The sequence below is a fragment of the Saccopteryx leptura genome, chromosome 3, assembly GCF_036850995.1.
Source record: "Saccopteryx leptura isolate mSacLep1 chromosome 3, mSacLep1_pri_phased_curated, whole genome shotgun sequence".
NCBI lineage: Eukaryota > Metazoa > Chordata > Mammalia > Chiroptera > Emballonuridae > Saccopteryx > Saccopteryx leptura.
In genome coordinates, this window is record NC_089505.1 from 245,997,605 (window position 1) to 246,141,783 (window position 144,179).

A 144,179-nucleotide genomic window follows, 5' to 3' on the forward strand; every position below is an offset into this window, starting at 1 on the left:
AATGACCTTGGACTTCAAGGCAGCAACCTTTGGGCTCAAGCCAGTGAGCCCACGTTCAAGCCAATGACCTTGCACTGAAGTGGGTGTGCCCATGCTCAAGCTGGATGAGCCCATGCTCAAGCATGTGACCTTGGGGTTTTGAACCTGGGTCTTCACCATCCCAGGCTGATACTCTATCCACTGTGCCACCGCCTGGTCAGGCCAAAGGGAAATGAAGAAAGAAAATCATACATAACGGCTGCTATACTCTCAATGTCTATATCTGGTCACAAGGTTTTTATTGATAATCACAGTTGAATTTTTCTACTACTCATTCCATCCTCCTTGTACCCTTTTTCCAGCATGAAGGCTGGGCATATCTGAGTCCTTGCTGATTTTGTCTTTATCAAGTTGCTGCAGTTTTCCATTGGTAAGGACTGCTGGGCAAGAGTTGTAAGGGGCACTCCCATGAATCTTCTGGGTTCTAGACACAGTCCTTCTTTCCCCCCCTGTGTAGCAGCAATTCAAGATCCCCCTGGTAAATAAGACAACCATCCCATTGGATACAATGATCTCTTTCCCTTCCTGTTGGTTCAGTGGCATGAGGAACCCCAAAAGGTGAGAAGGCAATCTCCGATTCATTAGAATTGTACCCTTATTTCCTGATATATGCATTCTTCTCTTGGGTACTTAAACTTCCAAAAAGACTGAGGCCAAAGTTACAGAGAAGTAAAAATCCTTCGAGTGAGTTAGTTACTATAATAGTGAGAGGGGGCACTCCCACCTCTATTTCTTGGTTTCTAAACCCATAAAATCTGGCCATGGGGTAGCTGGTACCACATAAGGGCCTCTAAGGCATATAAAGCACCTGTAGGTCAATACCCACACTTCCCAAGATGTCACCATCTCATCATTTATGTCATCAATTTGTGCCATAACTAGTTCTTAGCAGGTCATCCCAACTATCAAACCATGCTTCTGGGTAATGGAGCACGTGGTAAAATGTATAAAGTGTGTGGGCATGAACCCTTGGCCCACATGTCCATTCACAAAAAGATCTTCTTGTCAAAGTGATGTTGAGTGTTATTCCATGGTGAATATTCCATAGTCAATCTATAAGTCCACAAATAGTAGTACTACCAGAAGCCCCGAGTTCAGTGAAGGCAAATCCATATGCAGAACATGTGTACTTCCCTGTTGAGGACAAAGCACTGTACCCTCCATGTTGGGAGGGATTAAATATAGTCGACTGGCTACCAAGTGGGAAACACATATCTCAGGAGCGTGTCAATCAGGGGCTCCTCCCCCTTACCTTCCTTGTGATATTAGGACATGAGAAATTCCTTGAAAGCTGTCATAGAGGCTTCTGATTCTCCAGGCCTAATTGCATACTCTATTATGTTATACAGTTATTTAACTTCTAACTGTATCCTCTCAAATTTTATTTCTTTTTCACTAAATATGCTTACTGGGGCAGTAAGAAAACAAAAACTCTTTGTAATCATCATTGTCACAGCGACTTAAGTGCCACAAATACTTGATCTTCCAATTCCTGCCTCCTACCTGCACTTCATTTCTTGATGCCACTGGTGATCATTTGAATAACTGCAATGACACTACACACCACAGATTACCATGTGCTATTCACCCGTAGAAAGAGGTTAACCATGTACTCCTTGAATATATGAGCAACACAACCTCAGAATCTAATTTTTAAAACTTCATTGTGAAATAATCTGATTCACAGAAAGTGCAGTCCTGTGCACCCTTCCTCCAATGATAACATTTTAAACTATAGAACTATATACAAATCAACAAATGGCATTCGTTCAACTCATAAAGCTTTTTTTATTTCACCAGTTCAGTTATAGGTGCGCTCATTTGTGTGTCTATTGGCACTATGCAGTTCTTTGTGCAGCCTTGCGTAACCACGATGATCAAGCTACTCAGTTGTACTATCACAGGACTTCTCATGTTACCCCTTTATAGCTACACATATCCTTTCTCCCATTCTTAATCCCTGTCAATAACTATTCCGTTCTCCAATTTTATAAATGTTATGTCATGACTTCATACATGAAGTCATATGGTATGTACCCTTTTGAGGCTTTTTTCACTCAGGATAATTTCCCTGAGGTTCATCCAAGTTGTTGTATGTATCAGTATTTTGGTTTTTACTCAAAAGCATTTCACAGTCTGGTTTGGACTATCATTAAAAAAGCTGTTATAACATGTACAAGTTCCTGTGTAAAAATAAGTCTTCATTCTCTGGAATAAATACCCAAAAGTGAAGGTGCTAGGTCATATATAAGTCCCATTTTTGTCCTGAAAGGATCTGTCAAACAATTTCTCAGTGACTGTACTATTTTCCATTCCCATCAGCAATGCACAAGCAACCTAGTTTCTCCACTTCCTTATCAGCATTTAGTACCATCACTATTTTTCATTTTAGCCATTCTGATAGTTGTGTAGTGATATCTCATTTTGAGTTTAAATTGCATGATGATGTTGAACATTTTTTCCTGTGGTTGTGATTCATATATTCTTTGGTGAAATGCCTTATATTTTTCACTGATTTTCTAATTGGATTTTTTTAATTTCAAATTTTGAGAGTTCTTTATATATTATAGGTAATAAGGCCTTTGCTATGTGATTTGTAAATAACTTACACTAGTTATAATTTTTCCTGGAGCCATTTTTTTAGTACCTAAGGCAGAGGCCATGGAGCCATTTTCAGCGCCCAGGCCAACTCACTCGAGCCAATCAAGCTATGGCTGCAGGAGAGGAAGAGAGAGAGAGAGAGAGAGAGAGAGAGAGAGAGAGAGAGAGAGAGGCCGATTGTTCCTTCTCCCGTGTGCCCTGACTGGGAATAGAACCCAGGACATCCACACCCTGGGTAGACACCTCTACCACTGATCCAACTGACCAGGGCCCCCTTTTTGTCCTCCCAACAGACAGAGAGAGTCAGAGAGAGGGATAGACAGGGACAGACAGGAACAAAGAGATGAGAAGCATCAATTATTAGTTTTTCGTTGTGCGTTGCAACACCTTAATTGTTCATTGATTGCTTTCTCATATGTGCCTTGACCGTGGGCCTTCAGCAGACAGAGTAACCCCTTGCTCGAGCCAGCGACCTTGGGCTGAAGCTGCTGAGCTTTGCTCAAACCAGATGAGCCCGCGCTCAAGCTGGTGACTTTGGTGACCAGGGCCCTTTAAACTAGGTCTTGTGCAAAACAAGTTTTCACTGTAATAAAATCCAAATCCAATTTATCCTTTTTTTTTTTTTTTTTTTTACAGAGACAGAGTGAGAGTCAGACAGGAATGGAGAGAGATGAGAAGAATCAATCATTAGCAACCTTGGGTCCAAGCTGGTGAGCTCTTGCTCAAACCAGATGAGCCCGTGCTCAAGCTGGCGACCTCAGGGTCTCAAACCTGGGTCTTCCACATCCCAGTCCGATGCTCTATCCACTGCACCACTGCCGATCAGTCCGATTTATCCATTTCTTTACCTTATGCTTTTGGTGATAAGTTTTAAGAACTTTGCCAAGTCCTAGATCCTGAAGATTCTTCTTTATGCTCTTTTCTGAAAGTTTTAGTTTTATGTTTAATTAAACCCATGACCTATTTTGATTTTATGTGGTGTTTAATGTTTAGATCAAGGTCCTTTTTTTTTGCTGATGGATGTTCAATAACTCCAAGACCATTTATTGAAGTCTACTCCTGTTGCATTAAGTTGCCTTTGCTTCTTTGTAAATAACTAGTTGGGTATATTTCTGTCCATATATATGCAGGTTTTCTATTCTATTCCATTGATCAAGGTGTTTGTTTGTTTTTTTACATTTTTTTTTTCATTTTAGAGAGGAGAGGGAGAGAGAGAGAGAGAGAGAGAGAGAGAGGAGAGACAGAGAGAGAGAAGGGGAGGAGCTGGAAGCATCAACTCCCATATGTGCCTTGACCAGGTAAGCCCACGGTTTCGAACCGGCGACCTCAGCATTTCCAGGTCGAAGCTTTATCCACTGCGCCACCACAGGTCAGGCTGGTGTTTTTTCCCTCTGCCAGCACCTATATAGTAAGCCTTAACACTGAAAAGTGGTTCTCCCACTTTATTATTCTTTTTCAAAATTTCTTGGCTATTTTAGGGCTTTTACCTTCCCACATAAACTTTAGAATAGCTTTTCTATGTCTACAAAAAACTTGCCGGAATTTGTTAGAAATTGCATTAAACTTATAGAACAATTTAAGGGAATACTAATATCTTTGCGATATTAAAATTTTAATCTATGAACACAACAAAGTCTCATTTAGGTCTCCCTTAATTTCTTTCATCAGCATTTTATAATTTTCATTATATAGATCCTATACATGTTTTGATAAACTTATACCTTAGTAATTTTCTTTGGAGAAATTGTAAATGGTATTGAATTAAATTTGTATGGTTTCCACTTGTTTGCTGTCAGTATATAGAAAATACAAATGGCTTTTGTGTTAATCTTGTATCTTACTGAACCCATTTATTATTCTTTGAGTTTTATTGTAGAGTTGTTGGGAGTTTTCTATGTAGACAGTCATGTTACCTGCAAATAGAGAGTTTTATTTCTTCTTTCCAATAGGTGTGTCTTATATTTCCTTTTCTTGCAATGGTTAGAACTTGCAGTACTATGAATAGCAGTAGAGAGGGTGGACATCCTTACATTGTTACTAATCTCAGAGGAAAAGCATTCGTCTTTCAAAATAAAGTATACTAGCTGTAGACTTTTTTTTGGTAGATCCTCTTTTTTTTTTTTTTTTTTTTTTTTAAGTCGGAAATGAGGAGGCAGTCAGACTCCCGCATGCGCCCGACCGGGATCCACCCAGCTTGCCCACCAGGGGGCGATGCTCTGCCCATCTGGGTATCGGTCTGCTGTAATCAGAGCCATTCTAGCGCCTTAGGCAAAGGCCACAGACCCATCCTCAGCGCCCGGGCAAACTTTGCTCCAATGGAACCTTGGCTGCGGGAGGGGAAGAGAGAGACAAAGAGGAAGGAGAGGGGGAGGGGTGGAGAAGCAGATGGGCGCTTCTCCTGTGTGCCCTGGCCGGGAATCGAACCTGGGACTCCCGCACGCCAGGCTGACGCTCTACCACTGAGCCAACCGGCGAGGGCCTTTTTTTTGGGGGGGGGGGTAGATCCTCTTTATGAGACTGAAGAAGTTCCCCTCTATTTTTAGTGTACTGAAAAGTGTTTGTTTTTTTAAAATCATGAATGGGTGTTGAATTTGTCAAATACCTTTTTTTCTCAATTAAATATCACATGGTAGCTTACAATGATTGTTTCCAATATTGAACCAGCCTTTGCAGATATGGAATCAATCCCTCACAAAATGAACAGAGAAGTAATGCCTTTTCTGTTGTCCAGAAGAGATTGATTGTATCAAGTACTTCTTTGTATGTTTTATAACATTCTTGAACAGTGAAACCGTATGTTCTTGGAGGTATCTTTTTTGATAGTGCTTTAAATTACAAATTCAATTTTTAATTATTCAGGTTCTCTACTACATCTTGGCTTAGTCTTTGTGGTTTGTGCATTTCAAGGAATTTGTCCATTTCTTTTAAATTGTTGATTTTGAGCTTAGAGTTGTATTTATCTTAATAGCTTCAAAATCTGTTCTAATATTCCATTTCATTTCTGATATTAGTAGTTTGTGTATTCTTTTTGTTAACCTTGCTAGAGGTTTGTCAATTTTATTGATTTAAGGGACTAGGCATTATATTTCATTAATTTTTTTCCATCTCATTTTCTTTTTTAAGAAAGGCGGACTGCCACCCGCAGCACCTGGACATGTCTGGAGTCTTGGAAGCTTGACCTCACGCTCTCCTACAAATGGACCGAGAGAGCTGTTCCTCCAGCAGTTCCTCGTATCCACTTAACTGAAGAGCAGCCCTCTCCTCTATCGGGGAAGGTCGTACTCTTTGACCAAGTGTGCAGCTTCAGGAGGGACACACATGGAGCTGTGAGGGAGGAAGGGGTATTTCAGTTCCTGTTTCCTCTGCTCAGTCTCCTGACCTGGCTCTCTGTTCAAACCCTGTCAGAAATAGGAAGCATGGGACGCAGTCCACACAGATTAGTCTGTTGAGGCAGAAAGTAGGATGGGGCAAACAGAATATTTCTAACAGTTCTCAATGCAAAGGACCCTGAGCTGTTAACTTTTTTCTTAGATTACCTCTAGGTTCATAAAGCATGAAATCTAGAGAGAGAATTATAATAATTAGAACTATCTAAAAATGAAACTGGCCACAGCAGAAACACCCAGGATCTAGAATACTACTTCAGTGGAAAGCCAGTGAAGGGAATGCTATTTATTAGTTCTAATGGTTTTTCAGTAGAGTCTTTAGGGTTTTCTAAATATAGTATCATGTCATCTGCAAATAATTATCAAGTTTACTTATTACTTTCCAATCTGGCTGCCTTTTATTTCTTTGTCTTATCTAACTGCTGGGACTTCCAATAAAAAAAATCTTACACTGTTTTTAATAATCATACTGTTGGTTGTGGTCTTAGTTCTATTATTCTGACTGCAATATATGTAAAATGAGATACAGCTAAGCAATTTGTGATAGTTTAATTCTATCACTCTGATGTCCCTGAGAATTAGAATTCCTGATATAAGACAAAGATATAGATTTAAGGTAAAAGAGGTAAATAAAAACCTGAGAGTCCTGAATTTGAACCAGAAGAATCAGTACAATCAAGATGTTGTTTATCTTAAAAATAAAATATATATTTCCAAGTTCTGTTCACTGAAAAGCAATAAGCATAACGGAAGCAATGAATAGCCTAAGTAGCCACTCTTCCTTAAAGATATGGCTGACTTCAAGGCTAGGGCAGGAAATGACTCCAGTGAACCTACATCTTTATATATATATATATAGAAGGCACCTATGAAAATCAGTAGTATCACTTTAAAAGGACCAGAGTCAAATCCAAAGGCCAAAAAGGAGACTATTTGAGCATCAATAAGGTTTTCAAAATCAAACGGTAAATAAAGTTCATGAGTTCAAATTAATACTTAAATATTTATCACAGTTGGTGGGTGTCAATGAAACAACTCATTCTGAAAAAGATTGGTAAGTAAAAAAAAAAAGCATCATATATTTATCAGAGAGAGAGACAGACAGAAAGGGGGAGAGATGAGAAGAATCAATTCTTTGTTGTGGCACCTTAGTTGTTCATTGATTGCTCTCTCTTATGTACCTTGACTAGGGGGCTACAGCAGAGCAATTGACCCCTTGCTCAAGCCAGTGACCTTGGGCTCAAGCCAGAGACCATGGGGTTATATCTATGATCCTATGCTCAAGCCAGTGGCCCCACACTCAAGCTGGTGAGCCCACAATCAAGTCAGTGACCTAGGGGTTTTGAACCTGGGTCCTCTGTGTCCCAGTCTGAATCTCTATCCACTGTGCCACCACCTGGTCTGGCTATCATAACTTTCTTAACACAAACTATACCACTCAGTAACCAAATAGGAGATGAGCACTTCAGCTTGTACATAAAGGAATATAGAGTTAAAATATCACTGTTTTGCAGTGCATTAAATAAATGAATAAAGGCATGAATCAATCAAAGCTTTTAAGTATCAACTGCTATTAGTATCTCAAAGAAAGCAATTATATATTTTTGTAGCTTTTGATCAGAAGACCACATCACTGTCTGAAGCAGTCTTACCAAAAACAAAAAGAAAAAAAAATTCTGAATAAGTTTTTATATTCAACTACCAACCTTTAAGATAGAGAACAGAGGAATTTGGTCAAGTTACATTATAGAGTTACAATCAAAAACCCAGACTGGGAACCCTTCAGCAATACTTCTCAAACTATCTTATGGACCAGTTTATTTTTCCTTTTCTTTCCTCCCAAATTTCTAATCCATCACAGACTAATACTTTGTAAAATACCAAAAATGATTTACAAAATTATATATATATATATATATATATCCCACAAAAACATTTAAATCCCAATTTTTAAAATTAAATTCAACAGACATAAAGTCACTGTCAAACTATATGATAAAGTTTGTAAACACTCTCAATTTCTGTATTCTTAAGCCTTCATAAACTGGTACCAAACAGTTCATGGACTGGCACTAGATGCAAAGACTACCTTTGAGCAGCATGGCTTTGCAGAACCAAATTTTCTCAATTCATCATCAAATAAAATCTAAGAGAGTCTGTATATTAAAAATCATTTAAGAGACCTATCAAGTCAGTCACAATGTACAGAACTTATCTAAAAACAAATCATTTATAAGACAGTAGAAAATCTGAACTGAATTTAAATTAAAAATACTTTCAATATTATTGGTTACGTTAAAAAGAATCCTTTTAGAAATACCTACTAGGCCCTGGCCAGTTGGCTCAGTGGTAGAACGTGGGCCCAGTGTGTGGAAGTCTTCAATTTCCAGTCAGGGCACACAGGAGAAGTGACCATCTGCTTCTCCACCCCTCCTCTTCCCCTTCTCTCCCCCCACCCTCTGCTCATGGCTCAAAATGGTTTAAGCGAGTTGGTCCCAGGCTCTGAGGACAGCTCCAATGGCCTCGTCTCAGGCACTAAAATAGCTCGGTTGCTGAGCAATGGAGCAGCAGCCCCAGATGAGCAGAGCATCACTCGGTAGGGGCTTAAGGGGTGGATCCTGGTCAGGGAGCAGGTAGGAGTCTGTCTCACTGCCTCTGCACCTCTCACTTAAGAATAATGAAAAGAAATACATAATAAAACATGGGTAAAATAACTTGCTGAGATTTACTTTAAAATATTAGGTGGGATTGGAAATACAGTTGTCCCTCACCATATTGCGGTCACTTTTCGCATTGTATCGTAGATTTTTAAATTGTATATATCTAATTTTGTATTAGCGGATTTTTCACTGTATCATGAGGTTTTGTGGTATATAGGTATTTTTATATATTTATTATTTTAATTATTTTTGTAGTAAAATAAGCATTTTCTAGCCTAAAAATCTAAAAATATAAAAAAATATGAATTAAAACATATTAATTCAGTACCCATATAGAATTTATGTTGTTAAAATTATGTAAGTTTAAGACTGTAGAAAGTGTTTAAGAACAAAGGAAATGTTTATAAGTGTGGGGGAAAGGTTTATAAAGCCTTAAAATATATATAAATAATAAAATAAATATAAGGTCACTACTTCACAGATTTTCACCTATCGTGGGGGGGGGGGGGGGGTCCTGGAACCTAATCCCCGTGATAGAGAAGGGACCACTTGTATATATATATTTGACCTTGAGTTGATAATTGTTGAAATTAGGTTTAGTATATAAATTATCCTATTCTTGTTAATATGCTTGATATTTTCCACAAATTAAATGTTAAAATAAACTTGTAAAACCTGAGTCATAAATTTCTTTTAAAAAAAAATTCAAAAGAAGCAGTTTTGGACAGGCAAACTTCCCTAGCATTCTTTTTTTTATTTATTTTTATTTATTTATTCATTTTAGGGGGGGAGAGAGAGAGAGAGAGAGAAGGGGGGAGGAGCAGGAAGCATCAACTACCATATGTGCCTTGACTGGGCAAGCCCAGGGTTTTGAACCGGCGATCTCAGCGTTCCAGGTCGAAGGTTGATTAACTGCGCCACCACAGGTCAGGCCCTAGCATTCTTTGACCAGAAAGGGTAATAAAACCTAAAAACTTTTATAGAGGTTGTGTTGAATGCAATTTTCACTTCCTTTGATGTCTAGATCAGTAGTTTTCAACGTTTTTACGGTGAAATCGGTGAAAATAGGAGATCTATTTCCAGGACTGCTAAGGCATAAATTACCCTGAACATAAGCAAACTTGACTACGATCATTTGGTCTATAATCTTCATACAGCAGCAGGGTGGTTAACTCTTTTGTGGACCAGCACTTTAAAAACACTGGTCTAGATGATGAAATGATAGAAACTTAAAAGTAAGCTGCAATCCATTTATATCCCTTACATTGGTTGAGGGATATAAATGAGTTCAATATGTGAAGTACGAATAAAGAAGGAAGGTATTTCAAGGTTTTCTGAAAAACATCTAGGACAACTCTAAAAAATTATATTTAAAAAGTATATGTTTAATGTTAAAAAAACCCAAAATGTTTTATATTTGGAGCCCTATGGTAACAATTCCCAGTCTTAAGTGCAAAAAGCAGCAGAGAGAAACATTACTTACTATTTATAAACTAACTCAAAATCTGTCACTAGAATGAACACAAAAATCACCCTTTTATGCTTACATGGTATCTTTTATTTTAATTTAGATTACCAATTCCTAGATAACTAATTTGAAATATACTGCTCACAAAAATTAGGGGATATTTTATAGCTTCGTATTAATTTTGAAATATCCCAATTTTTGTGAGCAGTATAAAAAGAGTTTCACACCAAAATTCTTAAAGATTAAATTCCAAGGTTGATCCAGACAAGATTTAAGAGGTTCATACCTTCTCTGGTTTATAAAGCTTCAGAAGCAGCTCAGGAGAAAGTTCTTTAAAAGTAAACTTCTTATTTACTCTGCCATAGCTTGCTGGCACCTTATAATCCAAACTTTTAATAGCTCTTCTCTCACTTATTACCTCACTTACCTATAAAGTTTTAAATTACAATAGACTCATGGCACTCATAATCCACCTCCTTCCCCATCCCATTCCTTAGTCTGTAGCATGTAGTATTTTGTCACTTTTCTCAGGCTGAAACTAAGGCTGAACCGAGTGTGCAGTGAGTTTGATGAGCAACAACAGAAATTGCTGCTGTCTGTTCTTCACTCCACCCTGCTGCCTGTCAGGTAACTGCTGTGCTGGGAAGAAAGAGACCTAGAAGAGCAGTTTCATCTCCCTCCAATCACCCTCAATTCTTAATTGGTGCACTCTAATCTTGAAAAAGATTTTAAAAAATCAGACACTAAAATAATTCAAAGTTAGTAGGCCTATGTCTGAAGCATGGCCTAACCTAAAATTATAGTACAGGGCTATGTCTAGCATGTAACAGTCCACCATGTTATCTGTTTTTGTACAAACATATTATTTTTAATTATTTATTAATTTTAGAGAAAGAGAGGAAGGAAAAAGGGAGAGAGACAAAAGAGATACATCAATTTGTTCTTCTACCTACTCATGTATTCATGGTTGATTGCTATATGTGCCCTGACCAGGGAATGAACCCACAACCGTGCCTATCAGGATGATGCTCTAACCAGCAGAACTATCTGACCAGGGCCTCTTACAAGCATATTAAATAATAATTCAAATGTTTAAAAGCTACTCTAGTGGTACATAGAAGTAAAGGCTGCTTGGTCTTTATAGTTTCAGGCCAATACCTAAATGACTTGCAAAAAGCTACTTTAAGGGTCTGGCAGAAGTAGTAGCTATATCCAGAAGCAAAAAAATATCTTCCCAACACATTTAAAAGATCAAGTATAGCCTGACCAGGTGGTAGCGCAGCGCAGAGTCAACCTGAGACACTGAGAACCCAGGTTCAAAACCCCAAGGTTGCCAGCTTGAGCGCAGGCTCATTGGCTTGAATACAGGCTCACCAGCTTGAGCATGGGGTCACCAGCTTGCACATGGGATCACAGACATGACCCCTTGGTCTCTGGCTTGAGCCCAAAGGTCATTGGCTTGAGCAAGGGGTCATTGGCTCAGCTGAAGCTCCCTGGTCTAGGTACGTATGAGAAAGCAATCAATGAACAACTCAAGTTCTGCCAACTATGAGCTTCTCATCTCTCTCTCTGTCCCTCTCTCTCTCTCTCAAAAAAAAAAAAAAATCAAGTATAAGTTTACTCAAACCTACCTGGGCCAAACATGCTATAAAGTAATTTTAGCCAGAAATCTTGAGAGTTTTAGGAAATCTCAGACCTGTACATGTATAGTTGAAGAAAAGTAAAATACTGTCACGCTGTAATACATGAAGAAACCCAAACATCCCAAGCCAAAGTGGTTGTAGAGAAGAAGCCTGTCTGTAATCAGAGGCAAACAAGTCTTATTGTTAATAAATCAGCCACAAACACAAGATGGTATTTTAAATATGCAGTAGGAACATTTATTTCAACACTTCTAAAAGATATTTATCCATGCCTGATGATTTGATATAAAAATCAAACCCATCATACTTTCCCCATCAGTCTCTACATCAAGGGCAATCAGAAATTTGTACAACATGAATATTTTATTCTGAAACAAAAGTTACAAATTAAGTGATAACAAAAATACACAAATCAACTGGACCCTAAACAAATTTCTAACAAAAATCTTCCCTTTCCCCGAATCACCTAGGGCTTCTTTCTTCGACCTCATTCTGCTCCTTTTCCTTTCTTTGCTTGGCCATGAACTTCTGTTAAAATCAATTTGCAATATAAAATATTTATTAGATATTGCTTTGCTGTGTATACAAACAAATCTAATATATCTCATTGTATTTACAATTTAAAAGAGCCTGATCCTATAAAATAAAGATTAGAAATATAGTGCCTTACATTAACATTCCTTCCTTCATTCATCAGTCACCTGATATTAATGACACACCAGGCATTCATTATGCTTGGTGTTTTGGGACTTTAGTGGTCAAAAAGATAGGTAAGGCCCTTTACCTCATGGAGCTTACAGTCTAGTGGGGGAAGAGAAACAATACAATAAATAGATAAGGTAATTTTGGGTAGTGATAAGCCACATAAAGGAAAAATTAATAAGGTAATTGACTGAGGTTGATCCTTCTTTTAGGGGAGGGAGTGTTATACTTTGGCTATGTCTTTCTTAGGCAAAAGCCTTTCTGGGAAGCTGACACTTAAGTAGAAACCTAAAAGATGGGAATGAACACAAACAGGACTGGGAAAGGGCAAAGAAACAGCAATATAAAGGTGCAAGGGCAGCAACAGGGCTTTTGTGTATGAAAAATAAACAAAAAGAGCTAGAAAAACTGGAACATAGCAGTTAAGGGCTTGAGCCTAGAATAAAACAGAGCTAGGTTCAAATCCTAGGTCTGCCATTAATTAGCTATGTGACCTTGGGATTAGATACTCAGGCTTAAATATTCTTTAAGTCTGTTTCCTCATCTTTAAAACTGGAATGATAGCATCTACTTTATAAAGTTGATTTGTAGGGGATGGTTTAAACAAGCTTCCAGCAAATAAGAGCTCAATACATGTTAGATGAGTGTGTGCGCCACAAATTCAATTTGGAAAATGTATTCAAACAGGAGGAATAAGAACTATGGCTGATAATGATTCGCTAGAATAGCACTCCCTGAAGATGTGTACAACTTGAAAAAAAGAGAGGTATTTGTGACTAAATCAGTTTAGGAAATGGGTTAAATAGTTAAGCTGTTCTTTCTAACGAGACAATTTAGAAACTTTAATATACTGCTCACAAAAATTAGGGGATATTTCAAAATGAATATGAAGCAATAAAAAAAGCATTTGATTCTTTTTATTAAAGAACATCAGAAAAACAAACAAGTCAAAGAAAGCTGTTCAATTATGCAAATGAGATACAAAACCAACATTTATTTCATTGGTGAAAATGCACTATACAAAAGGTTGAAAGTACTGGAGTATCTGCATGTTCCCTGATCCCCTAATTTTTGTGAGCAGGGTATGTTATGTATCTGTGACTCTGCAAGGGTGCATCAGAATATAGTTTCCCACACTTACTGAAGTGTCACATGGGACACTACTGGCAAATGCTGCCAGAAGAAAGAAAGACTAAAAAGTTCCTGACAAGGTACGGTGAAGGGGAGGAATAGGAATCTAAACTTAAATCAACTGGCACAAACCTTCAAAAGTTCTCCCAAATAAAGAGAATGCACATTTGGGTGGATACTTAAGTAGTTTAATTCTAATACCATCACCTGAAGATTTTATGAGGAGTTAAGAATAAAAAAAATTTACCTCTGTATTTTGCTTATGACGTGTACTCTTGCAGTGATTTGTCATTGCTTTTTCACCTGAGTAGAAGAGGGAACAAATTGGACAGAAGTATCCAGGCTTCGGTACAAGAAAGTCTAAATCTAGAGGATAGGAAGAAAGAAGGTTAAGAGAAAGGAGAAAATTTATGACCATTTATTTATCTATAGCTATGTTAATCAACTTATGTAAACACAACAAAAAGCTAAGCACAGTATATACTTATATACAAATATAACATACACTGCTATATATCTAAGGATCAAGTGCAATTAAGCTTTAAGTCACAAAAATGAAATCTTTATTTTAAATTCTGTAATATTCCAGGGCCTCCAGGAATGCCAAGGAATTCCTTCAGAACAGCAATTCATTTAAAAAGAATCCCTTAGAGATTATTTGAAATAAACCTCTTTGGAATTCCCTATTAAAATAAAACAGGAAAGAGGCAGAATGATGGGCAACTGTCTGCTTGAGGAATACTCAGACAAATAAGGAGCCCCTCAGATCATCTTAGCTAGCCAGGAACAAAATTTGTTAGCTAAGCTTTTCAATATGTTCTACTTACATAAAATTTATGTCTGGGAACATATTAAATCAATTCTTATCAGAGCATCAAAAAATGTATCAGAATTTTTTTTAAAAAGGCATACCTCAGACTTTAAGAGTGCAATCAGTAAGAAGATCCTTGCTAGGTGAAAACACAGCCTAATAAACTTTACAGAAATGCCAATGTGCAAAACTTGCTAATTTCCACTCTAAAATAATCATCTAAGCAAGGTTATTTCATAACTCATCTAAACAACAGAACCTTAGTTATGGTAATGAACTTCTATTTCATGTGGATAAGGAAAAAAAATATTGTCACTTTACCTTCAGAGACATCAGCAGCCACAGATTTCCCTAAAGAAGAGTCCTCAATCTTCTTGCGCTTTTGTTCTGGTTCTGAATCCTTAAAGCCAGACTCTTCATCATCAACTAAAGTCATTTATTAAGGAAACAAATTATTTGAAATAGATTTATAGACTTTGTAAAGCTAACATTAGATAATCCTTTCCTTCAAAGATCATTTTATGGCTTATCCCTCTAAGTAAATCTTCCTTGGTTTAATCTTACCTGACCACTCTTCCAAGGAAATTTGAAATAAGGAATAAATGGGTAAATTTGTTTAACCCTATTAAATACATTTGAAGGAAAAAGCTAAAGCTAGCAGCTGATTTATACATTGTTCCATAAAGAATTTAAAGGGTAATGGAAGTTGAATAATTACTGTCAAGAGTTAACTTGTGTATGCCAAGTATTGGGCTGGAGAGTGTAGATTAAAGGGGAAAGGACACGAGCAGAAAATAATTCAGAAGACCTTCCAAACCAACCAACCAACCAAATAAACAAATAAAAAAACAAAAAACCACCCAATCCTGGCCAGGTGGCTCAGTTGGTTAGAACGTTGTCCCAATAAGCCAAGGTTGAAGGTCTGATCCCCAGTCAGGGCACATACAAAAATCAACCAATGATGACATGTATAAGTGGAACAACAAATTGATGTTTCTCTCTCTCTAAAAATCAATAAATAAAAATTTAAAAAATAAAAAACACAAAAACTGAGCCTAAGCTGATGAACTGATAGCCCAAGTTTGCATGACTAGTAACTGACGGAGCCTAGAACTAAGACTATGATTCAAGTTCAGTGCTCTCCCCAGGCAACCAGGCTACCTATACCAAGTCTGAGAAGACTGCTAGGAATTTTGATATACTTATTCATTCTTCTCTTATTCCTCACATTTGACTGGTCATCAAGTCCTCAAGTATTGATAAAAAAAGGCTGTCTCCCTTTTCTTGACTTGATGGTTAGAACAGCCTCCAGTCTCATCCTACACAAGTTTATTCCCTCATCAAAGTAATAAACTTTTTCAAACACATTGGCTCCTGAAATTTAAAAGACACATTTATCTCAAAATAATAATTATATGGTAATTTAAATAGATTAAAACAAATATTTTAAGCTTAAAAGTTATCTTTTCTTAAGCTAGAAAACACATTGTCAAACATACTTGTCTTTCTGTTAATGGAAATAAATTGTTATGGAAGCAGTAAATAAATCATCCTTTCTCTATTCTTCATCCTTTAACTAAAGCACTAACTATGGCTTGGTATCAAGGACAGGTTACAGAGGAGAGACAAAGACAGAGGAGTACCTATTTGGGAGAGAGCTGCAAGAAAGAGGGCATGGCCCTGGCCGGTTGGCTCAGCGGTAGAGCGTCGGCCTAGCGTGCGGAGGACCCGGGTTCGATTCCCGGCCAGGGCACACAGGAGAAGCGCCCATTTGCTTCTCCACCCCTCCGCCGCGCCTTCCTCTCTGTCTCTCTCTTCCCCTCCCACAGCCAAGGCTCCATTGGAGCAAAGATGGCCCGGGTGCTGGGGATGGCTCTGTGGCCTCTGCCTCAGGCGCTAGAGTGGCTCTGGTCGCAACATGGCGACGCCCAGGATGGGCAGAGCGGTGGGCGTGCCGGGTGGATCCCGGTCGGGCGCATGCGGGAGTCTGTCTGACTGTCTCTCCCTGTTTCCAGCTTCAGAAAAATGCAAAAAAGAAAAAAAAAAAAAAAAAAGAAAGAGGGCATGAGCAATAGTAATAAATGATGGAGAGAAGACAAATAAAAACTAAATTAAGAAGAAAAAAACCCTTAAGTTTCACAATAACCCAATGGAAGGTCTCTATCAACACCAATCCAGGAAAGTGGTTCAGAAAGAAGCCAAAATATATCCATTTCAATGGGAGATGAAGAAGTAAAAATAAGTGTTCTTTCTCAATGCTTTGCTCCCAAAAAAGGGCAAAAAGATGGGAGCAAGACAGATTCCAAAGTTAAGGACATGGTTTTTTAAATGGGAAAGACCTGGGCATATTTTATGTGTGAGGAGCCAACATAGGTAAAATACAGGCTAGCAGACAGGGAAATCATATATTTGCTCTGGTAAATATGTAGAAATGAAAGTGAGGTTATCCAGTGAGGAATGGGCTAGGTAATGCAGAGGGGAGAAAAAAGCTTATCTTACAGCTGGTTAGGAAATGGGTAAGGAAGGAGGCCTATCACAGATTATGAAGTATCACTGAGGGCCCAGTTAAGATCAGATTCAATGAACTTGAACTGAATCACAATTGGTAGTTTTTCCTTAGAGAAGACAGAAAAGGTGCTACAGAGAGTCTATACAAGGGCTGTTTAAGGCATTTGGGTTGTTGATTTTTTTTGCTTTATCTCTCTGAATTAATTTAAGATCGGGAACGGGTGTGCTTTTTTTCTACTCCTTTTAGCATTTTGCTCTGACTATAATGGACACGATGACAAATATTTGTTTTTTGACTAGAAAACTCTCCTTCACTTAGACAATGTACCTATTTGTTTCAACAGAATATGATCAATGTTGTTTTTTTTTGTTTGTTTGTTTGTTTTTCTGAAGCTGGAAACAGGGAGAGACAGTCAGACAGACTCCCGCATGCGCCCGACCGGGATCCACCGGCACGCCCACCAGGGGCAACGCTCTGCCCACCAGGGGGCGATGCTCTGCCCATCCTGGGCGTCGCCATGTTGCGACCAGAGCCACTCTAGCGCCTGAGGCAGAGGCCACAGAGCCATCCCCAGCACCCGGGCCATCTTTGCTCCAATGGAGCCTTGGCTACGGGAGGGGAAGAGAGAGACAGAGAGGAAAGCGCGGCAGAGGGGTGGAGAAGCAAATGGGCGCTTCTCCTGTGTGCCCTGGCCGGGAATCGAACCCGGGTCCTCCGCACGCTAGGCCGACGCTCTACCGCTGAGCCAACCGGCCAGGGCGATCAATGTTATTAAAACATTTTAATTCATTGGTTGGCTGCCTGGCAGCATCCACAAAGCAACAGATCTAGTCTACAAATAAGGGCTAGTTAGTAAATGGTCCACTTGATACTCCAACATGGTCAGAATAACCTTTCATGGATCATTTCCACAAATTTGTCACAAAGGATCGCCTATTATTCTATTACCCCATTTAATTATGTTCCATTAGCTCTCTAAATTACAAAGATAAAAATCTTTATCCAGATTTAATCATTATAAGGCTGCTTTCCCCGCTTCCACTCTATTTCACTGTTCTTCCACTTTACTTCTTAGGTAGTAGATCTAAGACTGCTGCCACGTTCCTCTCCGGCCCCCTCCATCAATCCTGCTTTACCTTCACTAATTTGGTAGGCCTCTTCATCTTGCTCTGGACCTGCTGCAACAGCTTTTTCCAATGGTGGCATTTTCCCAACTCTAACTCTCTTGGTTGGCATTTTAGCTTTAAAAAGAAAGTCTAATTAATTGCTACAGTAACAATATTTAAATTGCTTTTACCTCTGAATAACAATTTTAAAATCTTTTTTGCAAAGATAATATTCAAATTTGGGAAGGAAGCTTCTATTATAAAAGAAGAGAATTCTATTAAAAACATTCAGCATTAGTCTAAACATTCTCCTTTTATTTTCTGATTATCTTATTCCAACTATACCTTCCAAGCTCCTTTCCCCAAGGAGCCTATACAAATTTTTATATTTTGTTTCACAAATCTGCAGGACCTTCCTACTATTTTTTCTTCGTAGTTTCATTAACTCTTTCAAGATTTCCTTACTGGAAATTATTTTGATCTCCCTCAAGTCCTGAAAGTGAGCTGACCTATTATTCTATACCCTCAAAATACTACTTAAAAATGAAATGGTACCTCTATGAATTTTTCTAAATCCAAAGGCTAAGCAAAAACTGGGAAGCAGTCTGGTACAAATATCATTTTATTTACCAAAAGTTGGTTTTCCCAATAATGCAAATATAACATTTTCCTTCCAATACTAATTTGGGTTTGCTTTTCGGTTTTGTCATCTTTTCTTGAGGTAGAATGACTTGGGACAAGGTCTACTCTGTAACTAAGAAACTTTTAAAAATTGTACACATTTCTTTGGAAAATATCACTGGCCGTAACTATTTTTTTTTTATCTTGTTATCAACACAGACTGAAAATATTAGTATTCTGCAACATACATTTTAAAAATTTTAAATGTAATACCCTCATAACAGAAAAAACTATCACTTCTAAGTATCTACCTGTTGAGTGCCCTTCAATCATGGTTTTCAGATCTTCTTCCATAACATTTTCACTTATTGGACCCACTTGGGACAAGTCTTCAAGTTTTGTCTTCCTTGTGTCCACAGGTCTCTTTCTCCTATTCCCTCTTTTATCTGTGGGGTGGTCGTTTTTGCTTTGTGCTAACTCAACTTTTAAATCGTCTCTATCTTCCTCCTCTCCAACTTCGTCAACAGTAACAAAATTAAGCTCTTCTTTAAGGGTGTTAAAATCTGTCAGAGAGTCTTCATCCTCTTCAGTTACTTCATCCAAAGTCACTAAGTGCAGATCACTGCTGTCATCCTGTATTTCATCTACAGTAACTAAAGTAGAAGGGTCTTCAGGCAGCTGAGAAGAAATTAACCCAATGGAATCCCTTCCAGTATTTCCCTCATTTTCTTTAGTATTTAAAGTGGCAAAACTTAAGTCTTCTGACTCATTTAAAGGTAGCTCTTCTACTTCTCCAATTTCATCCACAGTTACCAAATGTTCCTGTTTGAGAAGATCTTGTTCTTCAGCAACAGACAGTACAGTAACATCTTTAGGTTCAGCATGGGAAATGCAATCATCTTGATCAATTAACTCATCTAATGTAAGAAGTGAATTTGAATTCTTTACCATTTCTTCCATATTTATTTCTTCTTCATCTATTACTTCATCTACAGTGACTAAAGCTTGTGCTAGATGTGCAGCTGCATCTTCCTCTTCCCCAATCTCATCCAATGTTACAAAAGATAATTCTCCCTCAACAACATGAGGAGCAGAAGTTTTCTCCTTCTTCTTTAAATTAAGTTCAGAGGAAGGGATAGTTTTGAGAGCTTCTTTCCTTTTTCCCTTTAGTGGATTCTGCTTGGCTTGGAAAGGATTCACTTCTTCTATAACCTCATCCACAGTAACAAATTCATCCAAATTAAATGGAAACGATGGTTCCTGTTGTAAAGGTTTTAAAAAAATCATAGAATTGTGAACAACTACTGATAAACTGGCTAGGTTTCAAATAATCCCAGTAAATGTGTATAAAGTATCATTTGTGAATATTTCAGTGCAAAGAAGTTTCCTAAAGGCTGAAATTATTCTTAAAAGCCCTAAAAATGAGGCCCTTGCCAGGCAGCTCAGTTGGTTAGTGTTGCCCTGATATACCAAGGTTGTGGGATCGATTCTGATTGGGACACAGAGAAGAATGAACCAATGAAGACATAAATAAGTGGAACAACAAATTGATGTTTCTTTCTCTCTCAAAAATCAATAATTAAAAAAACTTTTTTGCCTGACCTGTGGTGGCGCAGTAGATAAAGTGTCAAACTATTATAGAATGCTGAAGTGGCTGGTTTGAAATCCCGAGCTTGCCCAGCCAAGGCATATATAAGAAGTAACTATGAGTTCATGCTTCCTGCTCATCCAACTGCCCTGCCTTCTTTTTTTTTTTTCTCTCTCCTCTCTCTAAAATCAATAAATAAAATCTTTAAAAAAAATAATTAGGGTTTTTTTGGCCCTGGCCAGTTGGCTCAATAGTATAGCACTGGCCCGGCATGTGGATGTACCGGGTTCAATTCCCAGTCAGGGCACACAGGAAAAGCACCCATCTGCTTCACCATGTCTCCCCTTCTTGCTTCTCTATCTCTTTCTCTTCTCCTCCCCTCCTGCAGCCATGGCTCGATTAGAGCGAATTGTCCCTGCGTGCTGAGGATGGCTCCATGGCCTCTACCTCAGGCATTAAAAAATGGCTCTGGTTGCAACAGAGCAAGGGCCCTAGATGGGCAGAGCATCGCCCCTTAGTGGACTTGCTGGGTGCATCTAGGTCAGAGCACATATGGGTATCTGGGTATCTGTCTCTGCCTTCCCTCCGCTCACTAAATAAAAAAAATAAAAAAAATTTATAAAAAAATTGTTTTTAAGCCCTACAAATGAATCAGCTGTAATTCACAAAGTACACAATGTCAAGGACAAAAGCCTAGTAAGAACAATCTAATTCCACCTTAACCTAAATTCAGTAAATGATATACAAGTTTTAAAATGATGCACAAAAACCTATACTTAAAGCATGTATCAAACAATGAATACAAAGAATTTACTGTTCCATTTGTTAAATATCTCAATGTAGCTAGAAAGTAAATAGCTACCTAGATTATTTTATTGACCAATTTATATATAATACATATTTTAAGATGTGCAACACTAAGATATAGTTTATATACTGATAGTTATATGGAAAATTACTAAGACTTAATGTCAAATATTATTGCACTTGAAAAAATTAATCTGTAATTCAAAAAATAATGCCAATGCTAAAGAAAATAAACTCCTAGCAGGCTTCCTATACATTTAGTATGCTATCAATGATCAATTACTAGTACATACAATAATGAAATTTGAATATATACCAAATAATTTTGGGGGGTGGGGAAGAAACTATAAGTAATTATCAACTTATTAAGCCAATGAAACTAACCATATCCTAACTTCTGCTTCTTAAACTAACATTTCTCCTTGCCTCAATAAAATAGGCCAAGTTCCTCCCCTACCAAGGAAAGTAAGTAAAATGACTGAAAATAATATTCTATATTCTATGAGTGCTGGAAATCTAAACTAGCGAACAATCAAATATAAAATGAAATGTGTAGCCTGACCAGACAGTGGCACAGTGGATAGAGCGTCGGACTGGGACGCAGAGGACCCAGGTTCGAGACCCTGAGGTCACCAGCTTGAGTACAGGCTCATCTGGTTTGAGCAAGGCTCACCAGCTTGAGCAAGGGGTTACTTGGTCTGCTGCAACCCCCCAGTCAAGGCACATATGAGCAATCAGTGAACAACTAAGGTGTCACAACGAAAAATAATGACTGATGCTTCTCATCTCTCTTTCTTCTTGTCTATTCCTATCTGTCCCTCTCTCTGACTTTCTCTGTCACACACACACACACCCCCAAATGAAACGTGCAAGTTTGGCAGTATAACCAAGTAACAGAACAGTAAATCTCAGAGCACATCCATTTATCAAAATGACCCCCTTTTTCAAAGTGCCGCAAAATGAGGGGAAATACTCCAGTAAAACACCAGTCTCCTTTTCACATGATTTTATTGTGTTTATAACCTATTCCTGTCAATATGAGATTGAAGGTATCTTCCTATTCTACTTCTTTTTCCGTCTCTGGGTAACATTTTGCCCTGCACCAAACCAAGAACATAAACTAGCCTAGTTCAAGGTCAAAAATGAATTGGTGATAGGGTCCAAAGAAAATGAAACACCTCAGTCCTATCCTTTGCTCTATAGGAAAAACACAAGTTATAAGGTAGATGAACTCTTCTATGGATGCATGTAACAGAAGGGTTTGTGTTAATAAACTGTTTCTCACCTCTTTAGATTTGGAACTTCTACCAGTGGTGCTTTTAGGATTCTTAGTGTTTTGCCCAACCAAAGTCTGAAATATTAATTAAAAAATACAGAAAAAAAGAATTAACAACTACATTATTAGTGTTCTTAAAAAAAGAGAATTCAAACAAACATTACCCAAACAAATTCAGTTATGCAAATATTTTACAGGTATTTCAAACTAAGTCAACAGTTATTTAACAGTATAAGGATGGTCTGGAAGTTATAGTTAAAATCAGTTTTACTGACCTTTCCCAACAATGGCTAAGTTGGGCAATAAGCTGATAAATAAAGCTTCAATTTAAAAGAGAAAACAGTTTCCCATTCAGAAACAGTGCTAAATTCTCAGAAGACTCACTGCAGACTTTATTTTTAAACCACAAAGTTATATTTCTGACAATATTTTATCCAAATAATGCTTTTCAAACCTGTTAATAATTATGAACTTGAGCTTATTACATTAAATGTCTATTGGCTTAGATCAATGGAATTAGAAAGGGAAATGGGAGCTTGGGAGTGAAATGAGATGAAAGTATAAAACAAGATTGTATCTTCTACTCCATAGCTATAACAGGGGAGCTAACCATTCTTCCTACCCTCCTCACCTTATTGCTGCTGTCATCCCGTTTCATGATGGAAGTTCTAGCCTCTGTTTCCTGAGACTGTTTTGTAATATCCCTGTAATCCAGTTTAGAATCCTTGTCTTGCAGGGCTGAGATCCTTCCACTGCCTCCTCTGGTAATACTGCTCTGAGTGGGTTTGAATTTACTGCTGCTTTCAGCCAACCTGGCACTTGTAGGTTTAAGACCCAATTCCTTGGCTGAAAGTTTCTTTTCAACATTTATTTGATCTCTGAGTACAGATTTTAGAAATCTTTTCTGGTTTTCAGATTTTGAAGCCGTAGTTTTTGCCTTTGGAGAAGAGACCATGCCAGTCTTAATGCTTGATTTACTGCTAGGTGCATTTGATGCAGCCAGCATACTAGTTTTACTAGTTTCATCAGGCTTACTGCCCTGACCCACTCCTTTATTTGGGTATGCCTTGATCACGGTGTTTTCTGCAGGTTTTTCTGCCACTGCACCCACAATCTTTTCCAACTTCTCTGCAACCATCTCAGTGTCATTCTTTTCAGTCTTCTCTGTTCCTATGTGCAGATCCATTTTGGTTTCCTTAGCATTACATTCATTTTCCTTCTTTTCATCCATGCTACTTTTTTCAGAAATTCCCTTATTACTCATTGTCTTCTCATCCCCAGTGGAAATTTCTGGCGCCATGGCCACAACACAAGTAGATGGCACTATTTCTGAAACAGTTTCATGCTTGTCCACTTCAGCTATAGCTTCTATCATAGCCTGTGTAATCCCAGAAAAGAAGTCTTCTGCTTCAGATGGAGATTCTTCTAGAATTCCTTGGATATTCCTTTCTTCTATAAAAGCACTGTCAGATGTTGCTAATTCTGTTTCAGGATTAATCATTTCTGCCTCTTCCTTCCCAAAGTCACTGGTATACACTGGCGGATTTAAAACGGACTCCTCTACATTTTCAGTGAATAATTCAATGCTGTTTGGAATGGATGCTACAAGAGGCATTTCCACTTTGATCTCCTCTCCTTGAGTTTCAACTTCCAACGTTTCAATAGCAAAGTCAGAGTCACATAGTGTTTTTTCAGGTTCTTCCTCACAAGATTCTTCCTGTTGTACAGAAGTTTCTGTCTGAATGTTGGGAATAGTTTCTTCTTCAATCTCACTAGGTTTAACAGAGGGACTATCAGTTGCTGTTTGCACCTCACTTTCATCAACTGGATTGTTTTTCAAGTCAGGGCTAAAAGTATTTAAAAACAAACAAAAAGGAACACAAACAAAAACACAAACAAAAATCAAACTATGATGAGAATTCAACCATCATAAATAATCCTGTTGATGCCAATTGTTAAGACTTCCAGATGCATTACATTAATGATTAAGCATTGGGAAATCCAGCCAATCAGCATTAAAATGGTTAAGATGTTTTGATGTAAACAATATAAAATTTTTAAAGAGATCCTCCATTGCACTGAAGATTTCTTTTTAGTTCAAAGGAAATGGCAAAATCATAACCACTGTTTGGATCCTTGTACTCATTTAAGTTATCAACAATTTCTTTCCTTCTGTGTCAAATCTATATCTGACATCGAAAGGCTGAATGTGAATGTATCAAATTATCATTAGGCCCTATCTTTCCAACAGTGGTAACTGAAATAATAAAATAAAATATGTGCATAGTTCTATAACAAAACTAATAATCCATGCATTGAAATTTGAAATAGTATAAGTGACCCTTACCTAAAAGGAACATAGTAGAAACTGGTAGGAAGTAAAGACCATATTCTTAACCAAGTCACCTCTTTTTCTTTTTTTGAATGAGACAGATTTGTTTTTAATTTCCCAAGCACTGTATTTATTACTAATACTTTCTTTGGAAGTACCTTTTAAATACTCTGTTGGAGACTTAGAGGGGAAACTGACAGAATCACCCTAACATAAATATGTAGTCTTATTATATTAGAAAGTATGTACCTTTGGCTAACATTATGAGAAGGAATATATTAAAAGAAATCTTTCCAATTACAAAGAATAATTTAAAATTCCAATACATAACTTAAAAATGTAAGTAAAATTATTCAGAAGAAATGGAGGAAAATACAAGGCAAATATATGCAATTGACCTTATTTCATCATGTTCTTCCCAAATCCAGAGTAAACAAAAGTGCAATTCTGTAATTCAACTACAGTCATTGAGACAGAGACAGAATAAATTATATGAATGCTCTCAAGATCAGATGTAATCTTGAAGAGTAACAAGGAAAACTCAAGCTTCCAAGGACAGTGTCCAGCATGTTATTAATACAAACTGAAGATCAACAAATAAATTCATTTAACTGTATCAGAAGCAGCAGGTTGGAGGAAGACACCAGAAAGTGATCACACCATATCAATACCTCAGTGAATATTGACTCCCCCCCCCCCACTTTAAAAAAAAAAAGAAAGAATGAAACACCCTCTACAATATGCTTCTCAAGGGGTGGCCATATATTCTTTATTTAATGCACTATAATATATATATCGGCATCCCGAGATATTAATAATATTTTAGAAGTTTGCAAAAAGTGCTACCACGAGGCTATAATAATTAGAGCCAATAAACTGGTCCTCCCCTAAAGTTGCTAAGTTTAAACTTCTAAAGGAGAAAACTTTTCTACGAGATCAGAAAAATATCTCTTGATAAAAAACGTAAAGGCAAAGAGATCAAGGAATTTAAGTCAAACAGCCAGTAACCATAGACCTTAACTCAAGACATATTCTATGCATCTGTATAAGCTACCCTTTGTATGCTGAAGGGGTTTAAAGGTTATTTGAAATAATTCACATCCCTTATATTAGAAAATAAATGGCTGAATTTAAGCGTTCCAAATTCTTAGGCTAGTCAAAATAAAACTTGTGGCCAAAGTTTTATGACAAAGACAAGTTGTAACATTCAGTTACAGCATTTATGTAAATATTATTTCTCAAAATACAAGGTTTAGTGTTTTTCTTTAAGTGTAAAGGTTTTTTTTATTATGTATAACATAGGTTCAATTATTTAAAGTTAATAAATTTTTATTTAAGGAATTTCACATGTTGTGAGTCCTTCACTGTAGTTCCTCCAGAGATTGAGTCTTAATCCCTTTTTTTGCTCAATCCAGTTGTCATGTCAGTCATTCAGTCCTATATAACAGTAATAGAGATGGATCATATGATCACAAACTATCTGGTCACTAGCAGAAGGTTTAGTTTTCAAATTATAAGACTCGTTTCCAATAATAAGGATTAAATCCAAATTCCTGCCTTCCTACAGAAATGTATGTTAATCCTAAAGATTTTACATATACCAATCTACTGGGCTGCCACTAGAAGAATAGCAATGGAGATTTTGACTCCTGGCTCTATGATACAGCAAGTAATTCCCCTTTACTATATTTAAAGTATGTCTAAAAAAATTTTTTTTTAAATTATTTTCTCTTGGCCCTGGCCGGTTGGCTCAGCGGTAGAGCGTCGGCCTGGCGTGCGGGGGGGGGGGGGGGGGGGGGGGGGGGGGGGGGGGGGGGGGTGCAATTCCCGGCCAGGGCACATAGGAGAAGCACCCATTTGCTTCTCCACACCCCCCCTTCCTCTCTGTCTCTCTCTTCTCCTCCCGCAGCCAAGGCTCCATTGGAGCAAAGATGGCCCAGGCGCTGGGGATGGCTCCTTGGCCTCTGCCCCAGGCGCTAGAGTGGCTCTGGTCGCGGCAGAGCGACGCCCCGGAGGGGCAGAGCATCGCCCCCTGGTGGGCAGAGCATCGCCCCTGGTGGGCGTGCCGGGTGGATCCCGGTTGGGCGCATGCGGGAGTCTGTCTGACTGTCTTTCCCCGTTTCCAGCTTCAGAAGAAGAAAAAAAAAAGAAGAAGAAAAAAAGAAATGATTTTCTCTACAAAATGAATTACTATGCAGCAGTTCCACATTTCAAACAGAAAGCATAGACCTACTTGGAAAAATGCCTCAATCCCATATTTGTTTCTTGTAGGCTAGCTTTTTTAATTACAGTGCTTTCTTCATAGAATTAATTTGCCAAAAATATCTAGTTTTCTGTCTAATATGGAAAAAAGCCTCAGTGTTCTTCCAGTTAGTGTGGAAAGTCAATTTGAAATATCAAATAAATGAAATTATTAACACTATCACACAGCCAGTCTTTCAAAGGAAAACAATCATATTCTGGAAATTGCACAAAAGAAGGATTCCAGTAAGACATTCAGGATACAAGTAATAATTTCTCACCCTCTGTCCCATCCCCATCCTACAATACCAAAGTTTCAAAATTTTCAGAGAAGGCATACAATAAAAGCTGGGCATGAGAACAAATGTTAACAATACTATACCATACACTTTACAAGAAACTTTAGACTGAGACTTAACAATACTCAAGATTAGTATTTATTTCAGAGAGTCACTGGACACTTTCCAACATTATTAATGAATTGTTGAAATTTTTTACTTGCATCCTTATTTGGAGCTTTAATTATATAATAAATAAATGTTTACATGGGGGAGACGAGAATAGGCAAAATGTAGAGCTATTATTAAATTACTAATATATGCATTTGAGATTTCTTTTAAGTAGGTAATATATTTAAACAAAAGGGTCATACTCATTATGAATTAGTATCCACAAGTACTTAAAAAAAAAAAAAGCACCAAGAGAGAAAAAAAGAAAAAGAAAAAAGCACCAGTATTTTCTCAGGATCAGTTTACTCCAATAAACAAATGTGAAGTATTTGGGCCTCCACAACTTTTTCTCTAATGTCATATAAGTTAGGAAAAAACTGAGTGCAAAATAAAAATTAAAAAATTATTAGTGCTAGAATTTTTTACACTGAAAAATATGTTTTATATTAAGTTGGAAAAGTAGAGGGAAAAAAATGACCAAAACACAGATGATACTTAACTTACTCTTACAAACCTAAAAGAAACTTTATCAGATAAAATAATAAAATAGATTTTTCAAAGAGCCAACCAGTTACTGTGGCCAAACTGTAGGTCTAGCTTTACTACTAAATATGGCAGTTACTTATTAAGCCCTTTATGGGCTTTAATATCAAACATGGCTATTGGCATTACTTCTTAGGCGTATGAATATAATTGGTATAATAATGTACAACTTTAAAAAGTCTGTACAGACACATAATAAAACCTATTACTTAAAGTTACGAACATATCTTAATATACTTATAACCACCTTTATCATTTAAAAGTCTCATTTCATAAAAATTAATTACTGAGAAGAAAAATCAGTAAGATATCGTATTTTCCTGTTTTTCAGGCATCTTTAAAACTAAAAGTGCATCAAGTAGAACAATTCAACTCTCCATATTTGAACACAAAATGCTCCTTCATACTTAAAAGCTCTTAACTACATTAACTCTATCAAATAAGGGCAAATTACTCAATATATAAAAGAGGGAAAAGAATTCTAAATCAGTAAATCTCAATGATTAGTAAAACGGAGGTTACTCATTAGTGGGGCAAAGATAGGGATAAGAGTGGATCATCAGGATGAGAAAATAAAATGACTAAGACGACCACGTGGTCTAAACAAAGTTTGTGTAGACTCTGAAGAACAAGCTTTCATCCTCTGAAAATATAAAGCAGTGTACATATTACTTTGTTTTACAAATATCCCTTCCCCTACCCCAGTGCTTTAAAAAAAAAAAATCAAAATATACATGAAATATTACCATTTTGGTTTTAAGTCAATAAAATTTCAAAAGACTATGAAAAAAGATTAAAGTTTTACTATTGTTTGTAATTATTTTGGAACAAAAATCTAACATGAAGAATACAATACTGATAACAAAGCTGAGTTATTCAAGAGCCTTAACAAAACATTTCAGAAACAGGTCATATTTATGTATTTACTTCAAATTGTATTTATACAGTTTTTCTAAAAATAAAGTCAGTAAGTACTAAGAAACAAAAAACAAAACAAAAACACACCTCTTGGTCAAACAAAACTGAAAGAGAAAACCACAACACACATTTATACAAAATGAATACATAAAATATGCATTTTTTGCTACATGTGAACTACTACAAAATACAGAAATGTAGTAATTTAGTAACATAAAAAGTGTTAGCACACTTAAAGCAACATACCTTTCTTTTCCTAGTTCTTGGTGTTTCTCAGCTTGAGCCTGTAACATAATTCCACATTTTATTAAGGCTATTCTACTAGATTTTAAATATTTAACCCATAAATGCAATGATTTCATTTCTTAAAATCTAAGCTAAAAAGAAAAAATAACTAAACCTTAAAATATATTAAAATTTAGTTTTCAATATCCACATAACTAACTTATCAGGTTGTAGAATTTTTTCTCATTCAAGTTAGAGAATAAGTCATACAGCAATTAATGAGAAAAATAAGTTTGTTTTTTTACAGGGACAGAGAGAGAGTCAGAGAGAGGGATAGATAAGGACAGACAGACAGAAACAGAGAGAGATGAGAAGCATCAATCATCAGTTTTTCGTTGCGAGACCTTAGTTGTTCATTGATTGCTTTCTCATATGTGCCTTGACCACGGGCCTTCAGCAGACCGAGTAACCCCTTGCTCGAGCCAGCGACCTTGGGTCCAAGCTGGTGAGCTTTGCTCAAACCATATGAGCCCACGCTCAAGCTGGAGACCTCGGGGTCTCGAACCTGGGTCCTCCGCATCCCAGTCCAACGCTCTATCCACTGCACCACTGCCTGGTCAGGCGAAAAATATGTTTCCTTAATGTTGACATAAATAGGAAAAAAATTTTTTTAAGTTTAGAAGCCTGAGACTACCTTTTGCTAAGAATGAAAACAATCAACCTGAAATATCTTCATTATGCAATTATTACTTTAAAAATTTCTATTTATAAGGGAAACTAGTTAACTTAAATACTTTTACTCAAAAGACATAGAAGTGCTGGGAAAAAACTTAATAATAATCCTTTTAAACATGTGTCTGAAGCGATGTTTTGGGGCCCAAAATGAAAGCAGGAATTCAGTGTCTATGTAACAAATATTGGTCCAGGCACTTAGCACACATCAGTGAACAAAACAGCAAAAATATATGTCCTTTAAAGCTTATACGTGCTAGCTGGAGGCATTTTCTGTGGGAATTTTGTGCTCTGAGTTGAAATTATCTTTCTCTAGATTTTGTTAAATTAAAAACAGAACTGCACTTAAATCTTTTTTTTTACATAAAAAGAGATTCCTGTTCTGGGCGCTGGGCATCTCAGAGTACCGGCCCTTTTTACTGGGGTATCTGATCTATATCATGATTTAAACCTGAAATTAAAGATGGCAGTTGATAAGCCCCATCCACAGTGTTTCCAAGCAGTCTTCCCACTCATGGAGAAGCTGTTAAGAGAAAAACCCTATATGACAGTAGAGGAAATCTATACCAGATACCTTTTATTAGCCAACTTGCTTCTTTATTTATGAGAATAAATAACCAAAGAAATGATAATGAGGAAAACTTTCCTTGGGTGCAGGAACACACTAATCTTTAGATTTTATAAATTCCTTGAGTGTTCTAGGCAGATATAAGAAATTAAGTCCCAAACCAAGATAACACCTTGCTCATTGCACTAGCCTTAATGATCCTCCTTGAAGATTCTTGAAACACCAGATGTCCTTGAGGCCTTTGCTCTTCTAAAAACCTCTTCTCCTTGCCTGACCACGCGGTGGCGCAGTGGATAGAGCGTTGGACTGGGATGCGGATGATCCAGGTTCGAGACCCTGAGGTCACCAGCTTGAGAGCCGGCTCATCTGGTTTGGGCAAAAGCTCACCAGCTTGGACCCAAGGTCATTGGCTTGAGCAAAGGGTTACTCGGTCTGCTGAAGACCCGAGGTCAAGGCACATATGAGAAAGCAATCAATGAACAACTAACATGTCACAACAAAAAACTGATGATTGATGCTTCTCATTTCTCTCCGTTCCCGTCTGTCTGTCTCTCTCTCTGACTCTCTGTCTCTGTAAAAAAAACAAACAAACAAAACAAAAAAACCTCTTCTCCTTGATACATTCATAGAGTTATTGCTCTCTTACTTCCTTCAGATTTCTCAAACTCTACTTCAGAAGGTCTATCAATGATCACTTTAAAAGATACATATCCCCATCCATCACTCTCGAACCTTTTTTCTTGATTTATTTGTCTCTATAGCACTTCATAACACATCTTACCACCTGACATTATATCTATTTCTTATCTATTTATAGTCCATATTCTCCACTAAATAAGCTTTTTGAAGATTGGGACACTGATCCTCTGTTCATCAATGTGTTCCAATGTCTAAAACAAGCTGGCACAGAAAAGGAATTATAAAAATATTTGTTTAATAAATAAATGCCAAAAGCTTTCAGAGAGAAAAAATAGAATACATAAAGGTATAATTGGAATTAGTCTTCTCAACAATACTGGTTAGAAAAAACAATCTGAGCATAGAATTTTCCACCTAGACAAACTATCAATGACGTATGTAAATATAAAGTGATTTTCAAATATGCAAAAATTCATATTTTGAAATTTTACTGCCCACACATACTTTCTAGGAAAAATTACTTGACACCATACTCTACTGTACGGAAATGTAATCCAAGAGCGGGAGATACAGAATTAAAAAAAATAACAAAAATAACTCAGAAGAGCAATAAAAAGAAAATCAAAGTGCATGGATGCTTTACAAAGAAAGTGGCAAAAAACTTAGAGGAGTTCAAAGAATAGCTCTAAGAAGCAAATAGATTCTATTTAACAAATAGTAAGTTGTATTATATGACCTAAATAATAAATAGCCTTCTTTTTTCCAAGTAACAAAAAACAATTCCTAAACTGTACAGGAAAGCCATAATGTAAATAGTGAACAAAAACATAGCATCATTTTGAGAAATGATTGAGAATATAAGAAAGTCACCTCTGAGTATACATATTATAGATATAATACCTCCTTCTTTATAGACCCACTATTGTTATTACTGAATTCTGCAGTAAGTACCTTCATAATCAAGTTGTCAAACATGTAGGCACTGGTTTTTAGTACTCAGAATTAAGCTTTCATGCTTCCTATGTGGGGAACTCTAATTACAGAACTAAAGACTAAAAGGGATTATACATAGAAGTAACTTGGAAATAACAAAAGCAGGGAGGACCATTTGAAGGGAGGGTAATATAAGGATGTTAATTCATAATAAACATGGTAAATTAAAAACTATTAATTAAAACTCTGGGAGCAGGATTCACTTCAATGTCCTAGTCTATTCCCTAGTTTAGGCTTTCATTCTCACACAATTATAATACCTTGAAAATAGTCTACCTACCTCTACTATCCAATATATCACTTACTGAATGGCTGTAACAGACACTACGTGACATGCTCAAGATCCCAAGGCTAGCTTATTAGTGGTGTAGCTAAGCTAAGACTTTCGCATTAAGATAAATAGGATCTCCAATTTAGTAAATTGTAAGAGTAAGATTCTGAGTAAGGGCTTAGAAATAAAGTATTAATTCAGGCAAAGGTTTTATGTAAATTTCACTTATTTCATTAATTCTAATTATTTAGGATTATATTTCTGGAAGAACTAGTTCTGGAAAATCAGTGTATTTTATAATTCTGAACTTAGTTGAACAGAGCAAAAAAAGTATTCAAAAACAAAGTTTTAAAAATATAATGTTCTGGCCTGACCAGGTGGTGGCGCAGTGGATAGAGCGTCGGACTGGGATGCAGAGGACCCAGGTTCGAGACACCGAGGTCACCAGCTTGAGCGCGGGCTCATCTGGTTTGAGCAAAAAGCTCACCAGCTTGGACCCAAGGTTGCTGGCTCGAGCAAGGGATTACTTGGTCTGCTGAAGGCCCTTGGTCAAGGCACATATGAGAAAGCAATCAATGAACAACTAAGGTCTCACAACGAAAAACTGATAATTGATGCTTCTCATCTCTCTCCGTTCCTGTCTGTCTGTCCTCTGTCCCTGTCTATCCCTCTGACTCTCTCTCTCTGTCCTTGTAAATAATAATAATAATAATAATAATAATGTTCTGTTGAGAAAAAAGGACTAAAAATTTTTAAATTTTTTCTGAAATAATCAGGTTAAATACCCCCCTCAGCATGCATCAGCACTTATCATGGTGCACTTACTTATACAGCTCTATTTCATTTGGGTTTTTTTTTTAATTTTTATTTATTCATTTTTAGAGAAGAGAGAGAGAGAGAGAGAGGGAGAGAGAGAGAGAGGGAGAGAGAGAGAGAGAGAGGGAGAGAGAGAGAGAGAAAGAGAAGGGGGGGAGGAGCAGGAAGTATCAACTCCCATATGTGCCTTGACCAGGCAGGTCCAGGGTTTTGAACCGGCAACCTCAGCATTCCAGGTCGACGCTTTATCCACTGCGCCACCACAGGTCAGGCTATTTCATTTGGTTTTAATGTGAATTTTCATTTTCTTGATCTAGCACAGAATTTTTGGCAGATTAACAAACAAAAGAAATGCAGTCACCAAATATAAGCCCTACTGAGCTACAATGAAACTATTAAGAGAGAAAAAACATCAGTTTGAATTTCTTTCTTTCAAAGATGGACTATTATTCATAGTTTTCATACATGTATTATTACTGAATAAGCCAAGAGTCTGTAAAATCTTATTTCTTATATAAGACGAGAGTTTATAATATAATTTAAACAAATAAAGAAATAAAAAAACTTCTTTCTACCAGGACAATACCAAAAAGAACTCAAAATAGTCTCTGCATTCTAGAGATAATCATATTACACTTATGAAATCACTCTACACATGTCCGAATAAGTTTTATGCTACATTTTCAAAATTATCTCCATTTATTCTCAAATTTATACTGCTCCATAAAACACAAAAATTGGAATAGTGATTGCTAAACAAATTTTTAAGTGAAAGAATATAAACTCATAATTAGTTTCATTACTGCCCAAGAATAATCTTGAAATTATCTTCAGTGTATATCATCTAGCTTTTAGATGAATGACCTTTATACTTTCATCATTTTCTAAAAGCACAAAAGTTGATACAAAGAAATCTTACCTCTGATGAGTCCACCTTTGGAGATAATGTGCAGGTCAATACATGGTCACCTATGTTCTGTGGATTTTGTTTCAGAAAGCTGTACATTGATTGAGCAGATTCAGGACTATCTAACTGAAGAATTGCCTTTGGAGAAGATAAAAAAAAATATGAATAGTTCTGCCTGACCAATGATAGCGCAGTGGATAGTGTCAACCTGGGAAGCTGAGACCCCAGGTTCCAAACACATACTGGAAGACTTGCTAAGTGAAATGAGCCAGTCACAAAATGACAAGTACTGTATGACTCCACTTATATGATGTACACAGAGTAATCAAATTCATAGAAAGCAGAATGGTAGAATGGTGGTTGCTAGGGGCTACAAAGAGGTAGAATGGGGAATTACCATTTAACGGACAGTTTCAGTTTGGAAAGATGAAAACAAGTTCTGAAGATAGATAGTGGTGATGATTGCACAACAATGGGAATATACTTAATGCCACTGAACTGAAACTTACACATAGTTAAATGGTAAATTTTGTTATATATTTTATAATAAAAATATTTCTTTTTCATTTTTAAGGTATAAATATATACCTTTCCAGACTTTAAATATGTGACTAAAAAGGTAAGGTTAATCCTTATTTCAAAGTAAACAAAAGTAAACAATAATTAAAATGTTGTCAAATCAAAGCAAAACTGAAAGTGTTGATTTTTTAAAACAAAAGAATTAAAAATGTCTAAAGTAAAAGTTCATAAATTCTTATGTCACCTGTTACTTTCCTTCCATCCTACACCACTATTTCTAAAGTACCAAACATGTTTTATGTATCAATTAGAAGCATGTCACAATTAATAACTAGTTGTTGGTCAATTAGGTACTTTTTATAAAACAAATTTTCCAACTTTCATACGAAACCCTACCTTCCTAGGTAATATAAAGTTCGTCAAAACCTACTTGTAATGGATATATATCTGAGTTAAATATTAAACGGAAATTAATTCCTTTTAGGGAAAGCCAAAACATAGAAGGAACGATCACTTTATACTTCTTTCCAGATAACTAAACAAAGAAACCTAACTCCGCTTTATAGCAGGAATGGACTTTAGAAAGACCATCTCTTCCTTTTTGTCACAGCCAAAAGAAAATACACTGGGGTCTACCATAATTCTGCTAAGAGGCTGAATAAGGCTTACATGGTAATTCAGTCCAGAAGCTGAATTAAAAGTTGCAGACCATAAGAATATAGGTTTCAGTTTTAAGTTCCCCACGGAACATACAGCTAAAATAGAAGGGATCTTATTACCTTGTTTTTATTACTCAAGAATAAATGGTGATCCACTCTGCCAAACTGAAGTCCAACACAAAGTACACACTGAAGTCCATCTTCTGGTAAGTTATCAAGATGTACGAATCGATTATATATTTTATCTGTATTTGCCTGTAGTGTTTTGTTTTAAGAAACAGCATAGAAAAAAAAAATACAGCTAAAGTATCAAATGTAAAAAATAGATTAACAATAATTTAATTTTTCAGAGGTCAAGTGATGTCCTCTCCCAAGACTAAAAAAATGACTCTATGAATGAAGACAGTAAAGTTTTAGTTTTAGATCTGAGTAATCATTGAATTAGTACACTAAAACAGGAAATATCATCTTACTTATACCAACATGATATTTACTGAAAATACCATCAGACAGGTATTGACCTATTTGGCCACTTAATATGGCTCCAATATTAAGAAAATATTTCACATCAGGGACTACCATCACCTTTGATATCTTATTTACCAAGAGAACACCTTTCTGCAATCTCTATAACCTCAGTATTTTAAAATTAGTTACTAAGGTTTCCTTTAATTTCTAGCAGGTGAACACATAAACAACCAATGCTTCCATCAATTAAACAAGTATAGAAAAGCACTTACTGCCTAACTTACCTCTGGGTCCTTTTCTTTAATCAAGGTTGTAAATATAGCTTCCTAGAAAAGCGAAATGGAACAAGGTTGAAAGTGTAAGCACTTCCTCATTCATGTTTAATTAGCCAAGATTTATAATAAAATAACTTTTATAAATAATCATTAAGCGTTGTTTTATAACAGCAAAGTTCTGTTTCTTCCAAAACCTTACCATCTTCCTAAACAAGTTATGCAAGTCTTACTCTGCCCATACACCTTACACCTGAATTTATCCTATTCCATGTACATTAAAGATTAATACGGTGATGGTGCCCTTGGCCTGATGGCTCAGTAGGTTAGAGCTTCGTTCCTAAGCTCAGAGGTTGCCAGTTCTATCCCTGGTCAGGGCACATACAGGAACAGATTTATGTTCCTGTTTCTCTCACTCTCTTTCTCTCTCTCAAATCAACAAATTAAAAAAAATATTTTTATGATTAATAAAATAGTACCATTTAGGAGAAGATACTCAAATTTATACACAAGGAATAGGAGATTGAATTTATCAGCTAGTATAATAATTCAAATTAAAAACAAAAAACTGCCCTGGCTGGATAGCTCCATTGGTTAAAGCACAGTCCTAAAGCACAGAGGTTGCCAGTTCGATCCCCAGTTTGGGGCAGATACAGGAACAAATCGATTTTTCTATCTCTCTCTCTTTCTCTTTCCCTTCCTCTCTATAAAAAACAAACCCCAAAAAGCAAAAAGCAAAAAAATTTTTTAAATTATAAAAAAAAAATTGATTAAGCAAAATAGGAGATGAGGAAGAACAACAAGGTAGGCTAATAAAAAACAGCACAGGACATTAATTGAATAGCAATTTGGAGCTGTTGAAGCTGTTGAATTACAAATAGGCCACGAGTGGCATGAGACAAGAATATCAAAACTAATGGAATGCTTACATGTACAAGAAGGGAACTTTATCTTATTATTTTATTTCCTCTTCAATACTATTGGCATATATAAAACAATCCCAGCAACTGCATCACACTGAGTCTCAATAGGAGGCTTTTTCAAATTACATGCATTTCTACCTTGCTTTAGAGATTCTAACATCTCTGCCTCATGCCTCTTAGCAGTGGATAGCAGTTCACACAGAAACAAAGAAGGGTTTCAAAATCAGTTAAATTTGAACAGATTTCAATTTTATGTCGCATGACTTTGTGCAAAAAGGTTTTCAAAAAGAAGAAAAAATGAAGGTAGAGGATACAAAGAATTACTTTACTGTTTTAAAAGGTGAAGCAATAATGAATGGGATAAACAGGGAACAAACTCCAGAAATATTTAGGATTTAAAAGAGGCAAAACCTAGTGGCACACTGTTTGTGGGAAATGAGAGAAAATTAAAGATAATTTCTGGGATTCTCATTTGTATGACAGTTAATGGAGATAAAAACACAGATAAGAATACAGACAGTAGTACAGAAAGTACTTTACAGGAAATAGTTAACTTTTTTCCCAAATGAACACAAAAAGGTGTAGAATTCCCTCAAAATAGAAGTACCTCTAAAACAGTGAGATAACAGACTATGGAGGAACAGAAGAAAGCCTTTTCTCACTGTGTAAGAAAAATGTGAACCAAAGAAAAAAAAACTAAAAACTATAATACACTACAATAAATCTAATAATAATTTTTTTTTTTTACAGAAAGAGTCAGGGAGAGGGATAGATAGGGACAGACAGACAGGAACTGAGAGAGATGAGAAGCATCAATCATTAGTTTTTCATTGCGACACCTTAGTTGTTCATTGATTGCTTTCTCATATGTGCCTTGACTGTGGGGCTACAGCAGACAGCGTAACCCCTTGCTCGAGACAGCAACCTTTGGGTCCAAGCGGGTGAGCTTTGCTTAAACCAGATGAGCTCGCGCTCAAGCGGGCGACCTCAGGGTCTCGAACCTGGCTCTTCCGCATCCCAGGCCAATGCTCTATCCACTGCGCCACTGCCTGGTCAGGCTAATAAAAATTTAATAGGAATGATGATATTTACCTCATCTTTTATACTCAAGTTTTCAGGAGCCATAGTTATTGAAAGTTGATTTCCATCCACTGATACTGGGAAGCAGGTATAAAATTTTACCAAAGAATCTGCTGATTTCCTATTTATTTCTATAATTGCCTTTTAAAACAAATTATAAAAAATGAAAAAAATTAAACATCTTGTTATTTTTTTCTTGATATTTTTTTCTTGAAAAGATTTCATACTTAGGAATCAAATAAAAGGAATAACTTAGCAAATATTTAAGATAAAAAGTGCATTCCTCAGAAATATGAGGCCAATAAATTCAGAATATTAGAACCACAAGCAAGAAATAACAAAAGGCTAAACTCATAAGGCAACACTAAAGAAAAAATTAGGAGGACATTCTCTGGTAAATGACAATAGGAAAATCATATTTATCACAGTATCCTTAGTACCTAGAGCAGTGTCTAGCATGTAGCAGATATTGAATGAATATTTGTTAAGTAAATTAATGATCAATAAAATATGAGAAATATGAGAGATGACAAAACCAAAGAAATGTGTAATGATTGCCAAGTTATTTTCATTTTGTCATTTTCAGAGGTGTAAAATTTAGTTTCATACATTTTGGTTTTAATTTTCATACCTAGGTAAGCAAAGAGATTACTTCCATATATTTGTTTATAGTAGTAACTTTTTATAACAACAAATTGTCTATGTTAATAACCAAATTATTAAAAATTATAATATTTTACAGCATAATGTGGATAAGAATCCTTTCCCATTTTACACAAATATTTCTATTTTGCTTTTGTTATCATTTCACAAATGTGCAAAATGCTTATATAATTGAATCTGATACTTTCCCAAATATCTAGGAAAATATTAAATCTCCATATAGTTAATAATCCTCCCCAACTCTAATAAAAACTAAATAATCCAGATTTTCTTTATTTTTATTTTGTACTTAATCTACCAACTTATATTTTGGTATATGATGTAAAGTATGAATTTGAGTTACTTGTTCCCAGATTCCCACAATTTTCTATTTCAGTGTATTGTCACAGAAAAACTTTTATATTAAAAAAAATTTATACATTCCTTTTTATTCTTGTCTGTTTCTAAACATTGCAAATAAAGTTTTTAAAACAGTTTTACTGAAATATAAAACACACATAAAGTTCACCTGTTTAACCCTTTGAGTAGTGAGTTTTTTTCATGCTCACTGACCCCCGGGAGTGAGTTTCTTTTCAAAAAATAAAATTAGTTCCAGGTAAAGTTTTATTAACTTAAAATCATGTTTGTTTGATAACCAATTTATGGAAACAAGAAGAACATATATTTGCCGTTTTTTAATGTTGCCTTACACATGTACGATCGTACTCTGGATGGTCAGGAGGCACGAGGATGTACATGAATGTTCATACTACTCAAAGGGTTATGTGTACAATTCAATAGTTTTCAGTATATTTACAAAGTTGTGAAACCATATAAATAATCTACTTTTAATGTGAAATTACATATAACTCATTTGTACTAACCCTCCTCTCCTAGTCTGTTTTTTTAAGCACACTGGCTCCAATCAAACATATATCCTACTCTATTCTCAAAGATCTCTAGTGATCACCAATTGTCTTCTATTGTAAGAACACTACCTCCTGTTGGAATCCATGGGAGTCCGAAAAGACCAGAGTAACAGGCTTTATTGAAAGGAAGAAAGGAGCCCTGCTGGGCACTTCTCCTGGGGAGAAGAGCACCGGTTACAGACTAGGGGTGAATTTTATGGCGTTTTGGGAGAGCCTGAGGGGGTACTGAGTCAAAAGTTCTGGTATGTTCCCTTTTACGGTTTTACGGTTTCTGCTTCCTGGAACGCTTCTCCTTGAGAGGTTAATCAGCTTTTCTGGAACTTTTCTGCCTCAGGGGCGATTATCCAGTAAATAAGGGTGAGGTCAGGCAGCCAGGTGGGACAACCAAAGGGCAGTTGGAATTTCTAGTACATTCATATATCTATCATCTCCTACCATTCGATGATGTTATCTCTACTATTTAAATTTTCTTAAAATCTATTTCAACTTCTATTAATTACTTTACATAATCAGTTCACTATTAATAAGACATTTTTGTTTTAAAATTAAAGCAATACATACTTATTATAAAACATATTAAACCTACATTGTTCTAAGTACTGTTAACATCAGTGTGAGTCTGAAATGGTCACTTCCCATTTGAGTACCATTGGGAAAACAGCAGAAATACTAGCAAAAAAGTGCTCTACAAAATTTTATGTCATTTAAAAATCTGTATTAACATAGTAAAAATGTAAAATTTTCCATTAAACTAAAATTTTGAGCAAAATTTTGACATATTAATAAACTATTCCTCCCTATCATTAAAACATATTTCATTAGAATAATGCAAAATAAGGGATATCTGTGTTTTATATTTTAAAAATTCCTCAACTTAAAGCAATTTATTTTGAGGTACTGCTTTTAAACTTTTTCTTTGTAAACTTAATGTTTTCCAAAATGTGCTTGCATAGAACAGCTATTATCAACTCACCTTTTTATGAGAAGGTAAAATCAAAATATCCTTTGTATCACCAAATGGTTTTACTAGGTTGTTAACTTCTTCTACAGAATATCCTTTATTTGGCAAATCAGAAATAAGTACCACACACATTTCCTCTGTTTCCTTAAAAACAAATTTAAGAACTGATATTAAAATTTCTTTAACTGCTTTTCTATTTACCTAAGCTTACACTGCAGATTATGTTATGTTACTATTTAAATTGCACTGAATAGTAAAACTGATCGATTTAGGTTAGTCTAAACTTCAAATTAAACACAAGTTTGCCAGTCTCTAACTATAACTTCTTCCTTTCAGTTACTATTGCCATTTCTGTACCTTATGAGGCCAACATCCCCAAGCTTCCAAATCAGTACATATCCTTTTATTTTATGGAATATAACTTTTAGGCACTATATAAAACTTACCTAGTCTCTTAGCATCCTGACTATAATCCCTACTAAAAAGTAAATACTTCCTTTCCCTCACTCTCTTCTCTCAGATCGATTTTATTCTTCTACATCAGTGGTCACCAACCTTTTTTGGGCCACGGACTGGTTTAATGTCAGAAAACATTTTCACGGACCAGCCTTTAGGGTGGGACGGATAAATGCACAAAATAAAATTATGTGACCAGCATAAAAACTGTGGTATTTTTAAATATAATTGTTGAACTTACGTTATTTATTGGGCTAAGTTAAAGGAGGAACGAGCATGTCCTCATTATTCAGGCTGTATTTAAATTTGTTATTCTGACAACGTTTCATGTTATTTATTCTTTCTCTGTGGACTGGTACCGGTCCGCAGCCCAAGGGTTGGGGACCACTGTTCTACATGACTCATTAATGCCAATTTTTCCTTCAGTGGATGTTGGGGAAATCCCCAAAGATATTCAACAGTGCCCTGGCCGATTGGCTCAGTGGTAGAGCATCAGCCTGGCGTGCAGGAGCCCCGGGTTCGATTCCTAGCCAGGGCACACAGGAGAAGCGCCCATCTGCTTCTCCACCCCTCCCCCTCTCTTTCATCTCTGTCTCTCTCTTCCCCTCCCGCAGCCAAGGCTCCACTGGAGTGAGGTTGGCCTGGGCGTTGAGGATAGCTTCATGGCCACTGCTTCAGGTGCTAGAATGGCCCTGGTTGCAACAGAGCAGCGCCCCAGATGGGCAGAGCATCGGCCCCTGGTGTGCATGCCGGGTGGATCCTGGTCGGGTGCATGCGGGAGTCTATCTGACTGCCTCCCCGTTTCCAGCTCCAGAAAAATACAAAAAAAAAAAAAGATGTTCAATAGTAAGTTTGGCAACTTTTGACTTTTCTTAATGAAAAATAGGTAGAGTTTTAATTTTCATAGATCAGTTGAGAATGATTTTTAACTAGTATACCATTGTGTTTATTAATGGTTGCTTCTAAAGTGCTTTAAGTAAATCTAAACTATTCTATTAGTGCTTTAAAATATTCTTGTTAATACAAAACAGGAAGACAAACTACTTACTATTTGTAGAATGGATCTTCCAGTAATAAGTAAACTTATGCTCAGCACCTGAATGATCTTAAGATCTTAACCAATAAACTCTAAATCAATGAGATTTTAATATATTTATGACATGTAACCACAGGAAAACAATAAAGTGGACTTAAGACCCTTCAAATAAAATTACAAATACCACTAAAAACACAAAGAACTGGTATTCTAAATATTAACATAGTTCTCATTTGCTTCTAGAAAAAAAGATAATTTTTTCACAAAATTCCATTGGTTCTATTTTGACTACTTGTCGTTAACTCAAACAATCGTGGTCTAACATTTTGTTCTCAGTGAAAAGTAATCCTTATAAACATGTACATTTATTGATGTTCCGTTCCTACATTTTTGGAACTTACTCTGTAGCTCAAAGTTTTTGAACTAAAACCATATTTTAGAAGTCAAAAAGTAATGGGGATTTTTCACCATGCCAAATCTTGTACATTTTTTACATGGGTTTATTATAGCTTAAAATAAAAATGTGACCTCAAACTTTCTTAAGCTTTAAAAAAAAAATAAGGAAAAAATAAAAACTGACCTTGTTAACTGTTTCACTTTCTGTAACCTCCAAAGCAGCTTCTTAAGAAACAAAAGTAAAAAAAGAATTCATCAGATGTATTTATCAAGATCTTACAATGTATTAAAATCTATCATTTTCATGTAGACCAAAAAAGTAGAGAATTTAAGAAATAGCTACAGAAGCAACAATGGCTTTTAAGTAATAAATTTAGTTTTATTATAAGAACAAAATTTCAGAATAAGCAAGAAACAGAATGAAGATCTAAATCATAATATTCTGAATTGCACTTAAGTATGAGCCTGGTAATTTAATAACACACACACACACACCCCACAAAAAATGTTAAATACTTTATTTTCTTAAAAAGTTTATTTTCTATCTTTAACATAAAAGAACAAAATAAATTTTTTATTGGCCTACCTGAAATAGTTCCTTTAGCACTATTTTCAGTGGCTTTCACTTCCACACTGGTCTTTATTTCAGAGTTTCCTGCATGAAATAGTCTGCTTTAATAATTTAGAAAAACACACTAATGAATCTAAACAGGAACATTTAGTTACTTCATTTAGTTACTAGTTCATTTAGTTACTTCAACTACCTTTTAGGATGACCAATTTAAGTCAAAGCTAATATAAATTTCTCTTTAAAAACAAAAGAATCCCTTTGAAGATGTGTAAACAATAATTTCAAAATACACCTCAAATGTACACCAAAAGGATGTAAAGAAAAGAAAGCATTAAATGACATTTCAATGTTACCTGGTGCAGTCACAGGTTTAATGGCATCTTTGTTTTTGACAATCCCAGCCTTTTTGGCTTCTAGAGACTTCTTTCCACTGGATTTTGCTGTCAAAGCAAAACTGAATCATTATTCCCAGGGTCTATTTGATCATTTAATATGTTTCATACTAATATATTAGTAAATAAATAGTTCAACTTTATTATAAAAGCAGTTCTTTCCTATATATTTATTTCTATTTATTTTCAATCTGTTTACCAATAAGAGTAAAATCAAATTAAAAATTAGATACAATTTTTGTTGATAGTCATTAATGAGATCCAAATTTAACCCTAATATGACAGACGTACATTTTAATCACACACACACAAAAGTATATTTTATAATTTCTACAAATTCTTTATATTAGTCTATAGGAAAAATAATAATAGTAAACAGATCATATTAGTATAAACATGTTACATTTATTTAAAATAATGTTCCATTTCTTTATAAAGAAAATATATTCTTCTAACATGGAAAAAAATCTTTACAGTAACAAGCATCATAACTGTATAAGCTAGAGAAGATAATATGAAGTGACAATTCTAAAAAAATGAGAAAAACAAAAATTAAAGAATTTGTAGGGGGAAATGGCATAGCAGCCTGTGATTATACAGGTTGGGGCAAAAGTAGGTTTGCAGTTGTGAGTACATGAAACAGTTTATTCTTGTATTATTATTTATTATTATATTATTTCCCATCTGAACATCCATAAACCTACTTTTACCCCAACCTGGATAGCTGCCAAAAATGTTTCAACACAAAAATATGTCTACAATGATAATGTCAAAGATCGAAGTACCAAAAATTTAAAGTCCTACATATGTTTTAGGTTTTAAATACTGAAGTATCTACTAAACTTTTCAAGTGGTTATTAGGTAGTACAAATTATATAACTTTAAAACTTGTTTTTGATATAATTTTTATTATATCCTTTAAAGCAGATTAAGAATATATATACTTAAAAAAGGGATGGAAAGAGACTTTACCTGGGGCAATGGGTGCACAATGCAGTGTGTTTTATTGAGTTATATATAATGTTTTATTGAGTCATACACTTGCAACCTGTATGGTTCTGAGAATCAATGTCACCCCAGTAAATTCAATAAGAAAATAAAATATAGCTTGAAGTATGGAATATAGTCAATAATATCGTAATTACTGTGTATAATATCAGGTAGTACTAGACTTATTGAAAAGATCACTTTGTGAGGAATATAAATGTCTAACCACTCGGCTATAAAGTTGAAACAAATACAATATTGAATGTCAACTAAAAAAAAGAAAAAGAAAAAAACATACTTAATAAAACCGCTCCTTCCCGACAGTCTTACCTGTTTTGATTGAAGCTTTGTTACCTTTAGCAGCTACTGTTACCACAGATTTTACAGAACCTGCTGATTTCCCTAAATCACAAAAGCTGTTGTCAAAATTGGTTTAATTAACTAGTATCAACAATCCCCAAAGTACCTCACAAAGAAAGAAAAAATATAAGAGTGACAATTTTGTGTATGTGTGTGTGTACGTGTGTGTGTGACAGAGACAGAGTGACAGAGAGAGTTACAGATAGGGACAGATATACCAGGAGAGAGATGAGAAGCATCAATTCTTCATTGTGGCACCTTAGTTTCTCATTGATTGCTTTCTCATATGTGCCTTGACAGGGGTAGGGCGCCTACAGCAGACGAGTGACCCCTTGCTCGAGCCAACGACCCTGAGCTCAAGCTGGTGAGCCTTGCTCAAACCAGATGAGTTCGTGCTCAAGCTGGCGACCTCGGGGTTTTGAACCTGGATCCTCTGCATCCCAGTCCGACGCTCTATCCACTGCGCCACCACCTCTTCAGGCCAGGATATGTTTTACTCACAACATAAAATGCCATCATCTTTGGGTGCACAGGCCATTTTTTAAATCTAGCAATGGTTACGTCTTTAGGACAAAAAACATCACCGAAGTAAGAATTCAGTACCCTATTCGGGCACATAAAAAATAGTATTCAGGCAAGTTAAAAAAATCTCTGAATGTGTGGAACAACCTGAAGCAAGATTACTAACTCAAGCACATAAAAATAGTCCCATGTGGCTTTTAATGCTTTCAAAAGCAATAATATTTAGGACTTCCTGGCCCATGCTTCTATGGTTCCCGCTTAAGTGAAAATAATTTAAGAATGCCTACATCATGGTCAGGACACATAAAGATTACTTTGATTCACCCTGGTGGTGGTGCAGTTGACAAAGCATCATCTCAGCTCGATCTCCTATCAGGGCAAGTATTAGAAGCAATCAGTGGGCGCACAACTACGTGGAACAAGCTGATGCCCCCTTTCCTTTCTTTCACTCCTTCTCACCCTCCTTCCTTTCCTCTCTCTTAAAAATAAAATACTTTGGCCTGACCAGGCGGTGGCACAGTGGATAGAGCTTCGGACTGGGATGCGGAAGACCCAGGTTTGAGACCCGGAGGTCGCCAGCTTGAGCGCAGGCTCATCTGGTTTGAGCAAAAAAAAAAAGAAAAAGCTCACCATTTGGACCCAAGGTCGCTGGCTTGAGCAAGGGGTTACTAGGTTTGCTAAGGGCCCACGGTCCAGTCCCATATGAGAAAGCAATCAATGAAAAACTAAGGTGTCGCAACGAGAAACTGATGATTGATGCTTCTCATATCTCTCTTCGTTACTGTTTGTCCCTACCTATACCTCTCTCTGTCCCTGTAAATAAATAAATAAATAAATAAATAAATAAACAAAAATAAAATACTTTGATTCATTCCTAGTGGGCCCTATCTGAACAAGACTAATTACACTACTCTGACCTTTATTTTTACATATGCATCCTATTACTGTTGCTTATTTGCCAAAATGATGTTGTTTATAAAGACTGTGATCGTCCAAGTATCACTGATAAGATCACCACAGAGCCAAAATCCTTTCCAATCAGAGAACAGGAGGTTTAGCTCTGAAGATTAGGATTTAAAACAACTAACAAGGTAGTATGAGAAAAAAGCCAAATCAGAAGTCAGGTTCAAGTTGAATGCCAAGTTAAGTTGTGAAGACATAGGTCATTAACTGATTTCAGTGCACGTTTCCCTGTTTATAACAAGGGTGGCAATTGCCATAACAATCTATCAAGGCACTGTGAAAATATGACCATGCTTAGAAAAGTTATATAAAAAAAGGAATTATTGACATCCACAAAAATCAATTGAAATAGTTCACAAATACATCCTTTACATCCAAAGACAGACCTTATCTTTCCTCAAAAAGAGAAATACCAATCCTTATAAATTGTCAACCAGTCATTAAAAGTTTGTCACACTGCAGTAACCTGAACCCTAATGAGCCCTTAAATTATTTCTTTCACCTACCTCTATGTTCAGTTAATGAGTGAACAAGTCAATTCACTTAATACTTCTAAAGAGATCAGAACATAAGGGAAAAAATCTCTAAAATTAAGTTTCCAACATTTGAAAGGGGGGCTAGTGGCTTTACCACCCATTCACCCAAATCTCCATCACTGACTCACATAAACATACTATCAAAGTAATATCAAGGTGTTTGCTAAATAAATACATCTTCAAAACAAGTTTCCTTACCCATCTCTGGTCTCCCAGATTACTGCTTCTAATAAACTACTATATGAACAGTCTGGCTCTGCCACTAACAATGATATGTGCCAATTCAAAGCTGCTTCCTTTCCTTCCTACCATTAGAGAAAAATTGATCTCTATCCACTTAACTGACATTTAGTAAAAATGAAAGAAAAAAAAGAAAGCTAATGCTAGGAGAAAGAGAAAAATATTAACAATTACTTTAAAACCCACAATTGCCCATAAAAACTGCAAAGACAACATAATTTGCAGAAAATTTATCTGGATTATTTTACTAAAATAAAGTAAACAGAGAGAAGTTCCCAATTAAAGAGAAAGAGGGAAATCTCTTTGATATCTATCATGAGAAAGTTTTAAGTTATTTTGATAATTACTGCATAGAAAAAGCATTATCTACTAAATCTCCGTCAAAATTTCTAGATGACCATAAATTGCAAAGATTAGTATACACTCAGCACCTAGTATGTCACATGAAATCCAATACTACTGCTATATATACTTAAATAATTTAAAGTTTTTAACCAATGTCTAGAATCCTAATAAAAAACATACCTGAAGATTTATTCACTTTGGCTGCAGATGTCTTGGCTTGCCGAATTTTGGCTAAAAGAATATTAAAAATATATCAATAACACATTACCAATAACATCATTTAGATTGAGAAAAGAGCAAACGCAAGGAACATCGCTATACTCATCTTTGTATACACAGAAAACTGTAACTATAGGTAAATTCTTAGATATGGACTGCTGACACAAAGGCATAAATTTAAACAATTAATATTAAACTGTCCTCCAGAAAGGTTGTACCAATTAATATTCTTAACAATAGTACCCATCCACACAAACATAGTATGTAAAAGAAGATAGTAATCTCTCCAGTAATCTCTGAGATAAAAACTGGTATGATCATTTCTGTTGCTTTAATTGTAAGTAAATTATCGATTTTCATATGTGTAATTCATTCATCTCTGATTTGCTTCTATTTGCCAATTTATCTTTTGGGGTGTTGAAGTTTTTCTTGTTATTTATAAGAGCTCCCTACAGATTAGAAAAATTAGTTCATATTATACAGGTGACAGTTTAAAAAAGTTATACAAATACTTATTAAAATATACTTAATGACTTTCTGATAAAGGACTTCTTCACTCTAAAATTTAAAACATAAAAAAATCTGTTTTTTCAATACTTTAGCATCTTATGTATAACATTGTATCTCTGACCCACCTGTAATTTATTTTGACATTATAAATTCGATAATTTTACAAAGTAGATAATGAATTTAATGAATAACTGATCTATCCCCACTAATTTATCATAATGATTTACTGATATTTCATGTTTTGGGGACCATTTCTTCTGTACTACAAATTATCTGTTTATCGATCCAACTATATAAAACTGCTTTGAATCTTTAACTTTATACTATAGTATTTTAGTATGTTAGTGCTAATCCACCCTAATTATTCTTCCTTTGCAGAATTTTCTACATTTTTAATGTGTAAAAAATATCAGCTTAGAGAATACAAGATGGCGCTAGAGTAGGCGGACGTACAAACATCCACCTCCCAGAAACAAAGTGGATTACAAAATAATTTTAAGAACTATCATCTGAAAAAACCAACTTTGGACTAAACTAAGAGGACTCTTCAATCAAAGAACACTGAAGAAGCCACACTGAGACTGGTAGGAAAAGCAGAAACGCAGAGAAGGCTGCCCAGCTCTCCGGAGTGAACGGCAGCCGGGAGAGACTCGCAAGGCAAGAAGTGAGTTTAGCAGAGAGGGGAGGGTTCTGAGTCCCAGGAACAAAGCCCCAGCCTGCAGCCCAAGAGCCTAGAAAAGGCGTATGGACAGTATTTAGCTGTAAACAAGTCAGGATACTGTTTGTGAGAAAGAGTCTGATTTCTCAGACCCAGGATTCTTCTTAAATGGACAGTGCAAAACACCTCTGTCACAACCACTCACCCGGGGCTCTGGGGGACAGGGAGAGAGGAGAGGACTGGAGTAGCAGGAAAAGAGTGTAATCTAGGAGGCACAGGGAGAAACATTTTGGGAGACAGCCACCCTAACCCCTGGGTCGAGTCACTCCCAAAATCTGAAGTGAATATTTACCCTGAAACAGCAATACCAGAAAAGGGAAGCAGGATACCAGCCAAACAAACTCTCCCATGGCACTCAGAGTAGAGTCTTTTAGAAAGAGGGAGTTTTCGGGTCCACAGTAGTGAGTGTTAGGGTCTGAGCTGCAGCGCCCGCACCCTACACAGCTGAGCGCTCATAGAGGGCAGGGGCGGAAGCCTGCTGACCGCCACTGGGCTCACGTGTCAGCTCAGTCTTGCCCGTCTGGGGAGGAGTAGGCGTGCAAAAGCGGTCAAGCCCAGCTGCCAGCAGCCTGTAATCCAGCCTGCAGGAGAAGGGCGGGAACCCCGGAATAGGTGGAGACCAGCCCTTGAGCAAGGGCGCAGGAGCACAGCCTTGCCCTGCCCGAGAAACCGAGGATTGTGGCCTGACTTAAGAGCTGGCTCCTCCCGCGGGAGTGGAGCCAAAAGACCAGAACAGGCGGAGTTCCGCTACTGAGCTGAGCATGGGCACGAAATCCTGCCTGGCCAGTAGAGCCAAGGCTAGCAGCTGTTCCACGAGCGAGCTACTCCTGCAAGGGCGGGGCAAAAGCCCGGAAACAGGTAGAGACCAGCAGCTGAGCAAAGGTGCTGGCCACTGCCCTCAGGGCCAAGCATAACGCCACCCACGGGGGCAGGGCAAAGGCCAAGGCCACCAAGGCTTGTGCACCCGAGCACATGATCACAGCCACTCCCATGAAGGAGAGTGGAAACCACAGAAACAGCCCCGAGGGGCAGGCACCGGCAATGCCAATGCCTAAACGCCCTAGGCAGCAACAGCAGAGGGGGTGGCGGGCCTGCAGACAGACCATTCCTAGGGAACAGAGGCCATACCCAGTGGACTCCAGTGGCCAAAACCTTCCTTTACAAAGAGAAAATGCGAAGGCAGAGAAACGCAACACAAACGAACCAAGAGAAATCCCCAGAAAAGGACCTAAATGAATCAGATATAACCAAATTACCAGATGCACAGTTTAAAATAACGATTGTTAGGATGCTCAAAGATATTAGAACAACAATAGATGGTCATTACGAACACCTAAATAAAAAGATAGCAAATATAAAAAAGGACATTAAAATAATAAAAAAGAATCAGTCAGAAATGACAAATACAATATCTGAAATAAAGAACACAATGGAAGGAATTAAAAGCAGGATGGATGAAGCGGAGAATCGAATCAGCAAGTTAGAGGACATGATAAATAAAGGGACAGAAGCAGAGCAGAAAAAAGAAAAGACTCAAAAAGTCTGAGGAAACTCTAAGAGAGCTCTGTGACAACATGAAGAGAAATAACATCCGCATCATAAGGGGTTCCTGAAGAAGAAGAGAAAGAACAAGAGATAGAGACTTTGTTCAAGCATATCATAGCTGAAAACTTCCCTCAATTAAGACAGGAAAACATCTCACATGTTCAGAAAGCACAGACAACTCGATTAAGGAGAAACCCAAAGAAATCAACACCAAGACACATCATAATTAAAATACCAAAGCTAAGTGATAAACAGAAAATATTAAAAGATGCTAGAGAAAAAAAGACTATCACCGAAAAAGGAGCCCCAATAAGGATGACTTCTGACTTCTCAACAGAAATACTTGAGGCCAGAAGGGAATGGCAAGAAATATTCAAAGTAATGCAGAACAAGAGCCCACAACCAAGACTACTTTATCCAGCAAGGCTATCATTTAAAATTGAAGGAGAAATAAAAAGCTTTCCAGACAAAAAAAAAACTCAAGGAATTCACTACAACCAAACGAAGGCTGAAAGAAATACTAAGGGAACTGTTGTAAACAGATCAAAAGAGAAAAAAAATATAGCAAAAGAGAAATACAGTTTTAAAAAATAAAATGGCAATAAACAATTACATGTCAATAATAACCTTAAATGTAAATGGATTAAATGATCCAATCAAAAGACATCGGGTAGCTGCGTGGATAAGAAAACAGGACCCGTACATATGCTGTCTACAAGAGACACACCTTAAATCAAAAGATGCACATAGACTGAAGATAAAAGGATGAAAAAATAATTCATGCAAATGGAAATGAAAAAAAAGCTGGGGTAGCAATACTTATATCAGACAAAATGGACTTTAAAACAAAGACTCTAGTTAGAGATAAAGAAGGTCACTACATAATGATAAAGGGAGCAATACAAAAGGAAGATATACCCATTATAAATATCTGCACACCTAATATAGGAGCACCTAAATATATAAAGCAGACTTTGATGGATTTAAAGGGTGAGGTTAACAGCAATACTATAATAGTAGGGGATTTCAATACCCCATTAACACATTAGATAGATTCTCAAGAAAGAAAATTAACAAAGAAACAGCAGACTTAAAAGACATATTAGATAAACTCGATTTAATAGATATCTTCAGAACCTTTCACCCTAAAACAGCAGGATATACATTCTTTTCAAGCGCTCATGGTACATTCTCTAGAATAGACCATATGTTAGGGCACAAAAGCAGTCTCAACAAATTTAAGAAGATTGAAATCATATCGAGCACTTTCTCTGATCACAATGGCATTAAACTAGAAATCAACAACAACTGAAAAACTGAAACATACTCAAAGAAGTATTTTTGAGATCAAGTATTTTGAGATCAAAGAAAAAATTAAAATTCCTAGAAACGAAAGATAATGAACATACATCAACTCAAAATTTATGGGACACAGCAAAAGCAGTCCTGAAAGGGAAGTTCATAGCATTACAGGCATACCTCAAGAAGCTAAAAAAAGCTTAAATAAACAACTTGACCCTACATCTAAAAGAACTAGAAAGAGAACAGCAAGTAAAGCCCAGAGCTAGTAGAAGGAAGGGAATAATAAAGATCAGAGCAGAAATAAATGACAAAGAGGCTAAAGAAACAATACAGAGTATCAATGAAACCAGGAGCTGGTTCTTTGAAAAGGTAAACAAGATCGATGAACCTTTAACCAGATTCACCAAGAAAAAAAGAGAGAGGACTCAAATAAATAAAATTAGAAACGAGAGTAAAGAAATAACAACTGACATAACAGAAATAAAAAATATTGAAGGAAAATATTATGAAGAACTGCACACCAAAAAACTAGACAACCTAGATGAAATGGACAAATTCCTTGAAACATATAATCTTCCAAAAATTAATCTGGAAGAATTAGAAAACCTAAACAGACCAATTATAACAAATGAGATTGAAACAGTTATCAAAAAACTCACAAAAAAGAAAAGTCCTGGGCCTGATGGCTTCACAAGTGAATTCTACCAAATATTCAAAGAATTAACTCCTATCCTTCTCAAGCTATTTCAAAAATTCAAGAGGAAGGAAGATTTCCAAGCTCCTCTTATGAGGCGAGCATAATTCTGATTCCAAAACCAGGCAAAGACAACACAAAAAAAGAAAATTATAGGCCAATATCCCTGATGAATTTAGATGCAAAAATCCTCAACAAAATATTAGCAAACCGGATCCAGCAATATATGAAAAAAATTATACACCATGATCAAGCGGGATTTATTCTTGGGAGGCAAGGCTGGTACAATATTCACAAATCAATCAATGTGATTCATCACATAAACAAAAGGAAGGAGAAAAACCACATGATAATTTCGATACAGAGAAAGCATTTGACAAAATCCAGCACCCAATTATGATCAAAATTCTCAGCAAAGTAGGAATACAAGGAACATACATCAACATGATAAAGACCATCTATGACAACTTTGGCAAATGGATGTTACTCATATACCTTCATTTGGCAAACAGTCCTATGTCCACATTACAGTGGCTACATATTCTGGATTTATAGTAACCTCTGTCAGAACAGGAGAGGCTGCTAAGCATGTTATAGCTCATTGTCTGTATGCATTGTTCTATTATTGGATTTCCTAAGCTGGTTAAACTGACAATGCTCCTGCATATGGAGCAAAAGCATTTACTGTATTTTGTCAAACCTTTCGAATTATGTGTATTTCTTACAATCTTTAAAGTCAGGTATTATTAAAGTGTACCCAACAAATATTTTAAGGTCAATTTAAAAAAATTTAAAAGCGGGGAGTCATATCCTGGAACTCCTACGGGTCTACCACATAATGCTTTTCACTTTAAAAAGTTTAAATTTCTTTTGAATGCTGATGAACAGGAGATGCCAAATCTTTTTCTCCTGCAAACTACTACCTTCTTTATTTGATCCAGCTAATAACACTGTTTTGTCTTTTTCCAAATAGCTCCAGACATATGGAAAAGATATATATAGGCGGATGGGGATCCTCAAACCCCTCAGCAAGATCTTCTGAGCATGGCTTTTAAGATACCTAGAGGCAAAAAAAGCCCAATAGAGATCGGGGGAACTACCAGCTTTTAGGATACGACCTTAAAGGCTCCAACGCCCCAAAGGGGTCTCATAGGATGCCATCTGGGTCCTGCTTCAATAGTGGAAAGGAAGGTCATTGAGCTAAAGCCTGCCAGACTTACATGCCTCTGCTGTGAGGAAACAGGGACACTGGAAGGTAGGCTTCCCCCTCGCTCCTCTAAGGGAGGGTTCAGTCTCTTCCAGCCCTGCTCCAGCCACCTATGACCTAACCTTGCCCAGAAAGCTGGAGTTTGCCACTGAAGGCTGAAGGTGCCCAGGGCCGTTGGCCCCATCTACGACACTGTGGACGAGCCTAGGGTATTTCTTCCAAGAAGCAGGTAAACTGATCTCATTTGCACAAGAGCCACTTAACTATGTCTTGCCTGAATAGTCAGGTTTTTTATTCTTCCCTTGAAGATCTCTGTTGTGGGTGTTGATAGTCCTATTTTCTGCTGCTTTGTTTAATATACAGTGTTTCCTTTATTCCTCCTACCTCAATGCCCCACTCATATTTCAGGCTGGGACCTACTCCTAATTTAGAGCTCTCTCTGACCTGTGGTGGCGCAGTGCATAAAGCGTCAACCTGGAAACGCTGAGGTTGCCAGTTCAAAATCCTGGGCTTGCCTGGTCAAGGCACATATGGGAGTTGATGCTTCCTGTTCCTCCCCCCCCTCTCTAATTTAGAGCTCTCTTTCCCCCTTTTGCCAACTTCTATTATGAATCTACCTTTGCCACCCAGCTTAGCGTATCCCAAGGTTCTCTTTACCAAGCCACAGTCGCAGAGCTCCAGGGAAATGCAACCTGGTCTCATCTCTCCAGGCAGAGGAGAACAGAAGCTCCATCTCCACACATGCTGCAGATGGCTTTTCCACTCTACCTGAATCATTACCAGCTAGAAGCAGCGGTCATTGGGACTTGGACGTGAGCTACAAAGTATAGAATTGTGACAATTCCAGTGCCATGTGAACTTTTCTTGGATGTGGATTTTCCTGGACTCCTGCTCCTTGTGACAGCTCCTAACAGACTGAACTGGAGTTGGGTTGCATTTTTCAGGGATTTGGCATGGTGTTGGGGCCAACTTGGAGTTGGTGAACATGTTAAGGACACTACTCTGTTATGGATTTTTGTTGTATTGGCCAAGAGTTTGTTTAAAGGCTTTAATCAGTGTAAAAAAAAAAAAAATAGAAGACTGGATAAAGAAGATGTGGCACGCCCTGGCCAGTTGGCTCAGCGGTAGAGCGTCGGCCTGGCGTGCGGGGGACCCGGGTTCGATTCCCGGCCAGGGCACATAGGAGAAGCGCCCATTTGCTTCTCCACCCCTCACCCCCTCCTTCCTCTCTGTCTCTCTCTTCCCCTCCTGCAGCCAAGGCTCCACTGGAGCGAGGATGGCCCGGGTGCTGGGGATGGCTCCTTGGCCTCTGCCCCAGGCGCTAGAGTGGCTCTGGTCAGGGCAGGGCGGCGCCCCGGAGGGGCAGAGCATCGCCCCCTGGAGGGCAGAGCTTCGCCCCTGGTGGGCGTGCCGGGTGGATCCCAGTCGGGCGCATGTGGGAGTCTGTCTGACTGTCTCTCCCCCGTTTCCAGCTTCAGAAAAAAAAAAAAAAGAAGATGTGGCACATATACACCATGGCATACTATTCGGCCATAAGAAATGATGACATCGGATCACTTACAACAAAATGGTGGGATCTTGATAACATTATACGGAGTGAAATAAGTAAATCAGAAAAAAACAAGAACTGCAGGATTCCATACATTGGTGGGACATAAAAATAAGACTAAGAGACATGGACAAGAGTGTGGTGGTTATGGGGGGTGCGGGGAGGGAAGTAGGGAGAGGGGAAGGGGAGGGGGAGGGGCACAAAGAAAACTATATAGAAGGTTACGGAGGACAATCTGACTTTGGGTGATGGGTATGCAGCAGAACTGAATGACAAGATAACCTGGACATGTTTTATTTGAATATATGTACCCTGATTTATTGATGTCACCCCATTAAAATTAATAAAAATTTATTAAAAAAATATCAGCTTATAATTTGCTTACATGTCTTTTAAAATCCTACTGGTATTTTACTAGGGTCATAATATTAACATTTTAATACACTGAAAAAAAAACAAACAGATTCTAATGAGGCTTTCTATCCAAAAAACGAGCTGTTTTTCTCATTTAGTTTTTCATTTTATGTTATTCCTCTTAAGAGTCTTCTTTTCATAACTTTTACCTTTTTAATTATTGTATATGGAATGCTTTATTAAATTATATACAGTGGTCCCTCATCTACCACAGGTGTTAGATTCCAGAACCCCCCCCCACAGGTGAAAATCTGTGAAGCAGCAACCGTATATTTATTTTATTACTTATATATATTTTAAGGCTTTATAAACCCTCCCTACACTCTTATAAACCTTTCCTATGCTGTTATTAACCTTTCCCACACTTATTTTGCTATTTTACCACAAAAATAATTAAAATAATAAATAAAAATACATATATACTGCAAAATCCGTGACACAAAATTAGATATATACAATTTAAAAATCTGTGATACAGTGAGACCACAAAGAGTGAACCGCAATATGGCAAGGGAAGACTGTGTGATTATTGTTTTTTTATAATAAAGTAATTGAGACATATTAATTTAGAGATTTAAGTAAAATGGCTAATTATATTTAACAGCATTTCAATATTCTCTTGGATTTTCCATATATACTTGAGTTTCCCAATATACATACATATTTGTATCATACTTTCCAAAAAATTTTTGTGTGACAGAGACAGAGAGAGGGGCAGACAGGGAGGGAGAGGGATGAGAAGCATCAAATCTTCATTGCAGCACTTTAGCTGTTCAATGATTGCTTTCTCATATGTGCCTTGACGGGGGCGGGGGGGGTGGAGTGCAGGAGAGAGAATGACCCCCTGCTCAAGTTAGTGATCTTTAGGCTCAAGCCAGTGACCATGGGGTCATGTCTATGATTCCCAATGCTCAAGTCAGCGACCCCATGCTCAAGCCAGCTACCTCAGGGTTTAGAACCTGGGTTCTCTACATCCCAGTCCCACGCTCTATCCACTGCACCTCTGCCTGGTCAGGCCATATTTTCCAAGTTTTATGCTCTTGACTTATAGTGCACTAGCTAGTATCTATTATATGTAAAATAATATTTAAGTAAACTCACAGAAGCAATGAGTGTTCCTTGTTTTATTTCCAATCTTAATGGGGATTCTTGACAACCTCTAATCTGTTCTCTACCTCTATAATTTTATCCTTTCAAGAACACCATATAAATAGAAACTTACAATATTAATGAGATCAAATTTTAAAACTTCCTAACATGAATCTTCAAGGCCTTCTATCAATTGATTCCTCAATTCTGTTACCTTTGTTATAACATCTCCCTAACTGGAGTATCTTGCCTCTACATACTATCTGTTTACATATCACATTTTAAAACTTTAGTCAAAAATTACTGCCCTCTAGAAGCCATCCATAGTCACAGTCACTAATTTCCAACAACTTCAGTATACTCTCCAACTAAACATTATGGAAAAATATGATATTCTATAAAATCCAATTTTCTAGTCTCCTGAATATTACCGTAGTTTTAGTGCTAAAAATTCAATCTATTTTGAATAGAAATCCAGAACACACTATACACCACCCCTTTCCAAAACAGAACATATAAGCACAATTTAACTTTCTGAATATATTTTGTGCCTAATTCATTTTAGCTTTTCTGTCATGTCCTTCACTACCAAGCTGCTTATTATTACTAGACAAAGAGTGTAGATTTTGGCAATAACTCATTTGTCTCTATCTTTCCAATTCTAAATGGAATTCTAAAAAATGTAAATTTTATTTACATTTAATACAGCTTACTAAAATTATATGAACAATTCATTTAGCTAGATTCAAAACAGAGGCCTTAAGTCAGGGGTCTCAAACTCAACTCAGCATGTGGGCCGCAGAGCAAGATCACAGCCATTCGGCGGGCCGCACTAGGTCTACAAAAGGCAACTGTTACACAACACTTTTCTCACTGCAGTTGAAAACAAAAAAAAATCAGTACAACATTGTTCGGCGGGCCACATGCGGCCGCGAGTTTGACACCCCTGCCTTAAGTGCCTTCCTGTGTGTAAAGAAACAACTTTTAACACGAGTGTAATAATATCTATTTCTAATTAGTCTTTTTTGTTTATTTTTGCTCTTTCAAAAACAAAGGGGACCAGACGAGCAATTTTTACATACATTATGTTTTGTCTTGTGGGCACACTGGGAGAGGGATTAAGGGAGGTAATTGCAAAACTAATGTAAACAGCTATTAACTTTAGAACTATGATAGGTATGATAGTAATACATACTTACATACTACATAACTACATAATAATAAATAGCTTAATGCAGGGGGCCAATTTGGGTCTCTACAAGTAAAGCACAATAAATAACATTTTCCTAGTATCATCTTACAAGAAGTTTCTAGTAAACTGACAAAATATAATCATTTGGAGGAGTATTAAAGTAGCAACTTACTGGCTGAAGGTGAAGTCACAGTTTCAACAGCTTTGGAAGCATCTGTATCTTTTCTATTTAAAAGAAGAAAACTTTAGCAAATTCTAAGTTCTAAAACTTCTAAAAATGCAAAGCTTACACCTAAAAAAATTTAAAATAATTGAATTTGAACACTGTCCCATTTAAACTGAAGTCAGAGTAATAAAACATTAAAAAAATAAAGGTTATAAAAACCAAAAAATTTAATTTCATATGAACATTCATTCTCACATATGAAATCACTTACTTTAAAGTAGATACAGATGTTTTCTTTGCATCTGCTGTCTTTTTCTTCACTTCTTTGTTCTATGAAGAAAAAATATTTTGAAGGAGAAAAATTTAGTTTCTTCCTCAGTTATATAAAGCTTTAGAAAATACAGAAAAGCATAAGAAAATACCAAAAACTCCATTTAAATTCTTTCTACCCTAAAGTATATACAGTGTGTCCGTAAAGTCATGGTACACTTTTGACCAGTCACAGGAAAGCATCAAAAGACGATAGAAATGTGAAATCTGCACCAAATAAAAGGAAAACCCTGCCCTGGCCGGTTGGCTCAGTGGTAGAGCGTTGGCCTGGCGTGCAGAAGTCCCGGGTTCGATTCCCAGCCAGGGCACACAGGAGAAGCGCCCATCTGCTTCTCCACCCCTCCCCCTCTCCTTCCTCTCTGTCTCTCTCTTCCCCTCCCGCAGCCGAGGCTCCATTGGAGCAAAGATGGCCCGGGCGCTGGGGATGGCTCCTCAGCCTCTGCCCCATGCGCTAGAGTGGCTCTGGTCGCAACAGAGCTATGCCCCGGAGGGGCAGAGCATCGCCCCCTGGTGGGCGTGCCGGGTGGATCCCGGTCGGGCGCATGTGGGAGTCTGTCTGTCTTTCCCCATTTCCGGCTTCAGAAAAATACAGAAAAAAAAATTTTTTTTTTCTTCAATCTGTGATCATGTATGGCATAATTTTACATCCTACCTTTTACCACTCATCTACATCTTCTCATCACTATCTTTTAAAAACATTATTTCAAAAAGCACTGTTACATTTCAGATGTCTAACTCCTATCACGCTGATCCAATCTACCACCACCTTTTGGTTTGATTACTACAATAACCTCTTAACACACTCTCACCTTTTTACCCTCCCTGACTCTTTCTCAGTACAGAACTTGCCATTACTACACTCAAGACCTTTCATCACATAGAAAAAGCCAACACTTACAATGGCCTATAAAATTGACACCACACGTTCCACCCACCCTCTAGCCTCAAATCACCATACTTCTTATACTTCTCTACTTCCAACCCCAAGCATCTTTTATCCTTCTCAAATAAGTGCATACATGTGGATCTCAAAAGTCTTTTCCAGCTATTCTTTCTGGAATGCTATCAACCCAGGGAATGGCTTACTCCCTTGCCTCCTTCAGGTATCTACTCTTCCGTAACTACAATAATGAAAGTTGCACAGCATGTCATTCCCCCAAAAGAGAACTTCTATTTCCCTTTTCTGTTATTTTTCTCCACAGTACTTGCTGCTAACAGACATAATATGTATACATTTTTAATTTCTTTGTGGTCATTTTCTCCCTACCCCTTTAAGTTAAACTAGGTGAAAGTAGGGGCTTTATTTTATTCACTTCTATCTCCAGTGCCTAAATTCACACTTGGATATTAGTGAACACTCACTAAATATAGGTTAAATTTATCTAAACTTCATAATAATCGCCATGTTATTTTACACTTTGTTCTTTGTCATTTTCTTTTCTACTCTGTGGGATTTTACCCCAAACACCTCCCTCACCCCAATGAGTTAGAAGATACACATCCTACTTTTTTATTCTACTACTAGTGGATATTTTCAATTTTAAAAGATTTAAAAGGATCAATTTCCTCTGTATAAAATTAAAAATTTAGTCCTTACCCCATGACTACATACCAATTTTTGATGATATATTTTAGACAAAAAGTATTTTTTGTAATTTTAAGTAACATTTTTTGCAACTTTTTACTTTATATGATTTCAATTTTACTGTTTAAATGGTTTCACTGCTCATTACCCATCATTTTATATCATACTTTCTGTATTTCTTAATGTTCTTCGTTTTTATAATATTTTGTGAAAGATAAAGAGATGAAATACTTCATGAGCCCATACATGTCTGAGAACACTGTCCTAGCCCACAATTTAGTTTTTGACTTGATACAGATGTATTGAACTACAATGAATCTATCTTTTTCCCACTCAACCTTGAAAATGTGTTGCTCTGCTACCTAAGGCTAAACTATTTCTTTTTATAGTTACACTGCTTCTGGCTGGACCACCATAAGTTGCCCCTCCATAATTGTGAAATTTAAAATCTTCACCAGCACTTAGTGGTATCCTCTTTTGGTAATTCCAGTTAAACACAATTTGAATCTCCTAGATATATCCACTGTCATATTTTTCCTCTTCATTATTTTAGGATCTTTAACTTTCTAAACAGACTAACCTAAAAAAAAATACTTTTTATTCTATACTTCCAACCTAAAGAAGCCATAACCGGAGTTCTGTTGGGGGTCCCCCCTTCAGTCAGTCCCTAAACCTGATGCTCTATCACAACAAGGAATCTTAAGTTACCTTTCTAAGGCTCCTTTAACTCAACACCATCCAAATCATATTTAGTTGAAGAACATCAATGCTTATGAAAGATAGATGGCATGTTTTCTCATTTCCAATGCTGATACTTTCCACTATGCATTTTTTAGAAATCATGATAGTAAGTATATGATTATTAGACTTATTGGACTTATACTGCTACCTTACCAACCTCATCAAAAAGTCATCCAATAGAATTATTTATATATAAGCTATATAATCATGAACCACATAATAACCTATGACAAACAATATATATGATAGTGGTCCCATCAGAACCCCTCCCAAAAAATTCAGTGAATGGTTTAGCAAAAGCTTTTGCAGATTGACAAACTTCCTAAAAAGTTTGAAAACAAGGGCCCCAACACAGAAAGGTTTTTCATTAACAAAGAGGAATGTTCATGATGCATTATCTGTTAGAAGCAAATCTGTGAGGAAAACAAAGAAACAAACAAAAAAGCAAACCATCATGGACATATTCCTGAAAAGAGTGACACCACCTCAAGAAGAGCCTCAGACAGGTCCCACTGAGCTATTCCAGAGGCATCTACACGTTATTATAATGTAATGACTTAAAAAGTTGAAAAATTTAAGTTTATAAAGTAAAAAAGTTACAGTAAGCTAAGGTTAATTTATTACTTAGAAAAAAACATTCTTTATAGATGTAGTGTAGCATGAGTGGACAGTATTTGTAAAGTCTACAACAGTATACAGTAATGTCCTATACTGTAATGTTTACTCACCTCTCACTGACTCACCCTGAACAACTTCCATTCCTATAAGCTCCATTTATAGTAAGTGCCCTACACAAATGCTTCAGTTTTCATCTTTTACACAGTATTTTTACTGTATCTTTTCTATGTTGAGATACACAAATATTTATCATTATGTTATAACTGCCTGTAGTATTTAGCACAGTAACATACTGTATAGATCTGTAGCCCAGGAACAACAGGCCTATGTAGCCTAGGTGTGTAGTAGGCTCTACTATCTAAGTTTGTTTAAGTGTACACGGTGATGCTCCTGTGCAATGACCAAATCACTTACTGACACACTTCTCAGAATGTGTCCCCCATCGTTTGGCAAAACATGACTGTATATGTACATACAAAGAAGTTGTTCATTTCAGGTATTTGAATTTATATACATACAATCTGTAGTGTAAACATTTGTTTTATGCATTTTTCTGGATGAGCCACACTTAAGAGGAAGAAACCCTAAACTAATCAATACTCATAATGAAACAGGTCTAAAACCAGTTTACCTGTGTTTTTTTCTTTCCTGGAACACATACTTTCACATTTTTCCCTTTTACCAAAAGAGGTGTTGTTTCAATGTACTTCATGACTGCAGTAACTGCCTCCTTAAATTCCATTTTCAAGTAAGCCTAAAATAAAACGTATTATTAGTTTTAAAAAAACTTAGCTAAAAGTTCTCTGCATAACTTAATACTACTTTATGGAATATAAAACTGTGAAATTACCTCAAGTCCTGATTTGACCTCTTTTTGTTTTACTAAAATGTAAATTGAACTTTAGGATGTTTTCACACATGAAATGAACTTTCAACCTTATAGAATTTCTATACCTCTACCAAGATCAGAGGGAAATAGAGATTCATGGCAGGCTAATGGAAAAAAGAGAAATGGGAAGGCACAGCTCAAAGAACTGGTCTAGCTCCTGTTAAGTATAACTTTTTTTAATTTAGACAATTAATTTTAACTGGGTGACATTGATTAATTAGGGTACATAGATTCAGAGAAAACATCTCCAGGACATTTTCACATTTGATTATGTTGTATAACCATCATCCAAAGTCAAATTGTCTTCTGTCACCTTCTATCTGGTTTCCTTTGTGCCCCTCCCCTCCCACCATCCCTTCCTCTGCCCTTTCTTTCCCCCTGGTAACCACCACATTTTTGTCCATGTCCCTGAGTCTCAATTTTGTGTCACACCTATATATAGAATCATATAGTTCTTAGTTTTTTCTGATTTACTTATTTCACTCAGTATAATCTTATCAAGACGCATCCATGTTGTTGTAAATGATCCTACGCCATCATTTCTTATGGCTGAGTAGTATTCCATAGTATATATGTACCACATCTTCTTTATCCAAATCACATCTATCGAAGGGCTTTTTGGCTGTTTCCATGTCTCGGCCACTGTGAACAATGCTGCGATGAAAATGGGGCTGCATGTGTCTTTACGTACCAGTGTTTTTGAGTTTTGGGGTATATACCCAGTAGAGGGATTGCTGGGTCATATGGTAGTTCTATTTTTAATTCTTTGAGGAACCACCATACTTTCTTCTATAGTGGATGTACTACTTTACATTCCCAACAACAGTGGATGAGGGTTCCTTTTTCTCCACAGCCTCTCCAACACTTGTTATTACCTGTCTTGTTGATAATAGCTAACCTAACAGGTGTGAGGTGGTATCTCATTGCAGTTTTGATTTGCATTTCTCTAATAGCTAATGAAGATGAGCATCTTTTCATATATCTGTTGGCCATTTGTACTTCTTTCTAGGAGAAGTGTCTGTTCATGTCCCCTTCCCATTTTTTTATTGGATTGTTTGCTTGTGTGTTGTTGAGTTTTATGAGTTCTTTGTATATTTTGGATATTAGGCCCTTATCTGTGCTGTTGTCTGAAAATATCATCTCCCATTTAGTTGGCTGTATGACATTTTTAAGGTTTCTTATAACAAAACACAGCCCACTATGTTCCCTTGTCTTATCTCAAACTTTATTTTCTGCTTAGTCTGGAGCAGTTCATAGTTTTGGTGAACTTTATTATGTGAGTTACAGGAATATAACCCACATGCAAAAAATGTTTACTGGACAAAATCATTTGTTTTTACTATAATCTTACTGGCGTGTTAAAGCAATGGTTGGCAAACCAAGGCCTGCCACCTGTTTCTATAAATAGTTTTTTTGAATACAGCCATGCTCATTCATTTATATACTATCTGTAGCTGCTTTTATACTACAACAACAGAACTGAGTAGCTACAATCCTATGCAATGCAAAGCCTAAACTTTTACTATCTGGCCCTTTACAAAAAAAGTGTGCCAACCCCTATTCTAAAGGATATGAAACAATATTTTGATACTGTTCATTTGAATCCAAACATTTACATGACTCTCAATTAACAATTTATGAAATAATGTATGTAGTAAAAATAACTAAAAGCTCTAACAACAGTTTTTATAAAGCCTTAACTTTGTATGTATCTTCAGAATAGACTAAATGACTCACCTCCTTTCTATATGGAACAATCAGGACATCATTAACTTTTCCAAACGGTTGAAATATTTTTCTAATATCTTCTTCAGTATAGCCATCCTCTGGCAATTCAGATATAAGAAGAACTGAACCATAATACAAAGGCTGGTCCTTCCGAAGCTATTTTTGGGATGAAATAAAATTAATAATAAAACAAAGACACAAAGTACACTAATAATCATTATCAATATAAATTCTTCTACCATTTTAAATTTAGTCCTTTAAACAGTCTTTTCTAAATATTTTAGTACAGCCTGACCAGGCAGTGGCGCAGTGGATAGAGCGTCGGACTGGGATGTGGAAGACCCAGGGTCTGGATACAGCGTCGGACTGGGATGAGGAAGACCCAGGTTCGAGACCTCGAGGTCGCCAGCTTGAGCGCGGGCTCATCTGATTTGAGCAAAAAGCCCATCAGCTTGAACTCAAGGTCGCTGGCTCCAGCAAGGGGTTACTCGGTCTGCTGGAGGCCCACGGTCAAGGCACATATGAGAAAGCAATCAATAAACAACTAAGGAGTTGCAATGCACAACGAAACACTAATGCTTCATCTCTCTCCGTTCCTGTCTGTTCCTGCCTATCCCTCTCTCTGACTCACTCTGTCTCTGTAAAAAATAAATAAATAAATAAAAATTAAATATTTTAGTACAATTAAAAATTTTTTTAAATGCTAAAAGTAGTTAAGAAATAGGTCTCATATTTTACCATTCAAAACCAATAGCAGTAATGAGTTTAGAGGTAACCAATCACAGATGCTCTTTTGTTTAGAAGCATTTTATAACAAACAAGAACTATGGAATGGTCCAAAACTATGAATATGTTTCTATATTAATCTGCATAGTTCATCACTAATAAAGCTGGAATTACGGCTTTGTTCACTGTGTTCTAATAACTGAAAATATCTTAAAAGGTATAATATTTTACAAGGCTCATATATAATACATACAATTTGAATAAACTAGTATCAAATTTACCACCTATGGTAAAACTCACTCAAAAACAAACAAAAAAACCCCAAGAACTTATTAACTCCCAGTGCCACCACCTAGAAATCTTAAAACAAAATGAAAAAAAAAAAGAGAGAGGAAAAAATAGTTACAGACGAATTCAGCTTTTTCAAAATTTGCAACATTTACTCCCCATGCTCTTAAAATTTACGTAATTTCAGGTTGATCATTTTAAGTATATCCTCCTAAATATAAGGTCTTTGAATCAGAGAACTGTAGTTGATAAAAGTACTCAGACAATGTCAAGAGTAATGTGTACCTAAATATTTACAGACTTTTTAATCGTATAACAAACTAAACATTTAATAACCTTGCCTATCAGGAATTACTATGATAATCTCAAGGTGCTTTATATATTATTTATTATAATTGACATAAACAATAAAATAATACCTCAAACTAAACATTTAATAACCTTGCCTATTAGGAATTACTATGATAATCGCAAGGTGCTTTATAAATTATTTACTAATATTGACAAAAACAATAAAATAATACCTCAATACTGTAACTAGCAGGTTAAAAGTCATAAAACACAAAAAAAACCAGCACCAATAAAATAAGCTATTCCACACTGGACAACAAAGAATTTGACTTCTGAACTATTCTGCAAAAAGTATAAAACAAGTTGAAAGTAATCAATTATCAGTAGAGACTCCTTCCTATACTATAGCTGACTAACAAAGATAACAAAAACTATTAAATGCGGCCCTGGCCGGTTGGCTCAGTGGTAGAGCATTGGCCTGGCATGCAAGAGTCCCGGGTTCGATTCACACAGGAGAAGTGCCCATCTGCTTCTCTACCCCTCCCCCTCTCCTTCATCTCTGTCTCTCTCTTCCCCTCCCACAGCCAAGGCTCCATTGGAGCAAAGTTGGCCCCGGGCGCTGAGGATGGCTCCATGGCCTCTGCCTCAGGCACTAGAATGGCTCTGGTTGTAGCAGAGCAACGCCCCAGATGAGCAGAGCATCGCTCCCTGGTGGGCGTGCCAGGTGGATCCCGGTCGGGCGCATGTGGGAGTCTATCTGACTGCCTCCCTGTTTCCAGCTTTGGAAAAATACAAAAAAAACCCCAAAACTATTAAATGCTGCTGATTCACTTTTTCCAATCAGATAGCAAAACTCACGATCTACTAATGTGGCTACCAAAAACAACAAACCAAAATGTTCTCACTTTTGACAAATCAACTGCCAAACCTCTAAGATTTGTAAACTATAGGACTTTGAATTATTGTGTTTTTATTATATTCATAAGAAAAACCAATAAAATATTCCATAACAACAGAATTTAACAAGTCATGATTTCAAACTTTTGGCAAAATGAAAATAAAAAATTCAGACACTCTTTTTCTCTTTGTCATAACAGCAAACAAACATATGTACATTTGCACTAAAGAGTCACTTACCTTACGTTGGAGAGAAACAGGTTTATCAGACACCTGTTTACATTCTGATACGGTGCCCTCATCAAAATTCTTTGATTTATAACGAGCAGAATCATTCTTTGTTGAACTTGTAGGTTTAACTGATGGCTTTGATGCACCGACAGTTTTAGGCTTCTGTGCTACTGACTGTCCTTTATCAACTGCTTCAGAATGCTTTTGTTTACTGAATTCTGACACCTGCCCAGATCGTTGTGCTACATCTTCTAATGCTCTTTTTCTATCTAAAAAAGGATACAAAAAATACCACTTTAATTGAAAAGAACTTAAGATAGGAACTATCACACCACATAATAAAAAGGAATCCCTCAAGTGCCCAAATATTTATCACAAAGACCACTGTCAGGCCAAACAGAGAACATACGCACACCAAAAAAATTCTTATTCTTTAATTCTTCACTCAAAGGCTTTTACATGAACTTCCTTTATTCAGTGAGCTTCTCTTATACCAGTGGCCCTCAAAATTTTTTGTTTCCATATTCCTCTACACTCTTAAAATGTGAGGAGTAAAAAATTGTGTGTGTGTTTATCAATATTTACCATATAAGAAATTAAAACAGTATTTTTAAACATTTATTAATTTAATAATAAACTCCTAAGTTAACATATATAATGTATTATTTTTAAAAACTTGCATCACCGCCCTGGCCGGTTGGCTCAGCGGTAGAGCGTCGGCCTGGCGTGCGGGGGACTGGGGTTCGATTCCCGGCCAGGGCACATAGGAGAAGCGCCCATTTGCTTCTCCACCCCCGCCCCCCTTCGTCTCTCTCTTCCCCTCCCGCAGCCAAGGCTCCATTAGAGCAAAGATGGCCCAGGTGCTGGGGATAGCTCCTTGGCCTCTGCCCCAAGTGGTGCTACAGTGGCTCTGGTCGGGGCAGAGCGATGCCCCAGAGGAGCAGAGCATCGCCCCCTGGTGGGCAGAGCCTCGCCCCTGGTGGGCGTGCCGGGTGGATCCCGGTCGGACGCATGCGGGAGTCTGTCTGACTGTCTCTCCCCGTTTCCAGCTTCAGAAAAGTACAAAAAAAACCAAAAAACTTGCATTACCAAAACAAAAAATTGAGATGAGTATCACCGCTGTACAATTCCCCAAATATTGGGCTTAAGAATTTCCCCCAATGTTGGGCTTAAGAAAAGACACCTAAATTCTAATATCTGCTCCTGCATGTATTCTGCTAGATATGTTCCGCTGGTTGAAATACATAAAGAAAATCCAGTTTCACATACACATGTAATTAGTTGAAAAAGGGAAGACCTCACAGACTCTGAAAAGATCTTTAAGAATACATAGATAATATATATAAGAGCTATTTCTGGAAAGTTCCCTAAACCAATTATTAACACACAGGTTGAAACATGAACAATTTTGAAAAGCTTTAAATTAATTGACAAAAGAAAAGTCTATGTCAATGACTAAGGCAAACTAAAATATTTGTATATCCTTGGTTTTTAGAATTGATGTTGGGTGGATATATACATTCACACATTTCTTCTAATGGTAAATAAAGGGAAAAAGAATAAAGTAAGTTGATATTATGAGTCAGATTTTATAATAATTTTAAAATAAAAAGTTTAAAAAGAACTGAGGCAACTAGCTCAAACGTCAACTTTTGTTAAATCTTGATAGTAGTAAATAAATCACCATTTCAAACTCATTTAAAATGTGTAAATATAAAAATTCAAACCGTAACAAAAATCCTTTAAAAATTTAGACAAAGTAAGTAGATTTATTGACAATCATAAGTGTACCTGATGATCTCACTGATCTCCTCGATATCCTTTCAGGGCTAACTGAATGATAGCTTTTTCGACTATCTCTAAATGGATTTCTCATTCGATATGGTGAACGGGACCTAGACCTATATCTAGAAATGAAACGATGGCAAATTCTTGGACTTCGACTTCTTGTTCTATAATTGTAATGTGTTGGGCTTCGAGATCGATGGAATCTGTGACTTGAGCTTGATCTCCTAGAACGTCTAGGACTGAGGGAATGAGAACGTCTCCTTGGAGTTTCATTTTCTTTTCTATTGCCTTCATTTCTATAAAATACAAATACACACAAGTTTTAGTAAGTGAATGCAAATTTAAGCTATTAAGTACCTTCTTAAAAACAGACTATTAACAACACCAAACTCTGATACTATGTATTTATTAAAAACAAAAATTTGATTGTTATGATATAATTCAGCCTTGAGACAAATAAAATCAGAATGATGATCAACCCTCTAATTGCTAGGATCTCTCTCAGAGGCAGATTTAATGGCGAGCACACCGGGAACACACCCTGGACCCCGACTTCTGAAGGGCCTCACAAAACCCCAACTTTACACTTTTTCTAATGACACCAAGTTTGGTTTCATATGTGCAATCTTAACATTAATAGTACATAATATTTTTTATTTATTTAAAAATATAGTTAACATGTATTTTTATTTTCCCTGTCTCTCTCCTTTTTTTTCCCCCCCAGAGACAGATTGAGAGTCAGAGAGTGGGATAGACAGGGACAGACAGGAACGGAGAGATGAGAAGCATCAATCATTAGTTTTCCGTTGCACGTTGCGACATCTTAGTTGTTCATTGATTGCTTTGTCTTATGTGCCTTGACCGCGGGCCTTCAGCAGACCGAGTAACCCCTTGCTTGAGCCAGCGACCTTGGGTCCAAGCTGGTGACTTTGCTCAAACCAGATGAGCCCGCACTCAAGCTGGCGACCTCAGGGTCTCGAACCTAGGTCTTCCGCATCCCAGTTCGACGCTCTATCCACTGCACCACCGCCTGGTCAGGCATCTCTCCTTTTTTTAAGGGGCCCAATATTTTCTTTAGCACCTGGGGCCTCAACCAACCTTAATCCACATCTGTTTTGCTAATTTACAGAAAAATATCATCACCAACTTCTTGGGCTTTTCCTGTACCACTATTATATGCAAATATGTTTGGAAAGTACTGTTATAATAAATAAATTTGGAAATAATTTATTTAAGAAATGCCTTTCAACACTTTTTCCTAAAAGATTATACCTTCTACAAATATTTCTTTGACTGCTGTACTTTTATATACACATACTGAAGAAGGAACCCCCACCCAGATGATACAAAGCTTAATAAAACCATTCCAAGCCTTTAAGGCATTAATAATCCAAGATTCTTCCAATATGAAAGCATTAAGTATTTTTAGAAGAGACTAAAAAAGTAGAAAGTCAGCCTGATCAGGCGGTGACACAGTGGATAGAGCATTGGCCTGAGATGCTGAGAACACAGGTTCAAAACCCTGAGCTCACTGTCTTGAGCATGGGATCATAGACATGACCTCATGATCACTGGCTTGAGCCCAGAGGTCACTGGGTTGAAGCCCAAGGTCACTGGCTTGAGCAAGAAGTCACTGGCTCAGCTGCAGCCCCGAGAAAGCAATTGATTTGAACTAAGGTGTCACAACAAAAAACTGATGTTTCTCATCTCTCTCCCTTCCTGTCTGTCTGTCCCTGTCTGCCCGCCTCACTAACTAAAAAAAAAAAAGAAAAAAAGAAAAAAGTAGAGAAAACGATGTTCATGAAGGTTGTTGCCATTTGACTGCTGTTTAAAAGTAGAAATGATCAAAACAAGACTCAATTCAAACAATAACTTTTTTTAAAAAAAGTACTCACATAAAAAAAATTGAGTTTCAATAATATCACTATTTTTTAAAATAATTACCTTCTTGATGGGAGGATCTCAGGATTCCAATCAGGATACCTATTTTGAGAATAAATAATATTAATTGTTAAAATAAGACTGTAACGCTCAACTGATATTTCCCTGCAAATATTTGTTCAAAACCTATATTTACATAGTGATTTATTAAAAAACAAAACTTTTCTTGGATATAAGGTATTCTAAACGTCTAATTCAGTGATTTTCAACCAGCATGCTGTAAGAATTTTCAAAATATGCAATACCTGACTGTTTTAGTCAGGAGCAGGGATCTCTTTTCTCTTAGAATGTCAAAAAAATGACAAAGGCCAACACAACAATTGCTGTCTGTTGTGAAAGAATTGAAATTATACCGATTTTTTTGTCAGATCAGCCCAAAATATAATACATTGTTTGGTGTGCTGCATAATTTTAGTAGTTTATATCTACCATGAGATGAAAAAAGTTGAAAATTGCTCATCTAATTCAGTAAATGAAGTATTAGGCTAATAGGCAATTCAAGGAAAAGAAACAGATTCTACATACTTTAAAGACTTCAAAATTTTTAAAAGGAAAACAAGAAGTACACATTAAAAGTGTATAGAAGAGAGCCTGACTAGGCGGTGGCGCAGTAGATAAAGCTTCGAACTGGGATGCAGAGGACCCGGGTTCGAGACCCCGAGGTCGCCAGCTTGAGTGTGGGCTCATCTGGTTTGAGGAAAAGCCCACCAGCTTGAACCCAAGGTCGCTGGCTCAAGCAAGGGGTTACTCGGTCTGCTGAAGGCCCCCAGTCAAGGCACATATGAGAAAGCAATCAATGAACAACTAAGGTGTTGCAACGCGCAATGAAAAACTAATGATTGATGCCTCTCATCTCTCTCCATTCCTGTCTGTCTGTCCCCGTCTATCCCTCTCTCTGACTCACTCTCCGTCTCTGTAAAAAATAAATAAATAAATAATTAAAAATTAAAGTGTATAGAAGAGATATAAGATAGAAGTGCAGGTATGGGTTAAAAGAGGGAAGACACTTCAAGTACTCTGCTGAATTATAGAAGACACTATTCAACAGAACATGACATGAATGGTACCCCCTACATTGCAGCAACCAGTCCTCAGAGAGATATATCTAGTTGAGTCAGGACAGAATTCACAGAAAAGGTGTTTTCAGGTAGCCTTTAAAAAGGTCTATCAATAGACATGGATCAGGGAATATAGAAAAGAACTGGAGGCCAAAAAAAAAACTGTTCTATTCCAGAAACCAGTCAGGCTGAAACATGAAAATGATGAAGAGGAATTATGGGGTGGGGTGGGGCTAGAAAGGTATCTCAGAGACAAACAAGTCCTTGAAATCAAGCAGAAGCTGCATATAAATAAAAGGCAATGGGGAAAGCAAGTACATATCTGAAATGAAGAGAATATAGGAATGTTTTCAGTATAATCAGAAATAAATATCTGCCTGACCAGGCGGTGGCACAGTGGATAGAGCGTCGGACTGGGATGCGGAAGACCCAGGTTCGAGACCCCGAGGTCTCCAGCTTGAGTGCGGGCTCATCTGGTTTGAGGAAAACTTACCAGCTTGGACCCAAGGTCGCTGGCTCGAGCAAGGGGTTACTCGGTCTGCTGAAGGACCGCAGTCAAGGCACATATGAGAAAGCAATCAATGAACAACTAAGGAGTTGCAACGTACAACGAAACACTAATGATTGATGCTTCTCATCTCTCTCCGTTCCTGTCTGTCTGTCCTTGTCTATCCCTCTCTCTGAGTCTCTCTCTGTCTCTGAAAAAAATAAATAAATAAAACTATAAAAAAAAATATCTGGAATTGGGGGGGAAAATAAGGGTTGAGATATTTAGAAATCAGGCATGTAGAAGCCATAACTATAGTAACAAAAGGAGATTAACACAAGCATGGCCTCAGATGGCCAGAGTATCAGCCCCAGATGGGGGTTGCCGGGTGGATCCCGGTCAGGGCGCATACAGGAGTCTGTCTCTCTATCTCTCCTTCTCTTACTTGGAAAAGAAGAAAGAGAAAAAAAGATAGAAAATGATGTCTTCATCCTTAACTCTATTCTAGAGAATGTGGACTCTAAAGGTTAACAGGAAATAGTGATTAAATTAAACCATTAGAAACCCCCAGTATTCAAAAATATAATTTCAGTAACCAAGAAGAGAGCAAGCCTGACCAGGGAGTGGCACAGTGGATAGAGAGCATCAGCCTGAGATGCAGAGCACCCAGGTTCGAAACCTCAAGGTCATGGCTTGAGCACAGGCTCATCAGGTTGAGCGCGGGGTGACTTAACTCAGCTGGAGACATCCCCATCCCATCAAGGCAAATATGAGAAAGCAATCAATGACCAAAGAAAGGGCAGCAACAAGTTAATGCTTCTCATCTCTCTCCTTTCCTGTCTATCCCAGTCTGTCTGTCTGTCTCTCACTAAAAAAAATAAAAAATAAAATAAAATAAAATAAAATAAAATAAAATAAATACTGGTGTTTGGGTTGTATTATGTATAGTAGGTTTTTTTTTGGGGGGGGGATTGGGGAAGGGAAGACTATTTACTCTAAATAGATAAACCATCCCAAGCAACACAAGCCAGCAAGGAATAAACCAACAGTATTAAAAATCTACCTGAAAAAAAAAAAATCTACTTGAGATTAAATTAGGGAGTCAGAAGAAATGATCATATTTAATTTTCCCCTTTTGGAAAAAAATTAAATACATTTCTATAAAAATAAGTATTTCAAAATAGGCAATAGCTTTCTAAATATATTTTTCTCCAAAGTACCACACTGAAGGTATCAAACAGTCGTACCTAAGCATTAACTATTTTATAAATTTGTTACCTATAAAAAGAAAAATTGATCTTACTGTTGACGTAACTGTCGGCAGCTCTCAATATGAGTAGATGTATTTTGATGCTGAATCCAATCCTATTGTAAAAGGAGAAAAGTGACTAAATTAGAATATTTCTCATGTTGAATTATGAAATTAGGCTTTGTCAGTTGACACAGAATCCTTTTTTTCCAAAAAGTAAACAAATCTAGTTACAGACAGCATTTGGCTACTCAAAATCTTTTACAAACAAAAATAAAGGCCTCCAAACACAGGCACTTAATACCTTACCTCACTGATGCCATTTTAAAACATTTTACTTTAAAAAAAGAAAAACCACACCCATGTACTCATTTTGAAATCAAATATATATTTAACTTTAGAGAAAATAAAAGCATGAATCAGAAATAACTCTTCTCTGATACAAAAACAACATGGCAGAGAACAACAAAAACTTTATAAATAAAGTAGTTATCTAAAATGGCACTTTCAAAATATAGGGTTTCAATGACTTTTACCTCTAAAATTCAAGTTAATAACATTAACAACAAAAAATCCTACCTCACAGGCCAGTACCATTCCAAATTATATTGGAAAAGAATAGGATTAATAAAAATCTGAAAAGCTGATGATTAAGACTAATTTATTTTTAAGATTTAAGAGAAAGTAACCCTATTTCAAAGGCACAATATCCCTTACATATAGAGCTTTACAATGAACAAAATACTTTCTTATACATTACTTCATTTACAAGTCTAACCTAAAATTACATTCTGTACCCATAAATTGCTCCTGAAAGATATATTTGATTTAAAAAAAAAGAAGCAATACAGTTTTTCAAAGACACAATCCTACAAGTGAAAGTTAGTTAAAAGCAACAGTGTTATATTGTTTCTCCAGCATTTGGATAGGTAGAAAAACTTACTATTCTGTATTTTAAAACTTTACTTGAGAAAAATGTTACTCATTTCCATTTCAAAAACACTTTATTTTGTCATTACTAAAGACAAACTAGAAATTTCCAGTAAAAATCGTCATTAATACTAATTATGGAATCTGTCTTGTCAAGAAGTATCTGAAAATAAGTGAATACTACTTGCAACACTCAACAACAGGTTATAACAAACCCTAAACTATTTCATTAAGCCATGGAACCGATTGTGGACTGCAAAAAAGAAAAGTTCACACATCATGTTCAGCAATACAAATAGAAAGCCAGTAGAAATTGGCAATTAGTGAGTCTTGAGTACTGCTACACCCATGTCTTTGACCGTATCTGGACAATGTTTACATCAAACAGACACGCTTGCAGGTAGTGGATTGAGTGTGATTTATTTGGACCATAAGCGTTTTATTTGAAGTAATCAACATTTAAAAATCTAGAAATATTCACCCCCAAATCCAAATTTTTTAGCTTTTCTTGAATAAAATATAAAGATATAATACTAGACATGTATTCTATATAGCAACTATAAGCTGATGACGAGAGCTGCTCTATTAAGGCATTTTCTCTCCAGTTCTACACATACACACGCGCGCGCGCACACACACACACATGCACTCTCTACTGTCTTTTAAAACGACTACTTCACTAGCTGACATTACTTGCTTTTAAGCTTAGTAAATATATCTATGTCACTCCAGTTTTGAGACTCTCTAGTAACAGTATGAAGATTTTTAAAAAGGTCCCAAAGCAGTACTTCCTCTCCAGAGAAAGAGTGATAATTACCCAAATACTAAGCAGGAGATGCTGCAAGGACTATACAGTTGAAAGGGCCCAGACTTAAACTGTGAAAATTCCTACCCATTTATCAGAGCTCACTCTCTTCTATCTTCCAACAATCTCAAAATTCTGTCAGTCAGTACTTTCTCAAACTGAATTATTTCAGTCAGAAAGACAGCTTTTAAACAAAGAATAGCCTTCTGAACCAAGAAAGTCAAAAGATATAACTCACAGAACAGCTCCTCCTCTACTGTCTAAATCAGAATTTAGAAACTAAAATACATTTTACATTCTATAGTTGCCTTTTTTCAAGCTATAATTTTAGAGACTCTAGAGGTGGGGATCGTACTGTCAGAAGATCCTTAGCAAGAAAAATCTGCAACTAGTCATTTACATTTATTGGCCACATATTTATAATGTCATGTAAATGCATACTTACAAGTCAACAAAATAAATTACAGAAACAAGAGAGGAGTTTGTAAAAAGTCCGTGTTCATAAATCCCTATCATTTAGTCATCTAGTAGTGGAAAGCATTCATTGGTTAACTCTATTGTGTTTTGACTGTTAAAAGGTGTTTATTTTAAATGGCAATCTCTGAACTCTCATGATCACTTAAATGATATTTTTCCTCTCTATACCCAGGCTTTCACAACGGAAGCCTCAAATTAGGTGTCCTACTCTATCACTTTTCATTCAACTAGATTTATCTCCCTAAAATACACTTTTTACATGTCATGTCCCATGTCAAGAACCTTAGTCAGGCCCTGGCCGGTTGGCTCAGCGGTAGAGCGTCGGCCTGGCGTGTGGGGGACCCGGGTTTGATTCCCAGCCAGGGCACATAGGAGAGGCGCCCATTTGCTTCCCCACACCCCCCCTCCTTCCTCTCTGTCTCTCTCTTCCCCTCCCGCAGCCGAGGCTCCATTGGAGCAGGGATGGCCCGGGAGCTGGGGATGGCTCCTTGGCCTCTGCCCCAGGCGCTGGAGTGGCTCTGGTCTCGGGGGAGCGACGCCCCGGAGGGGCAGAGTGTCGCCCCTGGTGGGTGTGCCGGGTGGATCCCGGTCGGGCGCATGCGGGAGTCTGTCTGACTGTCTCTCCCCGTTTCCAGCTTCAGAAAAATACAAAAAAAAAAAAAAAAAAAGAACCTTAGTTAGCTTCCTAATGCCTCTTACCTCATGTCTAACCTCTCAGACTAGCTTTTCAAGGCCCTTTGTACTTATAGTTGTTGCTCTGCTCACATCTGAAATATAGTCCTCCTCCCCTGGTATTCTGAAGCCCAGTCACCATTCAAGACCCATCTTCAATGGTTCCTCCCTCCCAGATCATTTAAGTCCAGAAACACTTAGTGCAGCTAGCCACCATTACTCAGTAATATCTAACTAGACTATACAAGTTTCTTGATGTCAGAGTATATTTATACTTCTCTTTAATTACATACTGCTAAATACATAATAGGTGTTAGTAAATTATAACACTAGCCTGAACTGACAGAAGCCTGAAATCAAGATAAAAATACAAAAAATCTCTCCCAAACAGCATACCCAAACAAGTTAAATACAATCACCAAACCATTTGTTGTCCTCTATTTTTAATTCCTTAGGTGTATAATTAGAAGACAACAAGACTCTATAAACTGTTTAAGAACAACATGTAAATTTTATACAGTTCTTCATTTCTCCCTAGCACCTAATAGAGTCATGTATAAAACTAGTGATCAGTAAATACCAAATAAATATATACCTTGTCTATTCTACAGAATAAAAATTAAAACTTTTAAGTTCTTTATTTTAAGGTATTTTTCTTGGATACATTATAATTAACTAAAAGCTCAAAATAAATGGAGTATAGTACTTGGGCCAGGGCTACTTATAGATCATAACTAAGTACTATAAATTATTCTGAGATTTTTTCAGGACTTTGCTATCCCCTTTGACAGGGTAAGGCAACCATTATTTTATCAGAATTCAACAAGGCTGGCTAAAATGAAGCAGAATGCTGCTTTCCTTTGCTAGAGTTAATTAACACTTAAGAAAAAACATCAGTTCTAGGTTATCAGATTCTTGTTGGCTGAAACCTGATGAGTGGGTAACAAAAATTAAAAGGACAGCACTGGAAGAAAAAAACAAGAGAATTAATACCTACAGATTTTTAAGCCTGTTCAAAGTATACAACCAACGCTATAGCTTGAATCCAACTTTGTTCCCATGGAAAGTAACATTCCTTCCAGACTGTTTATAATATAAATCTACAAATCATATCAATAAATGGAAGAAACAGTGATTTCCAAACATATAAACAATTAAAACATACTTGGAAATTCCTACTCATATCCACCAATGATTATTATCAAACAGTGCATATTCTATATTACTCTTCAGCACCTCTGTAAAATACTTCCTTCTAATAAACTAACCAAAGAGATAACCAAGTCTTTTTATTTTTTAAAGATTTTTCTCTTAATTTTTATCATTTTATACTCTATTCACTGAGCCCACAGCTGGTCCCCAAATAACTCATCTTTGCTCAATTTTGCTTAAGTTATTTTAGGAAGTTCCTTCTCATGAAACATTAAAAATCCTAGTCCAGATACTCAAAGTATTTATATTGACATTAACTGTCATTAGCCCAAGACAGGTAGATACATGCAAGGCTACAATATACTGTGTCTTCAAAATGTGTAGTACAAATGTTTTAGTCAACGTTTTCTTTTTATACTAACAGATTCTCATTTAAAGTGATCATGTGACAGACATTATAAGTATACAGTTTATGTTATATAAATTTTATGCTGCATAAATTTCTGAGATAACTCATCAAAAGTTCAAAATGAATGGACGAACCATGTGATGCACCCAGTCACGGGAATACAGAAAGCCTAACACTCAATTCAGTTCTTAGGTCAGGACTACATAGATTACAACTAAGCATAGATGCTGCAATAAAAATTAACTTCTGCCATTTCCTTAATGCCTAGTTACCACCAGTATACATGAGAAGTTAGCGGAAACTTGGGCACTGAGTATCATTATACAGTGATGTTTAAAAACACTCACCTTCAAATGACTACATTCTACGTTACACAGAGAACACAAATGTGGAAATATTCTTGGAGATGCTGCATAATAATCATTCATCATAGAAGGGGTTGGAAGTCTCTTCATCTTCTGGGCATCAGCACGTGAAAACTTTGGTAGCCAGGATGCTTTCACAATCCCAAAGGGGGACCGAATGGGAATGTCAGCCTCTGACTGGTAATTCTTTTTACTTCCTCCTGATCCATGTACATTAGATGAATTAATCACAGGCTCACGTGGGATCCGCTCTTGTTGGTTCACAGATGAAATTAATTCCGATGAAAAAGGTTGCTGGTTCATAGATGGAGGAATCAGAGACTGATTCATTGTCTGGTTAACTGTTTGGCTAATGGACTGGCTGACAGATTTTACAGGTTCAAGGACTGACTGTCTTCCTGAAATGTGTAAGCCTGACATTTTGGTTCCACTTTCTACCGGGAAGAAGGACTGATTATTGGAGGACTCACTGGGGAAGTCCATCTGTCGAAACACATCTTCAACAGGAAACATAGAATTACATATCACATTTGGTGCAGGAACAGATGCAGAAATGCTCTGCTGTTGCCGAAATTCATTCTTGACCTCATCAGTTGGAAATTCAGGATCATAAATACGTACTTCAAGTGGATCTTCTGTGTAGCCGTATTTGCTTGCATGCCCATAATCAATCACATTACTTGAAACTGGCTCACTACCAAGTGTTTCTTTATTTCTACTCTGAGAAGGTAAACCAGATAATCGGCGCCCCATTTTTCGCATTCTTATATCCCTCAAAATTAATGGCATATTTTCAGGAGTTAGCTGTTCATCAGGATAGCGACTGAGTTCTTCTAAATCTTCATTTGATAATCCAAAACTTGCTAAGATACTTGAGGCACTCTCTTTTGTATAGCGACTCTGCACTTTAGGACTCTGCTCTGTAACCTGTGTTATAGAACTCTGTTTCACTCCCACTGATGCAGGTATCTGAGGCTCATCATCCCACCGGCTACCATGAGGCTTCACCTTCTTTTGTTGTGCTTCATGAAAATCCAATTTTTCTTTGGTCAATCTTGGATCAGTTCGATGTTGAGTTACCTGAACATTCAATCTCTGTGGTCCCATGTTCTGATAAGATTCATGGCCAGGAAATCTGTGTGGAATTCCCCGGGCTCTCCCTGCTGGGTAAAATCTTGGAAGACCCATAGATCCAGGTCTCATAAATGGTCCTGGAGGCCTCATCCCAGAAGGGTTAGGTGCTCGTGGCCTCTGAAGTGGAAAGTTTCCTCGAGGATTAAACCTGGGTCTCGACATGGCTATTTTCAAGAAAGCCTGATTTAATAAAGTATAAGATGGTGTTGAACTATGTGAGGCAACGGCATTCAGCTGCTGAAGCGCCAACTGAGTCTTAATCTGAGCAAAGTACAAAGGAGATGGGCCCAACAGAAGTGGGTTTGCAATGCCCAGGTTCAAGGAATTCACAAGTGGTGCGAAATTTTCCAAGAATAACACAAAGCTGAAAGTTAAAACACAAATATTAGATCATTTTAACTCAAACTACTTCATGAAGTGGGTTCTACAGCCACATTTTGCAACAAAGCCATGAGAGCATTCTGCATTTCATACACTTTTAGAATAAGTGCTTACAAGGATTTTAAACTTTCCCCAAAACTCTTTCTTCTTTTCTTTCCCAAACGCAGAACACAAACCCCAAACCTCAAGCCAGAGTTCGTGTATACTGTGTTGCACTGGGTGCTGTCCTAGGTGCTGAGCGATAATAACAACTCCTAAATAATCTTGAAAACCTGGGGGTTATTTCATGCTTTAATACTGGAAAAAAAGATGAGGGCATTAAAAATACTTAGTAATACACACACACTTAATATTTATGTTATCAGATGTACAAACAATGAAAGTAGAACTGTAAGCCTAAAATTTTACAAGACCCATTTCTCCAAGACACAGCTTCGTTGGAATCACATCTAATAACTTCCATCTTCCACATAGCAATTAGACCAGGGGTCCCCAAACTGCGGCCCCCTGAGGCCATTTATCTGGCCCCTGCCACACTTCTGAAAGGGGCACCTCTTTCATTGGTGATCAGTGAGAGGAGCATAGTTCCCATTAAAATACTGAACAGTTTGTTGATTTAAATTTACTTGTTTTTTATTTTAAATATTGTATTTGTTCCTGTTTTGTTTTTTTACTTTAAAATAAGATATGTGCAGTGTGCATAGGGATTTGTTCATAGTTTTTTTTATAGTCCGGCCCTCCAACAGTCTGAGGGACAGTGAACTGGCCCCCTGTGTAAAAAGTTTGTGGACCCCTGAATTAGACTATGCTTAAGGTTCTGCTTTAAATAGTTGTTTCTTTAGCCTGACCAGGAGGTGGCACAGTGGGTAGAACGTAGGACTGGGATACAGAGGACTCAGGTTCGAGACCCCAAGGTCGCCAACTTGAGCGTGGGCTCATTTGGTTTGAGCAAAGCTCACCAGCTTGGACCCAAGGTCGCTGGCTTGAGCAAGGGGTTACTCGGTCTGCTGCAGCCCCCCAGTCAAGGCATATATGAGAAAGCAATCAATGAACAATTAAGGTGTCGCAACGAAAAACTGATGATTGATGCTTCTCTCTCCCTTCCCGTCTGTCTGTCCCTGTCTATCCCTCTCTCTGACTCTCTCTCTTTGTAAGGAAAAAAAAAGTTGTTTCTTTACAGATGAAAACTTGTCACCAATAACTTCATTACAGAATCTGCCAAAAGAGTGTGTAGCCTGACCAGGCAGTGGCTCAGTGGACAAGAACGTCAGACTGGGACGCAGAGGACCCAGGTTTGAAACCCTAAGGTCGCCGGCTTGAGTGTGGAGTCACTGGCTTGAGCATGGGATCATAGACATAAGCCCATGGTCGCTGGCTTGAGCCCAAGGTTGCTAGCTTGATCAAGGGGTCACTCACTCTGCTGTAGCTCCCCAATCAGGGCACATATTAGAAAGCAATCAATGAACTAAGGAACCACAATGAAGAATTCATGCTTCTCATCTCTCCCTTCCTGTCTGTCTGTCCCTATGCATCCCTATCTGTCCCTCTCTCCGTCTCTCTGTCTCTGTCACATCACACACACCAAAAAAAGAAAAAAAGTGTGCAGTAGCATGGAATTGATTACAATATACAAAAAACATATGTAACAAAACCAGTCACCTTTCTCTTGGATTCTCTCCAGAGTAAGAGTATAGTCAAATACAGGGGTGGGCAAAAAAAAGGTCTACAGCTGTGAATATGTAAAATAGTTTATTATTGTATTATCATTAATTATTGTACTATTCATTTGAATTACAACTGTAAACCCACTTTTGCCCACCCTCTATATACAGATAATAACAGTGGTTAACTTTATAGAGTACTTTACATGGATTGATCATTACTCACCACAACCCCAAGATATGTGATTTTACTCAGAGAATACTATGGCACAGAGAAGTAAAGTAACTTACATAAATAATAAGTAGCCAGGCCGAGATTTGCATTCAAAGTAATTTGGGTCCATAATTCATGCTCTTAACTACTAAGAGATGTGAGCAAGAATGTCTTGCAGTTCCCAGGTATTATTGTATTAGTTATTCCAGCCCTCTGGAATGCAGCACAACTCCTTCCAAACCACATCTGAGAGAAGGAGTACTCAGCTATCATTTAAGACCAAGGTCTGCAGTCATAGAAACTGTCTTCCCTCTCAGTTATTAAGAAAGATGGGACGAACACATACCATGTCTATACTTTCTATCAAGTCCCTACTTTTATACCCAATAGAAATGCAGGGTGGGAAATGTGAAGTCATCAGGCATTTATGCCTACTATGAAAACCCACACTATGACTCTTAATCTTATTTGATGATCATCACTGTCTGGTTCAAACTACACCTTCACCTACAACTCTACATTTTCTTCTTTATACATGCTAGTGAAATGGTAATTTGGCTGAGAAATGGGCTTTATCTGATAACACTGTCCCAATCATCTTGCAGGCTACTACCACATACAATGTTTTCTCTCTTATTTTTATTTTTTAAGACAGAGAGAGATGGGAAGGGGGAGTGGGATGAGAAACACCAATTCGTAGTTGCTTCACTTTAGTTGTTTCTCATACATGCTTTGATTGTTTCTCATGTGTGCCTTAACCGGGGGGGGGGGCCTCAAGCCAAGCCAGCAACCTTTTGATCATGTCAATGATCCTGTGCCTACACTCTAGCTGTTGATCTTGAGGTTTTTGGGTTTTTTTTTTTTTGTATTTTTCTTGAAGCTGGAAACGGGGAGAGACAGTCAGACAGACTCCCGCATGCGCCCGACCGGGATCCACCCGGCATGCCCACCAGGTGCGATGCTCTGCCCCTCCAGGGCATCGCTCTGCCGTGACCAGAGCCACTCTAGTGCCTAGGGCAGAGGCCAAGGAGCCATCCCCAACGCTCAGGCCATCTTTGCTCCAATGGAGCCTCCGCTGCGGGAGGGGAAGAGAGAGACAGAGAGGAAGGAGGGGAGGGGGGTGGAGAAGCAAATGGGCGCTTCTCCTATGTGCCCTGGCCGGGAATCGAACCCAGGCCCCCCGCACGCCAGGCCGACGCTCTACCGCTGAGCCAACCAGCCAGGGCCAATCTCGAGGTTTTGAACCCGGGCCCTAAGCACCCCAGGCTGATGTTCAACCTACTAAGCCACCACCAGTCAGGCCACATTTAATCTTTATAAAAATACATTTTTACCACATTACTCTCTGTTCAAAAATCCAAGAGAATCTCATTCTCTTTACTTCTTAGTTTGTTTAAGGTACAACCAGTCCAGCCAATCTCTACCCTTCTAATTTTACCAAACACTATTCCAGCTGAGCCTTTGCTCCTATTTCTCTCTTCCTGTACCTTTTCATCTCTTCCAAGCAAAACAGACAAATGAAACCACCTTGTCATTGGCCTGATTTATTTTATTTTACTCATCCTTCAAGGTCAGTCTCCGTTAAATATTCCTTGACCACCAAGGCCAAGAGTGAGTCTTCCAACAAACGTTCTTATTTATTGCTTATACCATTTTGGGAGTCATACATTTTACTATCTTACTTTTGTGTTCATATGTGCACTCTTTTTAAACAATCTAGTGTCAATTGAAGGTATGTTTCTTGTCTTACCTCCCAAGGATATTCTCTATTCCTACTCAAAATACTCCCCATTATTTATTTACTTACTTATTTTTTAAGAGAGAGACAGAGAGATAGGAAGGGAGAGAGGTGAGAAACATCAACTCATAGTTGTGGCACCTTAATGTTCATTGATTGCTTTCTCTATGTGCCTTGACCAGGGGACTGAGCCAGTGACCTCTTGCTCAAGGTAGCAACCTTGGGCTTTAGCCAGCGTCCATGGGGTCATGTCTATGATCCCACCCTTAAGCTGGATGAGCCTGCGATCAAGCCAGCAACCTTGGGGTTTCATACCTGGGTCCTCAGCTTCCCAGGCCAGTGCTCTATCCACTATGCGACCATCTGATCAGGCACCCTCAAATATTTATTAAGCTATTAGAATGATCACATCCAAAGTCCTCATAATTACCATAGATTATTTTCAAATTAGAATCAAACATAAAAATACAATAAAAATTACACAGGCTTCCAATTCACCAGATTCAAGCAGAAGAAACAAGATTATTGAACAATGATAAACAAATTCTTTGTGAATAATGTTCATTTATAATAACTCCAGTTCTTTTTAAATAATCCTAAGTCAAATTAAACTGTACCTGTTCTAAAAATAAAAATACCTATAAGAAAAACTTTGTCTTGATCCAGTCCTTAAAAACGAACATCACTTATTTGTCATCTTAAAAACAATCATTGCAGCCCTGGCCGGTTGGCTCAGTGGTAGAGCGTAGGCCTGACGGGCATGAGTCCCGGGTTCGATTCCTGGCCAGGGCACACAGGAGAAGCGCCCATTTGCTTCTCCACCCCTCCCCGTCTCCTTCCTCTCTGTCTCTCTCTTCCCCTCTCGCAGCCAAGGCTCCATTGGAGCAAAGATGGCCCGGGCGCTGAGGATGGCTCTATGGCCTCTGCCTCAGGCACTAGAATGGCTCTGGTTGCAACAGAGCAACACCTCAGATGGGCAGAGCATCGCCCCCTGGTGGGCATGCCGGGTGGATCCCGGTCGGGCGCATGCAGGAGTCTGACTGCCTCCCCGCTTCCAACTTCAGAAAAATACAAAAAAAAAAATCATTGCAGTTTGTCATCTAGTTCCACTCCTTTTGCACTATTTTCCTTAACTGGTAAAGACTCCTCTCACAACTTCAGAAGCACAGACTTCCAAGTATTGTTCCTCACCCAAAAAAACCAAACATGAAAAGATTTCAATGAGCCATCTAATTACCACATGGAATTATGAACAAGTATCATTGGAAGTATCTACATTTTATGTTCTTCAAAGACAAAAAACCTATCTATGCATTTCCTAATGTGCCTAGCACTGTCTTAACATTGAAATAAGTATATATGTATAGACTGCCAAGAGAGGAGTCCTTCACATACTGTGTTCTGCAGAAATTAGTGTCCTATGAGACTATAGGTTTTCTACAATGGAGTTGTTCCCTGGTCAAGAAAGTGTGAAAGGCATTCACAGTAGCTATTACATATTGAAGGCTCAGAAGTGCCTTGTTGTTCATCAAAAACCTTTTTCCCAACCTTGAGTTTTCCTTCATGTATATACCCAGGAGTGATATTTGAAATATTTAGTAATTGGTAAATTACAAGCAATGATCAATAGTAATTTGTGCCTCATATGTAAGCCAGGGTCCTGAGCTCCTCACCTCTCTCAAGTTTTTAGTTGCTGTGCACAAGGTGATGGCAGTGCAGTCCTCAGAAAGAAAGACAAGAGTGGGGGTAGTAGAAGTCCACCTTTGGGGCAACAACTATTTACTAATCAGGGCAAAATTATTTCAATATTTTAACAACTGGCATATCTGTATCAGTGTGTAGTCACTGAATTATCAGTCCTCAAAGACATCAGTATTTCACACAACAGTCTAAAATAATTACAAAGAATTAAAAGGCATTTTCCTAACTAAAAAATGTCATCACATTGTGCCTGTGCACCTGCTGCATCTGGGTCCTTTCACCAGTGGGCCTGGCTCTAACTCCCCAGGAAGGGAGCTTATCCTTCCCGCATTAGAAAGGGAAAGCCTACTAAACTTGGTGCTGGTCAACCTTGGGAAAGGGTCTCATTTTACAGCTGGAGCAACTGTGATTTTCCAGGAGGTAAGTTATATTCTGTGTAGCTAAAAGCCCAGAGCCAAGTTCTGGAAGCCAACCAAAAACCCTCCACTCAGTTACTTTGCATCTGTGTTGTCTTAGATGGGCTATTCCACCTTTGAGCCTCAATCTGCTCATTCTGAAAATTGAGTCCATGAAGTTTCCAACCAGGTGTGGAGAACACCCACCCAAGTGTTAGCTGTTAGTGGCTTCCTAACACCTGAACCTTATTCTACTTATTTTGGGCATACCTTAAGAATAAGTTCTTAGAAGTGGCATATTTTTTGTATTATTGGTACCATTTTGTACATGTTCCATAACTGGTCTGAGGTGGCAAGACATGGATCTGGGTCCAGGCACTTGGCTGCTGAGTGCTGCTCTTCCCCACTGTCTCATCTTTCCTCCACTCTTCCCCCTCACTCCTCACTCCAGGATTTGAAAATTTCCCACCATCTTCTGAACCTCAGGGTCACAGGGTTGTCACCAATTGATTTAATTGTGACTTCTCCAGGATTACCACCAACAACAGGCTGTACAAGTTTATTTTTGCTAATTTTTGTTTTAATATGTCTAAAGAGTCTGGGGAGACTGGCCTCTGAGCTGTGGGTTTCAGCCAGTGTCTCGGAATGTCTTTCCAGGCTGGGGAATATATTTAATAAACTTTCTGAATTAGCAAAAAAAAAGGAATTTCATCAATAAGCAAAGGTTTGGTTTGTTTGTATTTTTTTAGGAGCCTTAAATACACACACACACACACACACACACACACACGACTTCCAATATCATTAGTCCATTGTGAAATCTAATATAATGAGGACAAAATTAACAGTCCTAGCTAGCTCTCCCAAAGAAATCTCCTTCCCTTATGTTTTGGTAAGACAAGTTAAGAAGCCTGTTCAGTCATAGTTATTTATTAACCATTCTGATTCCAGAATCTGCTAGCTAAAAATAAGCAAGTTTCTCTCTTGGCATGCATATCCTAGAAAAGCCATCATTATAATAAGCAAATGTCACTTTCGACAGGTCTCCTCCAAACTTCTTTTTGAGAACGCGTTTCTTTAATCCTCCTCTACTTTAAGCCAATACTTTTCCTAACCAAGACTCCTTCAGAATTTCAAACTTTTAAGTCTAGCATGTTTTATTTTTCAGTTTGTATTTAGTAACATTTTCAGACAGTAAGCCACTAATATAGAATCATCAAACACCTTCTTATGCTATCGTATCATTTCTAATCTTGGTAGAGATTCTAATTCTGGTAGAAAAGTTTGATAACGTAGTTCATCAAAACATCATTAAAAGAAGAATTATGATAAGCCACTATACATGTGTTCAGCTATCTACATTTTAGCCTCACTAAAATGATGTGGATTTTAAATAAGAAGCATGGACACAATGTTAAGTATTGGCAAGAACTAACAAATACATTTTTGAGTAATCTTGAATTTCCTTTGTGAATGAAATTTAAGTACGTTCAATGGTCCCTCATCTATCGCAGGGGTTAGATTCCAGAACCCCCCATGATAGGCGAAAATCTGCAAAGTAGCAACCTTATATTTATTTTATTACTTATATATATATTTTAAGGCTTTATAAACCCTCCCCACACTCATAAACCTTTCCCACACTGTTAGCCGTTCCCACACTTAATTTTGCTTATTTTACTGCAAAAATTATTAAAATATATAAAAATACCTATATATTGCAAAATCCTGCAATATAGCAAAAAATTCACGATACAGAATTAGATATATACAATTTTAAAATCCGCAATTCAGTGAGAGACCATGAAAAATAAACCGTGATATGGCGAGAGACGACTGTACATTCATATTTCATTTGCAGAATTTTTATTTTAAAGTGCCAGCAAATTTTAGTCATTTGTTTAATCTTCTCTCTTGGAGTTATCACTCACATTCACTCTAAATAAAATGTTTTAACTAGCCTGTCCAGTGATGGCACAGTAGATAAAAGAATCAACCTGGGACACTGAGGTCCCAGGTTCTAAACCTGGGGTCCCTGGCTTGAGTGTTTGTTGGCTTATCCAGCTTGCACAGGCTCACCAGCTTGAGTGTGGGATCATCAGCATGAGCCCAAGGTAGCTGGCTTGAAGCCCAAGGTAGCTGGCTTGAAGCCCAAGGTTGCTGGCTTGGCTGGAGCCCCCCAGTCAAGGCATATACGAGAAGCAGCCAATAAACTAAAGTGTCACAACTGTGAGTTGATGTTTCTCATCTCTCTCCCTTCCTGTCTCTCTTTCTTTAAAAAAAAAAAAAAAAAAAGGCTCTCCCTTCCAGGGGCACGCCCATACCTGTCCCTTCCCCTCCTTCTTTTCCTCTTCTTAAACTTCCTTGCCCCTCTCTCCTAAACTTTTAAGGGACACCATGAGACTTGCAACCAGTGGAGCAGTAAGCAGAGGCAGCTCTCCAGAGCAGGTCTCCAAGGTCCCTTCCCCTATCTTTCTTCCTGTACAGCCAATAAATTCTTCCTATACATACTTGCGGCAATATATATATAAATATATATATATATATTTAACCTGAAAAGATGCATGTATTTATATTTCAAACTTTCTATTTATAAGGCATTACAAACTTCACTTTGCAATTATATTATTCTGAAGCCTTATTTCTTCAAATAAAATTTAAAGACAGGCACGGCCCACAACATCAGCATCTTTTTCTTTGTCACTTATCTTTTCTCCCCTTTCTCATGTTTAAACTTTAGCCCAATCAATGATGTCCCACAGTAAAACAATTTAATGCAAATACTAACACCTAATAGAAACACAGGAATTTATGGTGTTCTCAATCGACCATGGGAATAAAATTCCAAAATCCAGTATCAGGTCATTCAGGATAGCTTTTTAAAATGCTAAAAAACTGCCTGACCTGTGGTGGCACAGTGGATGTAGCATAGACCTAGAACAGCAAGGTCACTGGGTTTAAGCCCTGGGCTTGCTCAGTTAAGGTACATATGAGAAGCAACTGCCTGACTAGGCAGTGGCACAGTGGACAGAGTGTCAGGCTGGGACGCAGAGGACCCAGGTTCGAAACCCTTAGGTCGCTGGCTTGAGCCTGAGGTTACTGGCTTGAGCCCAAGGTTGCTGACTTAAGCAAGGAGTCATTCGTTCTGCTAAAACCCCCTTCCCCCGGGTCAAGGCACATATGAGAAAGCAATCAATGAACAACCAAGGTGCCGCAATGACGAACTGATGCTTCTCATCTCTCTCCCTTCCTGTCTGTCTATCCCTAACTGTCCCTCTCTCTGTCTCTGTCACAAAAATAAAAAACTACTATGAGCTGATGCTTCCTGCTCTTCCCCCTTTTTATCTCTCTCTCTCTAATCCAGCTGTTCTCAACCTGTGGGTCGCGATCCCGGCGGGGGTTGAATGACCAAAACACAGGGGTCGCCTAAAGCCATCGGAAATACATATTTTAAAAATGTATTGTATAATAAATATGTATTTTCCGATGGCTTTAGGCGACCCCTGTGTTTTGGTTGTTCGACCCCCACTGGGATCGTGACCCACAGGTTGAGACCCGCTGCTCCAGAGAGTTTTGTTTAGTTTGGGGGGCTGGGAGGAGGTGGAGCAATATATTCAAACTAAGAGAATCTATCATCTAATTTTTTAAAAGGTCTATAACCCAAAAAGTTTAACAATTCCTCTTTAGGGTTTCAGAAACTAGGACTTCAAGGCCTAAATTTAGGTGACTGTGACTACTCCCAATGCACTTCTCTCCCTGTATCCAATTCTTAGTTACTGGCTTGCGTACACTGACACACACCTGATGCTTTTAACTGCTATCACTACTTCTGTACATCTCATCTTTATTCGTTGTTTTAATTTTTAGGCAGAGAGGAGCACTTACTAGGCAATGTCAGTAGTTTAAAAAACACTGAAAATTTCCCTGAAAGTGTCCCAATACTACATGCCATTGAGGGATGGGCTAAAGAGGGTATACATATATTCACCTGCTCTAATCCAGGGGTCGGGAAACTTTTGGCTGAGAGAGCTATGAATGCCACATATTTTAAAATGTAATTCCGTGATGAGAGCCATACAATGACCCGTGTACGTTACGCATTATCCAATAAAAATTTGTTGTCTCGGAGGACAGCTGTGATCGGCTCCAGCCACCCGCAACCATGAACATGAACGGTAGGAAATGAATGGATTGTTAATACATGGGAATGTTTTATATTTTAACGTTATTATGTTTTTTATTAAAGATTTGTCTGCGAGCCAGATGCAGCCATCAAAAGAGCCACATCTGGCTCGCGAGCCAAAGGTTCCCAACCCCTGCTCTAATAGTAAGTTCTCAGAGGCTATCTCTTTTTTTTTTTTTTAATTTATTTATTTTTTACAGAGTCAGAGAGTGAGTCAGAGAGAGGGACAGACAGACAGGAACGGAGAGAGATGAGAAGCATCAATCATTAGTTTTTCATTGCGCACTGCAACACCTTAGTTGTTCATTGATTGCTTTCTCATATGTGCCTTGACCACGGGCCTTCAGCAGATCGAGTAACCCCTTGCTGGGGCCAGCGACCTTGGGTTCAAGCTGGTGGGCTTTTGCTCAGACCAGATGAGCTCAAGCTGGCGACCTCAGGGTCTTGAACTCGGGTCCAGAGGCTATTTCTTTACCACAGGTCTCTTTCCCCCTTCTTTTTCATTTTAGTAGAAAGGGATAAATTCATAATCATCCCTTTCAATTTATTAAACATTGTTTGAGAGTTTAATAATGACAGTCAATGCTAGTCCTTGGAGTTTAAAGCCAAATAAAACAATTATTGTTTGCACTGTTAAAGTGCAAACAATCTAACAAGAAAAACAAAGTAAACCAACTGCAGTACAATAAATTATGTCAGCATTATTGCAATGCTGAAGTATCAGAAAAGAATTTATTTCTGAAAGAGGTAATGAATGCTTGCGTTGAGTTTGCAGGATGAATAACATAGTTGTGAGGGAACTGGTAGAAGTGAGATTTCAGATAACAAGATCTAATTAAACATGTATGTATTTATCGATTTTAGAAAATTTAGCATAAACTGGGTTAAAGTTCCTGAATTAAATACTGTAATGAAACAGCTGTGCTGGAATAATTTTTAAAATTATAAATAAGAAAACCCAATGACTACATATTTCTGACAAAACTACAAAATTCCAGTCCAAGACAAGAAGATAGCCTCAGTTAAAACATTCAGATCTTTGGTAACCTCAGGAACTATTTGATAAAATCATCTATGAACATAGAACAAAATATTTTATAAGAATCTATCTCTCTTATGCCAACTACTGGCCAGTTTATACTGACTTTTTAATACCTGTATTCTCCAAAAACTATCAAATTTCAACCCTATCCTCTCTACACCAATTCCCTCAATTAACAAGGTTCCAATCATTTTATTCTCCATTTCTAACTAATCATAAAATTCTATGTATTCCTGTCAATATCTCTATTATGTACCCTTTTCCTTTCACCACCATGACCACCCTTATTACAAGCCCTCATCAATCTATACCACAGCTGGCCTCCATCCCAATTCAGTCACTAACTGATTAGTATTCTTCTTTTTTAAGATTTTATTTATCCATTTTTATGAGAGAGAGAGAGAGAGAGAGAGAGAGAGAGAGAGAGAGGAAAGAGATAGAACAGGGAGAGGAGCAGGAAGCATCAACTCCCATATATGCCTTGACCAGGCAAGCCCAGGGTTTTGAACCGGCAACCTCAGCGTTCCAAGTCGACGCTTTATCCACTGCGCCACCACAGGTCAGGCTGAATAGTATTCTTAAAAACACTTCTTTTAGTACCACTCCTCTCTATGAAAATTTCACCACGTTACTGCTGCAAGATATTATCCAAACTCATCAACCTGACATTTAGTATATAACCTGATCCAAATCTACTTTTCACATCTTACTTGCTAAGACCTTCTACTATGCCAGACTGATCTATTTATCTCCTAACCACTTCCAACACATTCTTGCTTCCATATTTTATTCATACTCCACTACCTAGAATACTGCTACCTCTCAGAATCAAACCCATTCCTCAAGTTTTCTAAATATCATCCCACAAGAATCTCTTTGATATTCTCCTATGACACACATGAAGCTATTAATCTAACACAGCTCAATAAGTGCAATATTCCAAATTCATTTCTAAGCTAGTAATGTATATCAGATGAGAAAAGCTTGACTTCTACCAGATTCACCATTATTGAGATCTTGGACAAGGTACTTAACCTCCTGAGCATCAGTTTCCCCATCTGTAAGTAAAGTTGGGAAAGTATGCTCCTCTTTAGATCACTGTTAAGAACTAAGTTAGATAAAGTACAAATATATACAGTGTCTAACAAAGGAGCTGCCCATAAGTGTTAGTTCCACTCTCCCCTCACTCCTTCATTGAGCAGACGAATCACACTTTTCAGCAATAATACCTTTTAAATCTCTGATTCTACTAAGCAGAGGTTAAATTTGGGGGGAGGGTAAGAGATGAGAAAAGCAGAACTTATAAAAATAATTCTTATCCCCGTTTAAACACCATTGCTATCTTAACAGATTCACAAAAATATAGTTAAATTTCTAGAAAACAAAATCTATTCTATAAGAACAATGTAACTGAGGTGCTCTAGAACCGCAGAGGTAAAAGCAATCCAAAAAGTAAGCTACTCTAGGCCCTGGCCGGTTGGCTCAATGGTAGAGCGTTGGCCTGGCGTGCAGAAGTCCCAGGTTCGATTCCCGGCCAGGGCACACAGGAGAAGCGCCCATCTGCTTCTCCCCCCCCTCCCCCTCTCCTTCCTCTCTGTCTCTCTCTTCCCCTCCCACAGCCAAGGCTCCATTGGAGCAAAGATGGCCTGGGCGCTGGGGATGGCTCCTTGGCCTCTGCCCCAGGCGCTAGAGTGGCTCTGGTCGCAGCAGAGAGATGCCCCGGAGGGGCAGAGCATCGCCCCCTGGTGGGCGTGCCGGGTGGATCCCGGTCGGGCGCATGCGGGAGTCTGTCTGACTGTCTCTCCCCGTTTCCAGCTTCAGAAAAATACAAAAAGTAAGCTACTCTTGCCTGACCAGTCAGAGGTATAGTGGATAGAGCATTGGACTGCGACCCAGAGAACCAAGGTTTGAAAACCCCAGGTTGCAGGCTTGAATGCAGGCTCATCAGGCTTGAGTGCGGGATCATAGACATGATCCCATGGTCACTGGCTTGAGCCCAAAGGTCGCTGGCTTGAGCAAGGGGTCACTCGCTCTGTTGTAGCCCCCCTCCCCAATTAAGGCACTAGCTTGACTGTGGGATCATAGACATGATCCCATGGTCACTGGCTTGAGCCCAAAGGTCGCTGGCTTGAGCAAGGGGTCACTCGCTCTGTTGTAGCCCCCCTCCCCAATTAAGGCACATATGAGAAAGCAATCATTGAACTAAAGATTAGACTAAGGAGCCACAACAAAGAACTGATGCTTCTCATCTTTCTCTCTTCCTGCCTGTCTGTCCCTCTCAGTCTAAAAAAAAAAAAAAAAAGTCAGCTGCTCTTTAAAAAATAGTGTTTTGAAGCAGTAATTCCCAATCATGTAAACGTCTTTAATAAGAAAAGCTAAAAAGAAAAAAGAAAAGGTCAAAATGCAGAGATCAGGAAAAAGCAAGCTCCCTAAAGTGCACAATTGCAATGCTCCAGCCTAAATTACACTTTTTTCTTGACTATAAACTGAAAATCTAGATATCTACATAGATTTGCTGATGAAAAACCAAATGTTATAAACTCAAGTACTTAACAAGGATAATGATGAATTCAGAATTTTCTTTAAAATAATCCCCAAAAAAAGAATGTATGTCTTCGGTGGGGGATAGGGGTAGCTGGTAGGTAAGAAAGTTTGATGAAGCAGGACTGGCAAACATACTTGCTGCAGAAGCGGAATGACAGTTTCATAAGGATTTATTACTTTTCCTCTCTACTTTTTGCACATTTGCACATTTCCAAAATAAAAAGCTGAAGAATTAAATATGACATTAATAGAAAACAAAAATGGGAGTATAAAACCAACACAACTTCATACTTTTCAATCTAATATTATTACACCAAGATCTAACAAAAGCCAACATCATCTAACTTGTTATGATTAACAAGTGAAGTGTAAATAACAAATGCAAATTTAAGTCAAGTTCATTATTCCCTGCATTCATCCTTCCCACTTAACTGACTTGCCAGTTATTAAAGTTCCATATTCTACTCTTTTCCTGTTTCATCATACCTTTTTGCTGAATGAAAATAATCTGTAAAATGTAGAAAGTAAAATTAAGCAAAACAAGCAAAGCGTTCTTGAAAAAATAAAAAAATTTGATTAAAAAAAAACTCGGTTATGCCACATCCAAGAAACTAAACCCTTGATGTCTTTTAAGAATGATACTGATATAAACTAAAAACAGTGTGATTAAAAAACAGAAACCAGGCCCTGGCCAGCTGGCTCAGTGGTAGAGCGTTGGCCTGGCGTGCGGGGGACCCGGGTTCGATTCCTGGCCAGAGCACATAGGAGAAGCGCCCATTTGCTTCTCCACCCCCCACCCCCTCCTTCCTCTCTGTCTCTCTCTTCCCCTCCCGCAGCCAAGGCTCCATTGGAGCAAAGATGGCCCAGGCGCTGGGGATGGCTCCTTGGCCTCTGCCCCAGGCGCTAGAGTGGCTCTGGTCGCGGCAGAGCGACCCCCCAGAGGGGCAGAGCATCACCCCCCTGGTGGGCAGAGCATCGCCCCTGGTGGGCGTGCCGGGTGGATCCCAGTTGGGCGCATGCGGGAGTCTGTCTGACTGTCTCTCCCCGTTTCCAGCTTCAGAAAAATACAAAAAAACAAACAAACAAAAAAACACAGAAACCAGTAAGACAAGGGTAAATATGGCATTAACACCTGGAAAACAACTGAACAAATAAAGACAGCCATTCATTATAAAGCCTTTCATTTGACTCCAAAAGCTCTGGCCATAAAGAGGTTCATTTAGCTAGAGGAATTTATGGATAGCCAATTTATGAAATCTTATTAAACTATCTTTAAAAAATGTTGAGATCTGAGTTCTTAATCATTAATTCCTTTGAAAACAATTGCAATTAAATAGTTGATTAACCCTTTAAAATAAATATTGCTGATGATATAAGCCTGTTACAGAAAACAATAAAGAGTAACTGAAATCCTTAACAATAAAACTATCACCTAGAGTGAATATTTTTATATTTCTTCCAGTTTTGTGTACATATATGCATGCATACATGCATGGTAAGGGAAGGAGGGTACATCAAACTTTATCATATGAAATTAGAACTATACTATTTGCTATTTTCAATCAACTATTTTTCTGTACTTAATATTTTTCAAAACCAGGACATTTAATAGTCACAAAACATTGTGTACTGAAGCCTTTATTATTTTGACAAGTAACAGTTAAAAACTATCTTCTAAGACCTTTTAGGAACTAAAACATACAACTCTAAGATGAGAGATATTCAATAAAATGTCAACCATAAAATTCTTTCAGAAACACCTAGTTAATAGAAACTGAATTCTTGAAGCAGACATGAAATGGCTTGATGGACTAAAAGATATTACCATGAGGTATTTCTGAGACAAGAACTGCCTGTTATTTTTGATGCCGTCTTTCAGAAAAAAATGAATTCTTAATTTTCTTTTGATATAGATACAGAAGTCTGAAATCCATAAATCTAAAAGCATCATCAAAAATTAGTCAACCAGATCATAATGCCTCCATTAGAGTCATAATAAAAAGATTTCTATCAAACCCTACATTTGAACTTCATAGCACTTCATGGTGTACAAAGCACTTTAATATTCATTATCTCATTTGAGCCTCACAACCTTGTAAGCAAAGGAATCCCAGTTTACAAATTAAGTAAGGCCTTGGAACCAAGTGGTAAGATCACAACTACATAGAACCTTAACTCCTGGTGTTCTTTCCATGCTCTATTCTAGATATGTAAAATTTAAATTTATTTTATAGCTTTTTTTTCTAATCATAAAAAAGTAATATATGTTCATGACTACCACCCCCAAAAGAAAGAAAAATCACCTTCCTGACATGCAGAAAATAATAGTTTTGTAGAATCTATTTATTTATGCATATTTTATTTATTCATTTTAGAGTAGAGAGGGAGTGAGAGAGAGAGAGAGAGAGAAAGGGGGGAGGAGCAGGAAGCATCAACTCCCATATGTGCCTTGACCAGACAAGTGCATGGTTTCGAACCGGCGACCTCAGCATTCCAGGTTGACGCTTTATCCACTGCGCCACCACAGGTCAGGCTAAAATTTTGTAGAATCTTACCACAAAGGAAACACTACCATTAACATTACCTTTCTAGGTATACATCCACGTCTCATTTGGTACTGCTTTGTTAGAGCAACTGTTTGTCTCAGAATATATAAATCCACGTTTGCACCTAAGAATGCAGATATTATACTGGCTAGTTAATAATACAAAGAGTACATATCATCTGTACTTTCTTCAGTTTAACTGGCATTCAATCTACTAATTTCTTCTAATATATGGATAGATCCACTCAACCAACTCTTTTCTACCATTAGTTTTGTACTATCAGATCTCACAAAAGGTATGCAAGTCTTACTTCTGAAGGTGCCTTAAGTGTGGATAGAGAGCATCTCACTGTAAGTGTGGCACCTCAAGGAAACTGTCAAAGAAACAATAAGCAGACAGAGCATTATAGGGCATCACAAACTTCACTGCTACCTGGGAGAACTGATAAAACGGCCTGACCAGGCGGTGGCGCAGTGGATAGAGCGCCGGGCTGGGATGCAGAGGACCAGGTTCGAGACCCCGAGGTCGCCAGCTTGAGCGCGGGCTCATCTGGTTTGAGCAAGAGCCCACCAGCTTGAACCCAAGGTCGCTGGCTCCAGCAAGGAGTTACTCGGTCGGCTGAAGGCCCGCTGTCAAGGCACATATGAGAAAGCAATTGGTGAACAACTAAGGTGTTGCAACGCACAATGAAAAACTAATGATTGATGCTTCTTATCTCTCTCCGTTCCTGTCTGTTTATCCCTCTCTCTGACTCTCTCTCTGTCTCTGTAAAGAAAAAAAAAAAAAAAAAACCACAAAAAAAAAACTAAAAAAAAAAAGAGAACTGATAAAATGATTTCAGGTTAGAAAAAAAAAGTCTACCTCCTAGTGACAGGAACAAATCAACATGAGAACCACATATTATTAACAAACCCATAGCAATGATTTAAGTTATTATTTTCAGGAAAACAACTTTTTGATAAACAGAATATGCGAGTATAATCACATATACTTTTTTAAGTCATATACACAGAAATACGTAATTATGTTCATAGTAACATAACATTGTATTAATAGTAAATAATGCCCCAGTAGTATGCAACGGTGATCCTGTTTACTTTGCCACCAACAAATACAATACATTAATCCAAGAGAAACCACCTGATCCAATTTGGAAGAAAAAAGTCTTTCCTGGGATTATTTTTTGAAACCAGGAATGAAAAAAAGTGGTGAATTCTGGTGAAACTCAAATGTTGTTGACAGTGTATTTACTATTTTAGTGAGAAAGCACAAACACTGAAATAAAAATGTAGGCAATATAACAGAGGTAAGCAGAACCAAGAGGTAAATAAGAGTATTGAAGACATACACTATCCAGTTGCAACTGCTCCTGAGCTGCTTCTGAAGCCTAACTGCATCCTTGCCCTCCCACCATTTGGTTGTTCACTTCTTTCATGAAGTGCAAGAGCCAAAAAATTTTCCCATTTACCTAAAACAGTTTTCCAAAATTAAGCATACTTCAACTATCTGACCAAATGCCTGAAATGCCAAATGTCTTAAAATTTTTACAAAGTACAAAAGAGCACATGTAGTATGTTACTTTTTGTGTAAGAAATAGAAATAAAGAAACATCTGCTTATGGTTACAAAAGAAAACATAGGGAGGATACAACAGAAAACAATGAAGTTGATCACCTATAAGAAGTAACAGGAAGGCTTAAAAGAAAATGGGAATATTTCATGGAGGACATCTTATTACATAGTTTTTTGACTTTTAGAAGCAAGTTAACATTCTACATTTTTTAAAAAAAAATAAAACAAGGATGGGAAGAAGAAAAAATCTAAAACTAAAAGCAAACTAATTCAATCATTTTTCAAGTGAATATTATAGCCCACTATAGCAGTTTATAGCAGTGTAAAGAAAGTTTGTTCTCCCATCCCCCACCCCAGTACAGGATCCGGCTAGGATTAGATGATTGCATTTAGTTGTCATGTCTCTTTAGTCTTTATTCTGGAGCATTTCCATGGCCTTTCTTTTTCCTATTTTTTGATTTTACACTACTATAAAAGAAAACTAATGCAAGTTACTTATGAACCCACTATTTGATTTATATACCTTTGCTTTTAGGGTAGCCAACATAAATGGGAGAACTACAAAAAAATTCTTATTCCTTTCAGTAGTTTTTGGGGGGCTTCTTTTTGTAGTGGTCTGGGTGAATCAATTCTTAAATTACTTTAGGTACAAGATTGAGCAGGTTAAGTGCTTTGATAGTGCTAGGAGTCAAGGTTCTCACTATGGAAGACAAAACATGTAAATATAAAATGGGAGAAAGTAAGAAAAAACTGGATCACAATAAATTATAAACCACTAAGAAAACCAGGAGACTACAACTCCATTCCAATTAAGCAATATAAATGTAGGACTGCTTAATTGGAAACTCAACATTTTTGTAAACATTAAAGATTGGTTCAGGCAAGAATCATTTGTGCATGTTAAATCCAGAGTGAAATTTTGATGAAAGAGAACATCTGCAGAAGCCTGAAATGTCTCTTCACAGGTCAGTTAGTTCAAGAGGGAGAGGGGAAATCAAACATTGTGACCAAATATATCATCCGTGAGGGGCAGATGGATATCATGTACCTCCAGATCTGATGCCATGGGAACATAGCAGATTTTTCTTGTCAGGGATACATAATCTGAATCTAATCAGGAGGAAACAGCAGACAAATCCAAAATGAGAAACGTTGTATTAAAAATAAAAAGTAGGTTATTTTCAAAAGTGTCAATTTCACAGATAAGGAAAGGCTATGAAGCCATTGCCTGATAGCTCAGTTGGTTAGAGCATCTTCCCAAAGTGCAGCAGCTGCCGGTTTGATTCTGGTGCAGGCACATACAGGATTAGATGGATGTTCTTATCTACCCGTCTCTCCCCCCCCCCCCCCCCGCTTCCTCTCTCGCTAAAATCAAAAAATAGAAAAAAGAAAGGCCATGGAAATGCTCCAGAGTAAAGACTAAAGAGACATGACAACTAAATGCAAGCATCTAATCCTAGCCGGATCCTGTACTGGGGTGGCGGATGGGAGAACAAACTTTCTTTACACTGCTATAAACATAAACGTTAGTCAACTGACAAAATCAGAATATGATAAATTAAAATTTTTTATCAATGTTAAATTTTCTCAGACGGTAACTATACTATGACTATGAAAGACTATATCCTACTCTTATGAAACAAACTAGGTTAGTGAAATGTAAGCAACTTACTCTCAAATAGTTGGGGAGGAAAACAGGTGTGTGGGGGTGTGTGTAGGAGGACAGAAAAAAGAAAAAGAAGGAGAGACAGATAATGTCCATCAGCCAGGGCTTTCTTTCATTCAAAAATAGTTAATTCTGCCTGACGAGGTGGTGGCGCAGTGGATAGAGCGTCGGACTGGGATGAGGAGGACCCAGGTTCGAGACCTCCAGGTCGCCAGCTTGAGCGCAGGCTCATCTGGTTTGAGCAAAGTTCACCACCAGCTTGGACCCAAGGTCGCTGGCTTGAGCAAGGGGTTACTCAGTCTGTTGTAGCCCCACAGCAAGGCACATATGAGAAAGCAATCAATGAACAACTAAGGCAGTGGTAGTCAACCTGGTCCCTACCGTCCACTAGTGGGCGTTCCAGCTTTCATGGTGGGCGGTAGTGGAGCAACCAAAGTATAAATATATAAAAAGATAGATTTAACTATAGTAAGTTGTTTTATAAAGATTTATTCTGTCAAACTTAGCAAAAATCCGACATAAAGTACTTGGTAAGTAATTACAGTATTATTATATGCTTTAACTTGCTGTAACTCTGCTTTATAAATTTTATAAAGTAAAGTTACTTCCCTACTTTATAAATCATCATTACTGTGGAACTGGTGGGCGGTTAGAAAATTTTACTAACAGAAATACAAAAGTGGGCGGTAGGTATAAAAAAGTTGACTACCCCTGAACGAAGGTGTTGCAACGAAAAACTGATGATTGATGCTTCTCATCTCTCTCCGTTCCTGTCCATCTGTCCCTATCTATCCCTCTCTCTGACTCTGTTAAAAAAAAAAAAGTTAATTTTAAGTCCAACAGGGGACTACGTAACTTCTTAGTTGTATGTTATATACTAAAAACAAACAAACTAAACTGCAACAAACAACTAAACTATGGCAACAGGAAGAAAACCTGCAATATGCTAAAGAACATCAACCCTTAACAAATGTCTGGATTTGGCCCTTCTTTTTCTGCATAATGCTCACTCCCTAACTATTGACTGTTAGTCAGCCTATTATGCAATGCATAATAATCTGATCTTTGGGGAAATTTCCACTGATCTGAAAACACCCGCCCTGTAGGAGGGGTGCCACTGAATGACTTCATGCAAAAGTAGTTAACTCCCATAAATAAAATTTAACACTATTAGTGTTTTTAAAGAACTTAGACCCTAGATTCCATTTTAATTCTGGTTCTGCTGCTTACTAAAAATGTCACCCAACGCAAGCTAGTTATCCCAAATCTCAATTTGATCATATGAAAAATAGAAATAAAAACAATACCCACTTAAGAATGTTGATGTGAATAATTGAAATTACATCTCCTGAAATGCCATAGCTGCTTAAAATGTTACACAGTAAACAAAATACTTTACTTAAGAAACATTTAAGTATTGTTTCTTTTATTAAGACTAAGATAATTTTGAAATTTTCAATATGGTAGTAGAAACAGAAATTAATACATGTATACACACGTGTGAGTGGTATATGAGGCACACTGGGGAAATCTGACTACTGACTGAACATTTAACATTAAGGAATTATTATTTTAGGTATATTAAGCATGTTTTTCTCCAAATATTTAGGAGAAAACTTTTGAACTATAATTTGATGATATGGGATTTGCTTAAAAAAAAAATAGGGTGGAGGGTAGAGTCAAGATTGACCATTAGCGGGAAAAGAAAAAAGAAAAATAAAGATTGACCATTAGCTTGTAATTATAAATATTATATTCTGCTTTCATGTCCGTAAAATTTTTCAATAATACAATGTTTTCTAAAGAAATTCAAAACAAAGTTGGCAATATTTGCTCATTAGCAGGAACAATAGGGCAATTTAGTTTAAAGTTTAATAAAAAGAAGACTGTAGAAATGAGGGGAAAAAAACTACAAAAACTTTATAAAGACTAGAATAAATATATTTTGATATTTAAAGCAGTTCAAGAGTTGATAATAACCCAAAATATGTGCCCAAGGTAAGAAAATATCAAAATATATGTGCCTTAAAACTTTCTCTTATACTCCCCAAACCTTTACTTTGAAAACAAAACCTTTGTTATTATTGACCCTCACTGATCATCATAGCTGTTTTATTTCTACACCTCACCTTTATTTACCTTTTTCCTTTTCATTATTCTCGTTTTATCTTCCATGTATCTATTTACGTTCCATTTTAATTTTCAACCTCAAATTCAGACTTCAGCAGATAAAGCAGCAATGCAAGAGTCAGTGAAGTTGAATACAAAGAGGGAATTACCAGCATCCGACAAATATAATTACTTTTGGTTTTGGAGGGTCTCTAAACCACATTTCAAAACTCAACAGCTCCTGTTTCTACACATAACAACTCAAATTACGTTACTGAGTACTCATACTGGAAGCACTGTTTCTTACCATGTACAACATTTTATTAAAAAGTTTGGAAAGACTCATCCAAACCTTGACCAGTATATACTTAGTCATACTGGAAAGAGCAGATTTTGGACTCCCAAGGGTCTGTCCTGTGTTTTTTGTTTGTTTGAGCAAGCGAGTGAGAGAGTAAGTGAGACACCGAGAAAGAGACAGACAGGAAAGGAGATGAGAAGCATCAATTCATAGTTGTGGCACTTTAGTTGTTCACTGAATACTTCTCATATTCTGCTTTTGTGCTGGGGGAGCTCCAGATAAGCCAGTGATCCCTTGCTCAAGCCAGAGACCTTGGGCTCCAAGCCAGCAACCTTTGGGCTCAGACCAGCAACCATGGGATCGTGTTGATGATCCCACGCTTAAGCCAGCGACCTCAGGGTCTCGAACCTGGGACCTAGGCATCCCAGGTGAACACTCTATTCATTGCGTCACCAGTGGTCAAGCTGTCCTGGGTTCTTATCGTAGCTCTGGCAACTACCAGTTGAGTTCACTCCATCTAATTGTGAGCATCTAATACATATCAGGCACTGGGACAGATACAAAGGTGAACATATAATCATACATAAAATAGTTACAATATCTTTTAATAAGTGCTACAACAGAGGTATAATATAAAGCTTGTAGAGCCTGGCCAGGCGGTGGCGCAGTGGATAGAGTGTCTGCCTGGGTGGCAGAGGACCCAGGTTCTAAAACCCCAGGTCACCAACTTGAGCGTGGGCTCACCAGCTTGAGCGCGGGGTCACTGGCTCAGCTGGAACCCCCCAGTCAAGGCACATATAAGAAAGTAATCAATGAACAACTAAGGTACCACAACTATGAGTTGATGATGCTTCTCATCTCTATCCCTTCCTGTCTGTCCCTATGTTTCACTCTGTATCTCTCACATAAAAAAAGAAAAAACAGCTTATAGATGCACAAAAGTATTTTAATAAAAGATTAGGTGATCTTTCAGTTCCAAATTTTTTATTAATTTAATTTAAACTCTTTTAAGTTTCTTTCTAATTAAAAGGGAGGAAAAAAAATGACAATAATTAAAAGGGAGTACCCACTGACCAGGCGGTGGCGCAGTGGATAGAGTGTCGGACTGGGATGCCGAGGACCCAGGTTCGAGACCCCAAGGTTGCCAGCTTGAGCGCAGGCTCATCTGGTTTGAGCAAAAGCTCACCAGCTTGGACCCAAGGTCACTGGCTCGAGCAAGGGGTTACTTAGTCTGCTGAAGGCCTGCGGTCAAGGCACATATGAGAAAGCAATCAAGGAACAACTAAGGTGTCGCAATGCTCAACGAAAAACTAATGATTGATGCTTCTCATCTCTCCGTTCCTGTCTGTCTGCCCCTGTCTATCCCTCTCTCTGACTCTGTCTCTCAAAAAAAAGGGAGTATACACAGGTTGCAATATGGTATCAAAAGATGCTGTCCAAGCACTTAAAAATCTGAAATAAAAGTAGAGCTGACATTTACTAACACCTTGTACATGCCAAAGAATAGAAGCTTTTCACACAAAAGCTCACTTAATCCTCATATTAGTTTTAACACCATTTTATAGGTAAGAAAACTGAAGTTCAGAAAGACTAAAATAACTTACCCAAAATCTCATGGTAAGAGAAAAAAAGGGATTCGAATCCCGATCTTCTGATTTCAAAGCCTATTCTCTTTCTACTAAACCATTACTCATTTTCTTTTACTACATGAAAACAAAATTTCCAGATCACTTTAAGAGCACCCAAGAGAAAAATCTTTAAGACAGCCATGAACCACAAAGTAATCACTGATCCCTAATAAACGTTTAAACCAAAGTATCTAGTATATACACCCTTCATATTGAAAGATTACATGCAAGAGACTAAAAAACTAATTTATAACCAATATTTAAGGTAACAGTCATGCGTGACATGAATGACTAGTTAATAAAAATGAATGAGATTTTCTGATTTCTTCCAACTGCTTTATCTTTACCCTTAAGTGCTTCAACACAACCAGAGAAGGAATGATAGTTTAGTGTACTAGCATGCTGAGTCCACATAAGAATTTAAAAGTGCATACAACCTCCCTCGCCATATTGCAGTTCACTTTTCACAGTATCACTGTAATGTGGATTTTGTGTGTGTGTTTTGTTGTTGTTTTTTTTTTTTTTTTTACAGAAACAGAGTCAGAGAGAGGGCTAGACAGGGACAGACAGGAATGGAGAAATGAGAAGGATCAATCATTTTTTGCATGTTGCAACAACTTAATTGTTCATCAATTGCTTTCTCATAAGTGCCTTGACCGCGGGCCTTCAGCAGACCAAGCAACCCCTTGCTCAAGCCAGCGACCTTGGGCTCAAGCTGGTGAGCTTTTGCTCAAACCAGATGAGCCCACACTCCAGCTGGCGACCTCCGGGTCTCGAACCTGGGTCCTCAGCATCCCAGTCTGACACTCTATCCACTGCACCACAGCCCGGTCAGGCGTAATGTGGATTTTTAAATTGTATACGTATGTCTACATTTTGTATCGCGGATTTTTCACTATACCACGGGATTTTGCGGTACGGTATTCACTGGTGAATACCCACATAGAATTTTATATGTTGTTAAAATTACATAGATTTAAGAGTGTAGAAAGTGTTTAAGAGCATAGGAAGTGTTTATGAGTGTGAGAACGGTAATAACAAGTGTGGGAAAGGTTTATAAGAATGTGGGGAGGGTTTATAAAGCCTTAAAATATATATTAATAATACAACAAATATAAAGTCGCTACTTTGCAGATTTTCACCTATCTTGGGGGAGGGGGTCTGGAACCTAACCCCCATGATAGATGAGGGGCTACTTATTACATATGTATATTAACACAAAATGAAGTATAATTAAATTATTTCAAATTTTCAAAAAATGCAACAGAAGCCCACAAAGTCTAGAATATCTAAACATCAACAAAATTTAAAGCTGTTTGGAATAATGTAAATTATGCGTTTTTCTGTATAAATTTAGTGAAAATTTATACCTTTTTGAAAATGTTTTCCCAGTTTATCAATTTTAATTGCAAATCTGAACTAGCAAACATTCCTGGAAAAAAAAATTAACACTTTACATCAAATGAAGGGAAAAAAAATTGTGCACAATTTCAAAGCTCTTATAGCAAAAAGATTTTAAATCAACATTAAGTCGCCGGATCCTGGTAACAAATAAGTTTTTATTCAGAACTCCTTCAGATTAAAAGAGTATTTTCCCCTTCCCCTAAATTTCGCCTAGCAATAAATTAAGATTAACAATAATTAGCTTGAAGTAGCCTTCATTGCCCAATTCAACTAAAGATTTTGTGGAAATGTCTCCTTCATTCGCATTTACCACAAACAACAAAAGATCAGTTTCAAACGTCCTCAAGGATTCCTGTATAGAATATACATTCTCTCCCACCTTTAACAGTACGAGGCCCAAGACAGGAATCACACAAAATACAACACTAACGATGCGTATTGAGGATTCCTGAGAGATTTGGAAATAAACATCAGAGCCACTTAAGAGCCCTCTGTGTCGCGCAGCGAGGTGACAATTTCTTTGCTTTCACACCCGTAGAGGCAGGCTAAGAAAGCCCGACCAGCAGAAGCCGCCGGATGGTAACAATCCCCCTTCCTTTCCGACTTCTCCTTCCCGACTCCCCCAGCTCCAGCCCCAAACACGTTCTTCTCTCCACGTTTCTTGCACTACGTCGCTAGCCAAAGGGGTCAGCCCGAGCTCCACCGCCTCTTCAAAGCCCAGGGGGGATGGTTACTCCCACAGCGGTGCTCCCTCACCGCGCGCACTCCGCTGTCAGGCCCGGCGGCGATGGGGAAGGGGCCTCCTCGGCCTTGCCCAAGGGCTGTTTCCCGGTCCTCTGCCCAGTGCAACGACGTCAGACGGCTCCTTCTGCAGCACGGTCCTAGCACGGGTGCCCGACCCGGCCCTCAGGGCAGTGGGGTGAGCCGACGCGGTAGCAGGGTGACCAAGCTCCCCGTCCCGTCCCAGGGGTCCCTCAACCTCCTCCCGCCCCCGCCGTCAGCCCGCCGCCATTTTGTGCGTAGCCGCTGCGACACAGATACAATAGTCGGCCTGGATCTCGTAGGAAAGGCTCAGGACCCCCACGCTATGGGCTCCCGCCTTCCAACCCCCTACTTCCCCACCAGGCAGCGGTCCTACCTATGCCTACCAGTCTAACAGCCGGATTCCATTTGCGCCCCACACAGCTCAGCTCCCAGCCTCCAGTCCCGATGCCGAAGAAGCTACCGCCTCTAAAGACCTGCACGCATGCGCGCCTGTCGAGCCTTTGAGAGCCCTCCTCGGCTCCGGGCGCCTGCGTACCGCCAGCACCAAGCACGCCCGGAGGCAGGAACGGACCCGGTTTCGAAAGAGGTCGCTGTCGCATCCACTCAAGCGTGTAGTAAAACTCCAAGCACCCACCAATCAATATCAATACCTCTGCCTGTTTTGTGCCAAGTCTTATCCAGATCATGCGCATCGCCAGTCTGTGTTGTCTCACCTCCTCCGTGAAGTCTTCCCTGGTCATTTTACCCTCAATAATACATTAAATTAGGTAATACTCAACTGGCACTTGATATCATAATGCTTTGCATAGTTAAGGTTTTTACCTGCCTTAATTCTTTAGCCTTGTACTTTTTTATTTTTTATTAAATTTTTACATTTTTGTGTTAACATGGATTCAAGTGTCCCACTCAAAATAACACCCTCACCCCCAAACAATGTACCACTCATTACACCCCTTTTGCTCCCCTCCCCCTGACTCTCTCCCCTACTTCCCTTCTGGGATTTGCTGTCCTGTTATCTGTATCTATGTGTTATGTACATACAATTTCACTAATTGTGTTATGTACATAGAATTTCACTAATCCCTTCACCTTCTCTTGTTTGTTATCCCCTCATCCCTCTTCCCTCTGACAGCTGTCCCTCTGCTCCCCATAACCCCGCCTCTGCCTCTAGTCTATTCTGTTCCTCAGTTCACTATATTCATTAGATTACACATATAAGTGAGATCATATGATATTTGTCTTTCTCTGCCTGGCTTATTTCACTTAGGATAATAATCTGCAGGTCCATCCATGTCATCGCAAAAGGTAAGATTTCCTTCTTTTTCACAAGTGTGTAGTATTCAATTGTGTATATGTACCACTCGAACTCTGGGTCGCTGGCTTGAGCGTGGGATCATAGAAACAACCCCATAGTCACTGGCTTGAGCCCAAAGGTCTCTCTGGCTTGAATCCCAAGGTCACTGGCTTGAGCTCAAGGTCGCTGGCTTGAGCAAGGGGTCACTCGCTCTGCTGTAGCCCCCACTCAAGGTCACACGCTCTGCTGTAGCCCTCAGTCAAGGCACATATGAAAAAGCAATCATTGAACAACTAAGGTGCCGCAACAAAGAATTGATGTTTCTCATCTCTCTCCCTTTCTGTCTGTCCTTGTCTGTCTCTCTCTCTGTTACAAAAAAAAACAAAATGAGTTTAACTTTCTCAAAATTCTTTCATATGTCATCTCACAATAAAAATATGTATGGTAGATATTTTTAACCTTTATTTTAATGATGAAAAACATTGGGTTGAGAGAACTTGAGTAAATTCTCAAGGTTCTTAGAACATTATACTAAGTGAAATAAGTAAATCAGAAAAAGCTAAGAACTATGATTTCACACATAGGTGGGATATAAAAATGAGACTCGTGGCCATAGATAAAAGAGAAGTGGTAGACCCTGACTGGTTAGCACAGTTGGTTGAGACCCTTGTCCCAAAGCAACAAGGTTGTGGGATCAAGCCCCAGTGAGGGCACACACATGGAAAGCAACCAATGAATGTATGACTGAGTAGAACAACAGTCATGAATGCTTTCCTTCCCCCCTCCCCTCTCTTTTCCTTTCTCTCTCTGCCTCTCTAAAAATAAAAAATTTAGCCTTGGCTAGATAGCTCAGAGTGTCCTACTAGAATGCAGAGGGTCAGTTCAATTCCCTGATCAGGGCACATACAAGAGCAGCTCCATGTTCCTGTCTTTCTCTCCCTGCCTCTCCCTCTTTCTCTCAAAAAAAAAAAAAAAAAAAAAAAGAGTGAAGTGGTTACCAGGGGACGGGGGTTGGGAGAGAGGAGAATAAGGAGGGACAAATATACCCTGAGGGAAAATGATTTGACTTTGGGTGGTAGGCATACAACATACTCAACAGTTCAAATGCTATAGAAATGTTTACCTGAAACCTATGTATTCTTGTATTTTTCTGAAGCTGGAAACAGGGAGGCAGTCAGACAGACTCTCACAAGCGCCTGACCAGGATCCACCAGGCACACCCACCAGGAGGCGATGCTCTACCCATCTGGGGCATTGCTCTGTTGCAACCAGAGCCATTCTAGCTCCTGAGGCAGAGGCCCTGGAGCCATCCTCAGCGCCCGGGCCAACTTTGCTCCAATGGAACCTTGGCTGCGGGAGGGGAAGAGAGAGACAGAGAGGAGAGGGGGAAGGGTGGAGAAGCAGATGGGTGCTTCTCCTGTGTGCCCTGGCCAGGAATCAAACCCAGGACTCCTGCACGCCAGGCCGACACTCTACCACTGAGCCAACCTGCCAGGGCTGAAAGAAATCTTTTATAAAATATATCTTATCGGATTTTCCTTTCAAACTAAAAATCCTGCCTAAGGCAACAAGCTAAAAACAACAAAGAAAATTCTCCCAAAACTCTAAATAAGCAATGTTGACGTTTGATGTGCTTTTGTTCATACATTTCTTTATAGTCATATAAATACACATACACAAGCATGTTATCTATATGCAATGGGAAATAGTCTTTATTCTTTTTCCCCAAAATTTACATATTAGCCTGGTTTTTGCTTTTCTGATTACTGGCATTTCTCCATATAAACTATATAAATATCCTCTTTTTCAAGTCTGGCATAATATTTATAGTATGGCTCCATCATTAATTATTCAACCTGTTACTGAACACTGAAGTTGTTTTGAGTCTTTTTACATTATTAACATTGCTCTATACAAACAACCTTATGAACTATTTTTCTTTCTTTCTTTCTTTCTTTCTTTCTTTCTATCTCTCTTCTTTCTTTCTCTCTTTTTTTTTAAAGATTTTATTTATTCATTATAGAGAGGGGAGAGAGACAGAGAGAGAGAGAGAAGGGGGGAGGAGCAGAAAGCATCAACTCCCATATGTGCCTTGACCAGGCAAGCCCAGGGTTTTGAACCGGCAACTTCAGCGTTTCCAGGTTGACACTTTATCCACTGCGTCACCACAGGTCAGGCTCTTTCTTTCTCTCTTTCCTTCTTTCCCTCTTTCTTTCTTTTTTATTTTAGAGAGAAAGAAGGAGAGAGAGAGAAACATTTATTTGTTTTTCCACTCATTTATGCATTCACTGGTTGTTTCTTGTATGTGTCCTGACCCGGGATTGAACCTGCAACCTTGGAGTGTTGGAAGGATGCTCTAACCAACTAAGCTAGCTGGCCAGGGCCTTAATATTGTTTGAACCCCCAAAGTGAGACTGTTTGATTAAAAGACATAGCTATGTATATAATTTTATTAGATATTCTTGGAATACTTTCCAAAGAATTTATACTGTACAAATACCCACTTTCACTAAATACATAGGAGAATGACCATTTTCCCACAACCTCACTTCTTTCTCTGAACTCTGAAATAATGAACATCATTGGACTTGTCAGGTCTTTTAAAGGTTTGGTAGAATTCACCTCCGAAATACGTCATCTGGTGCTTTTTCTAGGGGCTGCTCTTGAACAACTTTCTCTACATATTTTATGATATCTGTTTTGATTAAAATTTCTCTTTCTCCTCCACAATCATTTTTGTAATTCTCCTAAAAAAGCATTCATGTTAACTCTACTGCTCACAGAAATTAGAGGATATTTCAAAATGAATATGTAGCGATAAATTATCTCCTAATTTTTATGAGTGTAGGTTTTCAAATTCATTTCCCTACAGTTGGGAAAAATAACCTCTTAAATTCCTTTCATTTCCTTTATGTTTCCCCCTTACAAGGTTTTATTTTATGGCACTTCACACTTTCCAACAGGCTGTAAATTTATTTCTTGTTGTTTCTTGTCTATCTCTCTCCACTAGAACATGAGCTCTATGATATAATAATAACAGGGTATTTTTGTTTTATTCACAACTTTATCTCCAATACCTAGAATGATATTTGGCACACTGTAAAAACTCAGTGTGTATTTGACTGAATGAATGAATGACCCTCATGAGTGTGTGTGTGTGTGTGTATATGAAACTGTTGTGCATCCTTTCAAATCTACTAGTCACGTGCATTTCCTCCTTTAAAAAACTCTTTAAATATTCTTTGCTCATTTTCCTAAGTAGCTGGTTGTCTCTTTTTTATAATTAGAAGATAGTTCCTGCCTGACTAGGTGGTGGCGAAGTGGAAAGAGCATCAGACTGGGACGCAGAGGATCCAGGTTCGAAACCCCGAGATCCCGGCTTGAATGTGGGATTGCTGGCTTGAGTGTGGGATCATAGACACGACCCCATGGTTGCTGGGTTGAGCCCAAAAGTCTCTGGCTTGAATCCCAAGCTTTCTGGCTTGAGCAAGGGGTCACTTACTCTGCTGTAGCCTCCCGCCCCGCCCCATCAAAGCACATATGAGAAAACAATACATGAACAACTAAGATGCTGCAACAAAGAATTGATGCTACTCATCTCCCTTCCTGTCTGTCCCTATCTGTCCCTCTCTCTGTCTCTCTCTGTATCTCTCTCTGTCTCTGTCGCAAAAAAATGAGAAAACAATAGAGCAATCAGTGAAAATCAATAGCTCTCGAAGATACCAATATAATTGATCACCCTTAGTGAGATTGACTGGAGAAAAAAAGAATGAAATGAAATATCAGAAATGAAAGAATACAAATGTCAAAAGGAACAAATAAAGGAATATTATAAGCAACTTTATGCCAATAAATTCTACAATTTTCATGAAATGGACCAATTTTTTGAGAATGTGAACTATCAAAACTAACCCAATATAAAATAGGTAAATAACTTAAATTTGTAGTCAATAATCTTCAAAGAAAGAAATCCCCAGGCCCAGATGGTTACACAGAATTCTATTTCCATTAAAAGAAAAGATGAAGAAACACCTTCAAATTGATCATAAATTTAAATGTAAAGAATAAAACTATTAATCTTTTAGAAGAAAATATAGTGGAAAATCTTCTTTGCCTGATGATAGATAAATTCTTAGACATGATACCAAATCTATAATCTAGAAAAGAAAAAGATCAATTAATTAAATTTTGCCAAAATAAAGAGTTTTGTTCTTTAAAAGACAACCTTAAGAAGATAAAAAGATAAGTGACTGACCAGAAGGACATATGTGTATATCACATATCTGACAAAGGACTTGCATCAAAAATAGGAAAATAACACTTAAAACTAAAGAATAAGAAAACAATTCATTTAAAATATGACAACATACTTGAACAGATATTTCACTAAAAAGGACATGAAAAAACATTCAACATCATTAGCTATTACGAAATGCAAATTAAAACCAGTGAGATACTACTACACATTAGATCAGCTAAAACTTGACAATACCAAATGCATACAGGAGACGAAGTATACAGTACTATCAAACATCACTGAAGGGAATACAAAATGGTACAGTCACTTTAGAAAATGGTTTGGCACTTTCATATAAAGTTAAACAGACATTTACTGTACATTAGTCTTCCTTTATATGCTGTTTCACTTTCCATGGTTTCAGTTACCCACAGTAAACCCAATCTGAAAATATTAAATGGGCCTGACCCATGATGGCACAGTGGATAGTGTCGAGGTGGAATACTGAGGTCGTGGGTTTGAAAACCTGGGTTTCCCTGGTCAAGGCACATATGGTAATTGATGTTTCCTGCTTCTCCCTTCTTCTCTCTCTCTTTCCTCTCCAAAATGAGTAAATAAAAAAAAATTTTATTTTTTATTTTTTCAAAGTGAAAAGCTGTGGGAAGGCAGACAGACAGACTCCGCATGCACCCGACCAGGATCCGCCCGGCATGCCCACCAAGGGCTGATGCTCAGCCCCTCTGGGGCATTGCTCCACTGCAATCAGAGTCATTCTAGTGCCGTAAGTGGAGGCCATGGAGCTATCCTCAGTGCCCAGGACAACTTTGCTCCAATGGAGCCTTGGCTGTGGGAGGGAAAGAGAGAGATAGAGAGAAAGGAGAGGGGGAAGTGTGGAGAAGCAGATGGGTGCTTCTCCTCTGTGCCCTGGCTGGGAATCTAACCCAGAACTTCCATACACGGGTCCAAACTTCTACCACTAAGCCAAATGGCCAGGGCCAATAAAATCTTTTAAAAATATATTAAATGGCCTGACCAGGAAGTAGTGCAGTGGATAAAGTATTGGACTGGGATGCAGAGGACCAAAGTTTGAAACTTTGAAGTTGCCAGCTTGAGCACAGACTCATCCAGCTGGAGCATGGGCTCACCAGCTTGAGTGTGGGGTTGCTGGCTTGAGCATGGGATCATAGACGTGACCCCATGGTCACTGGCTTGAGCCCAAAGGTCAATGGTTTCAAGTCCAGGGTCGCAGGCTTGAGCCCAAGGTCGCTGGCTTGAACAAGGGGTCACTCGCTCTGCTGGAGGCCCCCAGTCAAGGCACATATGAGAAAGCAATCATTGAACAACTATGGTGCCACAACGAAGAATTGATGCTTCTCATCTCTCTCCCTTTTTGTCTATCTGTCCCTAGCTGTCTCTCTCTCTCTGACTCTGTACAAATATATATATATATATATATATATATATATATATATATATATATATATATATATATTAATTAAATGGAAAATTCCAGAAATAAACAACCATAGGTTTATATTAAGCACCACTCTCCCTCTCCACTCTCACGCTAATACTTTTCTTCCCTTTCAGATGTGCATTTCCAATACTCCAAGGGTTCCCACAAGACTTGCAACCAAAAGAGCAATGGGCAGCAGCATCTCATCCTGGGCTAACTCCCTGAACCTGTCTCCAAGGCCCCCTTTTCTCTGATTCTTCAGTGAACCAAAGCAACCTCACCTAGGCTCTCTCTTGTTGTTTCTTCTATCCTAATCTCTTTGTTTCACTATCCTCAGCTTTAATAAACATACTCTCAAAATAAAAAAAGTTTTACATCGTATGCCATTCTGAATAGCATGATGAAATCTCTTGCTATTCTGTCCCATCCTGCCTAAAATGTGAATTTTAGCTTCGTCTTTTTTTTTAATCTTTTATTTATTTATTCATTTTAGAAAGGAGAGAGAGAGAGAGAGAGAGAGAGAGAGAGAGGAGAGAGACAGAGAGAAGGGGGGGAGGAGCAGGAAGCATCAACTTCCATATGTGCCTTGACCAGGCAAGCCCAGGGTCTCGAACCAGCGAACGGCACCACAAAGCACTGCGTTGCTTGTGTACAGTACTACTTCCTGTGACGCAGGACGCATGCATCACAACTCTGGAAGTGAGTCATATCACTTGTTACGGCTAGCAGTGACAAATATGGAACTGGACATTGACCATTTCATTAGCCAAAAGCAGGCCCATAGTTCCCATTGAAATACTGGTCAGTTTGTTAATTTAAATTTACTTGTTCTTTATTTTAAATATTGTATTTGTTCCCGTTTTGTTTTTTTACTTTAAAATAAGATATGTGCAGTGTGCATAGGGATTTGTTCATAGCTTTTTTATACTCCGGCCCTCCAACGGTCTGAGGGACAGTGAACTGCCCCCTGTGTAAAAAGTTTGGGGATCCCGATATAGACAGAAAAGGGGCCCTCAAGCCCCTCAACGAAATCTTCTGAGCATGGCTTTTAAGGTATAATGGCCAAGAAAGGAATAGAAAAGGCAAATAGAGCCCAAAAGAGATCAGGAAAATACCAGCTCTTGGCACACACCCTTAAAGGCTCCAGGGCCCTGAAGGGGCTTCATAGGATTCTATCAGGGCCCTGCTTCAAGAATGGAAAGAAAGGTCATTAAGCTAAAGCCTGCCAAACTTCTCAGCCCCCACCAGGGACATGCCTTTGCTGTAGGAAAAAGGGACACTAGAAGGTAAACTGCCCCCTTTCTTGAGGGTTCAGTCTCTTCCAGTCCTGCTCCAGCTACTTGTGACCTGACCTTGCCCGGCCTCCTGAGACTTGCTACTGAAGGCTAAAGGTGCCCAGGGCCGTTGGCCCCATCTCACATCACCTTGGACGAGCCTAGGGTAATTCTTCCAAGTAGCAGGTAAACTGATCTCATTTCTTGTAAACCTGACGGCCATTTACTATACCTTGCCTAATATTCAGGCTTTATTTATCCCTTGAAGATCTCTGTTGTGTGCTGGGGTCCAGCCCCGGGGGGAATCCAGGGGTCCCACAGGAAGAGACGGTGTCGGCACGAATCAAGTGAGAGAGCTGAATTCTTTTCTTTCTCTTTATTCTCTAGTTAGCATTTACTGCCAGGCATCTCTGCCAAATGCTGGTCTAGCTTTCTTTTTATGCACACACACTAAGTTACAATCACATGGTATTCAGAATACATTGATTAATCATTGTTTTTGTTTCACTATGGTTACATTTTCTAGGTAACAGTTAATTCATTTCTATAAACTATAAATCAGGTGGTAAGTCATTCAAAGACAATTATACAATAACTTGAACAACAATAACAATATTGGTACAAATTTCCAAAAGGTCAGTACTGATTAATAACTCTAACTTGTCTAGGATTCTATTGTCTAGTCAAATTTTATTTATTTACTATATTCTTACACTAATTAAGTTCTAACTTTATTTTTCTCAGAGTGTTCCACCACCTGCAGGTCAGGTATGCAAGAAGAAAGGAAAGTTTCTTTACTCTACCACATGAAAAGGCTAGGGAGGTAAAGTGATGAATTAAGTGAAGACTGAAAGGTGTTCTGTGTATAGTTACTGTTTCCTACCTATTCATAAGTCACAATCTATTCTTTCTAACATGATTAATAAGAAGAAATTCTCCTACAAACTTAACCCTTTATGAGGGATATCATAGCCAGCCCCTTATGTCTATGAGCCCAGTTCAAGAGGCTTACAGGCTTTTCTGTGGAACTCACATCCTCTGTCTCATTTCCAAAGAAATTACTACGAATCTACAGGGAAAGCACGGTACTATTATCCCTGTGCCATAAATGATAGCACACACCCAGAAAAGGGGGGATATAAGGCCAGATTAATTCAAAAAGGTCAAAGGGGGAAATATCGTTGTGCCTTTCCTTTGCGGTGACTTTGTCAACCCGCAGCCATTTGGCAGCCATTGATTTTCACTGCGGTAACTTTGTCAACCAGCAGCCGTTGGTCTTCTCTGCTGTGACTTTGTCAATCAGCAGTTTTTGATCTTCTTCTGCTGTGACCTTGTCAGCCAGCAGTTGTGGGTCTTCTCCTGCTGTGACCTTGTCAGCCAGCAGTTGTAGATTGGCTCCCAACAGTTGTGGGTATTGACAGTCTTATTTTCTGTTACTTTGTTTAATGTATAGTCTCTCCTTTATTCCTCTTGTCTCAATGCCTCATGCCTATTTTAGGCTGAGACCTGTTCCTAATTCCAGCTATAAGCAGTGGTCAATAGGATTTGGACTCTAGCTGCAGAGTGTGGAAATGTGACCACAATTCCAGTGCCTTGTGGACTTTTCCCAAATATGTGTAAGTCCTGCTCTTTGGAACATTTCTCAGACTGAAGTGAGATTGGGTTACATTTACAAATAATATAAAACAATAATGGTGTCAACATGGACTTAGTGAAATTACATTAACATGTTAAGGACATTTAAGACAGTAAAAATTTTATTTTGAATCCTATTATATTGATTAGAACTTTGTTTGATAATCTAGTGGGCTTTGGTCACTTTATTGTATTAGAACACTTGTAGAGTATTTGTTAACATTAGCTATTTTAATTTTATTGTTTATTTTATATTTTTCCAGTCTGCCTCAAAATCAGAACATAGGAATTCAAATGAGTAGAAAGATGCCACCCAAAACCAGAGGGGTTTTTAAGACCCTTATTGTTGTGGACCATTAATGGCAGGAAGCCATTATAGATTCGAGGCTTGGCAGGGGGCTAAGTTCTCCCCCCTCCATCTCCATATTTGGCTTTGATGCTGAGTATTTGTACCCACTCCACTTGCTTCCTAGGGTTGCAGGAAGCAATATACATGCCCTGCCTCTGACTCTTTGTTTGTTTCAGATGTTTGTAAATTTCACTAATGTATCCTGTTTTTGCCTTGGGAGAGTTCTTGTCTTAGCCTTTGATGTGCAAGTTTGTATCAGGGTCCTTGATTTGCATAGGTCTATATAATAAAGCAAACTGGGGCTATGAGGCACTCAGATACTGCCAGGCAGTTTGAAGAGTCCTCCTGGTCCCATCAGTTTTGTTCTGACAAAGTGTATTTCCTTAATTCCGCACCGTTATTTGGAGCTGCGCTGGTCTGCAGCAGGTGGCGCCTGAACAGAAGACTTGAGTATGAGTACGAGGAAACTAAAACTGAAGGAAGGTGACGGAACTCCCCAAAGTGAAGTGCGCACAGTGAGTAAAGAAAGTTTTGGGGGAAAGTGTAGTTGGGAGTAAAAGATTATGGGACAGATAGGGTAAAAATTAAGGGACCTTTATGTAGAAAAGTTTCCGTATGAAGACAAATCATTGTCTGAAGAGTATCAGGGTGAGCCAGAAACAGAGGGATGTGAATATGAGGATAACTTGGAGTCTGAGGATGACAGGGGGGATGAAAAATCTGTGGCTATGGCTGCCTTAGCCGCGGGGCCTCCGCTGCCCTCAGCTCCTTCCTACATTCAACCCTTTGCTCCTCCGTTCCCTTATCAGGCTGATTACCAGGCTCGAAATGTAGGGGAAACAATGAATGATGGCTTTACCCATTTTCCTGTTGTAGAAATACAGGATGATATGGGGAGACTAGTGCAAGAACATGAACCTGTACCTTTTAGAACTCTGAAAGAGCTTAAACTTGTTTGTGTTCAGTATGGGCTTACTGCCCCTTTTTCACTTGGTTTATTAGATACTATTAGGGCAAAGGCTCTTCCCCCAAATGACTGGAAGGTGATTGCTTGTGCTTGGCTGTCTGGGGGTAATTATTTGCTGTGGAAGTTGGACTTTCATGAAGGGGCTGTTGAGGTAGGAGAAATATCTCAGCATAGTCAACCTGAGCCACCAGTTACAGTGAATATAGAATTTGAGAATGGTTAGGAGATTCAGGTATTAAGAAAGTTACAGCTTTTCCTGTCCTGATCTGATTTTCTTTAATGTTTTGGCTATGATCTTCTGAACTATCATTTTGTTTTTCTTGTTCTTTGCCTGGAGGTTGAGGCAGGGGACCTGTGTTGGATCTGACTATGGAAAATATCCCAGCAGCTGCCGAGAGCAAATTTTCTCGGGGAGATTTTGTTTAGTCACATCCTTCAGTCCCTCTTTCAGAAAATGCCCTGACTAATATCAGGCAGGCATCTTTCTAATCTGGATGTGCTCTGAAATCCCGGGTTTCTCTCTGGTTTGTCTGGTTCATCTAATTCTTGTTTCTGTTTAGTCTTCGTTTAATGTTGTCAAAATGTGTCTATTTTTAAGGCCTGAATTAAGTTTGTTTTTGCATGCAAAGGTTGGAAATGCTGGCTCTAATATTTAGAAAAAATAAAATGTTTTTAGAACTTGTAACAAGTGCTCATTTTAATTTAAATAGAATAGAATGTAGATCCTTAAGACTTACTGATTTGGTTAGTGCATTGTGAGGTGTGTTCAGAGTTAGGAGCCAAATAGCAACTTAAGTATTAGGAAACTCTTGCAAATCTTCTTTGTCATGCTCTTTTTTATTTTAAGTTTTTTGAATACTGACATACAGGGTCATTCAGCAGCAGAGAGACTCTGGAACCCTGCAAGGAAAGCCTTCCCTGAAGTGCGATGGAGGGACCCGCTCACAGGAATCTGGCAAGGGCCAGACCCTGTTCTCTTATGGGGCCGAGGATATGTGTGTGTTTTTCCTAGGTCTGCTGAAGCTCCTCGGTGGATCCCTGAATGACTTGGTGAGACACCATGATTCTAGATGAGAGACTCACTTCACAAGAGCAATTGTATGAGGCTTATTTTACTATGCTCTCTTCCTTTTTTCAATTATTATCTAAATTTTTTTTAATGTTTTAGATCATTTTATTTCTTTCCTGCTCCATTGCCTGAAAAGAGGGCGAAAGGAGGGCCTGATGTGGGTATTGCTGAACATAAATCTCATACTGCCGTCTTGAGATTTTTCGAGAGAGATCTCTGTTTAATATATATCCCTATTACGTTCCTATTAAAGTAGCCCTACTTAAGATCAAGCAGGCATAGTTTAATCTCTAAAACCCCGGGTTTCACTCTTGATTTGTGTGATTGTATGTGAAGTCTTTGTTTAATGTCTAAGTGTCTTTGTTTATAAGGCCTGAATTAAGTCCTTACATGAAAAGTAATAATGATAATAATTTTGGAAGTGCCGGCTCTAGTACTGAAAACAAAATGGGGATAATTTCATTTCCCTACATAAATATAATTTTGTTTGGAATAAGTAAAGCGCGCTCATTTTGGATCCAAAAGACTTGCTGGTTTGGCCAGGCTGCTCCAGGCCGCAAGTGAAAGGCTTGAAGCAGCATAAATTTACATAATAAAAGTGTAAAGATTTTTTTTACTATAGGGGAATAATGAAGATCACACTGGGATTTTTCAGTTTTGATATGTACTATTTAAGGTGCCTATTAATTAATATTAAGGGGGTGTTTTGATAAGTGTGGGAATGTTGCTTGAAGGTGCATTTACTCTATTTTTGTTAAAAGTTAACAAAGTCAAGAATTTCTTGCAATATTTGAAGTCAAAATATTGTAAAGTGTGCTTAACATTTGCTTGAAGATTCGATTGTAAATAATAAGAAAGGGGGGGGAGTCATGTCCTGGAGCTCCTGCAGGTCTACCCTGTTACACTTTTTACTTCAAAGTTTCTTTTGAATGCTGATGTACAAGAGATGCCAAATTTTTTGTCCTGCAAACTGTTACCCCTTTTTAATTTTTATTTGATTCCAGCTAATAACACTGTTTTGTTCTTTTCTGAATAGCTCCAGATATACAGGCATATAGGGACTCTCAAGCCCCTCAGCAAGATCTTCTGAGCATGGCATTTAAGGTACCAAGAGGCCGAAAAAGCCCAAAGGAGATCAGGTAAAATACTAGCTCTTGGCATATGCCCTCAGAGGCTCCAACGCTCCAACTGGAACTTCATCAGGGCCCTGCTTCAATAGTGGAAAGGATGGTCATTTGAGCCAAAGCCTGCCAGGCTTACATGCCTTTGCTGTGAGGAAGAAGGGACACACTGGAAGGTAGGCTTCCCCCTCACTCGTCTAAGGGAGGGTTCAGTCTCTTCCAGCCCTGCTCCAGCCACCTGTGACCTAACCTTGCCCAGAATACTGGGATTTGCCACTGAAGGCTAAAAGGTGTCCAGGGCCGTCGGCCCCATCTATGACACTGTGGATGAGCCTGGGGTATTTCTTCCAAGTAGCCGGTAGACTGGTCTCATTTACACAAGGGCCATTTAACTATGTCTTGCCTGAATATTCAGGTTTTTTATTCTTCCCTCGAAGATCTCTGTTGTGGGTATTGATAGACCTGTTTTCTGCTGCTTTGTTTAATATATAGTCTTTCCTTTATTCCTCCTGCCTCAATGCCCCACTCATATTTTAAGCTAGGACCTACTCCTAATTCAGAGTTCCTTTTTTCCTTTTTTGCCAACTTACAAATTTACCTCTGCCACCCAGCTTAGTGTATCCCAAGGTTCTCCTCACCACCCCATGGCTGTAAAGCTCCAGTATAGGCCCCCTGGGTTCATCTTTCCAGTTTAAAGAAAACGGAAGCTCTGTCTTCATGCGTGCTGCGAATGGCTTTTCCAGTCTACCTGGGTCATCACCAGCTAGAAGCAGCGGTCATTGGGACTTTGATGCTAACTACAGAGTGTGGAAGTGTGACGGCAATTCCAGTGCCATGTGGACTTCTCCTGAATGTGGACTTTTCCTGGACTTCTGCTCCTGTGACAGTTTTTGATGGACTGAACTAGGGTTGGGTTGCATTTGCAGAGATTTGGAATGGTGTTGGTGCCAACTTGGACTTGGTGAACACTTTACGGACATTAGTCTTTTATAGATTCTTATTGTATTAGCTTAAAGAGTTTGCTTAAAGGCTTTAATCACTGTGATGTATTAGTATACTTGTTTTGGGGTATCTGTTAGCATTGGCTATACTAATTTTGTGTTTGTTCTGTATTTTTTCCGTCTGCCTCCAAATTAGAAAATCAGATTAAGTGCAAATCTCAGCACACAAATTAAAATAAAAAAGAAAAGGGGGATATGTTGTGGACCATTAATGGCAGGAAGCCATTATAGATTCGAGGCTTGGCAGGGGGCTAAGTTCTCCCCCCTCCATCTCCATATTTGGCTTTGATGCTGAGTATTTGTACCCACTCCACTTGCTTCCTAGGGTTGCAGGAAGCAATATACATGCCCTGCCTCTGACTCTTTGTTTGTTTCAGATGTTTGTAAATTTCACTAATGTATCCTGTTTTTGCCTTGGGAGAGTTCTTGTCTTAGCCTTTGATGTGCAAGTTTGTATCAGGGTCCTTGATTTGCATAGGTCTATATAATAAAGCGAACTGGGGCTATGAGGCACTCAGATACTGCCAGGCAGTTTGAAGAGTCCTCCTGGACCCATCGGTTTTGTTCTGACAAAGTGTGTTTCCTTAATTCCGCACCATTATTTGGAGCTGTGCTGGTCCGGGCACCTTATTGCCAAAGGTTTATTCAAAACCAATTAGGAAAAGATTTTGCCAACAGGAAAGAAATAATTAGAAAAGCCAGACTTAGAATCTATTACAGAAGACATAATATCTGAATGTTTGGTTTATGTCCAAGTGAATACTAAACAAAATAAGGGAATTGTAAAAAGAAAAGAAACAGGGAGAAAAGAGCTTTCCCAAGTAAACATTTAGAAATAGACTTTAATAAAATAATTGACAGGTAGGTAAAAGCTTTTCCTACTAGAAGTGGGGCCACAGTGACAGTTGTTAGAAAGTTGCTATATAGAATTCTTTCCAGGTTTTGCTTGCCCATTCTAGTGTTGGGCCTACATTTGTGTCCAGAGTCTCACAGCTAATAGGATCTACAGGTTACTCAGCAAACTGTTCAGGAGACTGTCTGAGAGGCACTTCCAGAAATGCCAGGAGAACCAGTACATCCTTTTCAGCCTAGGGACTCAGTCTGGGTCAAGAAGTACATCATCCAAGGACTGACTCCCTCGTGGACGGATCCACACACCGTCATGATGCTGACTACTCCCACTGCTGCCAAGATAGAAGGCATGCCCTACTCCAACCACAAACCGGAAGCTGGTTGGTCTATGTACGGCTGATACATGAAGAAACTCACTAAGGACTCCTTTTTAATCAGACTTTGGGGAAAAGGGAAACTAGGGTAAAACAAAAAAACAGCTTAATTGTCACTAAATATGATAGGTTTTAAAATTAAGAATTCTGACTAAAAGTATATTGTTATAAAAGCCAGTTAATTTTATGTAAGTTACAAAAGATTTAAGCAGTTTATAGAAAATTAATCAATAACATTTGTTTCTTTAATAAATTATATTGCTATTTAAAAAAAAATCTGTTTGAGCATGACTTGAGGTGGCACAGTAGATAAAGCATTTACCTGGAATGCTAAGGCTGCCAGTTATAATCCCTGGGCTTGCCCTGTCAAAGCACATATGAGAAGCAACTACTGCCTGACGAGGCAGTGGCACAGTAAATAGAGCCTCAGACTGAGACACAGAGGACCCAGGTTCAAAACCCAGAGGTCACCAACTTCAGCACAGGCTTATATGGCTTGAGCATGGGCTTACCAGCTTGAGCACGAGGTTTCTGGCTTGAGCATGGGATCATAGACATGACCCCATGGTCACTAGCTTGAGCCCAAAGGTTGCTGGCTTGAAGCCCAAGGTCACTGGCTTGAGCTCAAGGTCACTGGCTTGAGCAAGGGGTCAATCACTCTGCTGTAGCCCCCTGGTCAAGGCACATATGAGAAAGCAATCAGTGAACAACTAAGGTGCTGCAATGAAGAATGATGCTTCTCATCTCTCTCCCTTCCTGTCTGTGTGTCCCTATCTGTCCCTCTCTCTGACACTCTCTCTGTCTCTATCAAAATAAATAAATAAATAATAAATAGGAAGCAACTACTACATGTAGATGCTTCCAGCTTTTACCCCTCTTTCTCACTCTCCCTCTCTTTCTCTCCCCCTTCTCTAAAAATCAATAAATAAAATCTAAAAAAGAAAAGTAAAAATCTGTTTGAAAAAATGACAGAAAACTTTCCTAACTTTAATGAAGGAAATAGACATACAAGTCCAGTAAGTGCAGAGAGTCCCATACAAGATGAAACAAAAGAAGTCCTCATCAAGACACATCATGATTAAAATGCTGAAAGTTAAAGACAAAGAGAGAATCCTAAAAGCAGCAAGAGAAAAGCACTTAGCTTCAAGGGAGCTCTCGTAAGACTGTCAGCGGATTTCTCTCTCTCTCTTTTTTTTTTTTTTGTATTTTTCTGAAGTTGGAAACGGAGAGGCAGTCAGACAGACTCCCACATGCACCTGACCGGGATCCACCCGGCATGACCACCAGAGGGCAATGCTCTGCTCATCTGGGGTGTTGCTCTGTTGCAACCAGAGCCATTCTAGCGCCTGAGGCATAGGCCACAGAGCCATCCTCAGCGCCTGGGCCCACTTTGCTCCAATGGAGCCTTGGCTGCGGGAGGGGAAGAGAGAGACAGAGAGGAAGGAGGGGGGAGGGGTGGAGAAGCAGATGGGTGCTTCTTCTGTGTGCCCTGTCCGGGAATCAAACCCGGGACTCCTGCACGCCAGGCCGATGATCTACCACTGAGCCAACCGGCCAGGGCGTCAGCGGATTTATCAACAGAAACTTGGCAGGCCAGAAGGGATTGGCAAGAAATATTCAAAATGGCCTGACCAGGTGGTGGCACAGTGGATAGAGTGTCGGTCTGGGACGTGGAGGACCCAGGTTCAAAACCCCAAGGTCATCAGTTTGAGCGCAGGCTCATCTGGTTTGAGCAAGGCTCACCAGCTTGAGCCCAAGGTCGCTGGCTTGAGGAAGGGGTCACTCGGTCTGCAGTAGCTCCCCAGTCAAGGCACATATGAAAAAGCAATCATTGAACAACTAAGGAGCCACAATGAAGAATTGATGCTTCTCATCTCTCTCCCTTCCTGTCTGTCTGTCCCTATCTGTCCCTCTCTCTAACTCATTCTGTCTCTGTCAGAAAAAAGAAAAAATACAAATTGATTGGTTGTAATGGAACAGTCATAGTACAGCATAGGGAATATAGCCAATAATATTCTAATACTTAATTTCAACAAGTTGATTTAAATGAAATACAATTTTACAAATAATAAGAAAATATTTTTTAAAAAGGTTAAAAATTAAATCACAACACAGAAGAATATTTATCATATTAAAAAAGGTTTAGGCCCTGGCCGGTTGGCTCAGTGGTAGAGCGTCGGCCTGGTGTGCAAGGGGTCCTGGGTTCGATTCCCGGCCAGGGCACACAGGAGAAGTGCCCATCTGCTTCTCCACCCCTCCCCCTCTCCTTCCTCTCTGTCTCTCTTTTCCCCTCCAGCAGCAAGGCTCCATTGGAGCAAAGATGGCCCGGGCGCTGGGGATGGCTCCTTGGCCTCTGCCCCAGGCGCTGGAATGGCTCTGGTCGCAACAGAGTGGCGCCCCGGAGGGGCAGAGCATCGCCCCCTGGTGGGCGTGCCAGGTGGATCCCGGTCAGGCGCATGCAGGAGTCTGTCTGACTGTCTCTCCCCGTTTCCAGCTTCGGAAAAATACAAAAAAAAAAAAAAAAAAGAAAAAAAAGAAAACAAAAGTTTATATCTGAATTTATAAAGAAACTCCTATAAATCAATAAAGTATTAACCTGATAGGAAAATGAACAAAAGATCTGATGAGGCATTTTACAAATTAAGGATATACAAATAGTGCATAGAAATCTGCTCAATCTCATTAATTATTTAGAAAATGCAAATGAAACCTTTATGAGCTTCATTTCTTTCAGTCAACAAATATGATATTTATTAAAGTATACTATGTGCAAGGTACTGCTCTAAGCTCTAGGAATGCAACAATGAACAAGACAGACAAAATCCCTGCCCTTGTGAAGTTTAGATTCCCATGGGAAAAGGCAGTAAGGAGTGGTATTAAGTGCTCTGGAGAAAAATGAAGCCATGACGGCAAATAGGGAGTGGAAGAGGCATGTCAAATTTTAAAAAGGATGGTCTGGGCCTGACCAGGTGGTGGCGCAGTGGATAGAGCGTCGAACTGGGATGCGAAGGGCCCAGGTTCGAGACCCCAAGGTCACCAGCTTGAGCACGGGCTCATCTGGTTTGAGCAAAGTTTGGGCCCAAGGTCACTGCTCGAACAAGGGGTTACTCGGTCTGCTGAAGGCCCACGATCAAGGCACATATGAGAAAGCAATCAATGAACAACTAAGGCGTCACAATGAAAAACTGATGATTAATGCTTCTCATCTCTCTCCGTTCCTGTCTGTTCCTATCTATCCCCCTCTCTGACTTTCTGCTCTGTAAAAAAAAAATAAATAAATAAAATAAAATAAAAAGGATGGTCTAGGGCCCTGCCGGTTGGCTCAGTGGTAGAGCGTCGGCCTGGTGTGCGGAAGTCCCGGGTTCGATTCCCGGCCAGGGCACACAGGAGAGGCACCCATCTGCTTCTCCACCCCTCCCCCTCTCCTTCCTCTCTGTCTCTCTCTTCCCCTCCCGCAGCCAAGGCTCCATTGGAGCAAAGATGGCCCGGGCACTGGGGATGGCTCCTTGGCCTCTGCCCCAGGCGCTAGAGTGGCTCTGGTTGTGGCAGAGCGACGCCCCGGATGGGCAGAGCATCGCCCCCTGGTGGTCATGCCCGGTGGATCCGGGTCGGGCACATGCGGGAGTCTGTCTGACTGCCTCCCCGTTTCCAGCTTCAGAAAAATACAAAAAAAAAAAAAAAGAAACAGTTAAAAAGGATGGTCTGGGAGTGCCTCTGAGAGAACCTGACAACTGAGTAAAGGCCTGAAGGAGGTGAAAGAGCAAACCTTGGGGGTAAAAAGTGGAAGAACTTTCCAGGCAGAAGAAAGAATAAGTGTGAGGTCACGAGTAACACTATGGAAGCCAAAGTAACTGGAGCAGAGGCTATTTTCCATATACCAGGCAAAACTTGAAAGGCAAATGCTGGTGGGGATATGGAGTAACATTAACTCTGTACACAGCTGATGGGAAGGCATATGGTAATAATCACCTTGGAAAACTATTTGTAACTTCCAGCACTACTCTTCTAAGTATGTAGCCTAGAAAAATTTACTTGTGAACATGAGTACCAGAATATAGATACAAAATGTTCATAGCAGCACTAATTTTTTAATAGCAAAATTAAAAGTCTTCTTGATTTTAATACCATTTTCACTGACAGAAGAAAGGCAAAATAGAGGGTATGTTCACATAATGGACAACTTTAGAAAATATATAAAATGAACTCCAGCTACATGTATTTTCATGGATGAATATAGGAATATAATATCAACTAAAAAATAAAATAAAATCAAGTTGCAGAAGAATACCTGCATTATGATTCTGTTAATTTAAAGTTTTCATACATGCAAACACATTGTTTATGAACATGTACATAATGGGAAAACATATTTTAATTTTAGAGATTAAGAAATCAAAAAGCCAGAATAGGGAAGTTTAGGAAGTGCTTTGGGATAAGTAGGAGTGGCATATAAGGGGCTTCAAAAGCATTATTAATGATCTCTTACTTCAACCAAGTGGGAAGTACATGGCATTAATTTCATACTTATGATTTTATCATACAAATATATGCAATATCTTTTGAGTACTTGAAGTATTGTATTTAAATTTAGAAAACTTCAATTATATAATACTGTATTATAAACTATATCAACAGGTTTTAAATTCTCTCCCCCCACATTCTTCATCTGCTAGCTGAAAGTTTATATCCTTTTACTAACCTTTCCCTATTTCCTCTACCCCTAAACACCTGACAACCACTTTTCTATTATTTCTATGAGTTTGAGGTTTTTTTCCTTTTATTGATTAAATTGTTGGGGTTACACTGGTTAACAAAATTATACAGGTTTCAGATGCACAATTCTACAACACATCATCTGTACATAGTGTTGTGTGTTCACTACACCTAGTCAAGTCTTCATCCATCATTCTTTTTTTATTCCACTAGTAAAGTGATATCACAATATTGCTCTTTAACATGTATGAAATCCTTAGCCTAAACAATAAGCAAGCATTGCAAAAATTTGTATTTTAATCATTCCATAAGGTTTGAAATATAGACAGCCTTAAACTTTCTTTTCCTTTTTTTTTTTTTTTTTTTTTAATCAGAAAATACCGAATCTCATGCCTGACCAGGCAGTGGCGCAGTGGTTAGAGCATCGGACTGGGATGCAGAGGACCCAGGTTCAAGACCCTGAGGTCGCCAGTTTGAGCATGGACTCATCTGGTTTGAGCAAAGCTCACCAGCTTGGACTCAAGGTTGCTGGCTCAAGCAAGGGGTTATCGGTCTGCTGAAGGCTCCCAGTCAAAGCACATATGAGAAAGCAATCAATGAACAACTAAGGTGTCAATACGAAAACCTAATGATTGATGCTTCTCATCTCTATCTGTTCCTGTCTGTCTGTCCCTATCTATCCTCTCTCTGAGTCTCTCTCTGTCTCTGTAAAAAAAAAAAAAAAAAAAAAAAAAAAAAAAAAAAAAAAAAAAAAAAAAAAAAAGAGAGAGAGAGAAAGAAAGAAAGAAAATAATCTCTTTCAAATCTAGATTTAAAAAAGAAATAAAAGGTATCTTAGAATTCTTTTGCCATCTTGTGGTCTTTTATAGTATTGCTACTGAAAACGAAATGCTTCTGGCCGGCCTCGGAAAAAAATTTCAATTCCAATCTTAGGGCTGATATTTTTGTCTGCTTTTAAATTATTTTAATCACCTTCTATGGGCTCCTAAATGTATCAACATCTTCTTTTAAAAGTATGGTTACCGAAATTGGGTACAATCTAGTCTGTTACTGAAACACTAGACCAAGGCTGGTCATACCCAAAACCTTTCTAAGGAAAGCTGTGCCACCAAGCCACTGTGCTGAGGAAGGCTGGGTGCCTCTTCACAGTTGGAACATTCTCAAGACAGTTCTTTTTTTTTTTTTTTTAGAGACAGAGGGTCAGAGAGAGGGACAGACAGGGACAGACAGACAGGAACGGAGAGATGAGAAGCATCAATCATTAGTTTTTCGTTGCGCGTTGCAACATCTTAGTTGTTCATTGATTGCTTTCTCATACATGCCTTGACCAAGGGGCTTCAGCAGACCGAGTAACCCCTTGTTCAAGCCAGTGACCTTGGGCTCAAGCTGGTGAGCTTTGGCTCAAACCAGATGAGCCCACGCTCAAGCTGGTGACCTTGGGGTCTCGAACTTGGGTCTTCTGCATCCCAGTCCGACGCTCTATCCACTGCGCCACCGCCTGGTCAGGCAAGACAGTTCTTTATGCTGAATTCATTATGGGTTTCCTTAGTCTAATCTACTAACGCATTGCACCAAATCAGAATTCCTATTTCCTCACCTAAAGGCTGGTCTCAAAGATATTTCCTCTTCCCCTCCTCTGGCTGACACTGGGGTGATAAGGCAAGTGCAGGTCCCAGGGAAACACTTCAGGTGAGGGTTAGAGGGGGAGACTGATGAGTCCCTTAAACACAAGTCTACTTACTCACAAACTCCCTGATGTTCAGAAGTGTGAGCCCAACTGAAATATCAGCAAGAACTTAAGTACGCCTGGCCAGGCGGTGGCGCAGTGGATAGAGCGTTGGACTGGGATGCAGAGGACCCAGGTTCGAGACCCTGAGGTCGCCAGCTTGAGCGCGAGCTCATCTGGTTTGAGCAAGAGCCCACCAGCTTGAACCCAAGGTCGCTGGCTCCAGCAAGGGGTTACTCAGTCTGCTGAAGGCCCACAGTCAAGGCATGTATGAGAAAGCAATCAATGAACAACTACTAAGGTGTTGCAAGGTGCAATGAAAAACTAATGATTGATGCTTCTCATCTCTCTCAGTTCCTGTCTGTCTGTCCCTGTCTATCCCTCTCTCTGACTCACTCTCTGTCTCTGTAAAAAAATAAATTAAAAAAAAATAACTTAAGTACAACCACCTTGTCTGCTCTTATGCCTTGCTTGTAGTCAAAATAATCTTTGTAAAGTCCTTAAATATTTATTCAAATACAGCATACACAGTTCTGTGCAACCATTCCCAAAGACTAAGTTACCAGTTCCTCTAATGCTTCTTCTCTAGGACCTTTTATTATTTCTTCTTTTTATTTCCTCCAGTGTTCTCAACCTCAGACAGTTTCTCCTAACCCCTGCCCCACCCACTATGTTGACTCAATAAATCAGGAACTACTGGCATTTAAGGGTTGATGGCCAGATATACTAAAAATCCTGTAATATGCGAGACACTCTTTTAAAAGAGTCCTGTGCAGTTGATAAGAAAACCATTATTGTTCGTCCACTTGTCTGGCCTCTTGAATTATGCATAACTCTTCTTTTTAAATGTTTTTTCTTTTAAAGAGAGAAGGAAGGTAGAGAAAGAGAGATGAAGAGAGAGGAACATTATTTATGCATTCGTTGGTTGATTCTTGTATGTGCCCTCACTGGGGATCAAACTCATAACCTTGGCATATTGGGACAATACTCTAATCAACTGAACTACCCAGCCAGGGCCACATAACTGTTCTTTTTAATTGTTCAGTAATACCCTTAAATTATTCACACACTGAACCCAGAGGTTGTTATAGGATAGACCAGGGATAGTCAACCTTTTTATACCTACTGCCCACTTTTGTATCTCTATTAGTAGTAAAATTTTCTAACCACTCACCAGTTCCACAGTAATTGTGATTTATAAAGTAGGGAAATAACTTTACTTTATAAAATTTATAAAGCAGAGTTACAGCAAGTTAAAGCATATAATAATAATTACTTACCAAGTACTTTATGTTGTATTTTCGCTAAGTTTGGCAGAATAAATCTTTATAAAACAACTTACTATAGTTAAAAATCTATCTTTTTATTTATACTTTGGTTGCTCCACTACAGCCCACCTTGACAGCTGGAACGCCCACTAGTGGGCGGTAGGGACCAGGTTGACTACCACTGGGATAGACTATATACTCACAAAGTATAAGTGGGGAAAATGACATTAGTAGTCCCTTGCACCTATTTAACAATTTATTTTATTTTTTACCTACATGAATTAGTTGATTTTGAATAATTTAATTGATGCAATTCCACTGTATCTATTCCTCTACCTACCCATTATTTTAAATTTATTTTTCAATCACAGTTGACATACAATACTATAGTTTCAGGTATGCAATATAGTGCTTAGACATTTACTATATATACTTTACAAGAGATAACCCCAATAAGTCTAGAACCCACCTGGTACCAAATAGTTATTACAATATTATTGACTCTGTTCCCTATACTAGAATTTACACCTCTGTGAATGTTATACATCTTAATTCTTCCTACCTTTTCACTCATCCTCCCAATACCCCTTCTTTACCCATTTTTTTTTCCTGGTTTTGTTGAGGTTTTTTCTTAATTTATTTTTTCCTCTACCCATTTTTTAAACATGCTGTTTTGACTTATTAAACCTTGTTTATTAGTAGTAGAATAATAATTTTCTGAAATCATTCTATATTAGTACAAAAGGCTCTATCTCATTCTTTTTAACTACTGCAGAATTTTATTTCATTTTATGAAGATATCCTAGCATTAACTTAACCAGTTTTTGTTAAGGGATTTTAAACCAAAGTGTATTATAATCAGATGTACATTTTGAAAAGGTCACCCTGGCTGATGATTACTAGTATCTAGTATCCATTTATTGTGGAGAACGGCTTGAAGGTTTGCAATAGTTTATGCAGGATACCAGTGAGAGGATACTACCATGGCGTTCCTGTTAAGCAAAAATTTATTTTAATTGTTGATCTCTAATAATTCCCCACAGGGCTAAATCTTAGAAGGAAGGGAGGGGGGAAATAAAAGAAGGGAGGAAAATAAGAGGGGAGAGAGGAAAAGAGGGAGGAAGGGAGAGAGAGAAATGGTACAGGGAAAGAGGGAAGGAGGGAGGAAAGTTTTTTGAGAAATACGACATACATACAGGGAAAAAGAAAAAAACAAAACTGCATAACTTAGTAATTCATGACATAAATAAATGTCTGTATAACTGTCACCCAGGCCAAGAAATTAAACATTAATGGTCCTGGCCAGTTAGTTTAATTGGTCAGAGTATCATCCCAATATGCCAAGTTTGTTAGTTGGATCCCTGTTCAGGACAGATACAAGAAGCAACCAACGAGTGCATAAAAAAATGGAATAAGAAATCAATGTTTCTCTCTCTCTCTCTCTAAAATCAATAAATAAAAAAGATATTAAACATTAAGAAGACCCTCATATGCCTCTTCTCAATCATGTTCCCTTTTTTTTTTACAGAGACAGAGAGAGAGTCACAGAGAGGGATAGATAGGGACATACAGAAAGGAATGCAGAGAGATGAGAAGCATCAATCATCAGTTTCTTGTTGCAGCACCTTAGTTGTTTGCTTTCTCATATGTGCCTTGACCGTGGGCCTTCAGCAGACTGAGTAACCCCTTGCTCAAGCCAGCAACCTTGGGTCCAAGCTGGTGAACTTTTTGCTCACACCAGATGACCCCATTCTCAAGCTAGCGAGCTCAGGGTCTTGAATCTGGGTCCTCTGCATCCCAGTGCAACACTCTATCTACTGCACCATTGCCTGGTCAGGCAATTATGTTCCCTCTTTTCCTCCCCTTCAAAAGCCTACTATTATGGGCTTGTTATGATCATCACTACTTTGCTTTTCATTACAGTTTTATCACCAAATATTGCATTCCTAAACATTTTAGTTTCTCTACTTTTGAACTTTTTATAGAAATACAATTACTGTATATAATTTGTATTCTCTTGTATATAGTTTCTTTCACTCAATATTATGTTTGTGAAATTCACCTCTATATATGGTTTTATTTTCATTGTTCATTTGTAATTGGTGTACAATATTCCATTGATTAAACATACTGTAATTTATCTGCTCTTTTGTTGGAGGATAGATAGGTGGTTTCCAATTTGGAACAATTATATATAATGACACTATGAACATTCTCATGCACATTACTTACTATACATGTGCATGTTTCTGTTGAGTATACACTAGGAGACTAAATGTTCCAGTTGGCCTAAAACTCTCCCAGTTTTAGCATTGAAAGTCCCATGGCTAGGGCTTCCTGTCAAGATGGCAGAGTTGGTAAAAGCAGCACTTGCAACCTCCCATGACCACAATAAAATTACAACTCAACTACAGAAAAACCATCACTAAGAACCACCTGAAATCTAGTTGAACAGAAGTCCTATAACTAAGGATAAACAGAAAATGCCATGTCAAGACTGATAGGAAGGCTGGAGACAAGGAATGGGTTGGTCCCACACTACATGTGGAGGGTGTTTACCTGAAGAAACCCAAGAGTAATTCAAAAAGACATATGACTCCATATGTTCATTGCAGCATTACTTACAATAGCTGCAGTGGATAGAGCTTGACCAGTGATGGCACTGAAGTCCCAGGTTCAAAACTTCGAGGTCCTCATTTGAGCATGGGCTCATCAGGCTTGAGAACAGGCTTGCCAGCTGGGGAGCATGGGGTCTCTTGCTTGAGCGTGGGATCATCAAATGATCCGAAAGTTGCTGGCTTAAGCCCAAGGTCGCTGGCTTGAGCAAGAGGTCACTGGCTCAGCTGGAACTCCCCAGTCAAGGTATATATGAGAAGCATATATGAACAACTAAAGTGATTCAACTATGAGTTAATGCTTCTCATCTCTCTCCCTTCCTGTTTCTCTCTCTCTCTCACTCTCTCTCTTTGTCAAAAAACAAAAAAAGAATTACTCTATGATCTAGCAATTCTACTTCTAAGTTTATCCTCAAGAAACTGATAGCAGGGACTTGAACAAATATTTGTCCACCAATGTTTATAGCAACATTATTTGTAGCAGCCAAAAGGTGAAGGAAACAGCCCAAATATTTATTCACATGTCAATGGATAAACAAAATGTGGTATTTACATACAACTGAATTTTATTTAATCTTTAAAAAGTATGAAATTCTGATACATGTTACAACATGTATGAACCCTGAAGACATTATGCAAAGTGAAAAGCCAGACATAAAAGGACAAGAATTGTATTATTCCACTTTTATAAGGAATCTAGAGTAGTCAAATTTAGAGGGAAAGAAAGTAAAATCGTGGTTATCTGGGGCTATAGGAAGGGAAGAATGGATAGTTACTGGTTAACAGGTACTGCATTTCATTTGGGAATAATGGAAAAGTTCTGGAAATGATAGTGGTGTTGGCTATACAACAATGTGAATGTGCTTAATGGCACCATACACTTAAAGATGATAAAATGGTAATTTCATGTTATGTACATATTACCACAATAAAAAATAATTGAACATACTGTAATATACTCAGACTTTTTTTTTTCTCAATGTGAGTAATCCACTCAATGTAAGTGGATTACTTACATTGAGTAACTAAGATGAGAATAACTCCTCTTAGCTAGTGTCAAAAGTAGATTTCTTTCTGATCAATTATTTCTGGAATGCCATATCTAACTGACTTCTCCTACAAATGCCCAAGTTATCACTATGTCACCTATTACCTCAACAATTAGTAGTTGTCATTTAAGGTAGTTAACTAACTGTAGCTACCACCCAGTCCCAATCAGCTGGGATTACAGTCCACAGTTCACCATAATATATACATATTTTATCCCAGACACCCAAAGCAATGGAAGGCAAGCAGGAAGGCATTAAAAGAGTTTGAAAATGTGTACAGGTTTCCTTGTACAAATCTAATGTAGACATAACTCAGTTATATAGAGAGGTGGTTTGCAAACTTGACATACATCTAAATCACCATAAGGTTTGTTAAAGCACAGGTTGCTGCTCATCCTACTCCACAAGAGTTTCTCTTTCTGTAGGTCTGGGATGGGCCCCAAATTTTGAACTTCCAACAAGTTCCCAGACAATGCTGAGAACTGCTGGCACCATACTTAAAAACCAATGAAAAGCATATTTAGAATCATAAACCCCACTGTATCTATCTTACCCCCAAAAAGGATCAATAAGGAGCAAGGAGAAGTATGAGAAGTGGAAAGTTGCTATCTTACCCCTTGACATTATCATTTCTTTAAATAAATATATTTTTTTCTCAACATTCAGCAAAATTAAAATTTAAACACCCAATTGGAGACTGAACTTTAGAGAGGAAAAAGGGGTATATTAATAATGACAATTCAATACCGGCACATTATTTAAGATTTAGGAAAACATTTTTTCCCTCCTTTTCTCTGTTTTCCTTGTACTAGTTGGGGAACTTTAGAAAAAAATTTTCTCTGGTCTAACGCTTTACTAGAGAGTCTTTAAGGCCTATAATTCTACAAAAATGCAACATACAGCAAGCAATTGAGAAGGCAGAGCCATTGCTGCATCAGAGGGGGGGGGGGGCGGGGGTAGCACCACCGGGGAGAAGAGGTACCAGGCTGCTTCTCATAGACAGCAGACAGCTATGCCCAAACCAAAGAATTTCAATGAGGCAACAACAGAAAACTCAGGAGTTATTACAAAACACAGCACAGCCTCTGATTCCTCACCTGAACAGAATCACTTGTCTAAACAGAGTCTGGTGGACCTCTGATTCTATCAGATCTTATGGGTATTATTTTAAATGGTTGCCCTGTAGCTTTAATAGGAAATTCTCACTGAAGATTCTACAGAAGGTGAGAGAAGGGTAAAGGGAAAAAAGTCTTATTGCATGATATGGGGCTGTCTAGTATGTACTTACAATGTTGAAATACATAAGCAGGAATTTTTTTTTTTTTTGCTTTTTTTTTTTTACAGAGTCAGAGAGAGGGATAGACAGGGACAGACAGACAGGAATGGAGAGATGAGAAGCATCAATCATCAGTTTTTTCTTGCGCATTGCAATACCTTAGTTGTTCATTGATTGCTTTCTCATATGTGCCTTGACCGCAGGCCTTCAGCAGACCGAGTAACCCCTTGCTCGAGACAGCGACCTTGGGTCCAAGCTGGTGAGCTTTTGCTCAAACCAGATGATCTCATGCTCAAGCTGGCGACCTCAGGGTCTCAAATCTGGGTCCTCAGCATCCCAGTCCGACGCTCTATCCACTGCACCACTGCCTGGTCAGGCATAAGCAGGAATTTTTATTTTTCATTTCATAAAACTAGCCACCATGAAACAAGCCAGCATAAAAATATGTTTAGTGCCTAAGTTAATGAAAAGTCCATAAAATTAATTAGAAAGATGTGACCACCATATTTTCATAGGCATGTTCCGTAAGGCTATAGGTAACATTTTACCTTTCACCTATGACAAGAGTCACAAACTCAAATACCTATTGGGGACAAGCTAGGAATATAAATAATTGAAGTGATCAAAATAAAAGTAAATTCAAATGAGAGAAATAAAATCAAGCATTATATTTAATGAACTATAATTTAGACATGTAACATAATACAAGCATTTATGATATTACAGATTATAAATTTGAAACTAAAAAAATAAAAACTAAGAAATAGAAACACTGGGCCTGATCTCTGGTGGTGCAGTAGATAAAATGTTGACCTGGAACGCTGAGGTCACAGGTCAAAATCCTAGGCTTACCTGGTCAAGGCACATATGGGAGTTGATGCTCCCTGCTCCTCCTCTACCTTCTCTCTCTCTCCTCTAAAATAAATAAATAAATTTTAAAAATTAAAAAAAAATAGTAACACTGAATTATTAAAGATTTATTGTAGCTCATAACTTTTCTATTTATTATTATTTTTTTTATTTTATTTTTTTACAGGGACAGAGAGTCAGAGAGAGGGACAAATAGGGACAGACAGGCAGGAATGGAGAGAGATGAGAAGCATCAATTATTAGTTTTTCGCTGTGACACCTTAGTTGTTCATTAATTGCTTTCTCATATATGCTTTGACCGTGGGCCTTCATCAGACTGAGTAACCCCTTGCTCGAGCCAGCGACCTTGGGTCCAAGCTGGTGAGATTTTGCTCAAGCCAGATGAGCCCACACTCAAGCTGGCGACCTTGGGGTCTCGAACCTGGGTCCTCCGCATCCCAGTCCGACGCTCTATCCACTGCGCCACCGCCTGGTTAGCTCATAACACCTTTAATCGAAAGCCAAAATCTTGACATTTTCCCTGTACCAAGATGTCAATATAGTTGCATGCAATGTGTAATACAGAATTCAGACCTAAATCCTTGAACTAAGAGCAGTAATTTTTAAAAAAAAATTTATTGATTGATTTTAGAGGGGATAGAGAGAGAGAGAAAGAGAGAGAGAGAGAGAGAGAGAGAAAGGCAGAGGGAGAACAGGAAGCATCAGCATGTAGTTGCTTCTTGCATATATCTTGACTGGGCAAGCTTGGGGATTCCAGGTCAATGCTTTATCCACTGCACCACCACAGGTCAGGCAAGCAGTAATTTTTTTTAACTGAGTTTCATAAGTGAACAATTCCTCTTAAATAGAGCCACTTTCAAACAACGATGAAATTTTTGCATAGTTGTTTTGAATTTAGGGTTATTCAAAGGTATTTGCAAAATTCTAGTGCTCTGATGTTATATTTAGTTTCTAATACGTTCTCTTGTAATTATCTGTTTCACACTATTGTTATTAACTGAGAAATTTTAGTTCATTTTCATAAAGTTTAAAATCAAAGAGCTTGCCTTGGAATTCCCAAGGCAGTCTTAAATTTTTTAAGTTTGGGAATGAAGTTAGGGCCATAATTTTCATTTCTAGAAACCAATTTCAGCACATGAAAGTGACCCAGATTATTTCTTTTGAAAGCAATCTAGATTAATCCTTACCCCCCAAAAATGTCAAAAAACATATATTTACAACAATGGGAGAACTGAATCATATAAATGTGGCACCCCTTGTGAATACCCCTGTAAAAAATATTTGCAGTATTTAGGTGAGCTGTAATGTCTACGAAAAGAGCCAAATCTTAGACATTCTTCATTGGTAAACTGAGACAAAGATTTTCCCTTGAATGACAAGTACAGATTGACTTTTTTTTTAACCGTTAAAAAGCCCTGGCCGCTGATTCAGTGGACAGAACATCTGTCTGCTGTATGGCGTCCCAGGTTTGGATTCCCAGTCAGAGCATGCAGAAGAATCTGCCATTTGCTTCCCCACTCCTTCTCTCCCTTCTCTCCACCTTCCCCTTGTGCAGCCAAATGGGTTCACTGGTTTGAGGGTGGCTCCAGGCGCTAAGGATATCTGTCAGAGCGTGACATCCTCATGGCACTCATGGCACTAAAAATAGCTTGTTACTTACTTGAGCATCAGCCCTTGATGGGGTTGCAGGGTGGATCCCAGTCAGGCACACTTGGGAGTCTGCCTCACTATCACCCCTCCACTCACAAGAAAGAAAGAAAGAAAGAAAGAAAGAAAGAAAGAAAGAAAGAAAGAAAGAAAGAAAGAAAGAAAGAAAGAAAGAAAGAAAGAAAGAAAGAAAGAAAGAAAGAAAGAAAGAAAGAAAGAAAGAAAGAAAGAAAGAAAGAAAGAAAGAAAGAAAGAAAGAGAGAGAAAGAAGAAAGAAAAAAGAGAGAAAGAAAGAAAGAAAAAGAGAAAGAAAGTAAAAGAAAGAAGAATGAAAGCAAGCAAGCAAGCAGGCATTTTCAGCCTAAATTACATATAAAAGAATGGAGTTGTACATACTATGAATCCTATAAAATCCTGAAATATCTTAAGTTCAAGAATCAGTATCCAGTTTGTGGTGATAATTATGTTATTAGTTGCATTTTAAAGCTTTAGCTTATAAATTATTTCTAGTAAAATGTACAATAAATGCCCTGGCTGATTGGCTCAGTGGTAGAGCATCAGCCTGGCGTGCTGAAGTCCCGGGTTCGATTCCCGGCCAGGGCACACAGGAGAAACGTCCATCTGCTTCTCTATCCTTCCCCCTCTCCTTCCTCTCTGTCTATGTTCCCCTCCTGCAGCCAAGGCTCCACTGGAGCAAAAGATGGCCCGGGCGCTGGGGATGGCTCCATGGCCTCTGACCCAGGTGCTAGATGGCTCTGGTTGCAACAGAATGACGCCCCGGATAGGCAGAGCATCGCCCCCTGGTGGGCGTGGCGGGTGGATCCCGGTCAGGCACATGCAGGAGTCTGACTGCCTCCCCGTTTCCAGCTTCAGAAAAATACAAAAAAAAAAAAAAAGTACAATAAACAAATTATTACATGTCTTATCCATTCAACATATCACCAATATCCAATGTTAACCTCAACTTTCACTATCTCAGGAGCACTATCTATAATCAAGCTGATATATTTTTACTCGTTTTCATTAAATTTTGACAGACTTCTCTAACACACATAAATTACCATATTTCTCCATGTATAAGATACACCATTTTTCGAAATATTTGGGGTCTAAAAATTGTGTGTGTCTTATACAGTGGTTATAAATATTTTTCCTTCATTTCCTGTTTTTTTCACGCTTGCTTTTGTGCTCATTGTTGAAGACAGTGACTAATCATCAGACACAGATGAGGACAAGCTAATGGATGGGAGTTTTGACAAATTTCAGGCCCCAAAATTAAAGCACATCTTATACATGGGAGCATTTAATACATGGGGAAATACAGTAGTCATTTGATAGTGGCCCTTCCATTAGCAATAAATCCAAAAGTTTTTCAACCCATTAAAATTTTAAGATTCCACATATATTGCTGAATGGGTGATATTCTATATATGTGTTTTCATGAGATAAATTTGAATATGCCTTAAATAATTTAAATTTGTAATGTAACTTGCCTTTTAAGTTTTCAGTCTCATCTGCAATATGCTATCACCTAGTGCAGGGGTCCCCAAACTACGGCCCACAGGCCACATGCGGACCACTGAGGCCATTTATCCGCCCCGCTGCACTTCCGGAAGGGGCACCTCTTTCATTGGTGGTCAGTGAGAGTACTGTATGTGGCGTGGCTCACGTACAGTACTACTTCCGGTGACACAGGATGCACGCGTCAGGGCTCCGGAAGCGCGTCAGATCACTTGTTACGGCTAGCAGTGACAAATATGGAACCGGACATTGACCATTTCATTAGCCAAAAGCAGGCCCATAGTTTCCATTAAATACTGGTCAGCTTGTTGATTTAAATTTACTTGTTCTTTATTTTAAATATTGTATTTATTCCCGTTTTGTTTTTTTACTTTAAAATAAGATATGTTCAGTGTACATAGGGATTTGTTCATAGTTTTTTAGGGTTTTTTTTTTTTTTTTTTGTATTTTTCTGAAGTTGGAAACAGGGAGGCAGTCAGACAGACTCCCGCATGCGCCCAACCGGGATCCACCCAGCATGCCCACCAGGGAGCAATGCTCTGCCCATCTGGGGCGTCGCTCTGTTGCAACCAGAGCCATTCTAGTGCTTAAGGCAGAGGCCACAGAGCTATCCTCAGCGCCCGGGCCAACCTTGCTCCAATGGAGCCTTGGCTGCGGGAGGGAAAGAGAGAGACAGAGAGGAAGGAGAGGGGGAGGGCTGGAGAAGCAGATGGGCGCTTCTCCTGGGTGCCCTGGCCAGGAATAGAACCCGGGACTCCTGCACACCAGGCTGACGCTTTACCACCGAGCCAACAGGTCAGGGCCCATAGTTTTTTTTTATAGCCCGGCTCTCTAACAGTCTGAGGGACAGTGAACTGGCCCCCCCTGTGTAAAAAGTTTAGGGACCCCTGACATAGTGATTTACAATTATATACTGCTCACTAAAATTAGAGGATATTTCAAAATGAATATGAAATGATAAAAAAAGAAGCATTTTATTTTTTGTGTGTGACAGAGAGAAGGAAAGACAGACAGAAGGGAGAGATATGAGAAACATCAATTCTTCGTTGCCGCTCCTTAGTTGTTCATTGATTGCTTTTGTCATATGTGCCTTGATGGCGAGGGTGGGGGTGCTAAAGCAAACCCAGTGACCCCTTGCTCAAGCCAGCAACCTTGCGCTCAAGCTGGTGAGCCTTGCTAAAACCAGATGAGCCTGCGCTCAAGCTAGCGACTTCTGGGTATTGAACCTGGGTCCTCTGGATCCTAGTCTGGTACTCTATCCACTGCGCCACCGCCTGGTCAGGATGATTTTCAGAAAAGCGAAAGACAAGTCAAAGAAAGTTGTTCAATTATGCAAATGAATGCAAAACCAACTTCTTTTAATTTATGAAAATGCACTATACAAAAGGCTGAAAGTACTGGAGTATCTGCACGTTCCCTGACTCCCTAATTTTTGTGAGCCATGTATGAACATTCACTTACATATTTTTTTTTTATGTTTGAGGTACATAAGTTCTGCTTTACTCAAAAAGCACTGCTTAGAAACTTACCTTAACAGCTATATTTACTCCTAGGTACTAGCGAAGGGGATTGTTTCCTTAATTTCTCTTTCAGACTGTTTATTATTAGTGTATAAAAATGCCACTGATTTCTAAATATTAATTTTATATCCTGCCACCTTGCTGAATTCACTTATCAGGTCCAGTAGTTTTTTGACTGAGACCTTAGGGTTTTCTATGTACAGTATCATGTCATCAGCAAATAACGATAGTTTTACTTCTTCTTTAAAATGTCTATATTACCCAAAGCAATTTATAAATTCAATGCAATTCCTATTAAAATTTTAATGGCATACTTCAAAGATATAGAACAAATATTCCATAAATTTATATGAAACCAAAAAACACAAATAGCCTCAGCAATCTTGAAAATGAAGAATAAAGTGGGAGGTATCACACTTCCTAATACCAAGTTATACTACAAGGCCATTGTAATCAAAACAGCTTAGTGGCATAAGAACAGGCATACAGATCAATAAAACAGAACAGAGAACCCACAAATGAACCTATGCTTTTATGGTCAATTGATATTTGACAAAGGAGGCAAGAGCATACAATGGAGTAAAGACAGCCTCTTCAACAAATGGTGTTGGGAATATTGGACTAATCATCAGAGAAATGAAAATTAAAACCCCAATGAAAGCCTGACCAGGTGGTGGCGCAGTGGATAGAGCATCAAACTGGGATGTGGAGGATCCAGGTTTGAGACCACAAGGTCGCCAGCCTCAGCATGGGCTCATCTGGTCTGAGCAAGGCCCACCAGCTTGAGCCCAAGGTTGCTGACACAAGCAAGGGGTCACTCCGTCTGCTGTAGCCCCCCCCCCAGGCACTAAGGAGCCGCAACGAAGAATTCATGTTTCTCATCTCTCTCCCTTCTTGTCTGTCTGTCCCTCTGTGACTCTGTCTCTGCACACACACTCACACACACACACACACACACACACACACACACACACACACACAAACACAATGAGAGCCTGATCTGTGGTGGCGCAGTGGATAAAGCGTCGACCTAGAAATGCTGAGGTTGCCGGTTCGAAACCCTGGGCTTGCCTGGTCAAGGCACATATGGGAGTTGATGCTTCCAGCTCCTCCCCCACTTTTCTCTCTCTCTCTCTCCTCTCTCTCTCTCTCTCTCTCTGTCTCTCCCTCCCTCTCCTCTCTAAAATGAATTAAAAAAAATTAAAAAAAGATAAAGTTATTCTTAAAAAAAAAAACAAAAAACAATGAGATACCACCTCATACCTGTCAGAATGGCATTCATTAACAAAATAATACACAATAAAGAGCTGGTGAGAATGTGGAGAAAAGAGAACTTTCCTGCACTGCTGGTGGGTGTTGGGCAGATAAAATGTATTATGCTCACTTTGTTAAAAGATGGTGCTGCCCACGTGAGGCCGTCGCCCAGGTGATATTAATGTGTGTTGGGGATCGTTGTAACTTGGGGCTTGGTTTTGGGATTAAGCCTTTCCCACCCTTTTTGATGTGGGGTGGTACAATCCAATCATGCCTCAGAGAAGTGACTTTGTATTAGAGACTTCCCTATTTTGTATATTGGATTAAGGGTTTGGATTTCTACACTATAAAATGGGGACGGAGCGGGAGCTTGCGCTCTTGGTTCCTGGGATGATTAGCATGAGAGAGAGCAGAGGAAGCAGAGCAGAGAGCAGAAAGAGGCCATGTGGCCAAGAGAAGCAGCCAAGATGGCGGAGTGCTGAGTGAGATGCCAGTTTGTGCAGTTTGACGCTGGAGAAGGAAGAAGATGGGGAACTGAGGAGAATAAGTCTGGTGAGCTAGAAACCTTTGATTCTAGGAAACTCGGATAAATCAGTAGCTTTGTGAGCACTGAATGTGATTGGGTTTTGGAGCCCAGTGTGTGTTTTTACTTACCCGCTGGGTGCAAGCTAGGATTAAAGATGAAGGCCCATCAGTTCTTGGCTCCGTTGTTTCTTTACCCACTGTCCGAATACGATGTGAACCTGCATGGGCCAGGAGGCTGCTATGATAGTAGCCTTGGCTTCTGGCCTTACAGTGGGAATGCAGACTTGTGTAGCCATTGTGGAGAACAATATGAAGTTTCCTCAAAAAATTAAAAATGGCCTGACCAGGCAGTGGCACAGTGGATAGAGCGTGGGACTGGGATGCGGAAGACCCAGGTACAAGACCCCAAGGTTGCCAGCTTGAGCGTGGGCTCATCTGGTTCGAGCAAAGCTCACCAGCTTGAGCCTAAGGTCGCTGGCTCGAGCAAGGGATTACTTGGTCTGCTGAAGGCCCACGGTCAAGGCACATATGAGAAAGCAATCAATGAACAACTAAGGTGTCGCAATGCGCAACGAGAAACTAATGATTGATGCTTCTCATTTCTCCGTTCCTGTCTGTCTGTCCCTGTCTATCCCTCTCTCTGACTCTCTCTCTCTGTCTCTATAAAAAAAAACAAAAAAGAACAACAAAAAAAATTAAAAATAAAACTGCCTTTTGACTCAGCTATCCCACTTTTAGGAATATATCCTAAAAATACCAAATCACTGATTCAAAAGAAGATATATACCCCCATGTTCATTGCAGCATTGTTTACAATAGCCAAGATTTGGAAACAACTCAAGTGTCCATTGATAGATATGTAAATTCCAAACTGCCTTCTTGATGTTCCGCTTATCTGTCAGACCTCACCCTTACTGGACTATCGCCCCTGAGACAAAGGAATTCCAAAAAGCTGAGAAACCACCCCAAGGAGCATTCTGGACATACCAGGACTTTTGCCTCAGTATCCCCTCAGGATCTCCCAAACACTATACAACTCGCCCATAGCCTGTAACTGGTGCTCTTCTCCCTGGAAGAAGTGCCCGGCAGGGTTCCTTTCTTCCTTTCAATAAAGCCTGTTACTCTGGTCTTTTGGACTTCCATGGATTCCAACATCCATCAATGGACAAGTGGATAAAAAACGGTGGTACATATACACAATAGAATACTACATGACCGCATTATGCCTTAAACCAGGGGTCCCCAAACTTTTTACACAGGGGGCCAGTTCACTGTCCCTCAGACCGTTGGAGGGCCGGACTATAAAATACACTATGAACAAATCCCTATGCACAATGCACACGTCTTATTTTAAAGTAAAAAAACAAAACAGGAACAAATGCAATATTTAAAATAAAGAACAAGTAAATTTAAATCAACAAACTGACCAGTATTTCAATGGGAACTATAGGCCTGCTTTTGGCTAATGAGATGGTCAATGTGCTCCTCTCACTGACCACCAATGAAAGAGATGCCCCTTCCGGAAGTGCGGCGGGGGCCGGATAAATGGCCTCAGGGGGCCGCATGCGACCAGTGGGCCTTAGTTTGGGGACCCCTGTCTTAAACTTATGAGAATACTACATGATCATGATAAAAAAGGAAATCTTACCTTTTGTGACAGCATGGATGGAACTGGAGATTATTATGCTAAATTATGCTAAGTGAAATAAGCCAGACAGAGAAAAACAAATATCATATGATCTCATTTATATGTAGACTCTAATGAACAAAGTAAACTGAGGAATGAAATAGAGGCAGAGGCAGGGTAACAGGGAGCATAGGGATATCTATCAGAGGGAAGGGGAATGAGGGGATGGGATCAGAGAAGGTGAAGGAATTAGTGAAATTATATATACATAACAGAGAGATACAGATAACAGGACAGCAACTCCCAGAGGGAAGGGGGGAGGGAATTAAGGGGAGAGTGTCAAAGGGGGTATAAATAATAGGGATACAAGGGTGTGGAGTAAGGGTGTTATATTCAGTGAAACACTTGAATACATGTAAACACAATAAATTAAAATTAATAAAAATTTGCCTGACCTGTGGTGGCGCAGTGGATAAAGCGTCGACCTGGAAATGCTGAGGTCGCCGGTTCGAAACCCTGGGCTTGCCTGGTCAAGGCACATATGGGAATTGATGCTTCCAGCTCCTCCCCCTTCTCTCTCTCCTCTCTCTGTCTTTCTCTCTCTCTCCTCTCTAAAAAATGAATAAAAAAAAAAAAAAGCAAAACCCTGGGCTTGCCTGGTCAAGGCACATTGGGAGTTGATGCTTCCTGCTCCTCCCCCCTCTTCTCTCTCTCTCTCTCTCTCTCTCTCCCCCTCTCCTCTCTCTATAAAATCAATCAATAAATAAAAAAATTAAAAAAAAATTTTTTTTAATTTATTTTTTTACAGAGACAGAGAGAGAGTCAGATAGAGGGATAGACAGGAACAGACAGACAGGAACAAAGAGATGAGAAGCATCAATCATTAGTTTCTCATTGCGCATTGCGACACCTTAGTTGTTCATTGATTGCTTTCTCATATGCGCCTTGACCACGGGCCTTCAGCAGACCGAGTAACCCCTTGCTGGAGCCAGCGACCTTGGGTCCAAGCTGGTGAGTTTTGCTCAAACCAGATGAGCCTGCGCTCAAGCTGGCGACCTCGAGGTCTCAAACCTGGGTCCTTCCGCATCCCAGTCCGACGCTCTATCCACTGCGCTACCGCCTGGTCAGGCAAAATTAATAAAAATTTTTAAAAATCTATGTAAGGTATTGATGCCCAGGATTTTTTTTTTTTTTTTTTACCAAATAAATAACTACATTTCATAAAGGCATCCCTATTTATTTTGTTCTTATTCTTTTTCTTTTTTTTCTGTATTTTTCTGAAGCCGGAAACGGGGAGAGACAGTCAGACAGACTCCCACATGCGCCCGACCAGGATCCACCCAGCACGCCCACCAGGGGGCGATGCTCTGCCCCTCCGGGGCGTCGCTCTGTTGCGACCAGAGCCACTCTAGCGCCTGGGGCAGAGGCCAAGGAGCCATCCCCAGCGCCCGGGCCATCTTTGCTCCAGTGGAGCCTCGGCCGCGGGAGGGGAAGAGAGAGACGGAGAGGAAGGAGAGGGGAGGGGTGGAGAAGCAAATGGGCACTTCTCCTGTGTGCCCTGGCCGGGAATCGAACCCGGGACTTCTGCACGCCAGGCCGACGCTCTACCACTGAGCCAACCTGCCAGGGCCGAGGCATCCCTATTTAATTCTCATTCAAAAACAAACCTTATTGTATCTTTTCTGTAGCTATAGTGCTTACTATATATGGTTGATTTTAAGATGGCATCTTAATTTGCGTTGTTTTTTTTTTGTCACAGATATACTTTGCATATTAAAACATAGGAATATTCTTTTTTTACTTATTGATTTTTAGAGAGAAGAGAGGGGAGAGAGAGAGAAAAGAAGGAAACATCAACTCATAGTAGCTTCCTGTATGCGCCTTACCATACAAGCCCAAGGTTTCAAACCAGCGACCTCAGCATTTCAGGCCAATGCTTTATCCACTGTGCCACCACAGGTCAAGCCCACAGGAATGTTCTTCTTCTTCTTCTTTTTTTTTTTTTTTACAGAGACAGAGAGAGAGTCAGAGAGAGGGATAGATAGGGACAGAAAGACAGGAACGGAGAGAGATGAGAAGCATCAATCATCAGTTTTTCGTTGCAACACCTTAGTTGTTCATTGATTGCTTTCTCATATGTGCCTTGACTGTGGGCCTTCAGCAGACAAGCCAGCGACCTTGGGTCCAAGCTGGTGAGCTTTGCTCAAACCAGATGAGCCCACACTCAAGCTGGCAACCTCGGGATCTTGAACTTGGGTCCTCCGCATCCCAATCCGACACTCTATCCACTGCACCACCGCCTGCCTGGTCAGGCTCATAGGATTATTCTTTATCCACACATACACCAACTTCTTCCACAAGCAAAAATAGCTCTTTTCCTTTTTTATTTTAGAGAAAGAAAGGGAGAGAGAGGGAGAGATAGGTACATCAATCTGTTTCTGTATATGCCCTGACTGGG

At 38.5% G+C, this 144,179-nt stretch overlaps 1 protein-coding gene and 1 non-coding gene across 4 annotated transcripts; one reads left to right on the forward strand and one right to left on the reverse strand.

Annotated features, from left to right (window-relative positions):
- Positions 1-12,009: 12,009 nt before the first annotated feature.
- ZNF638 (zinc finger protein 638) lies at positions 12,010-104,971 on the reverse strand. Of its 3 annotated transcripts, none has more exons than XM_066378010.1 (28): positions 104,865-104,971; positions 77,484-78,999; positions 72,746-72,807; positions 69,901-69,939; positions 67,960-68,252; positions 66,178-66,437; positions 63,745-63,891; positions 61,750-61,872; positions 58,116-58,174; positions 57,851-57,903; positions 47,420-47,470; positions 44,604-44,675; positions 43,248-43,334; positions 42,910-42,978; positions 42,508-42,548; positions 40,448-40,579; positions 37,916-38,044; positions 35,913-35,954; positions 35,281-35,415; positions 33,995-34,120; positions 29,078-29,115; positions 22,980-24,195; positions 22,358-22,423; positions 18,989-19,937; positions 18,087-18,191; positions 14,763-14,867; positions 13,878-13,996; positions 12,010-12,325 (listed from the first exon to the last, which is right to left on the reverse strand). In XM_066378010.1, the coding sequence occupies exons 2-28, from the start codon at positions 78,795-78,797 to the stop codon at positions 12,260-12,262; spliced, it is 5,898 nt and encodes a 1,965-aa protein (XP_066234107.1). In that variant the 5' UTR covers positions 78,798-78,999; positions 104,865-104,971; the 3' UTR covers positions 12,010-12,259. The 3 variants fall into 3 exon arrangements, with proteins under 3 accessions (XP_066234107.1, XP_066234108.1, XP_066234106.1); XM_066378011.1 differs by having other exon boundaries at positions 42,508-42,545; positions 104,855-104,958; XM_066378009.1 differs by having other exon boundaries at positions 104,855-104,958.
- Positions 104,972-135,801: 30,830 nt separating this feature from the next.
- Positions 135,802-135,877, forward strand: TRNAA-GGC (transfer RNA alanine (anticodon GGC)). Its single transcript has one exon. It is a non-coding gene; the product is annotated as a tRNA-Ala (tRNA).
- Positions 135,878-144,179: the final 8,302 nt, after the last annotated feature.

Bases quoted from the DNA above. Each gene is read 5' to 3' on its own strand.
- ZNF638 (XM_066378010.1), bottom strand. From the start codon at position 78,797: ATGTCGAGACCCAGGTTTAATCCTCGAGGAAACTTTCCACTTCAGAGG. The intron at 42,549-42,909 runs GTAGGCCAATAA...TTGTTTCTTAAG, and splicing joins TGCTAAAGGAACTATTTCAG to AAGCTGCTTTGGAGGTTACA. The intron at 34,121-35,280 runs GTAATAAGATCC...TCTTCTCCAAAG, and splicing joins TCTTGAGTAATAAAAACAAG to GCAATTCTTCAGTTAGATAG.